Genomic DNA, 144179 nt, shown 5'->3' with positions numbered 1-144179 from the left:
GGGGGGAAGATCTTGATAATCAGGCATATTTGGACTAATGGAAAGAGAACTTGAAGAAATAGAGAACAGGTGAAGTTGGTTGGGATTCACCCAATGGTTACGGTTTTCCTTCTAGCACTATTTGAAAGGCAGACATTTTAATCTAGGATTTTTTGAATGTATGGTCCATGAGTTAGAAAGCATTCCAATGGTCTATGTTTGGTCCTCTATTTACTTGTCCAGCATGTTTAGATGATATTTCCTGAGTCCACATAGAGAGATATATATCTAGGGATTATTAACTCACAGTTAATTCAATAGGTTGTGATGACCATGTGAAAGACAAGGGTTGTACATGGATGGACCTTTGTCGAATATATAATCCTATTCCATAACTTCACAGATGAATAGTTCCTTTATCATGTGAAAACATTTAGCCAAATTTACTTTACTAGTATAGATAAAACATACAAGAAGAATAGCAGTGGTCTGAGTCATCAGTATGGCTCAGTCATTGATATGCACTCATTTTCATCTTGAGTTCAGACTCAAAACATGATGTCTTTTTGTATTCTTCCCTAAATGTACAGGTATCGCTGCCTTTAATTTTCAAAAAGGATGAGGGTTAGGATGTGGCTTATGAAGAAGATAGAAGCAACTGTTCTATCATAATCAAAACAACTCTTTATCTCTGCTGTACTATTTTATGTAAAGTTTTGTGTTTATTGTATATATTTGTACACCCAGAGAAATATAAATGAGTTAACATGTAATTTCAATCTACTCAGTGTCCAACAAAGAAAGCTCAGATTTATATCCTTTAAATACTTGAAATGTCATTTTCCTTATAAAATAACCCATTTTCTAAAGAATTCTGAACTGACTTCAAAAGACCAGATTTAAGTTCCACTTCTGTCATTTACTGGCTGTAGGATGCTGAGTAAATGACAAACTTTCTGAGCTGTATATTTCTCATTTGGAAAAAGAGTGGTAATTAGTATACTTGAAAACATTTTATAGCATATTATACTCTCTATAATTGTTTATACTATTTACATTTTATATATGACAATCAAAACTTAACATTAGAGGAAAACCATTGCTTTCATCTATTTTGATATCTAATATTCCTTCATAGTTTTTTGTTGGTTTGTTTGTTTGTTGTTTTTAACACAGGGGAAAAATCCTTCTCTGTCCTATTGAAGTCCCACTTGTTGCCTTATAATCTCAGGAGAAAACTTCTCCATCTTATTACTTAAATTTTATCAGGCATGCAAATAAGCAAATATGTCTGAAATTCACTAATTCTGTGATGGAGATCATTCCTTGTGGATAGCATCCGATTCAGCCAGACAAATAAATATTCAAAGCCTCATTTTGTTGAGTGAAAGCAAGCCACCCCATCACTTCAGTTATGAGGATATACTGTTGCAAATCAATAAAGCAGCAGGTTTTCCCCAACCCAACATCATTTCTGTCAATAAAAGTATACAATTATAGGATGGAAGAATATGACATTTAAGGAGGTTTCAGTTGAAAAAAGATATTCCAGCTGGATATATGCAGAGAATATTTGTGGGTAGTATGTTTTGACTTGCCCCTAAAAAGTGTTAATTTGTTATGACTGAAAGAGAACAGCTGGGGCCAAGGACTGAATGGGGATTGCAGTTGAGCAAGCAGCAGCCTTTCACCCCCTGTGTCTAGTGCTGTTTTCCTATCAGTGCTATTTCAGCCACTTGGGAATACCCCCAAATTTATCTCCTGAATTATATTCCCTATATTGTCAAGTATCTGAAATTTCATCTATTCTGAGAAGAAGAGCTCTTTAGAGTATTAATATTCTGGGAATATTTCTGCTCCCTTCAGTATTAACTTAGTATTTGCCTCAGTATTGGAGGAACTCCAGAACATTCCTTAGGAATATTACCTGGGAACTAGGAAGAGCATTCCAAATTTTATTTCTGTGATAGTGGGACAAGACAAAAAACAGTAATTTCGTTGAGTATTAAGGAATAGTTGGCAGTGGGTCCTCTACCTGTCTACCCCTTATAAGATATCATGCCTAAATATTTCTTGCTCATTTCTTCTTAGGATTATTTCTATGATTTTTTTTTTTTTTGCTACTAGTGTGAATGAAATGTGTTTTTATTATTCATTTTTAAATGGAAACTCTATTCCTTTTTATATTTTATTAACTTTACTGAGACAAAATTTACATAGCATAAAATTCACCATCTTAATCATTTCAAAAGTATACAGTTTAGTACTTTTTCAATTATATTGATAATGTGGTATAACCATCATCACTATCAAATTCCAGGACATTTTATCACCCTCAAAAGAAACCATGTACCCATGAAGCAGTCACTTTTTGACTGTCCCTCACTCCAGCCACTGGCAACTACCAATCTACTTTCTGTGTCTTTGGATTTACCTATTACGGACATTTCATATAAATGGAATCATAAAATATACGACTGCTTGTGGCTAGTTTCTCTCACTTAGCATAATGTTTCCAAGGTTCACCCATGTTTGTAGCATGTATCAGTACTTTATTTTTTTCATGATTGAATGATATTCCATTGTACGATTATACCACATTTCATTTATCCATTCCTCAGTTGATGAACATTTAGATTATTTCACTTTTTGGCTGTTGCGAGGAATGACGCTATGAACATTCATGTACAAGATTTTGTGAACATATATTTTCATTCTGTTGAGTACATACCTAAAAGTGGAATTTCTGAGTCATATGGCAACTCTATGTTTAACTTTTTGAGGAAAGGCCAAAATGTTTTCCATAGTGGATGCACCATTTTACATTCCTACCAGCAATGTAATGCCTCCACATCTTCACCAATACTTGCAAATTCCTGGATTTTTTCCCTCTACATGTTTTTTTAAATAGAGCCATCCCAATGGGTATAAAGTAATAGCTAATTGTGCTCTTGATTTTCATTTCGCTGATGACTAATGATGTTCACCACCTTTTCATGTATTTACTGGCCATTGGTATATTTTTTTGGTGAGATTGCTATTCAAGTCCTTAACCCATTAACTGTCCTTTTGTTATTGAATTGTAAAAGTTCTTCACATATTCTTGGTAGATATATAGATCCTTATGAGATACATGATTTGCAAATATTTTTCTCCCATTCTGTGGGCTTTCTTTTTACTTTTTTGATGGTGTCCCTTAAAGCAAAAAATTTACAAATTTTGACAAAGTCTAACATATCTACATTTTGTTTTGTTCTGTGTGCTGTTGGTGTCATATTTAAGAAACCATTACCTAACCCAAATTCACAAAGATCTTCATTTATTCTTCCTTCTAAGGGTTTTAAAGTTATAGTTCTTATATTTAGATTTTTGATTCATTTTGAGTTAAATTTTGTATATAATGTGAGGTGGGGGATCAAATTCATTTCTTAGTATGTGGACAACCCATAGTTTCAGCACCATATTTTGTAAACACTATTCTTTCCCCAGTACGTAGTACTGGCAACCTTGTTGAGAATCAATTAATCAAAATGTATGAGTTTATTTCCAGACTCTTAATTTTATTCCATCAATTTGTATATCTACACTTAAGCCTGTACCACATTGTTTTTTATTTTTTTATTTCAGCATATTATGGGGGTACAAATGTTTAGGTTACATATATTGCCTTTGATACACCCAAGTCAGAACTTCAAGCATGTCCATCCCCCAGACGGTGCGCATCGCACCCATTAAGTGTGTATATACCAATCCCCTCCCCCCTATCTGCCTGACACCCGATGAATGTTATTACTATATGTGCATTTAAGTGTTGATCAGTTAAAACCAATTTGATGATAAGTACATGTGGTGCTTGTTTTTCCATTCTTGTGTTACTTCACTTAGAAAAATGGATTCCAGCTCTATTCAGGATAATACAAGCGGTGCTAGATCACCATTGTTTTTTGTGGCTGAGTAGTACTCCATGGTATATATATACACCACATTTTATTAATCCACTCATGTATTTATGGGCACTTGGGTTGTTTCCACATCTTTGCAATTGTGAATTGTGCTGCTATAAACATTCTAGTGAAGATAGATGTCTTTTTTTATAGAATGTTTTTTGTTCTTTTGGGTAGATGCCCAGTAATGGGATTGCTGGATCAAATGGTAGTTCTACTTGTAGCTCTTTGAAGTGTCTCCATATTACTTTCCACAGAGATTGTACTAGTTTGAAGTTCCACCAGCAGTTTATGAGTGTTTCTATCTCTCTGCATCCATGCCAACATTTATTGTTTTGGGACTTTTTGATAAAGGTCATTCTTACTGGAGATAAATGATATCTACAGAATGGAGGAAAATATTTGCATGTTATACATCTAAAAAAGAGCTGATAACTAGAGTCTATATAGAACTCACGAAAGTAAGCAAGAAAAAATCAAACAGCCCTATCAAAAAGTGGGCAAAGGATATGAACAGAAACTTTTTGAAAGAAGATAGATGAATGGTCAGCAAACGTGTGAAAAAATGCTCAACATCTCTAATCATCAGGAAAATGCAAATCAAAACCACATTGTTTTGATTAAGGTAACCTTGTAGTAAGTTGTGAAGTAGGAAAGTGTGAGTCCTCCAAATATATACTTCCTTTTCAAGATTTTTTTTGGCTATTCAGGATCCCTTGCAATTCCATATGCATTTTAGAATCTGCTTGTCCATTTCTCAGCAAAAAAAAAAAAAGCAGTTGGAATTTTGATAGAGATAGCATTGAATCTGTAGATCAATTTAGGAAGTATTGCTATTTTAAAAATATTAAGTCTTCCAATTATGAACATGATATGTTTTTCATATTTATATCTTCCTCAATTTCTATCAAAATGTTTTGTAGTTTTCAGTGTACATATCTTATACTTTTTCGGTTAAATTTATTCCTAAATATTTTAGATATTACAATGCTATTGTAAAGGAAATTATTTTCTTAATTTTATTTGAGGATTATTCATTACATGTGTATAGAAATATAGTTGGTTTTGTGTAGTTTATATCCTGTGACTTTGCTGAACATGTATTTTAATACTAATAATTGTTTAAAGTACATTCCTCAGGCTTTTCTATATACAGATCTTGCCGTATGTAAATAGAGATAGTTTAACTTCTTTTATCAAATATGGATGCCTTTTTATTTATTTATTAATTTCCCTGGCTATAACTTCCTATACAATGTTGAATAGAAAAGGAGAGAATGGACATCCTTGTCTTCTTCCTGATCTTAAAGGGAAAGCTTTCAGTCTTTCGCTATTAAGTATAATGTTAACCGCGGGTTTTTCACATGCCCTTTGTTAAGCTGAGCAAGTTCCCTTCTATTCCTAGTTTGTTGTTTGTTTTTATCCAAAAGAGTGTTGCTTCTTGTCAAGTAATTTTTCCCCATCTACAGAGACAATGGTGGAGTTTTTATCTTCTTTATCTTAATATGGTGTATTATGTTGATTCATTTTTGTATGTTAAACTATACATGCATTTCTGGGAAAATTCTTACTTGATTGTGGTATTTAATCTTTTTAATATGCTACAGCATTTGGTTTGCTAGTGTTCCGCTGATGATTTTGCATATACACTCAGAAATATTGGTCTGCACACTTATTTCCTTATGATATCTTTGTTTGGCTTATTTGTCCCATTGATTATTTAACAATGTGTTATTTAATATATATATTTGTATATTGCATTATATATTTCCCAAATTTTCTACTGTTATTGATTTCTAATTTCATTCCATTATTGTCATACAAAAATATGTTTTGTATGATTTCAATATTTTAAAATTTATTAAGATTTATTTTGTGGCCTAATATATATATATATATATATATGGTCTCTTGTAGAGAATGTTTCTTACACACTTGAGAAAGATGTATGCTTTGATGTTGGGAGGAGTGTTTTATAGATATTTGTTAGGTCTTAGTGGTACAGTGTCTTTCAAATCTTGTATTTCTTTGTTAATTTTCTGTTAGTTGTTCTGCCCATTACTGACAGTGGGGTTTTTAAGTCTCTAACTAATATTGTTGAATTGGCTATTTTTCCCTTCAATTCTGTCTGCTTTTGCCTCATGTATTTTGGAGTTGTCACATTCATTTGTGTTTATAAGTTCTATAGCTTCTTGATAAATTGACCATTTTATCCTTATGTAATATCCTTCTTTGTCTCCCAAATTAATGTTTATGTTAAAGTCTAGTTTGCCCAATATTAGTAGAGTCACTTCTATTCCCTTTTCGGTACTCTTTGCATGAGATATTTTTTTCCATTTTTTCTTTTAATTATTTGTTTCTTTGAAATAGCAGTAAGTCTCTTATGGACAGGATATAATTATATCATGTTTTTTAATCCATTCTGGCACTCTGCCTTTTAATTGGTTGCTTTAATCCATTTACAGTTAATGTAATTACTGATAAGGAAGAACTTACTTCTGCCAGTTTACTATTTGTTTTCTATGCATCTTATAGTTTTTTAATTTCTCAATTTCTCCATTACTGCTTTCTTTTGTAAAACAGATATTTTCTAGTATACCATTTCAATTCACTTTAGTTTCTTTTAGTATACACTTTTGAGTTATTTCTTAAAGTTTCCCAAAAGATTACAGCTAACAATTTTAACTTATATCTATCTACTATAGGTTAATAACATCTTAGTTACAATAGTATACATAAATATTGCTACATAAAGGGGGGGGTGGGATTATATAGCCCCATTCTGAAGGATTTTAGCCTAAAGGATTCCCTTTAGCACTTCTTGTATGGAAGGTCTACTAGCAACAAACTCTCAATTTTGGTTTATTAGAAAGTATTAATTTCTCTTTCATTTTTGAAAGATGTTTTTGCTGCATATATAATTCTTAGTTGACTTTTTTTTCCCATCCAGCACTTGAATGTGCCATCCCACTGGCTCCTAGTCTTAATGGTTTCTGATGAGAAATCAGCTATCTTATTGACGATGACTTGCACATAACAGATGCTTCTTTCTTGCTTCTTTCTGCATTTTCTTTGTTCTTATCTTTCAACAGTTTGATTATAATGCGTCATGGTGCATATCTCTGAGTTTATTTTATTTGGAGTTAGTAGAACATCTTGGATGTGTAGAATAGTTTTTCATCCAATTTGAGAAATTTTTGGCCATTATGTCTTCAAATATCCTCTCTGCCTCTCTCCGCTCCCCTCTAATTTTTTTATATTTCTGTTCCTCATAATGAATAAACTCAATAGACTTATCTTTAAGTACACTTTCTACTTCTTTCTCTGCCTGCTCTAATCTACTGTTGAACAACTTTAATGAATTTTTCATGTGTTACTTTAGGTATCAACTCTAGAATTTCTATTTTGTTCCTTTGAGAATTTCTACTTCTTTACTGATATTCTCTATTTGGTGAAACGTGTTCATGCTTTTCTTTAGTTCTTTGTCCATGGTATTCTTTAACTCTTGATCAGACTTAACACTGTTGCTTGCAATTTTTATCCAGCATCCAATGTCTGGTTTTTCCTGGGGACAGTTTCTATTAATATTAATTGCTTTTGTTCCTTTATGGGACATAGTTTCTTATTTGTTTGCATGACTCATAATTCTTTGTTGAAAACTGGATATTTGGAATATTATAATGCGGCAACTCTGTAAATTGATTCTCCCCCATTCTCAGAATTTATTGCTGCTCATTATTATAGTTTTTGTTTGTTTAGTTACTTTTCTGAACTAATTTTACAAAGTCTGTGTTCTTTGTCATGTGTGGCCATTGAAGCCTGTTTCATTAACTTAGTGTTCAGGTTCTGATTTGATAGATTTTGTTAATCACCTGGAAGAAAAAATTATTATCTCTCAGTCTTTCAAGATGGATTCTGTGTACGTGTTGGGATATACTTTCAATACTCAGCCAGGCAGTTTACACCTTTGCATTAACTTTCACACTGCTTGTGCAGAGTCAGTCAGAGGGACAGCTTAGGACTTTTTCAGGTATTTTCTGAGCATGTGAACAATGAAAAGGATGCACAGGGCCTTCTAGATTCCTAGGAAACTAGAATTTTTCAAAGCTCTTGTTCCCCAAGACGTCTCTTGCCTTAGCCTTTCCTCCTAAGCTTTTTGGTTAGTTTATTATTTGTCCCAATTGCTATAAACTGCCCGAGGTAACTATAACAAACATGTTTGCCTTTACATATTTTTGGCAAACACCGGCTGGGTGACCACCTCAGCATGGAACCGTTCAAACTAGGTGAGCAAGTGCAGGATAAAAGATCTTTGAGCTGATCCTCTAGGGAGCTACAATGCAGTTTGAAACAAACAAACAAAAATCATCATTCTTTGCAAATGAGGTTTGTTTTGTTTCCTGTATTATCAGTACTTGGACTAGGAATGTGGACTGTCATCTTCAAGGTCACCACTGAGCTGGGAAATGGAGATTAGTCCAGGATAAGTTAAAACACTTCCAAACTCTGTTCTTTTTGAGATTCAGCTTTTTTTTCCTGATTGTGTTCTCCTAATTGCTGTAAGCTTTGCGTTAGCTTTAAAAATTTTGAAAAAGTTGATTCTGACAGATTTTGCCAATTTATTATTGCTTTTATGAAGGGACAGAATTTTGAGTTCACACTACTCCTTGGATGTGTTTGTTATGTGTGGGTGTGATATATACATATCTCACGATGTCCACTTTATTGAATTCTCTGATTTATTCTAAGTATATTGTGGTTGATTTGTGTGTGTGTCTGTGTGTGTGTTTTCTATGTGTCATTATGTAACCCACAAACAATTGTTCATCTGTCTTCTTTTTCCCACGTTATGCTTTTTAATTACTCTCTTACATTTCTACAATAATCAGTGATTCCATTGCAATTTTGGATGATATTAATTACTGTGACTGATATCATTCAAAATCTTTATATCATTTCTAATTTTAATGAAACTATTTATTATTGTACAATTACAGTTGATTTTCATTTGTTTAAAGAGATACTTTTAATAGAATGAAGATGTACCCTCATTTTTTCAGTAAAATAAAATGGCTATTGGCTTATGATAAATATTTTTAAATAATTTTGAGTAAGTTTTTTAGTCCTAATTTTCTAAAAAGCTTTATTCAAATGGGCATTACATGATTTCATAGGATATTTAGAATTTATTGAGATTATAATTTTTTATTTTGAATTTATCAATTTGTTAATATTAAAACAAATCTCATATTCTCAGGAATAAAATCTATATGCTCATAGTGGTAGACTTTTAAAAATAAACTTTTTCATTCAGTTTACCATTATTTTTGTACAAATATTATATCCATAATAAAAATATTCATCATTTTTGTTTTTATGCTATTATATCTTTTCTGACACTAAAAAGTCTGAAACATCCCATTGGTAACAAAAACTTGATGTTGAGGAGTTATATGAAGACAATTTTTATTCACATTTTAAGTTTTCATCAATAGTAATTAAAAGATCTATATAGGAATTTTATTTGTTTTCTAAGTTATTTTTGTTATATATAATACTCAAAAAATTATATATTTTACTGAGATTTTGAAATACAGTAATTTAGATTATAAATTTTACTCTAAAAATACTTAATTTTTTTGCATATATGATTAAATTAACTTTTTCATTTCTAATTTTATTTTGTTTTTCTAGAATAGATTTGATAAAGACTTCCCTTAGATATTGAAATTTTTTCAAAAATCAAGTTATTAAATGAGTTGTTATCTCTTTATCTGTTATTATGAATAATTCCGTAGTGGAAGCATATTAGATTATAATTTTTCTAGTTTTGACTTCCACTCTTTAATTTTTAGGGGTCATATCCTCATTGTCATGACTTTCTAAATTGTCTATGGATGTTGATTTGTTTCCTCTTTGAGTCAAGAATTACTTGTAAACATTTTTCATTTTCTAATTTTTCAATTGACTGTAGTTTAAGTCTTTTATTATTAAATCTAAATTTATTTCTTTGTATCAGAAAATACAGTCTATGTAGTTTTTGAATTTTGGAAATTCTTGCTGTGTTCTTTCAAATATAATATAAAAATATTTTAATAAACTTTTAGAAATGTATATTTTGTTTATAATAGGCTAAGTCCAAAGTATTTTAATTCAATGTCACTAAATATTTTATTCAAGTGATACCTTTACTTTTGTTCCAATGCATTATAAGATATTGACGAAAATACATAAAAAGTCTCCTTTCAATATTTATCTAATAGTTTTTGGTTTATAAATTTTATGTTCTCTTCTTCAATTTGGATAATTTGTGGTTGTTACAGCTTTATTGTGGTTTGGCACTTTTATTAACATAAAGTTACCCTCTTTGAGCCATTTAAAGCAATTGTTTTTGTCTTGAAATCTACTTTAAGTAAGCAACACATACTTTCTTTTAGCTTACATTTTTTTCTAAAGAATATTTCCTACACACTTTGAAAACCACTTTTTGCCACTTTATTTTAGGCATAGGTTTTGTAAACAGAAAACTGTTAGAGATTGCCATTTTTCCTAAAGAATCCTCATCTTTGAACTCAGCTATTTAAACTATTCACTCTTATCAAAACTGATAGGTCTGATCTTAATCTTCTTAAGTTTTATGGCTTATATTTAATGCCTTCCTTGATGTTTAATATTATTTTGCTTTTGTTATTGGAATGTATTTTATTTGACATATTTGCCACAGTGAACTGGAAAGTATAGGCTCATTTGATTTTACTGACAGTTATACTTAGAATTAAAAGAGATTTATTACTTATTTCTATGATTATCAAATGTAAAAATAAAAATATCAACACTTCTACATCAGCCTTATATTGAAAATGGCAGAAACCATACCCAAATGAAATGAAATAAAAATTAAAATGTATTGACTCCTATAACTGGGAAGTTCCAGTATGAGTCAGGCTTTAGTTATAGATACATCCAAGGATTAAAATGATGTCATTAAGAATCTGCTCCTTTTCATCCAAGTTCTGCTGTCTTTCTCTCTGAGCTAGCAAGTGTTGGAGCTTGAACTCAACGCATGTTTCTAGAATCACAGCCATAGTTAAGCAATACTGAAAGCAAGAGATACTATAATCTTTTAGTTGGGTCTCTGTTCTTTAATCTTCTTAACTGATTTTGTTGTTGTCGTTGCATGAACATGGCCAAGTTTATCTTTTTTAAGGTTTTTTCATTCATTATCTTCATGGCTGGTCTAGGCTTCCTATGAATTCTTCCTGGTTTGCTTCATCACTTCATTGAAGATCAACTAGATACCACTTTGAGGGACTTCTGTGACCAATCTAAAATATTCCCTCCTGCATCAGCCTCTATTCCATGACCTTATTTTATTTTTTTAAAAGTACTTATCAATCTCTCAACTTAATTACTGTTCACTATTTTGTTGACTTTATCCCCATTAAGATGTACATTCGATGTGAACAGATTCCTTATCTTTCTTGGCCATTACCACATCCCAGTGCTTAGTTCAGTACCTGGAATTTATTGTACACTCAAAAAATATTTCAGTGAATTAGAAAGGCTCTCAAGTTGCTATTCAACGTGCTTGATTTGATCTTCCAAATCATCAATTTTACTCTTTAATACTCACAACATTGATTTCAATTCTATTTGTCTTTATTTTAATTTTCTTGCAATTCTTCCACATTTTATTTTCATATTTTTTCATCTCATCATGTGCCTTTACACAGCTTCTTTATTAAAGGGAAGCCATTACGTGTATGTCCTTATTGGAGATTATCCATTTGTTTTCTAAAAATGTTTTCTAGTTTCTACTATAAATAATTTTCTTAAATGTATCATTCTGGATATTCATAATGATATTTATCCTTATTTATGCAGCATTTTAAGAGCATCCTCCTTTTTGGTTTTAATTTTTGATTTTTTTTGATTGACAAATAATAATTATACATATTTATGGGGTAGATAGTGATGTTTCAATGTATAAAATGTACAGTGATCTGATCAGGGTAATCAGCATATTCATCATCTCAAACATTTATCCTTTCTTTGTGCTGTGAGCATTCAATATCCTGCTTCTAGCTATTTGAAACTATATATTATGGTTAACTATAGTCATCCTACAGTAGTATAGAGCACGAGAAATTGGTCCTTCTATCTAGCTGTAATTTTGTATACTTTACACTAATCTCTCCCTATCTTCCCTTTCCCCTAACCCTCTGTTCTACTTTTTAACTTCTGAGATCAATGTTTTTTAGTTTCCACATATGATTGAGAACATGTGGTGTTTAACTCTCTGTTCCTGGCTTATTTCATTTAACGTAATGGCTTCCAGGCCTCCATGGTGCTGCAAATGACAGGATTTTATTTGTTTTTATGGCTCAGTAGTATTCCACTGGGTATATACACCACATTTTTTTAATCCACTCATCTGTTGTTGTTGAACACCTATGTTGATTCCATATCTTGGCTATTGTGAATAGTGCTGCAGTAAACATAGGGGTGTGATTGTTTTTTATTTTTTAATTATGGAATGAGAGAAAAGATATCCAGGCTAACTTTCAGTGTTGGGACAATGGATTTCTCCTCTTACTGTTCAATTTGGGCCAGTGCACATACTCTTTTTAATGTCATGTTAAACAATGGTAGTTAATGAGAATTACAGAGAATTTACATTCCAATTGTCAGTGGCCAGTAAGTATTCTTGTGAAATACCACTGAAATGAGGTAGGATTTTTTTCTTATTCTTGTGTCTGGTTCTATAACCCTCCAAACTGGTAAAATATTAATACCAGAACATATACAAATTCCCAGATTCTTGCATTTGTAATACCTAATATTGGGGACAAAACTCCCACTGATGTGATTCCTTAGCTACCAGTGTCCCCTCTTCCCAAATGCACATATTTATTTATATATACCCACTGTTCCTCTCTGTTTTTTGCACAACTTCAGTCCTGGAATGGATGTAGAAAGCTAGGAGGTGGGGGGCAGCATTCTTTGTCTGCCTCCAAGAGTGAAGGAATGTCTACCTGGTTTTGTTGTTTGTCAGGGAGCAGACAGTGAGTAGAAGTGAAATAACTTCCTATTCTATTTATTTTTTGTTTCATAAAACGTGCCTTGTGAAGCCACAAGTGTATTTTTCTTAATCTAGCACCTAGAGCTGAGTAGTAATTGGAATTTCCAGACTTAAGGAATAGGTTTTCTATCAGTCTTCATTTTGGGGAGGTGTGAATTTTCATCTTGTTCTATTTCTTCATAGGTATTTTAGTGATAAATTGGAGAGGCTGCAGCAGAAGTTCCCAGCCAGATGCACTTTAAGCTGATAGAAGAGAGTGTTCTTTGTGTTCACACGTGTCCTGCAGCCAAAGTGTGCTATCATATTCCTTTGAAGTTGGTTTTTTTCCACCCTGCAGCAGGACCAACCCAGACTCAAAACCTTTAAAGCTTGTGGACTATATAAAGTGATCAGATTCACTTGACACTATGCAAAGCACAAGGTTTTGGGGTTTCATTATTTGTGCTGGATTTAATGAGCCACATGAGAAAAAAAAATTAATACTTCATCATTGTGGGATGTTCAGCACAAAGGCAATTAGTACAGGAAGATGTTCAACCTTATCTGACGCCCTAGAACAATTTAATGGCAAGCTTTGATGTTTGGTATGCTTCCCAGGAGTTGTGGGCTGAGATTTCTGCACAGTTAGGTCCCAACTTTAGATGAAAACTTAGAGCATGAGCAATCAGAAGCATGAATGCCCTGGGTATGTTCTGTGCATGTTGACTAGATCAAATGCACTTTCCGCATAGATTCTGATTTGCTTTATAAACTTGAAAAACAACAGGGGTTGCAATTAAATGAATGAGTCACCAAGTGAATAATACTTCATCAGTTCAGCACATCTGTGGAACAAATGTGGGAAACAAACAAGAGAAGTCACAAGGACTGCTGACAGGGACCGTTCACTTTACTTCCCTCAGAAAGGACATTTAACTTTGCTGAAACAGAGTTAAAAGGATGAAGCTGTCCGTCTTATCTCACACACACGCACCTGCCCCCCAACACGTGCACATGTACGCAAGGGTCACATTTGGGTTATAGATTTCTGCTCCAAACTCATGTTACTGTAAGCAGAAGCTTGAAGTCTAATGGTTTAGTCTGATTAAAGTTCCACCTAAAGAACACATATAGGGCAAGTTAATTCTAAGAGTGAATATTTATAACAGTGACAAGAAACAGATCTATGGCAATGGTTCAATGAGAAGTAGGGAAACAGTTTAAATTGAGAAGAGTATAGCCCAGGGGTGGGGAGCCTGTGGTTTTTTAGGTCCTTAAATGTGGCCTTTTTACTGAATCTAAATTTTATAGAACAAATCTTAATTCATTTTTATTAATACATTTTTGTTCATCTTCTATGCTTTTATTTTATTTTTTAAAATGAATACATTTAAAATATCAAAGAATAAAATAAATTTCCATGAAATAATCTTCCCAGATTGACCAGCACAATTAGAACATTTATAAGCCATAAGGGCTAAATTAATGGTTGTTACACTCATGATTTAGTTCTAACTTCCCCCACCTGACTGGCGCCACTACTGCAGTAGGTTGATTGCTGAGAGTTTATGGGGGTTGAGTCTGCTATCAGCTATTAACAATGGTGCATTGTGTTTCTGTTTGAAGTAGAATTTGTGAATAGTTGCACAGCTCGACAGTATGTTTTAATTGTCTGCTTAATAGCCCATCATGTCAAAGAAGACCAAGAGGGTACTCAAGGAAGAAAACAGATTTTGTAATGAGGATTAGGAATTGCAGTATTATCTTGTTTCTGCTAAAGATAAGATGATTTGCTTGCTTTGTGATACTGCAATATCAGCATTAAAGAAATTCAATGCTCACAGTGTTATAATACTCATAAGGACCACAAATATTTTAAATTAGGGGGAGACGTGTGAAAGGTTGTACTGCAGATATTAAAAGATGAAGAGCAAAAGCAAAGACAATTCTTTCAAGTAGCAATAATACCTGGAAATAATGCCACTGAAGCAACTTATAAAGTAGCTTCTATACTCTGGAAAAAAGGGAAGTCATTCAATGATGTACAAATTATGAAAGAATGCATTGTCAAAGTTGTAGGATTCTTAGACCTTGATAATGTTTCAAAGTACAAACAACTGCCTCTTTCAAGGAGAACCGTAACTGGTCATATGAATTAGCTTTCGACTTAAGAGAACAACTTCATGCAATACTTTAAAAGGAAAATATATATTATTTGATCATGTTGGATGAATCAACTGATACTACTGACTCAGCACAAGTTTTATACTTCATTCCGAACATAATAGATTTTCTGTGCTATGAAGAGTCACTCGCTTTGGGTACTCTTGTGAACAGAACACAGGGAATAAATATCTTCAACAATTTTCAAGATAAATGTTGTGAGGTAGGACTGAATTTGGTAAATGTAGTTAGTGTATATACAGATGGTGCACCTTCCATGACAGGAAAACATGAAGGGTTTATTGCACGGATAAAAAAATTATTAACAGATCCAGATGCTCTCATTTCTTTTCATTGTACTTTGTATCAGCAAAATCTCTGTGCTAAAACTGCTATTTTAAGTGACACTTTGAAACAAATTATAAATATTGTTAACTATATTTGTGCAAATGCAACACAGCATCATCAGTTTTGTGACATGCTAAAGTTGAATGATGAAGCATTCAGTGTGGATTTGCTTTATCATTCTAAAGTGTGTTCACTATCTCAGGGACAGGTGTTAGCCAAAGTTTTATCTCTGCAAGAATAGATAGTTAAATTGTATGAAGAATGAGAATCAACAATGTGAATTATTGAAAGAAGATATCTATAGAAATGCAGCATTTCTGTGTGATATTATGTCAAATCAAAATGACTTGAATATTTCTTTGCAAGGAAAAACTAAATCTATATATGACATGTGGCCAAAAAAAAAAAAAAAAAAAAATCCAAGCATTTTGAAATAAGCTATATTTTTTTCCAAATACTTCTTCTTTAAAAGGAAATTTCAGCCAAACATTTGTCTTAGTTAGCAAAGGTCATTGATGAACAGGATTGATATACATGAATAATTTGAAGAAGATGCAGCTGTTATAGACCTAGTAATTGGCGAATACAATGAAAGGTTCACCGACTTAGAGAATGACATCAAATTAGCATTTCAGCCTCACCTAGTTGATATCACCAAGGCACCTAAAGAACTGCAGATGGAATTGATTGAGCTCTCAGTAGACGATATTTTAAAGTTATTGTTTAATGCTGAGAAAGATCAGATTATCCAACTGAAACATGGAAAACTGCAGTAGGATACCCATACCTTCGGCAACATACCACAAAAATGCTTTCTTGCTTTTTAAGCACTTATTGCTGTGAATCTACATTCTCCTACCTAACCCAAATCAAGACACCCTTAAGATCACAAATGACTGATACCCATCTAGAGGATCAACTGAAACTGTGGACCTCCATGCTGGCACCAAATATTCAAACGATTTCCAACAAAAATCAGACACAACAAAGTCCTTAAAAGGTTAGTTAACTTTAAAATTAACAAATAGTTTTCATTTTTTGAAATTATTAAGTACATAGAAGTTAGATTTTTACAAAATAATGTACATTTTTAAGTATATCTCATTGAAGTTTCTTTAATGCAGTCTTATGTGATTATAGCTAAATTAATGTGGCCTTCCAACATGAAAAGATTCCCCCCTCAACCCTCTAGTCTATTTAAGCCTATGATGCTTTACTATACAAATACATATGCTTGTACTTGGCTTTGATAGCCTTCAATTATGTGGGTCATCCTATCTGGCCTCTCCTTGCTTTTATGTAGATGAGAATTCCATTTCCTTCCCCCGTTTTCCCTCTGAAACAATTCTGTCCAGCTGAACTTTCTACAATTATTGGAATGCCCTCTATCTGAACTAACTAATAAAGTAGCGAATAGCCACACATGCTACTGAGTAGGTGAAATGTTTGAAAAATAGAGGAACTGAACTTTTAATTTTATTTAATTTAGATTAAAATTTAAATTGTCCCCAGTGGCTAGTAGCTACCATCTTGGACAACATAGTTCTAAATCTTTACTATTGAAAGTGTGGTACCTACACCAATAACAACACCTGAGAACTTTCAGGTGTTCAAATCTTGGACTCCATCCTAGACCTACTGAATCTGTATCTGTGGCTTAATAAGACCCCCAGACAATTTATGTGTTCTGTAAAGTTTGAGAAACACTGCTCTAGACAACTACTCATCTTTCAAAATTCAAGTGAATTTATCAGGAGTAGGTACAGTGCTTAGGAGCCCACAATACTTTCAGGAGCCCATGAAAATGTTTTAATTTCTTTTGAAATCAGAAAAAAAAAATGTGAACTTCTAAGTCAAAGAAAGTGTTTTAATATATAATAATATATTCATCTTTATACATTCATAAGTTATTACATATAATATATAATAGGCAATATTCATTATGTAGTATATAAATAACACATAATATGTAAATGGATGAAGGGCCAAACGAAAGTCATAATGTGGCCTTATTATTAATGGTAGCATCTTTGCATCACTAATATGACTCAGCATCATCTTTTTGCCCTCTCACAGCTGGCTGGTCATTCTCATCACACTGTGCTACAAATATGTGCTCATTTGCCCCTTAAAGATAAGAACGGTGACTTACCTATATTTATAGCACTGAGCCTGTGTCCTGTTACATATCTGGTGCTCAATAAATGTATGAAGGAAGGAAAGAAAAGCAGGAAGGTAAGAATATTCTCTGATAGATTCAGCAGTTTAGTAGGTGGAGTAAATTCTTGCACCCATGTCTCTTCAACTGATTTTGATAAGATGAGAAATGAAATCCAACCCTCAAAGTCATTACAAGCCAGACTTTCATTAGGAGGTACACAGAAGTAAATCCTTTTCCTTCCAGGAAACCATGAATAATGTGCTATGGTGAAAAGAAAGAGCACTGCTCTTAGGGTTAGGACGTTTGAGTTTTATTCATTGTCATGTCACTAATTGCTTCTACATTGGGCAAGCCATTTCACTTTAATATCTCAATTTTCCAGCAGTATAATAAGATAATGAAGAGCCTTTATTGAATTATTTCCATGTCTGTGAGTCTTCCAGCAACCTGTAGTGAATTAATTCATTTAATCTTCATAAAAAATCTATTATTATAATACCATTTTACAGATGAGGAAGCCAAAAGAAAGACCAGCTTAACTATCTTGCCTCAAATCACATAGTTCTCAAATGCAGGCTGTCTGAACCCAGGTCTGAGTTGGACCATTATTCTATATAGTCTGAGATAAATGGCTGCTTCTTACACAGTGTTGTGGGCTGAGTTGTGTGTCCCTAATATTTGTACATTGAAGTCCTAATCCCTAATACCTCAGAATGTGACAGTATTTGGAGATAAGATCTTTAAAATGGTAGTTAAGTTAAAATGTGGTTATTAATGTGTGCCCTAATCCAATATAACTGGTGAATTTATAAGAAGAGGAAACTAGGACACAGATATACACAGAGGGAAGACCATGCGAAAACACAGGGAAAGGACAGCCCCCCTGCAAGCCAAGAGAGGGAAGAGGACTCAGAAGAAACCAACCCTGCTGACACCTTGATATTGGACTTCCAGCCTCTACAACTGTAAGAAAATTGATTTCTGTTGTTTAAGCCACCCAGTCTGTGGTACTTTGTTATGGCAACCCTAGCAAGCTATTAATATCTTCAAAAGTAATGACGTTTTATTCTCAGTGAGTGGTGGCCCTGTTCAGAATTCCTGCAAAGGACCTGAAATCCGCAAAGGGCATGCCTTCCTGAAGAGGCAAACTACAGTTCTTAAGACATTCTCCTAACCCAAAGACTCAAAATCGCAGATGTCGCTGTGTTCATTTATTACCCCCGCCCCCCCCACCATTGTGAAAACCATTCACTTCCTCTCTTCTCCACAGCTTCTGTTACTGTACCCGCCATTCTGTGGTTTGGTAGCACAACCATTCAACCTTTCAGACCTGTCCTGGAGTAGACACAACTGGGATTGATTTAGAAGTTAAAATATAAAAATGGAAGTGATTCATAGTGACACAAGGTTTTGAGCTATACAATAAGTAATTGAATTAGGTAGCAAGGGCAGATTTCAGAAGGAAGTTTTTCCTAGGAGACTGCCTGAGTTTGACAGAAAACACCGAGACTTAGGCTGTACTAAAAAGGCCAGTAGTTCACTCCAAGCTAAAAACTGCTCTCTGCTGTTAATTACAGTTATCAGTGGAATAAGAGAATGGGCACCAGCATAGTTATTTATGTGGGAGCAAATGTATCTGTATATAAGGAAATCCAAAGTATCTACAGTTGATATAAAAGAAAATAACCAACACCGATCCCTCAAAAAAAAATTATTCCACACTGTGTGTCTCACTCCACACTAAAAGGAAACAGAATCTCTTAAGGGAGGTTTTGTATTTCCTTGTCTGCTCTCTGCTGTTAATTACCGTGTGAGTGAAATAAAAGAATGGGCACATTTATTTATGTGGGAGCAAATGTATCTATATGTAAGGACATCTACAGTATATGCAATTGGTATAAAAGAAAATAACCAACACTGATTTCTCAAAAAAAATTATTCCACACTGTATGCCTCAGGTAAGTTTCTGAATTCAATATAAATGCTTCAATATCTATGGCTATATTTTAAATAGCTTATATTTAAGTGACAGAATAATTGAGAACGCCAATTAAGAATTATTTTATCTTTTCCATTTGCCATATTTTTTTAAAAGAACCGTTCATTTTTATTTAAAATTCAGGACAAATTTCACAGTTATACTTTGAGCCATCTATTAGTGCAATATGGAAAGGTCTGAAATTTTAACTTTAAAAAATGTTTTGACATTTGTATTCATTTTACTGTTTGATTTATTACTTTAATACCATCAGAAAGTAGGGGAAATCTCAGGATTTTAAATGACTGAAAAGGGAAGACACACAAATGATCTATTTCCAGGAGTTGCAAAAATGCTCCTCCTTAAAGGTACATTGTTAACTATGCGTGTTGGTGGTGGCAGGGGCAGAAGTGGGTAGGTGAGGGGTGGTGATGGTGGGGGTGTATGAAAGTAGAATGGAGAAGGGTGTTTCTAATGTTAATCTGTAGCTTTGTTATCTTGAACAGTGTTCAAGATAACACTGTTATCTTGAACAGTGACTTGTCTTCCTTTCGTTCCTTTCTTTACTTCCCTCTCTGCTATATTACTCCATCGAGGAGGAGATCCTCTTTCAGGCATGAAGGTCTATTCCCTTGAGCAGTTGGGAGTGCTATCCTAGCACTCTGGGAGGCCGAGGCGGGTGGATCGCTCGAGGTCAGGAGTTTGAGACCAGCCTGAGCAAGAGCGAGACCCTGTCTCTACTAAAAATAGAAAGACATTATATGGACAACTAAAAATCTATATAGAAAAAATTAGCCAGGCATAGTGGCGCATGCTTGTAGTCCCGGCTACTCGGGAGGCTGAGGCAGTAGGATTGCTTAAGCCCAGGAGTCTGAGGTTGCTGTGAGCTAAGCTGACGCCATGGCACTCACTCTATCCTGGGCAACAAAGTGAGACTCTGTCTCAACAAAAAAAAAAAAAAAAAGAAGTTGCCCTGTTTGGGTAATGTCTTGGTTGCAAACCACTGCTTCTTCTGAGATCAGTGGAGAGCCTGCAAACAAATACTGATGAACACACGGGTATAACATCCTCCTAACTCCAGATCTGAAGAGTTACTCCAGCTTTCTGGTGGGCTGATGACTCAGCTGGGAACTGCATTAGTGCTCAACTTTGCCCTCTGTCTAATCATGCTTGCTCTCCTTTCCTTCCACAGATGTGAGTCCCAGGAGGACTTCCTACTAAATGTCCTGCATGCTAATCTCCATCCCAGAATTGCTTCCTGGTGAACTCAATTTGCAATACCCCTGAAATGTTTGACTAAATGGATCACTAAATAATTTTAATGAATATTCTGCAAATTTTTTCAACTGGCCTTATAAAGACTGAGGAGCTATCTTAGGAGTTCTTGTACTCAAACACTTTACAATCTACTGAGAAAGAAATGATTCGAAACATAAAGGGACTAAGACATATGAAAAGAGTAAAAGTCATAATTTTGCATAGAGCTATGTCACTTTTAATACATTTTAGCACTCAAATTTCTTTATAATCCAATGAGAGAGATGAAGTTAATAAAGATGCAAAAGAAAAACTAAAATATGTCAGAAGCAGTAGTTATAATAACTTTTACCAAGAATCATGCAGTTTATAATGAACTTTCACAGGTATTATCTCATTTGATCTTTAAACCATTGCTAGAGGTGAGGTTATTAGCACAAATTTCTGAGTGAAAAAGTAAACTCAATGAGTTTAAGAAGTATGGCATACAGCCAGCGAACAGCAGAGCTTAGTAAATTTGGCATGGGCAAGAAATGAGAACAGCATAGTCCCAACTGATTTTGTCATTTGTGCATCCTGTTGGGAACTGAACTGATGTGACCATGAATGTGACGTACTCCTGACTCCATAATCAGCCTTTGTCCCATCTTTCTCTTGATAATAGTTTATAAGAAGAGAAAAAGGTTCTTAGCCAGTCTTGTCCATCCTTAAGGTCTAATAATATTTTTGTTACTTTTTTTAAGACTCTTGTCTAGGCTTTGTTTTGTTTTCATTTTTACTCCTGCTTATTCCAATCTCTCCTCTTTTACTTGTAGTTCTAAGCTGGCACCGTCCAATAGAACTTTCTACACTGATGGAAATGTTTTAGATCTCTACAGATCCATACAGCAGCCACTAGCCACTGTGGCTATTAAGCATTTGAAGTGTCATGAGTACAACTGAGGAACTGGCCTTTTAATTTCACTCAAGTTTCATTGATTTAAATTTGAATAGCCAGCCACAGTTGGTGGCCATGGAATTAGACAGCATAGTCTAAGCTTTCTCTGGTGACAGAGCCCAGTTGCCTCTTAAGGTTCCCAATTTCCTTCTCCCATCGTGATGTCTCCCCTATGAAGAGGCTGCAATTCCATCCTTTCTCTCTTTATCCCACCCTTTCTTGTCTAGCCCCAGCGCCAGGATATCAGTTCCTGTTGGGCATCTCTGAAGGTGGGGGCTGCTCTGAAGATGAATACATCCCAGTGTTGCCAGGCACTGTGTTGCTAGGACAGGGACGATGGCCAAAGAGACAACCTGGTCTCCAGATGACACTTTATTTTCAAATATTGTAGAAATACTCTGAAATTCACCTGGATTTGTTCCTTATAGTGCAAACAAAACCAACCAACAAACAAAAAGAAACTTTAAGCCTTCCCTGATTTGTATAAAATTTATACATGACTGGTTAGTTCACCAATCTTTAATCCAATATTGTAATTACTTGGATTAAAGTCCAAGTAAATGGTTTGACATATCTGAATCATAATTTGCCTTTTCTGCTCTGTAATGCCCCTTCTCATTTGTCCCTGTCTAAGCTCAAAATGTCCCTTTTGCCTAGGATTTCTCAGTCAGAATTAATGACTCACTTCTGTGTGTCTTCATAGCTCTCTACTGCCTCACTCATTATAGCCTAAAATAGATTTTAAGGATTTCTGTATCGCTGCCTACTCTAATAAATTGTAGATTCTGGAAGGACAGGATCACGCATCATGCATCTCTGTGTCCCCTGCTGCTGAACAAAGTGCTGGCACGTACTAGAACCTCACTACCTCTGCATGGAATTGACACATCCCTTTGGGCTCTGAGAGTCCCATCCTTTCTTCACTAGTCTGTCTACTTCCTTCTCCCCAGGCTCAGTTTTAGAAAATCGTGTTTTGAGGTAAGAATTCCTTTCGTACACTGCCATCGTTGCCCTCCAACCAGTGCCAACATAGATTGCAGTTAAATAAACATGGTCCTAGAAGATGGATATCAATGTATTTCTCATGTGTATGTGTCATTGTTGTATTTTATTTATTTCTGCTGTGTTTGTTACAAACTTCTTTTTAGTTGTCATAAATAACACAACTGAAGCAATATTATCTATTAAACATCTCCATCACTCCAAAGACATTTTTGTATAGCTCAACGTAGTCTTTACAATCTTTGTGTACTTGATTTTGCCTCCACCTCCGCTATTTTTTATCGCTATTCTTAATTACGCCAATGAATCCCATGATGGGACTGCCCCAATTGTAAATTCTCAGTACTTATAATCTCCTGCATATGCCAGATGCACCTGAATTCACAACAGCTCAATATGCATTTGACAAGTATTTAAATACTAAACCAAAATGTGCTTCAACACCTACACATGTGAACCGCTGCAGTAAATAAGTATCTGATGATGAAAGGCATTTATCCTATCCAATAATTTCAATTAAACCATTTCAGATGTTAAATTTAAAACATCCATTTCTTGATTCCAGTTGCCTTTCCTCGGTAGTTTGAACATGACTCTCAAATCCCTTCGGCTCATGACATGATGCTATATTGAATATTTTTTTAACTGCAAATTTGATTTTCAGTCACATTCAGGCTTATCTCACTGTGTGTTATTATTATACTTGTCAACAGAGAATCTCTGCAATTGCTCCTTCAGAATGTGGATAAATTTGGTGATCTGCAGGAGTTATATTTTAAAGTATTTTAACAACTAATGTGGCACCAGCCAATTAGAATGGAAACCTGGGGCTAGGTTCTGGAAGCTCTCCTGCTGGGCCAGGCTTTCACCCTTTAGCTGCAGAAGAGTTCTTGTAAGTATCCAAGGTGAGGTCCCAAGGTAGCCAAGGCTTGGCGCAAGGTGACGCTCAGGGAAGGACAGCAGCTATTTGCCAACTAGTGTGTAGTAGTTCAAAACCAGTGCATACCTGTTGAATTATCAGCCTGGGATATAGGCTTATTCAGGAGACATCAGAAAAGAAAATAGTTGTTCAGGCCAGGCATGGTGGCTCATGCCTGTAATCCTAGCACTCTGGGAGGCCGAGGTGGGAGGATCACTTGAGGTCAGGAGTTTAAGACCAGCCTGAGCAAGAGCCAGACCCCTTTTCTACTAAAAATGGAAAGAAATTAGCCAGACAACTAAAAATATATAGAAAAAATTAGCTGGGCATGGTAGCCCATGCCTGTAGTCCCAACTACTTGGGAGGCTGAGGCAGGAGGATTGCTGGAGCCCAGGAGTCTGAGGTTGCTGTGAGCTAGGCTGACGCCATGGCACTCTAGCCCAGGCAACAGAGCAAGACTCTGTCTCAACAACAGCAAAAAAATAGTTGTCCAGTCATTTAGAATGCATTTCAAAAGGGCTAGTTTCAGGCTAATGTTTGTCTGCCTCTAAATTCTTCTTTGGTTTGCACAATTGCATTTCCCATTAAACAATTACAAAGAGGACATGTTCTTCTTGGGGCAGAATTCACCCTCTTGTTCTGAGAGACAGTTGATACATCATGTGGAAGGTGAGAGACTAGAACACAGGCTCACCATTCAGAACTCAGGTCAGGAGTTGGAAGGCTGTTCCTAACTGACCCTTCTTCCTGAATCTGAGTGGTAAAGAGGAATGGGCTCAGCACAACAGATGGGGGAGTGGAGGGAAGAACATTCCAGAAAGAGAGAGCATTATGTGCAAAGACATAGAATTGAGAAGCATCATGACAAGTTCAGACAACCCTCACACAGGTTATTAATAGACTTGTCAGAGACGTGGGGAGAGGAATGGTCACACGGTCACAGGTAGGGTGGGTGAGAGATGAGGCTTGAAAGGTGCACAGGGTCTGGGTATAAAAAGGTTATTTATAAGGAAAAAAATGTTCCTTTATTCCAGGACAATAGTGATGAAAGAATTTGGAACTAAGATGAAGAAACTTTACTCAATACAGAGGACAATGGTAGATCATTGTGGGCCTTGAAGTGAGGCTCCAGGTAGAGAAGCCTTCCAGGTAGAAACGGAGGAGGACTGGCTCTTTCCATGTGTAAAAACAGACCTTTTCACAACTTTTATTACAATTCCCCTACAGAAGCTTTTATAACCACTGAGAGGCCTTGGGGAAGTACTGGAGTGAAACTCCATGGTAGAGTCAAATCCTATTTATTGACTTATGTATTTTGAGTGTTCAGGTGAGAGGCCAAGGTGCTGGAGGCAATGACACAGTACCACAAAGATCTATTTGATCACTTCCATCTGCGGCATAACCCAGGCCACTAATGACATGAAAATTCTCTCCCAGAATAATTTTGTCCTTCTAGCAAGACTCAGTTAGAAGCAGCCAGTCCATCGCCCACTGATCAGAATCCATTTGCAACTTAGCTTTGTGTGGCACTGAAGATATATGATACAGAGGCCTGCCTCATGATCAGATTAACAAGGGATCTGTTTTCTCTACTCTAGCTTCCAGCATCAGCATCTCTAAGGATAACCTGGAGATGTTGAGTCTTACAAAAGCAATATCCCCTGAGAAGGTTAAGTGTGAACCAGTTAGCTTTCCAGTGGAAACTTACCAGAAATACTACTTTTTTCCCTAAATACTAGTAGGTTTGAAATGCTGTTTAAAAAATAACAACCAAACAAATAAGAAATTAGATTAATGTCTCACTTATAACTTTGCAAACTCCCTAACTGTAATACTTACTTGCTTCGATAGAATGAACAAAGTAGGAGTTAATTAAATTCTTTATATTTGCAGTGCCTAACTAAATTTAGATGACCTTTTGGTAAAAATTTTATTGGTCACAAAATGAGTCAAGTACCAGTCCACAGGCTCAGGTATATGACATATTTTATTTTATTTAACAAACCCTTACATATCACTTATCTTCTTCCAGACACCTTTCTAAAAGCTAATCTAATCTTTGCCTAATCTTCCTCACTTTCCAATTTAACAGATAAGAAAAGCAAAATGAAAGAAAGAGCAGCTTTTGCCAGGAGAATCAGCCAATTCTGGTGGATTTGGGTCTACACCCTGAGTACCGAGTTTTTACCAAGCATAAAGGCAGGCGGTCCAGTCCACAGAGGTGTTCCTGAGGTATCTGTCTTGTCTGGTCTTCAGTGGTCTTTCTGTACAATTCATGTCTGAGCAACACCTTGACCTTATCTATCTAGCCCCTGCAGGTTCATATCTCTGGCAACTTCCTTGGCCACATCTAGGAGGATCAAGACACATAACATCTTTTTCATGCCAGACTGTCTAAAGCTTTACCTGCCCAATCAACCATTAAGGTCTTTCTTTCCCTAGTATATTATTACCTTCAAACTGAGAATTCATTCATTCATTCCACAAATCTTTTTTAGGCAACTTCTATGTACGGACACTATCCTAGGGACTAGGAAAAAAGCTATTAGATATGTTTACAGGAAACTTTCATTCTAGTTGGAGCACACAGGCAATAAACAATTACCAAGGTAGTGATAAGGCTATTGGGGCCTGTCACTATATAAACTTTCATCGCTTAGTTTGGGTTTTCTCCAAAAGCAGAGTCTGAGCCAAGAACTTGTGTGCTGGAGATATTCCTGGAAGCTGGAGTGAGGGGGTGGGAAGAGCAGGACAGGAAGGAGGAAAAGCCAGCAAGCACCTGTAATCAAGTTGATCACCACAGTGAACACCTGGAGCTCAATTTTGCATGTGTCTTCTGAGAAGGTTATATGGTATCTTTCAGATTATCCACCTAAGGTTTGAAAGAGAAAAGCAAGTATACATCAACTCCTCCCTGCCATCCTATTTGAGGCATTCCTGTAAGTTAGCTCCTCTTCCAGGCTGCACATCTCTGTCTACTCACCAAGACACAGCAAGATGCTGCCATTGCATTGTGAGCTGAGAGTCCTATGGAGCACTGATGAAGGCATGGCTGGCAGCACAGCTGAGGTCAAGGTGAACAGGCTGGGTAAAGAGGTCCCCGCCTTGACACTGCTCAAAGCCATTTATGTCTACATGAAATCATATCCATCTGTGAGTTGTCAAAGTGGTTGCCTGCTCCAATCTCTACAGATACTCAACATGCAAGGATTAGTGAAACAAGTCCCAGTTTCCACAGCTGTAAATGGCCCCAAGGCCATTCACGGTCCCAAGGGAGATGCTCAGCTATCTCCCTCCTCATCTACCCATTCTAGATTCCCTCACTTCCCTTGGTCTCAGTTGTTTGCCTGGTGGGGTGATACAGACCCCCATTCCTCAAGAGTTTGTGTCTTTACATTCCTTGTCATTGTTTGTCTGTGTCTGCTACCATCATTTGCTCATTGCTACCACCAGGGAAGGGGGAAAAAAAGAGAAATGCCTCAGTGAAGAGTTGCAGATATGCTTCTCTCAGGACCCAGTTTGCAGCAGCATCCCTAGATCCTCACGATACTGCTTCCAAGAGTAACTCTCTTGTCATTGTTGTTGCTATTTTGGTTTTGGTAGTGGCTCTACCAGCAGAAGTTGGTTGAAATGACATGGGTGTGACCATTTCAGGTTCAATGGAAACCTTACTGCATCTTCTGATGGAAGAATTCCTTCCTTGGGATTTATAGTGACAAATTGAGAAGATCCTAAGGTGTGGGAACAGGAAGTACTATTAATAATTCTTCAGTGGATCACTGAGAGCAATGGTGAGATAGGCAACATCCATGTTTAATTCCTGGGTTGATGTAGCCTAGCTTTAAAGCCAGGGTGCTGGATATTAGCCATTGGCCCAGTGCTATGGAGGCATCTGGAAGACAGAGCCACTATGGGCTATTCCCTCAAGCTGACACCTTAGTCATTGTTTTATTACAGGTTTGCTCCTTCTTATGATGTAGTATACAGCAGAACTAGTGGATCCAGTGATCATGTGTCCAATATCTAACCTTCTTTGCATAAAATAGGTCCCTTCCTCTAAGGTGATATTGTGTATCACGACTGTAGACGGTGAGCTATTCTGCCTACTTGATTGTTTAGTGGCTCTACTGCAATGGGTGATCTATGGTGAGCACTCACATAAGACACAATAATCCACACATTCTATGGCCTCACTAACACAACCACATAGAACCATTTGCTCTGCTATGGCTAGAATCAGAGGTGAGACCAAAAGGGATGTAAGCAGGCTTCAAGAGGCATCTGGCATCACACTGTATTGAATTACATGCTCATTTTGCTGCATTAATCCCTAGATGATATGCCCTTTCAGGGAGAGCCTACATCACATTAATCTTTGTGTAGCCAGCACTTAGCACAGCATTTGAAATTTAGTGAATGCTTATGTCATTTTATTTTTTAATGTAAAACATACATGCAAACGTACTTAGAGATCTTTTTGGCCTGCCTCTCTCATGAATGAGGAAAGAAATGAAGACTAATAAGAGAAGGGACTTGTCTAGCTCCTTCATCCACTTGGTGGCAAAGGGCAGGCCTAGCTCGACAGTCTGACCCCAAGGCCACAAATCATGCCATGATGCTTCCTAGAGTAAAATCTTCTTGGTGGAGACTGGGCACAATTTTTAACAACCCAAGATGTCAAAGAGATATTAGCCTCTGAGCATAAAGTCAAGTTATAAAATTATAAAGGATTATCAAATTAATCTGTTCTGATCCATAAATAAGATATTATATAGTTTTTCATTATAAGATATAAGCCCGAAGTCCAGGCTACTGCAGAACATTTTCCTGTTGATCAAGTGAGTCTGGAAAATTATCACTTCTCCATGTGTTCCTGCTAACTTTACCCTCTTTTGTTATCCCTTGAAAGAATTTATATTTAAACCAAGTAGGGGTTGGAATCGCTAAAGTTGTACATGGAAAGAGAATAAGAGTCGAGTCAAGGGAATGTTTCGGAGGCATGAATACACTGATGATTAAAGACAAAAATCTCATTTTGCAAAGCGATCGTGCAGTTTTTAGTCAACTTAAATATTCTTATAAGCCATGACCCGTAACTCTTACTCTTAAATACATAGCTCAGATAGTTTCATATAGATCCATAAGTGGAATGTGTGAAGATGTTATCCCAGCATCCATCATTAGTGTGGTGGCTGGAGTTAGAGGAAACTCAATGTCTTTCACCAGAGGAAGGAATGTATATATTGGTTTGAATGCCAGTACAACTGCTCTAAGAAAGTCCAAAAGAAGAGTGGCTTAAGCAAGACAGAAATGTATATATCTGTACGTAATAGACATCTGAGTTTCCATAGTCCAAGGCTGATACGGCAGCCCCATGGCGTCTGTGGCTAACATTCCTTCTATTTTGATTCCGTGCCCTCTCAACACTTCTGCCTTGTGACCTAAAATTATTGTAATGGCTGAAGCTAGTGGAAAGAGAGCGAAGAAAAAGTGGAGGGTATACAACTTATATTTAAGAGCACAACTGAGAAGTCGGATACATTTCTAACACTCCTATCTCATTATTCAGAATGCAAGTCACATAGTAATGCTGAGCTTCAAGAGATCCTGGGAAGTGTAGTTTCTAGCTAAACAGCCATGTTCTCAACTGTCCATTCTACCAAAGGAAGAAAGAAGGGATGTCTACTGGAAAAAAAAATTAACCTTCTCTGACATTGTGAATAAGATTATAATAAATATATATTTTGAGTAAAATGTGGCAACAGTGAGGATCAATATATTCTAGCAACATATATAGTTCTTATAAACATGGTACTGACTGAAAAAAAGTAAAAATAAAGGAGAGAATGAGAATGGGCTAGGAGATAATACGTTAATAAATAAGCAAAAATATGTAAATGATTCCTACAAACAAGTATAGGGCCTTGAGAAAACAAACAATAATATTGTATTAAAAAAATGAAGGTTTTGTCAGCTGGATCCACACACTAAGTCTAGCTCTAGCCATGTAGTCTATTGAAAGTTATATAAATGTTTTAAAGCTTGTTTTTTCTAATCTGAAAATATAATTACACTCCTCTTACAATGGTAACATGAACATGTATACTTAAAGCATTTATTACAGTCTTTGATACATAGTAAATTCTCAGTAGAGATTATCTGTTACTATTACACCTTTATTATTGTTATCATCAGAGAAATTGCATGAATATGTGAGATTGGGACTTTATGTAAAATTGGCTCTTGGTAAATATGGTTGGATGTGTGATTATAGAACAGAGTGTATTGAACACAATTGTTACAGAGGAATGAGCTGGGAAATATATATGTTATATTTAGTTACATACCACATATTTATAAGTACTGCTTATGTGTCAGGACTCTTATATATACAGCAAAGTCTCAGGCTACAAAATTAATATACACAAATCAGAGGCATTTATATATGCCAATAACAGTCAATTGGAAAACCAAATTAAAGACTCAATACCCTTCAAAATAGCAACAAAGAAAATAAAATATCTAGGTATATACCTAACTAAAGAGGTAAAGGACCTCTATAAGGAAAACTATGAAACACTGAGAAAAGAAATAGCAGAACTTGCAAATAGATGGAAAAATATACCATGCTCGTGGATCGGAAGAATCAACATTATTAAAATGTCTATACTACCCAAAGTGATCTACGGATTCAATGCAATCCCTATTAAATTACCAACATCATTCTTTACAGATGTAGAGAAAATAATTATACACTTTGTATGGAATCAAAGAAGACCCCGTATAGCAAAAGCAATTTTAAGCAACAAAAACAAAATGGGAGGTATTAATTTGCCAGACCTCAAACAATACTACAAGGCCGTGGTTCTTAAAACAGCCTGGTATTGGCACAAGTGCAGGGACACAGACCAGTGGAACACAACAGAAAATCCAAATATAGAACCATCCTCATATAGTCACCTAATTTTTGACAAAGCGGGAAAGAATATACTCTGGGGACAAGAATCCCTATTCAACAAATGGTGCTGGGAGAATTGGTTAGCCACTTGTAGAAGACTGAAACAGGACCCACAGCTTTCACCTCTCACAAAAATCAAATCACGGTGGATAACAGACTTAAACCTTAGGCGTGATACAATCAGAATTCTAGAAGAAAATGTAGGAAAGACTCTTACAGACATTGGCCTAGGCAAAGAATTTATGAAGAAGACCCCCAAGGCAATCACAGCAGCAACAAAAATAAATGAATGGGACATGATTAAATTAAAAGGCTTCTGCACAGCCAAAGAAACAGTCACGAGAATAAACAGACCACCTACAGAATGGGAAAAAATTTTCGCATACTACACATCAGATAAAGGACTGATAACAAGAATCTATTTAGAACTCAGGAAAATCAGCAAGAAAAAATCAAGCAACCCTATCAAAAAGTGGGCAAAGGACATGAATAGAAATTTTTCAAAAGAAGATATAAAAATGGCTAACAAACATATGAAAAAGTGTTCAACATCTCTAATCATCAGGGAAATGCAAATCAAAACCACAATGAGATATCACTTAACCCCAGTGAGAATGGCCTTTATCAAAAAAACCCAAAACAACACATGTTGGCGTGGGTGTGGAGAGACAGGAACACTAATACACTGCTGGTGGGACTGCAAACTAGTGCAACCTCTGTGGAAAGCATTATGGAGGTATCTTAAACAGATTCAAGTAGACCTGCCATTTGACCCAGCAATCCCATTACTGGGCATATACCCAAAGGAAAAAAGGTCATTCTGTAACAAAGGCACATGTACCCAAATGTTTATAGCAGCACAATTCACAATAGCAAAGATGTGGAAACAACCCAAATGCCCATCAATACATGATTGGATTAGTAAACTGTGGTATATGTATACCATGGAATATTACTCAGCTATAAGGAATGATGAAGATACGACATCTCTATGGTTCTCCTGGAGAGAGTTGGAACCCATTATATTAAGTGAAGTATCCCAAGAATGGAAAAACAAGCATCACATGTACTCACCAGAAAATTGGTTTCCCTGATCATCACCTAAATACAAATCTGGGAACGACACCAATTGGACATCAGACTGAGGTGGGGGGTGGGGGAGGGGATGGTGGTATGCCTACACAATGAGTGCATTGTGCACCGTTTGGGGAGTGGTAACACTTGAAGGTGCTGACTCGGGAAAGGGGGGGTGGGGAAAAAATATGAAACTATTGTTTTTAACTTGCACTGTTCACTTAATAATTTATCATGAATATTTCCCATATTATTTCATATCATTGTACAAGAAATAATGTATACATTATGAGGACATACTGTATCTAACAAGATATACTGTTAGACTCTTTGATTCTGTAAAATTAAATTAAAAAAAAAATAAAAAAATAAAAAAATAAAGGTACATAAAAACTATTTAACAGCATGGACCCTACCCAGTGCAGGAGAAAAGCAACTAAGGAAAAGTCAGACAAAAACGGGTAAAAATTCCAATTGCTATAAATACGGTGAGTGAGAGAGTTACCCTTCTCTGTGTATCTATCATACATACAGAGAGATTTGATCTGCATGGCAAAGAAAAAGCCTCTTCAAGGAAGTGATGCTTGAATTGACAAATGGGGAGAAAGTGACAGAAAACATCTGAGGAAAGAGAATTCCAGGCAGAAGTAACAGCACAGGGAAAGGCTCTGTGGCAGCCAAGGCATGGAAAATATAGTAAATTAAAAGAAAATTAGTGGGGATAGAGCAGAAAGAACAAGAGAGCAAATAATGAGTTGACATGAGAGAACAGATAGAGGGGAGACCACATAGGGGACATAGGCTATTGAAAGGGATTTCATCTTTATCTTATAGGAAGGGACTCTGTTAGTTTCCTATTACACTACTGTAAAAAATCACCATAAACTTATTGACTTAGTTTTAAACAGCACAAATTTATTTTCTTGTATATAGTTCTGGTGTTCGGAAGTCTAGTGTCAGTTTCACTGGGCTAAAATCAAAGTGTCAGTAAGGCTGGTTCTTCTCCAGGCTCTGAGGGAGGAATCTATTTCCTTGCCTTTTTCAGCTTCTGGTGGCCGCCTGTATTTATAGCTTGTGCTCTTTCCCCCATCTTCAAAGTTCATCAGTCAAATCTCTGCTTCTTTCATCATGTTACCTTCTGCTCTGACCCCAAACTCCCCTGGCTCTCTTTTATAAGGACCACTGGGAGTATATCAGGCTCATCCAGGTAATCCAGGGTAATTTACTCATCTCGAGATTTTTAATTAATCCTATTTGCAAAGTCCCGTTTGCCATATAAGGTAACATTCACAGCTTCTGATGATTAGGACATGGACACAATTGCGGGGTGTGGGGGGGGGTGCATTATTCAACCTACCACAGAAGCCATTGAATTTCTTCAAACAAGGAAAATGGAATGTTCAGATTTGTATATATGTTTTTTAATTTTGACAGATTCAAGCGGTACACATACAGTTTTGTTACATGGGTAACATGGGTATATTGTATAGTGGTGATGGGCTTTTAGTATACCCATCACTTGAATAGTGCATATTGTAACTTTTCATCCCTTACCATCGTCCCACCTTTGGAGTTTCCAATGTCTATTATTCCAATCTATGTGACTATGTGTACCCCTAGCTTAGCTCACATTTATAAGTGAGAAAATACGGTATTTCGTTTTCCATTCCTGAGTTACTTCACTTAGAATACTGGTCTCCCATTCCATTCCAGTTGCTGCAAAAGGCATTACTTCATTCTTCTTTATAGTTGAGTAGTACTCCATGGTGTATATATACCACATTTTCTTCATCCACTCATTGGTTGATGGACACTTAGGTTGATTCTTTATCTTTGCTACTGTGAATTGTAGTGCAATAAACATACAAGTGCACATATCTTCTTGATAAAATGACTTCTTTTACTTTAGGTAGATAGCCAGTAGTGGGAACAAATGGTATATATACTTTTAGTTCTTTGAGAAATCTCCATACTATTTTTCCATAGGGGTTGTGCTAATTTACACATCCACCAACACTGTATAAGTGTTCCCTTTTCACCACATCCAGGCCAACATCTATAGTTTCTTTATTTGGCCATTTTTACTAATGGCCATTCTGACTAGAGTAAGATGGTATCTCATTGCGGTTTTCACTTGCATTCCTCTGATAATTAGTGATGTCAAGCATTTCTTCATATGTTTGTTGGCCATTTGTATAGCTTCTTTTGAAAAATGTCTGTACATGTCATTAGTCCACTTTTTAATGGGGTTATTACTATTATATATTTTTTTACTTGCTGAGTTGTTTGAGTTCCTTGTAGCTTCTGAGCATTAACCCTTTGTTGGCTTCATATATCCTCTTATTCTGTAAGTTGTCTATTTGCTCTTGTGGTTATTTCTTTTGCTGTACAGAAACCTTTTAATTTAATTAAGTCCAATTTGATTATTTTTGTTTTTTTGAATTTGCTTTTGGAGTCTTTGTTACAAATTCTTTGCCTAGGCCAATGTCCAGAAGAGCTTTTCCTAGGTTTTCTTCTAGAATTTTATGGTGTCTAGGTTTAATTCAAGTCTTTCTTTAATTCATCTTGAACTAATATTAGTATATGGTGATGTACTAGATGTAAGGATCCAGTTTGATTCTTATGCATATGGGTATCCAATTTTCCCAGAACCATTCATTGAATAGGGTGTCCTTTTCCCAGTGTATTTTTTCTGCTTTGTTGAAGATCAGTTGGTTATAGCTATATGGCTTTGTTTTGGGGTTCTCTATTCTGTTCCACTGATCTATGTGTCTATTTTTATACCAATACCAAACTATTTTGGTTCAATAGCCTTGTAATATAATTTTAAGTCAGGTAATGTCATGCTTCCACATTTATTCTTTTTGCATAGCATTGCTTTGGTTATTTGGGCTCTTTTTTGGTTCCATATGTATTTTAGGATTTTTTTCTACATCTGTGAAAAATGACATTGATATTTTGATAGGAATTGTATTGAATATGTAGATTTCTTTGGACAGTATGATCATTTTAACAGTGTTGATTCTTCCGATTCATGAGCATAGGATGTTTTCCATTTGTTTGTGTTATTTGTGATTTCTTTCATCGGTGTTTTGTAGTTTTCTTTGTGGAGATCTTTCACCTCCTTTCTTAAACATATTCCTAGGTATTTTATTTTCTCTTGCAGCTATTTCAAATGGGATTAAGTTCTTGATTTTGTTCTCAGCTTGGTTGTTATTGGTGTATAGATATGCCATGGATTGGAATATCTTAATTTCATAACCTGAGAGTTTACTGAATTCATTTATCTAATCTTGGAGTTTTTTTGGAGGAGTCATTAGTGTTTTCTAGGTACAAGATAATAATATTATCAACAAACAGAGATATTTGACTTCTTCTTTTTCATTTTGGATGCCCTTTATTATTTCTCTTGCCTGATTGCTCTGGCTAAATCTTTCAGAACTATGTGGAAATGGTGACAGTAGATATGCTTGTTATGTTCCAGTTCTTAGGGGGAATGCTTTCAACTTTTCCCTATTAAATATGAAGTTGGCTGTGGGTTTGTCATATGTGGCTTTTATTATTTGAAAGAAACTATAAAAAATACTCAGGATATGAATGAACAATTTTCTAAAGAAATATATAATTTAATAAGAACCAAACAAAATTTTTGGAAATGAAAGATTTATTTAAGGAATTACAAAATACACTGGAAAGTTTTAACAATAGACTAGATCAAGCAGAAGAAAACATTTCAGAGCTTGAAAACAATTCTTTCAAATTAACCTAGCCAGACAAAAATAAAGAAAAAAGAATTTAAAAAATGAACAAAGCCTTCAAGAAAGTAGAATTATGCAAAGCATCCAAACCTGTGAATCATATGTATTCCTGGAGAAGAAGAAAAAGCAAAAAATTTGGAAAATCTATTTGAGGGAATAATTGAGGAAACCTTCCCTAGTCTTGCCAGAGATTTAAACATCCAGATACAAGAAACTTAATGAATTCCTGGGAGACTGATTTCAAGGTGGACCTCACCACAGCATATAGTCATCACACTATCTAAAGTTAAAGTGAAGGCAAGAATCCTACAGTCAGCAAGACAAAACAACTAGGTAGGAATCAACTTTATGTCAGGAACAGAACCTCACATATCAATATTAACTTTGAACATAAATAGACTAAATGCACCACTTAAATAGATTGGCAGAACGGGTAAAAAACCAGAATTCAAATATCTGCTGCCTTCAAGAGACTCACTTAATTGCTAATGATTGTTATAGATTCAAGATAAAAGAGGTAGAAAAAATATTCTACACAAATGGAAACCAAAATCGAACAAGAGTAGCTGTAGTTATATAAGATAAAATGGACTTTAAATCAACAACAGTAAAAAAAAGGCAAAGAAGGTCATTATAGAATTATAAAGGTATCAATTCAACAAGAAGATATAACAATTCTAAATATATATGCCCCTTACACCAAAGCACCAAGATTCATACAAAAAACACTACTAGACCTAAGAAAAGAAATAAACAATGATACAATAATAGTGGGGAACATCAACATCCCAAAGATAGCACTAGACAGATTGTGAAGGCAGAAAATCAACAAGGGAACATTGAACTTAAACTGGATTATAGAAAAATGAACCTAACAGACATTACAGAACATTATACTCAACAAAAACAGAATACACATTCTTCTCATCAGTACATGGAAAATTTTCTAAGATGAACCATATGTTAAGCCACAAAACAAGCCTTAATAAATTTTAAATATCAAAATCCTATCAAGTGTCTTTTCAGACCACAATGGAATAAAACTAGAAATCAATTCTAAGAGGAAATCTCAAACTATGTAAATACATGGAAATTAAACAATCTGCTCCTGAACAATCCTTGGGTCAATAATGAAATCAAGATGGAAATTAAAATAATTAAAAATGAATAAAAATAGTGACAGAACATATCAAAACCTCTGAGATATATAAAAAGGAGTGAGAAGAGGAAAATTTACAGCACTAAATACCTACATCAAAAAGATAGAAAGAACACAAACTAACAACCTAACATCCTACCTCAAGGAACTAGAAAAACAAGAATAAACCAAACCCAAAGCTAGCAGAAGAAAAGAAATAACAAAGATCAGAGCAGAACTAAATGAAATTGAGATAAAAAAAATAAAGCATCAACAAAACAAAAAGTTGGTCCTTTGAGAAGATAAACAAAATTGATGGAGCACTAGACAGATTAACCAAGAAAAGAAGAGATGGATTCAAATTAGCTCAATCAGAATTGAAAAAGGAGACATTGCAACTGATACTACAGACAGACAAAAGATCATCTGAAACTATTGTGAATGTTTATGCCTATAAACTAGAAAATCAAGAGGAAATGGATAAATTCCTAGAAATAAAACAACCTCCCAAGCTTGAATTAGGAAGAAATAGAAATGCTGAAGAGGTAAATAGTAAGCAGTGAGATTAACTGATTAATTAAAAGAACCTCACAGCCAGAAAAAAAAAAAAAAAAAAAAAGAGTCTGGGACCAGAAAGATTCACAGTCAAATTCTATCAGACATACCTAGAGGAACTGCTATCAATCTTATTGAAACTTTTCCAAAAGGTAGAGAAGGGAAACCTGTCTAATTCATTCTATGAAGGCAGTTTCACCCTAAGACCAAAGTTAGGACAGGGCACAACAAAAAAAGAAACTACAGACCAATATCTCTGATTAACATACATGTAAAAATCCTCAACAAAATACTAGCAAAGTGAATCCACCAGCACATCAAAAAGATAATATACCACAACCAGATTTATATTTTTTAAAAGATTATTCCTGGTTGCCTTGGGAAGGACAAATAGCCAGAGAGCCAGGTGTACATTTGTAAGCCAGCTTGGAGACCAGTGCAGGGTCCTGGCAAGGAAAGAAGAAAAATAACTTCATCTGGGAGAAACAAAAATGACATTTTGGCTAAAAGAGTTTAAGACCATTAGAGTGAGAAAGAACATTAAAGAACACTATTAGTTTTGTACTGGGTCTGGCCTGTACTAAATTGTAAGAGCTAATGTGTGCATCTATCCCAATTCCACATTCTGTAACATGTTGATAGCTTGATATTGACCATAGTGGGCGTATTTATATCATGGAAATTGGCCAACACTGTAAGTCATAACATTTTCCCCCAGAAATCCAGTGCTGGAAAGTACCCTACTGACATTATGAAACCTACCAATTGGGCTAAGTGGTCTCCTTGTCTTCTAGGCTCTTCCAGTAACATTGTGCTGCACTTACTCCTCATTTGGCTGTTGCACAGTCCTGATGCTTAGATGTTTCATTGCAGAGACAGACCACATGGTGATTGTTGCTGATTTTTCAGGTTAGGATCTCTTCCTTCCACTTCAGAATTTTCTGTAAGTTTTACAATAAACATGCAATAACTATTAAAAAAAAGTCAGCTTTACTCTTTTAAATATTAATTTCAAAAAATTACCAAGCACCATGTGAATGAGGACACAACAGAAAACTTGTTTTATGATGTTGATGACTAGCTTGTGATCTAAACACTTAAAAAATGTTTTTCTAGTCTGAGTTTTCCATGGAATTTGTTACAAGCCTTGGTCTCTTGATTTGTTCAACATAGGAAGGAAGATGATTGGAGTGATGAAAATGAAAACAATGAAGAATATTTATGAGTAACAAATATTTAAATATCTGAAATTATAGAATATAAAACACGTCGTGAGAGTTGCAAAGAAGTTTCATCTTCACATTATATAGTCTTGAGGCAACAGCAAGTGAGCAAGGGTATGATCTCTGCAGCAAGACTTCCTGAGTTCAAATCCCAGTACTACCACTGGCTATTTGTGCTCTCTGGAAATGGACTAAAACTCTCTCTGCCTCAATTTTCTTTGTTTATGAAATGAGGATAATGATGGTTACCCACAGCATTGGACATCTCTGATATTTAAATATTACTCTATATGAACCCCTTGGAAGAGTGCTTGGTATATATTAAGTACTCAAAAAAGTTTCATCTATTCATTTGTTGATATTAAACTGCACATATTCCCATTTATTCCAACACAGATTTGCCTATAATAAAAGCAATTTAAAGATTTACTCTAATTATAGCATCCTGCCACCTTCTTTCCTCAGTTGATCTATCCAACTGAGAAAATGAGAGTGATTTAACCAAGTACAAAGGATGTAAAAAAATTTCCCAAATATGTTAGATATTTGTGTTTTTCACATTTGTGCATTGAACAATTTCATATGCTTCCTTTGTGATTTATAAACATTATTGTTTATCTGCTTATTAAATCTCCAAAGAATGTTACTACAGCAACTTGATTCAGGTATTTCTTCCTCTACACTTTCCCCCTCCCCAGTTGAATACACACACCCATTGCTTTTCATTCATCCTGGCAAGTTTTTTAAGGTGTGTACCAAGTTCCTGAAGAGCTGAATATCATCTTGCCTTGAGGAAAACAGGAGCCAGCTGGCACCATTTATCTCCTCAAATTGCAAGAAAATGTGAGAAACAACGGGGTGTCTATCTGTGGCTGGGCAGAGCCCTAAAGGGCAGCTATGTGTGAAAGAGTATACATCATGGCAATGAGCTTGAGAACTACATATAATCCTGGAAGGTTCGGACTTGACGAAATTTATTTCAATGTGGTTTCATGATCAGATTTTTAGATTTTTTTCCCCTACCATATCTAGCTGCATCTTCAAAAGTTAGATATGTTCATGAGAATGATAATGGTGAGAGAAAATTCATTTTGTTACTTTTGTGCTGGCATCAATGCACACAGTTTTCTGAAGCCTCCCTGACATTCCAGTAGATATTAAACATTTACATTTTCTAATTATTGATTATTTTTGTTGAATTCTATCACATTGTCTTTGATGTAGGGTAAGTTTTATATTACATCACCTTGAAAAGAAACAAACACGCCCTCCTAAGCATTTTAAGTCCCATATAAGTTTAATGTCTCAGTAAAAACTCATAAAGGATTTTTATTCTAGTAAAAATGTTATAACATAATCTATTTGAAACCTCATACAGAAAGATTAGCCAAGATGAATATATGCATGATATTTTTAGAAAGTAGAAATAAGTAGAAATTTCTTAGCACTTCTTTTTGTGTATGCCTTAGTGAAAGAAGAAATTATATAAGAAAAATCATAAATGTTAAATCTGGATTATTAGGAAGAAGGCATAGAAGCTCATCCTAGAATAGATTTTTTTCTCACATATTCTTGTTACTACATTTAAGAAAATATAAGAACACAAGGACAGGATAATTCATTTTAAAATGTACATAATTATAGAATGCAAGGGAACTGGTTGAAATGGGTATAACCTTGAGAAAGATTTATACATTTAGACTAAATAAAAGAAAACTTAAGAAATTGTAGTTTTTTCTCTGTTGCATGAAAAAAAAAAACCAGATATTACACTTTTCAGAGACCAGTTCAAAAATTAGTATAATAAAAAAGAAAGAACTATTAGGTATTATTACTGAATTCTCTGAGAGCCTGAAAAGAGAAAATGGGTATGCATCCTTATTTTTTATAAAGGACAAATCTTATACTTGTAGAGAAGTCAATTTAACTTTGATACCTGGGCAGATACTGGAACTAATCGTCAGGCAGTTTGTAATCTCCTATAAAAGCACAGCATTCTAGGTCACAATCAACATAGCTTTGCAGAAAGTAGATTTTTGGCAACATTATTCAAGTATGATAGAAATAAAAATTTCAGGATACATTGCAAGATGAAAAATATACAAAGAAAATATATATGCAATCTTTAGAATTTGGATTCTGTTTTATGCCATTTTTAGCACACTAGAATTCACTCTAGTATACTACTGGAGTAGCAGTTCTCAAACTTTTGTTCTTGGGACCCTTTTATATTCTTAAAAAAGTTTTAAGTTCCCAAAGAATTTTCCTCTTTGTGAGGTATATCTATTAATAATTACTGTATTGAAAATGGAAACTGAGAAAATTTTGAAACAGAAGCATACACGAGCACACATCCCCTTAGCTGATGGATTGACAATATCATCACACATTCAGTAGCCTTTAGAAAACTCCACCGTACAGTCATGAGAAAATAAGTGTGAAAAGACAAATAGGTTTCTAGTATCACTAAGAAAATAGTTTGGCCTCACAGACCTCCAGGTATCAGGGGCCTGAGTGGTCCCCAGAAGGCACTTTGAGAACTGCAGGGTTGGTAACTGGAGGATTATCAGACATTTCTGTGAGAAGAACGTAAGTGACTCAAGGGAAATTTTATCAAATAGCACCCCTCAGGGTGTTAATTCTGTCTGACTAAAAGTTAATATTTTTATTAGAGATCCCTGGATAATATCTTCAAGCATATGATTTTTACTCAAGGAATCAAGATGGGGCAGAAGGATTTGGCCATTATTTGACAAACATTTGCTAGTTACCCACATTGAAAGGGAGGCACTGGAGAGACGAAAAAGATCTTACAGATGCGATGCTGTTCCTTGACATGGTCACCGTCAAAGGAGAGAGATCACAGATACGTGCTCCAGTAGAGTTATGAATGGAATTCTCGGACAACCCAGTGGAGGGAAAGGTTATGTGTGCCAAGCCATTTCAGGAAGTATCCACAGAAGAGGTGTCACGCACATTATGGGCAGGGTCGCACAGGGTGGCGAGTTTATAGAGGAGCGCAGCAGGCAGAGGGTGGCTCCAGGCAGAAAGGTGTGGAAGGGCATGACTTCAAGGAAGGGGTCTTTGAGTAACTGCAGCATTGGGTGTTATTGGGGTAGATGAGGTGGTGTGGATGGGAGAGGTTGGATCCGATTATAGAAGGTCTTACATGCTCACTGAGGAGATTGGGCATTGCTCTGTAGACAAGCTTTGCAGAAAGTAGAAATGGTTGAAGGTGTTTTGGTTTGGTGTTTTTTTTTTTTTTTTTTTTTTTTTTTAGCAGAGGGATCGTTTGTTCAGAATAATTTCTCAGAAAGTCAGCTCAGTGCCTTCGTGGAGGATAAAGGGATAAGATGAAATTAAGGTCTGGAAGCGCACTTTAGAGCATCTTAGAATAGTCTAAGCAAGAAGAAAGCTGTGTTGCGTAAGCTTTGAAATCACCCTGCCTAGGTTCAAATGTTGATTTCTCTCTCGGTTTGGGGACCTTAAACAATTAACTAACTTACATGTGACTTAATCTCCTCACCTATAGAGTAGAAGAGAGCCAGTAGCTACTACATAATTATTGCAGTGATAGAATTACTTGATGCAATGAAATAAAGTAAAATAAAATAAAATAAAACAACATTAGTGCATTACAGCTTTGCAATTGACATTAGTTATCTTTGCGGGTACAGAAAATTACAGGGAAGAGGGTAGACTTGGAACAGATTCCAGAGATATTTAGGAGCTAGGATTCACAGGATTTTTGTGAAAGTGTTAGATGATGGTGAGAGACAGGGAAATTATTTCAAATATTTAGATTCAAGAGAATCTAGGGAATGTTCGATGACAGGTAATGGAGGCTGGGGGGACAAAGGGCACCATGGGAATGCAAAGAAACTACTAGTAAGATCTATTTTCACACAACCGACTTTTAGCAAAATGGCAGGGAATGCTTGCTGCAGTTACCTCGCATAATACGGAGGTGCAGCGTGTGTGACTGATGACGACAGGTATCCAAGAAGTTTTAAGGAACAAGATGGGAAAATTCATTTGTAATAAATCTCATACATCAAAGGAAGAACAGGGTAGCTAAGCCTCTAATGAAAATATTAGAGGTAATTTTTCATGGAAATCAAGTGCTCTCCTTGAGAATTGGAAGCTGTTGCACAGTCTTTAGGGAAAGAATAGGTGCAAATTAAGAAAGAAGCTGGGAATTAAAGCTGGCAATACTTTTTTTCTTCCACATAAAAAAATTAGAAAATTATCAATATATTACAAGGGGCATGAATGCTCAAGTTAAGACAGCCAAAAGGACCAGTCTGGATAAATTTCTGTTACAATAGGTCAGATTTGGAGTAATAAAAATTTTTAGGAAAAGGGAAAATTTTATTGACCTAGATGGTCAAAAGGTGCTAATTTAAAAGAAACACAGATTCTCATAGATCTATCAGCAGTTTAAAAGGGCGAGTAAAAACTAGAATGAAATAGCATTTTCTCAAACATTCATAATCAATGTGAAGTAAAAACCCAAGAGATCAGAGGTCCATTTAAGAAAGGCATCTCTGCATAATGTGCTTATGTTCACTATTTGAAAAGATTTGGGAGAAAGCCACAAGAAAATAATTACTTGGAGGAAGAAAGTTCCTAATCTCAGACTAAGGCAGAGAAAAAGATAAAAGGATTAAATGGTGGGATTTTTGTTACAGTGATAGTGTTCTGAACTACTCATTTCTTCAGAAGAAAGAGGTAAAGCGGAGTGTGGAACAGTCCTCTCGAAAATTAGAATAGCTCATAAAATAACTAACTACAAGATAAGGATCATTAAAATCTATGCCAGTTCACCGACTCTTCATATTCAGGCACTGTCGTATTTTATTACAGTCACATGTGAATTGCCAAAATGTGAAGCCACGTATTTACAATTCAGTGGAATAATTTCTCTACCACCATTGTTTGAATATATTGTTTAGCTTCAGAGAGAATTGTTCATGTTCTTGAACTGGACATGGATCTAAATAATGGTAGTATCAAATTAGAGGTTGTTCTTAAGGCTTAAAGTTGATCACTAGGTATGTCTAGAAAGCAATTTATTCTGTTCCCCTTCTGTTCCCTTACTGAAATACCATTGATCAATGCTTAAAATGGAAATTTGGATTTTTAATCTCCTTGGTGAGTGAAAAAGAATGCCATGTGAGAATGCTAGTTCCCTACCTCAGTATGAGAATTCATAGTCTCTTGGGATAGATGTAGCACCTTCTACTTGTTCCTCCCTCTGCGTCTCAAAACACATACACACACACACACACACACACACACACCCTCCTTGCTGATAAGCCCTCCTTAGGGTTATAAAATGGGTGAGATCTTTCTGAGATCTAAATATAAAGGAACGCAATTTTAACATATTGTGTCATTAAGAAGTTTAGGAGCTTTTAGACACAATCTGGAGGTAGTGGAAAATTAGATGCAGTGTTGCATTAGACATGTTTTTAGTATTTTCTTCTTTTTGTAAAAGCTGTAATTTTCAGAGTTTAGAATCAATTTAATGTCCCTGGAGTTACAGCTTTTTTGTATCCATTGTCCATTAGGTGAATTACTAAGCCAAGAATGGAATCCATTTATAATGTATAAAATACTGTGAAATGTCTTAAAAACAGTCTTTGCAGGGGAAAAAAAGCATTGAGAGTCCATTAAATTTGAAGACAGTGAGTTCTGAGGTTCTTCTTATAATCATATAATGGTTTTTTGTGCTTTGATAATATGATGCATTAGATATTGGAAGATTTATTTAAAAGATTGAATTCAATGAAAATTTATATAGAACTCATGCAAATACATTATTTTTGACATTACAGACAGCTTTTAAAACTGAGTACATTGTCAAAAATACACTTCAATAATATTTATTATATTTAAATAAAAATTAAGAGGTAAGCACTAAAATGCTACTAAATAAATGTCTTATCGACAACAATGTCACTATTGCTGACATTTAATAGGCTTAGAAGATTTGGGTTTTAAATTCTTATTTTGAAGAAATTCTGAATTTTACTGAAAATTAAAGTAATTTGGTCTAAGGAAGATCTTTATAAGATGTACATGATATAGATGTATGTATGTGTGAGTGTGTGTGTGTGGTATATTTAGACAAACAAACCCATCTCCAGTGACCAGTTTTAAATTAATAAGATTGAGGAATGTTTCATGTATGTGTTTGTGTGCATTATATTGGATGCTATGAGATCCCAAACTATAATTAAAGTTTTGCGAAAATTTTCTTTCGTATAAAAGAGGAAAATTTCATGAAAACAAGCTGACTTCAAAATTTAGTTCACTAATAAATAGTAAAACTGTTACTCCTAGAGTATGTCCTGGGATCCATGCAGCTGCTGCCAAATCTCAGAAACTTCTCACACCTATAGTGACAGCACTGTATATTATGTTGAGCCTTATGAAATTGTCATTTATGGTGGTCAAAATCAGGTGACTAGCAGCCATTTAATAAGATTTAACCTAATATTAATCCCTGGTGTTTCAGAAAGAACAGTCTATGGCACTAAATTATGATTGAAGTGTCATTTTTTCAAAAAGTCAAATTATGCTTTCTATACTCACTAAAGCACAGAAACATGACATATTTAATGAAGTTTCTAACAAAATATTGTTAGAAAAAGTGGTTTTCCTAACTCTTATGTATAGGATTTTACAACTGAAAGTCTGATTACCCAAGCCTTGATAATTTCTTGTGGGTGATGGCTGCCTACATACATACTGATGTTTACTACTGTGTCAGTTAGAAAATTTTTTTTAGCTGCAAGTTGCAGAAAACCCAGCTAGTCATGGCTTAAGTGAATGCAAGTTGGGTTCCCCCCACCCCCCACATAACAAAAGTCTGGAGGCAGAAAGCCCAGGGCTGGTGTGATGGCACCATGGTGTGATTATGGACCTAGCTTCTTCCTATCCTTCTGATCAGTATGCTCACCCTTTTAGTGAGCTGACAGCTACAGCATCACACCCAGGACAAGAAAAAGAGAGAAGGGACAACATGGTGCCTGCCTCATCTACCCCTTTCGTTAGGAGAGGAAATATTTTCCTACAAGTTCCAGCTTATATTGTATATGTCAGAAAAATGTCATGTGACTATACCTGAAAATGGCTAGAAAGATAAATTTCCTTTTCCAAACTCTGTAGGAAGTGTTGTAGAAAGGGAGGGATAAATACCAGGGATGTGTTGGGTTACCAATCAACAAATCAACAGTGTCTGGTGAATTTCACTTATTTCTTTTTCTTTTCTATTCTTTCTCACGTTGGCAAACCTATACATTGTAACTATTTGACAAAACCATACAGAATTTCTAATATTTGTACATTGCTGTTTTATAAGAATGGCAATTTCATATGGCTTAATTTAATACTTACATTAAAAGCTATTGATAATGGTACCTGTCTTGTTACCAAGTACCCAGAAAATAAACTATGAAGATTTAATATCAAATATTAAACAGTCCATTTAAATTTCTCAATATCTTTGGGGAAGAAAATCCACATTTGAGTCTATGTGGTAAAAAGTAAATGAATAATGAAGTTCTGAATGCCACACAAATTACTTTATGCGACAAATTTGTAAAATGCTTGCTCCAGATGAAATTGAAGGAAATAAGTTGATTAATATGAAGAACTCCTTCTATGTAAAAGGCATTTTACTAGATATTGGAGAAGACATAAAAATAAATCAGAATTAAGAAGAATAAGCTCTCAAGGGACCTAAACATGGTACTGGTATCCAATGATCACAAAATTCTGACACTGGGTAGTTATTTGATCCACATTACATACCGATTTCTACAGCAACATTAATCCCTTACATTTGTATTTTAATTAATAATTTTTAGAGATATTTCTCATTCATCCAGTTCTCATAGTATTCCTTTGAGGTTGCTTGATTTACCTATTTGTTTAATAACACCATAAATAATATAAAATTTGGAAGTTAAGTGGATTGCCTAAGGTTGTATGATGATTTGCTTCTGAATTGGAGCCTAAGCTTGTGAGGTCCTTTGGGACCTCAGGGGTTTCCAAATAGAAGATGAAAAAACTAGAAGAATCAGATTGTCAAAGCAGACTCTCATAAGTCATAGATCTTACCCACTATCAAACTTTCCTGGTAATTCAAAAGTACAAGCAATTTCAATGCATGGGCAAAGCACTCTTCTCTGAGAGCCTGCTTCTCTAACATCATTACTTCAGCTCCCTAAAGTCCTTCTTTTACATGAGGGACAATCTGGGTCAACTTTAGCTTGTGAGTAGTTTACACAATTCATGCAGGATGTTTCTGACATAGTGAGAGCCATTTCAGTTGTAAAGCATCTCCATTTCTTACTCCACTGATTATCTAACCAATTATGCTCTCATAAATCCATAAATTCCAGGTTTATTTACAGCAAGCAACCCAGGCAAACCAGGTGTAAGAAGCACCTGCTGAAAGCATTTCATAGATAAGAACTCTCCATTATCTTTCTTCTAGTAAAAATAGTGTATAGACCAGAGTCCAGGTTACTAGCAGCTTTGTAAGGATAGGTGTCCAAGGCATCATATTTTGCCAATTGTCCTCTGTAAATAGAAATGAGATGTTACGTTCTTGCTGTCAACTCTTTCTTCCCAGAGTCAGTGCTTCAGTCATATGAAGTCATGTTTCATATGTTGTACTGGACATGTAGCACGAGTTGATAAAAATGTAATCAATGTGCTAAACAGAGTTTACACATGGATTTTGATCAAAATGCAGTTTTAAGTTTATGCTTTACCATCTCTTTAAACTTTATTCATTGAGAATGATCTTCCCTCATCCATAAATGAAAACCCATTGAGGCCAATGGTTTTTCAATATCAGATGCTCCTACAGTTGCATTAAGTTGTAAATGCAGTCTCAATTCAGAAATGTAAAATGTTTAGACTCACGGACATTTTGAAATTCTCTCTCTTTTTTTATTTTTTTGCAGTTCAGTCCTGCTTCAGACTGAAAATCTGCTTGAGGGAGAAAGGCTCTATCAGTTACCTTTCGCTGCATAACAAATTGACCCAAAACCTAATGATCTGAAACAATAATCATTATTTGTTCACAATTCCATCAGCAATTTGGGCTGAGTTCCACAGTGTGGTTCTTTTACTGGTCTCAGTTGAGCTCACTCATGAGTCAGCAGTTAGCTGGCAGCCAATGGCTTCATTTACATATCTGGTTATTGACTGGCTATTGGCTGGGACACTGTGATACATATTTTCCATCATCCAATGGGCTGGCCCAGGCTCATTCACAGTATTGGCCACAGGGTTTCACAGAAAGGAAAGGCAAGCCCCAAAGAGGCAAGTGTTTTAAGCATCTTCTAGACTTGTCCAAAGCAAGTCAACCAATCAACCTAGATTCAAGATATAGAGAAATAAACTGTATCTTTTGAAGAGAAGATTTCTAATATTGAGTCTTAAGAGCACATCTGTAGGCAGGAGACTGATATATGACTTATGTTTAAATCCATCACAAAGAATTTAAACTTTTATTCAATATTTATTGCCCTCTTATATCCTCACCATTTCTCTAGCTACTATTTACTTACTGCCAGTGTCAAAAAAATAAAAAAAAAAAAAAGGATGGAAGAGAGGTAAGAGGATCAGTTTTTTCTCAACAAGGTGACTTCTAGATCCCTAGATCTAGAATGATTAAACTCCTTGTGGGATGCAGTCAAGGCTTCACTCAATGGTTCTCTTCACTAGATCTATTCAAGGATCTCTCTCGTCCTCGACTTTGGCCAGATAAATTTGTACTCTGGGTGGTTACTTACTTTTCCTTCTTTGGCCCTTAGGCATCCAGTTTTACACCTCCAACTTCTTAAACAGGACCCAAGACAGCCCGACACTTGCTTTCTCTCTGTAGCATTGCCCACATCAGGTCCATAGGATATACTACCATACTGTTGTCCTTACAAATTACAGGACTGCGGGACAAACTCAACACAGCGTTAAGTCTCCTGGATCTACCACCAAAGCAGCTCAGTAGCCTTTCTCTTGGCTTTTAGATTTCCTGGATGGGAATCAGACCTCAGTCCTCAAATTACACTAGATTTGTTAGTCATGGGGTCAAGTCTCTTTCTCCCATATGAACAAATTTCAAAGCTTCCGGTGTGTTTCTCTAGGCTTTATGTTAGAAAGTAGCACTCCCATCCACTCCTCTTCCACAGGAAGGAGTAAGGACTTTCAGTCCAAAGAGACTCTCTCCAAAGAAATTTTATTTTGTGCTCTTTAATTATTTTTTTCTGATTCCTATTATGTCTTTGATCTGGATGAGGGGATACAGAAGTCATGGAACAGATTCTATTTGTAAATTCTGTACATGGTGTGTGCATTGGCAGGGAATCTTTATACCCTTTGTAAATTCTGCATATGGTATGTGTGGTGGAGGGTCATATTGGTCTCTCAATGAAAACGACTAGAGCAGGGAGGAATCTACCCATATGCGGAAGGAAAGTAGGAAGGAAGGGAGGGAGGCAGGAGGGAGAGAAGGGAAGGAAATCGACTTTTGAACTATCTTACTCTAGAGGTTACTCACCTTTATTTTGTGGATGTTGGCTTCAGTTCACCGAGTAAACAAGGTGATTACACACATATACTTTATAGACTGCCACCTCCAGTGCTGAAATCTTTATTTTATTTTCGAAGATGTGACATATTCTGGCCTCTTTTTATATGATACTAAAATCCCCAGAACCACCGAAACAGACTGGAAAATTCTTTAGTTTGAACAGCTCATGGGTCTTGACTAGCAGGATTCTGAAAGGAAGGGCTATTTAGGGATGCCTGACCACACAAACAGACCTAAGAAACAATTGCATGGAAACTCATGTGAAGTTAAATTGGCAATCAGCTTTAGCATTTCTTATGGCAGAGCTGCCTATTGGGTAAATAATATGCATTTTATAAAAACATTGATAAATGTAAATTCACACAAGAGACTGAAATGGCTCCTTAGGGTTAAATGAAATACATATTAACAACACTTATGAATAGTAAATAGCATGCACTTTTAAAATGTGCTCAATGTGTATTTACGTAATAGCCTATAAGAGTTCTAGTGTCAAGTAAATAATACTGTAGTTGCCCTTAAAAGTCTTTAATTACCTACAGTATCTGCAAAGTATGCTGTAATGGATTTCTGGTTTGTGTTAGCACTCCACTCTCTTCTCAAATTTGTTCCTTTTCTTTCCTGGTTTCAAAAACATATATATTTATGAAAATAATTTTAAATTGGCATTGAAAGAAACCACCCATCTAGGTAGAATGGTTTCACTTACGTGAAAAAGAAACTTCTAAAATGAGATGGCAATATTGTGCTGACATGATACTCATAAAGAGCATCTTATAAATGAAAACTAGTAAACAAAAAAGAGAGCCCCTGCAGGGTGGAGTGATGACGGGGCCATGGATTGTGGGCAGACTATGCTTGGTGAACTGGAGCCAATGCTTCAGACTTCTGTGCTGTTGTGGGACCTCACATGTCTCAGATCCATTTCCTGTTTTCCCGCTGCATGATGGGGATCTGACCACTGCAAACTATGACTCCTGGTGTCTGTTACCAACTACTTTCTGGCTCCTTTAGGGCAACAGGAAGTACCGACTGAAGGCAGGAAGAAGGTACAAATCAGAAGATTTTTTTCCTGTTTCTGTCCACTTCAGTCATATAGCCACCAATGGCTGTGGTACTCCACACCTCTGTGCCACCTTCCAGCTCACCCCACAGGTCTCCCATGGTTCCAGAGTCTGCCTGAGGCTCGGGCTCATAGACTCTGGTCACACTGCCCGCTCCCTCCAGTTCTCAAGGTAGCAGCTTCCTGCAGTTGCTAATCTCTGTGTTACCTGTATTTTCTTTGTTAATTTTCAGTTCTTCTAGTGCCAAGTAGCCTATTACTCATTTTAAATTACCACTAATGAATTCCCCAGTGTGGTGAGCTTTGTTTCTGACCAATAAAACTGGCAAATGAAAGTTCTCTTTTCTGAAGTTGTCCATTAGATAAACTAGGTGCAAAGAGATTAATTGCCCTCTTTCCTATCCCCTGCCAAATGTCTCCTGTGCCTCTGTATTAAATCTGTTAAAACCCACCTGCTCTTAGCACCTTTTTAAGAGGAAGGAGGTGAATTTAGACATTACATTTAGAGAGAATGGAGGTAAGTCTAGACATTCAGAGCCAACTACTTAAAAGGCCAGCACTACTCCAGAAATATCATTCATGCAAATAGTGGCTGCTGTATTTGACCAAATTCTATCTTCCTTACTGCTTTGACACCCCCGGCTTTCAGATGTTCCTGACTATAAGAGCTGCTCCTTGCTTCTTTGCCATAGGACATTTCCTAGGCCGTGTAGTTGAGATCTGAAATGACATGAGGGCGCAGTAAGTGATGGAAATCAGTAAAAAGCTGGTGCAGGACATTTTGATAAAATGAACAGTGTATGCCTTGACTAGAGACATTTCATTTTTGCTTTTAAACTAATTATTCCATATGAGCCACACAAAACCCAACTTTTGTTTCTTCCAAATTTCTGTCCTTTCTTTACCATATTTCCCACCACCACGATCTGTCACTTTCTTGCCTTGGATTTCATACCTTCATGGGTCCTGCCTCACACCCCAGTTAGCTGACACCCTACTAATCCTTATGCTCTGTGCACACCCTCAACCCCACTTACTCCCCCCAGTTACTCTTCCTCAATCCCTGTCCTTCCCACTCTGTCATGAAAAATGTATAGCATTTGAAAATCAACTGTTAGAAATTTGTTCTTTCCAAAGTCTCTGTAGTTAAGTTTTCCAATCTTATTTTGTTAATAATATGAAATATACTCAATTACTCCAAATTTTATTTAATGTTTTTGATTAAATTTCACAATTGCTACGTAGGGAGAAAGAGGCAGTATACAGAGTGCTTAATAGGAGCTGGGCACTGTGTTAGGTGTTTTAATTCATTTTATCTCATGCTATCCCATAATTTTCCTTTGTATGTGATTGACTCTGAGAACAGTGACCACGGGAGGAAGAGGTTATGTCTAGGATTGGCAGGGGGTAAGGACAGATCGGAAAACACATTAAAAACAATTTCCCCAGCTCATGGTACTGCCTGGAGCTGAGTGTTATCCCAGCTAAAGATGGATTGACCTCCAGACTTTTAGAGCTGGGATGGTCCAGGGAAATCACTGAGTCCATTCTCCTTCATTCATCTGTATTTATTAAGGATCTGCTCTTCACTAGTTACTTTGCTAGGCACTGCCCTAAATATTGGGAATAAACTGGTGAAAAAGATATACAAGCCTTTTGCTTATGGAAACCTTGATACAATGGGGGTGGGGAAGGGTTGTGGATGGACATGAAACAAGTAAACAATTACATGAAAAATAATTTTAGAAAGTGATAAATACTATGAAATTAATAAAATGGGAAGCTATAAGAGAAAAAATGAATGGAGTATGCGACTATATTGGACTGGGTGATGAGGTAGAGCCTCTGAGTAGGGAATATTTGAATGATGGCAAGAAGCCAGGTAGAACAGGTAAATTGTTTGGATTTTATTCCAGGTGCATTGGACAAGGAAACTGAGGCTCAAAGAGGTAAAGTACTTACTGGATTTTACAGTTTTGTAGTTGTAGAACTGAAAACCTAGACTGGGATTCTTCATTCAGTGTTCACCACCTTTATTACTCCTGCAATACTCATATTGATGTATTTACATCTTTAAAATAACAATCATCCCAGCAAGCATCTCTTGACTCACTTTCTTTTTAAGTTTCTTGCCTGCAAAAGTCCTTTAGTATCAGTTGATCTGATCTTGTACTATCTGACAGAGCAAAGTCTTGGCCATCCTTCGGCACAGAAGCTCTCTAGGAAAAATGCATGTCCTGTTGGGAGCACAGAGGTCCTGCAAATCAGTAAGTGGTATTAAGGTATCATTCATCAACCAGAGTCTGTTCCAACTGCTAAGTGGCACAGCCCTCTGAAGATACCAGCCTCCACTGGAGCTGTAAATCTAAGGCTGTGCTCTCTTGTGATTATTAGAGATTCCTTGGCAATTTTTGTAAGAGATGAACTGTTAATTCCAATACCCTGGCCCAAATCCAACCCAGGAAATTACTTTTTGCCTACCTAAATTACACTTAGACTTCCAATTGGAAATTAAGTCTTGAGTTCTTTCCTGAAAAACATTACTGTTGTAGTGCTGCTGCAGTAACAGGTCCCATTGTGTATAAGAATTTCTTCCTTCTTTTAGCCATCTCCTCAGCCTCTTTCTCTAGCGCTTTCCCCAAAATGCATGCATTTTGCCAGCTTGGAGTGATTGGAACACATCCACCAATCTCTCTGTGCAACAAAGTGAGGAAAATACCAATAATTTTGTGTGTTTCTGGAAATAAGTTAAACCTCTTTCTGTCTCCCAAACTCTCAGCCTCAACACCATTACCTGCCTTGAGACCACTAGGGCTAACTCTTATGTTTTTTATTCATGTTTACACCAGTCACCATAAGAAGCCAGGATTTCAAGTAATACCTTTTCTCCTGGATACTAGTCTCCTAAATCTCTCCCTCTCTCTCTCTGTCTTTGTCGCTCTCTTACACACACACACACACACACCCCCCACACACACTCTTACACAGAACCCAGAACTTTTTATTCTTGTTTTCTGCTTTGTCAGTTTTTTCTTCTCCAAAGCAGTTTTTTCTTCTTGCTATCTAATAAATTATATTTTAATCATTTATTTATCCCCCCACTGTAGAATATAAGTACTATGAAAAAAAGAATTTTCTTTTCACTTCTTTTGCTTATTACCCATATCCCAATACTAAAAATACAGAATATCCCCAAAGTTGCCATACATAGGGAAAATGGGAAATTATAGCTAAATGTACCTTTATTTACAAAATATTTCTTACAAATTTTACAAAGTTTTCCCTTTGTATAGAGACTTTTGGGACATGCAGTAGTGCCTGGCATTTCATCAGTGCTCGATAAAAATTTGTTGAATACATGAACTATGAAAGAACTACCCCAAGCCCAGTGCTGTGGGTAACAGCTGAGACATGCAATTGGCTGGACAGTCAAGGTACTATTTGGCTGTCCCTTCATTACTCATTCATTCATTCGACAAACATTTATTAGTGTCTGTTGTATTAGGAAAAGTGCAACATTAAGAAGATGTACAGACATATCCTGGTTCTCAGAGCTCTTAAGCTAGATAAGCAAAAAACATGGGGTAAAGACTTAGATGGACTAGAAGATGGCTAACTAGAGATATTGGTTGGCAGATCAGAGAAAGAAGCAAAAGTTTTAAATGAAAAAATCATAACCCAGTTATAATTCTGAGGGAGAAGTGCCAGAACCTACCAGAGTTTCCATGGGAAGAAGTTGTGGAACAGGACAAGAAGGAACAAGATTTGGGCAGAGGTCAACCCCCGAGGAATTTGGAGCCCCACGTAAAGGGTAGGTGGGAGTGTTTGTTCCTCCTCCTCTCACACCTCTGTTAGTCAGCAGGTTCCCAAGCTGCTGGAGAGCTTCTCTACCCTCACAGGCCCAAAAGCTGCTGCTGCCAGTGAACCGGGCTTCTTGACAACAAAGCACCAGGCTGCCAGCCCCCTTGGGGTCGCTTCCTGTTACCACAGACCTGAGGAGAGGTGGCAGGTGCCATTTTACTTCTTCATTGCGAAATAGGTTACCCCACTTACCAGCACTAAAAATATTGAATATAAGAAAATCTAAGGTGTTATGCCCACATTCCAGGTCCCAGATCACTAACTAATAACTGAAATTTGGAGATTCACAACAATATTTTGCATATGCACTTCTCCAGAGGTATGATGAACTTATATGCCATCTTCTCCCTAGAGACAGCTCTTAGTGTTTACTTTAAACACTTTTATGCACATGCAAATGCTATCAGTTATTGAGAAAGAGGGAGTATAACATAATTTACTTCACAGGACATCCCATGAATGGCTTTGTGACTCAACTCCTGCAAACAGCCTTAGTGTATCTAGCTCACTAGTGTGAACTTTTTTGTATCAGCAATATTTCACCTTCTTAGTTTTAGTTTTTTCTTTTTAAAGTTTACACTAAATTTATCTTGCTATACTTTGTGTGTTCTGGGAAGCCACCTTAAATATACTGTAAAACAAGAATGGAAATAAATAAATGAATACATAAATAAAGTTTTATAAAATAATAGTATCTAAAACCATGCCTACACATTGAAATACAGAGAACAGAACTTCCAAGGTAGCATCCTACACTTACTGAATCTGGAACTTCAGTGGTCAGGTTTGGAAATGTATATTTTTAAATAAAAGATACATATGCTATATGGAGATGTATGAGCTTTCTTGGTGATTGGCATTCCAGGGTGAATCATCGCTGAGGTCCGTGGATGGTAGAAACTTCCCTTTGTTTGACAATAAATCCATCCACATTCTACTTTAATTCACATGTGTATCATCTGACCTATACCCAATCCACAGGTACAATAGTTAAAATTGTGCATATTTACACAAGTCCAAGTTGTTCCAGCTTATATAACATCATAACCCTTGTCTGAGTGAATTGACTAATACTTTAACACAATGTTCAACAATAATTCTTGACATCAGGAAAATGCCCATAGCATTTCTCCATTGAGAACTAGCATTTCCCCATTTAGACCTCAGTTTTATTTCTCTATTTATCTATCCCTCTACCTAGATATGAATGTAATTATAGGTATAGATATGTTAATCATGTTAATGTAGTATTCATAAATTCCTATCTTTATTGAGCATTTTTAATCAGGAATTTTTATTGAATTTTATTGCATTTTTATCAGCATCTAGAGAGATAATCATATTTCTTTTTTATCCATAAATATGGTAAATATAGGAGTTTCTATATCTGCACTATTCCTATACTTATGGAAAAATCTACTTGTTCACAGTGCATTATTTACCAGTGTGTTTTTGGATTCCACTTGATAATATTTCATTTTAATGTCTGCATTTATATACATCTAAGATTCATCTGCAGACTTGTATGCTTGTTTGCATGTGTTTGTGTATGTATGCCAACTTTTTCAATTCTACACCCAGCATCTAATTTAATGGGAAAACACTAGAAACACTTTCCTAAAGTCATGAAAAAGGCAAGGATGCTGACTACCTTTACTGTTGTATAAAATATTAGAGGTGTGGGTATTGGAAAAGAGATAAAACCATATTTGTACACAATATGACAGTATACTTGGAAAATCCTTAAGAATAAATGATATAACTAACACAAACAATAAATAAATCAGCTAGTAGTATACTGTAAAATTAACAAGAACATCAGTAGCCTTAGTATGCACAAACTATAACCATTATTTAGAAGATATAATAGAAGAAAAATCCTACAGCATAATAGTGACCAAATTCTTAGAAATAGTCATCATGAAATAGAAAAAAATCTATAAAAGATAAACTTAAAATATCTTTGAAAGACACAAAACTATCCTTGAATAAATAGAAAGACTTATCTTGTTTTTTGTGGACATCTCCCCAAGTTAATATATAAATTTAATTCAATCCCAATGTAACACAAACAAGTATTTGTTTTATTTTGTTTTGGGGCTAGACAAGTCGATTATAAAGTTTACATGGAAAATAAACTTAAAAAGTCTGTTTAAAAAACCTTGAAAAAGAATGAGGGGACAATGAGGGTAACTAACCCTACTAGATATTAAAAGATAGTCTAGGCCAGGCACGGTGGCTCACACCTATAATCCCAGCACTTTGAGAGGCAGGAGGATGGCTTGAGCCCTGGAGTTCAAGGCTGCAGTGAGCTATAATCAGGCCACTGTACTCCAGCATGGGAGACAGGGTGAGACTTTGTCTCAAAAGAAAAAAAATACTCTAAAGACTATAATTAAAACAGCATGGTATTAGTGTGTGAATAGACAAACATCATAATGAACATAAAAGAAGATATAAAAATGTACTCATTCTATTTAGTGTTAATGAAAATGCCATCTCAAATTATTGGGAAGCAAAGAAAAATAGACCTATACCTCACACATATAGCATAATGAACTACTAATTGATCAGAGATCTAAATGTAGAAGATGAAACCATAAAAACACTATAACCTGAACTTTTATACCCCCATAATAAGCTGAAATAAAATAAATAAATAAAAAAACACTACAAATTATGAATGGATTCCTTTATAATCTAGAACAAGCTAGATGTAGAGAAAACCTTTCTAACTATACCAAAGAAAACCCCCCAAAACCCAAAAGATCAGAGACAATAAGAGAAAAAGTTGCTAAATTCAATTAAATATAAAGTTTAAATAAGTGACATGGGAAAGAACACTATAAACACAATCAAAAGATAGAGGTAATACAGGGACAGTTCCCCTGCTCTGGTGCCTGTTGGCCTCGGGGACCCTGGATGGGGAAAATCACCTTTGGCAGTGACAGGTGACATACCACAACAGTTGGTGTGCATTTTGAGTTTCACACTTGAGGGTAGAGGTTACTTTTGGGATATGTAGAAACAAAGATGCAATGGAGAGAAAATGCCCAAGTAGGCCTCTAAAGAACTAGAAATATTTTATTCCCAAATCTGTACAATGCCTACCCAGGTGCTTAGTTAATTGTATTTCTATAAACTGTACAGATACCTTTCACATTGTATTCTGTAGCTATGCTATAGTACATGATAATAAACAACTTTAAGAAACAATTACATTGTCTATTTCTTATTAACAAATTAAAGTTCTTCTTATTGTTTGCTAACTCATATATTCAACAACGTTTCAAATGATTAATCAAGAAATGCTCTGACTTGGGTGGGGCAAAGGCAATATATGTAACCTAAACATTTGTACCCCAGTAATATGCTGAAATAAAAAAAAATAAATTAAAAAACGTTATTATGCAATATTAACTTTAAAATACAGGACATAAAACCATATATACATAATAAGCCCAATTCTTAAAAATATTCTTGTCCAGAAAAAAGTGAAAGCCAATATTCTGTAATATTTTCCACATTTTCTATAATGAATATATATGTCGTTTGTAATTGAGAAAAATGATATCAATATAAATACTAATAAAAGTAACTATAGTTTAAGAAATGTAGAGCAAATCAGGTCTAAGAAATTAGAATTTGTTTTCTAAAAAGGCAAGAAGGAATTTTCCCATCTCACCTTTACTCAGCACTCCCATAGTTCAAAGGGAGATATCACCCTGGAAGAAAATAAGAAAAATAAACATTTCAAAGTAACTTTCACTTTAGAGGGTTTTTCTCATACATATTGTTGTATTTCATCATCAGAAGAGTTCTCTTAGCTTGGCAGAGCAGAAAATGTACTGATGGGTGATTTGATAAAGCTCATACTTATTCAGACCCCTGTTGGGTTCCAGACACATTCCCAGGCCTTTATATTATCTCATTATTCCTCTCAGCAATCCTTGGAAGTAGGTGGCATTTTCCCATTTTATGCATGAAGAAATTGAGGATTAAAGAGGTTAAGAATTGTGCCTTGGGTCACACAGCTGCTAAATAGCAAAGCCAGAATTTGAATCTCAATCTAACTCCAAATGCCGCTCTCCTTTTTCAAAGCTCCTCCATGAGCTCTGACCAGAAAGTAAGCCTCGGGATTGCCAATCCTGTATTTTCTCCGCATCATGCTGACTCCCTGCAGTGCTAAGATAATGCTCTTAGAAACATCTTTAATGGTTGTTTTGACACCTTGTTAAACAGAATTTTCTTCAGACTAAACATCCTCGCCAAGGCAGTGGTTCACCCAAGTGCTTTGTTAATTCTAAGTGCAATGTAAACGGAAGCCCATGTTGAGGGGAGGTAGTGCGGCGCAGTGGAAAGAACACTGGGCGCAGAGGCAGAAGTGCCCCAGGTCTGTTAACTCACCTTGGAAAGGCAGGAGGTGAATTTAACAGCTGAGCTTCTCTGGGCCGCCCACCCACCTGGCTACCTTCTTAGCTCTGTCCCTTCTCCCCTCTTTTACAGGGTTGTGAGTGCGATTGGCATGATAAACAGCCCCAGTCACATGCAAGTATATGGGGAAGATATTTATTTTTTTCTTTCATCACTGCCTTTCTGCTTGCTCTTTTGAATTTACTTGTCATATCCCTTGATAACATCTGGCACATGTTCCATAAAGAACCTATAACTCTTGGTGTAAGAACGGTCACCTGTTGGTATTTTTATTAACAACACTGTGTGAAAAAGCTTCAGTGTAGTCTTACTACTTCCGTTTTTTTGTCCAATGCAAGGATTCTCTCTTCCATGCCATTTGGCTGCTAGACTTCTTCCCTTCTTTTAAATTTTTTAAAATTTTGTTGAGACAAAAAAGTCTTGCTCTGTTGCTTGGGCTAGAGTGTCGTGGCTTTACCATAGCTCCCTGCAATGTCCAATACCTAGGCCCAAGCTATCTTCCTGCCTCAGCCTCCCAAATAGCTGGGATTATAGGTGTGCACTACCATGCCTGGCTAATTTTTCTATTTTTTGTGGAGATGGGGTCTCACTCTTGCTAAGGCTGGTCTCAAACTCCTGACCTCAAGCTATCCTCCCGCCTCAGCCTCCCAAAGTGCTAGGATTACAAGTGTGAGCCATCAGGCCGGCCCCACTTCCCTTTCTTGCTGCCTACCCCTCCAAAGTCAGGGGTTAGAGAGGGAGGCTTCAAGCAAAATGTCAAAGTCCTTTCACTCACTTGGCACCATCTTTGAAGTGGTGTCCCAGTGCTGGCTTCTCCTGACCCCAGTGGCCTGGGGTCTTCAGAACAGTTGCTCCCTTCACAGGTTCCTCTCCTGAATATGTTTTACAGCTGATCTTCTCAGATACCCTCTTCGGCTCCATGGCCCTGAGAAACTCCCTGCACGCAACTGTTCCTACTGGAGTCCTCCTGAGTGGGGGTCAGCAAGATGGCTCAAGATGGGCTGCTTTCTAGGGGCCCTGGGAACGCCCATGTTTTGTCTTGTCAGAAGATAAGGGTGGAGTTTCCTCTTCGTCATCTTCCTCACTTCACCCTTCAGTTGATCTCCAGTTTCTTTTTTCTCTCATTGCCTCACGTCAGACAGAGGAAAACACGGCAAGTCAACCGCTTAAGCAGATGCCTGTTGGAAAATGAGATGCCAGCTTCACCGTCCTGCCAACACCAATTTCCATGAGCAGTTCTCTTGCAGACCTCCCCCTGGCTCGGGGGAGGGGCGGACCCGCCTCCACCTGGGAGTGCTCGGGCCATAGTTCTCTCCCTCCATTCCCCAAATTCTCTGTATGTGTCTCTTATGGAGGCTTGAAGGGATAAGTGACAGTGGTCACAGTGCCAGACTTGCAGCTTTTAGTAAATACTTCAAGGATATATTTAGGATTTTTAGTTGTTCTCTTTAGAATGAGGAGGTACTTGGCATGTATTATTCTTAATTTGAAGATTTCGCCTCAGTTCTAAGGTAATGAAAGAGTCCCATTTAATACTTTGGTACATTAGGATCAACAGGGTTTTTTTTTTTTTTTTTTTTTTAACAAAATAGAGTAAAAACGCAGGCGACTGCCATCAGAAAGCATTTCTGTTGCATATCATCCAGAAGTGATCTCTTCAATGAACATTTATGCAACAGGCATTGAAAATACAATGATGAATATGACCTTAGTTTTGCTCTCAAGGATCCTGGATGAACTATTTCAGAAAACCAGTAAAAACACTACAATTAAATTTATCGAATGACTCTAGAAATATACCTGGTTTATATAACAGCAGAGAGGAAGTACATATTTAATGGTATCACCAAGGAATACTATTCTGAGAAATAGTGCTATGAATAGTATTGCTACTTCAAACAATAATGACAATGGCAGTTGTAACAGTAACATATAGTTATCAGTTACTGAATACTGACCATGTACAAAGAGGAACTGTGCACTTTGCATGGGTGGTATCTCACATAGTCATGACAGTTATCTTGTGAGGTAGAGACTCTTATTATCCTCACTTTACAAACTAGAAAAATAAGGCTTAGTAAAGAGTGAGTGTTTTCTCATCATGACAGATGTGTTTTTCTACTATCCCTGCACCCTTAACCATTAGGCAACACAACCTCCCTGGAATCATGGCTTGCAGGCACATTGTGAGGTAGAATGCATGCTTTTTGGTAGCAACAATATTAAAATAAATAGTACTTAAAAGCAGAGGTTTAACAGAAGACCTTCTTTTGCAAAGAAGAAGAATGATTAGAACTGGGTACCCTCCATTTCTACCTATTCATCTGAAAGATGAGATTTGGAAGCTAGTCTTCCTTTGAGTCTGCTCTCTACAGGAAAGAAGTGTTCAGGTTCCAGACATTTCCCTTCCATTGTCTGCTTCCTGTTCATTCAAACCTGCTAACAGAATGGCGCATTTGGAAGCTGAATTTCTGCTCTTCTTGAACTTTACAACATGTGAGGTTGCCAGTTACTATAAGTTGAAAATAGCACCAGTATTTAGCCAAGAGTTTTCAGAATTGGGATAAGACTCTTGGAGTTTTTTAAGAGCAAATGAAAAAGGTAGAATTTTTAATAATTCCTGATGGTAAATAGAACTAAAAAAATAAGACAAGTATTTTAAAACACACACACGCACACACACACACGATGTTGAATTATATGAATAATCCCTGTTTTCTTAGCTCATTGAAAATTATTTCCCAGAACCTTTAACAGGGAACATAGGTACTAAATCTGGCTTCCGTGAAATCCTTTTCACTTGAAATTTTATGAAGGTGCTTTATGCAATACTGAATAAGATGAGTCCTCTAAAAGGGTAGGTTCTGTTGCAGAGGGAATGTTGTCAGAGTTTCAAATGGTGGATGTTCAAGAGTTATCACTGTCAAAAATTTAACGATTTAAAGCACAGACCCAAAGGCCAAACATCAAATGAAATCAGGCTGTGAATCCTATTTCCTGGAAGAAATGCTTTCACAGATTTGTAGAATGCTAAAGCTGCAAAGAAATTCAGGATTCTACTACCTTAATCTTTTGCTTTATAGATGAGGAAACTGAGTTACAAAGAAGCGACCTGAATTGCCCAACTACTAATAAGTATATCGTCAACCCAGAAGATAGCTCTTTATTCATTTTAACAAGTGTTGACATGCATGAACATAATGCCATACCACTGCTATGACATAAACATATTTTGTTCTAGTAAACTGTTCAGCAATGTAAAGGATTTTTAAAAATTCTTTATAAGACTACCTACACTACAAAGGTAAAATAATACATCTTTCTCTTTTTAAAAAAATTTTTTTGTTCCTGTATTTGGCAAGTTTACTAGTAAATACTGGCCTAGTGAGCTTTGTTAGTGTTTAGCTGATTTAAAAAAAAAAATTTAACCACACTCAGTGAGGAAAAGTCTATTGATCTTGAAATGATTTCATGATGTTTGAAATGAGACTATCAGTCAAGAATTATATTCTGCTGCATATAACTATAGTGAATTTATCATACAAGGGGTTACACAGTATAGTTATGACACCACCGCCATGATGTCATCAACACTCTTTCCATTTTCTTATCTGTCATTTGAAAGGTGTGGCTTTCACTCTCATGGCCATCTGAGTGTCATATGATCGCGATCTCACTTCCAGGCTCATATTTGCATTTCAGTCCAGCAGAAGAAGAAAACAATAAAGAACGAGAGATGAGGCATTATTTTAGAAAAGTGAAGCTTACTCTGAAATCTCCCTCATATTTCTGCTTTTAGCTCATTGGCCGGACTGTGTCTCTGGAACAGCCCCTATGAACAAGGGAATCTTGGAAATGTAGGTTTTAGGCTGAGCATATTACTGCCTTTCCCCCCAATATTATGATTTAGTTCTTAAACAGAAGGAGAAAATGGACATGTGATAGGCAATTAGCAGTATTTACCACAAAAGAGAAGCAAACATGGAACAGGCACTAATCCAGGGTTGAAGAAACTTGGGGAATAATAGTCCCAGACTCTTCCTGTCATTGGATTCATTGCTGAACATCTCTCAATATTTTTTCTTTCGAAGTGTGATAATTAAGAATAATATTTAAGGTAACTTTAAGAGTTAAAGATGCAAATTTCTATTACACAGAGCTATGCAGTCCATTATAATAGCCACTATCACATGTAGCTATAAAAAGGTAAACAGGCTGAATAGAAATATTTTGTAAATTTAAAATACACACCCAATATTGAAGAAGTAGTTGACAAAAAGAATATAAACTACCTGATTAATAATTTTCATGTCAATTACATGTTGAAATATTTTTGATATATTGAGTTAAATAAAATATATTACTAACATTAATGTCAACTGTTTTTTAAAAAAATATTTTTATTGTGTCTACTAGAGAATTAAAATTACATATGTAGCTTATACTTGTAGCTTATGTTATATTTCTTTTGGACAATGTTGACACAGAGAAAAATGTATCTGCCTTTTTGTAAGACCTTTTCAACTATTACATTCTATTAATATACCTATTTGCAAATTACCTTGGTACTACTGAGTAATTAATGCAAACACAAATCTACTATTAAGAACTTTTAGGTAAAATAGTTCCATATATACTGGCTTGCAAATCCTTTTCCAAGAAATTGACTAAAATAACCAAAGAAAAACGATTTTAAAAGAAAAAAAGTGATGATCCACCATGGAACAGTGTGCCTACATAGTAGAAAGAAAGAATTTCAGCCGGTTATAGTGAGAACAGGACCAGACTGAAGGTAAAGACCAATCCAGGACAACCATTTTCAAGGAAGTGTGGCAATATTGCAAAAAGGAAGTAAGTAACATCATGGTAAACAATACTAAAATTTAAAATTTCAAGAGTAAGATAAAAAGAGAGTAAGGAGAAATAATAACCTCCATGGGGCCACAGCGGGAGAAGAAACTTCTGAATGCTCACATCTTCTATGAATATTAGTGCTTGCAGAAGACATCATTTCTGACTGCCCATATCTGCACCTTCATGCCTGGAGGTTTTCTTCTAACCGTGGAACGTCACTCTGCCCTTGCATGGTGGGCCTGAAATACCAGGAAGGAAAACCTCCAGGAGCAGCCTTCAGCATTGGCTGACAAAAGTTGATGTCTAAACATCCCGGTTTCTTTGCCCTTCAGCTGGCTGTCTTTGAGCATGCACTGTGAACTAGATCCCAGACTTTCCCTGGAGGAAATCTAGTTACTCTAGTTACTCCTGGTGGAACTTTCTTGATAACACACCCTATGTTGACTCCCTTCATTTCCCTTCTCACTTTCCCATCTCCCTGCTAATGCACAGAAAGGACACTGGGCCTGCGAGAAGGAGCCAGGAGGAGGAGTGATTGCTAAGGGGTAGTGGGTTCCTTTGGGAGATGATAAATATATTTTAAAGTTAGAGAGTAATGATGGCTGCACAATTCTGTGAATATGCTAAAAGCCATTGCACTGTACACCTGAAATGGGTAAATTGTATCGTATGTGAATTGTACCTCAGTTAAGCTGTTGAGGGGACAGAGAATGCTGACCTGGTTGTGCATGACAAGAGAAAGAATCATTGCTGCAAAAGTATTTGTTATGGATATTACAGTTACACGAAAGGAAGTAAATATTATTAACCCTGACAACCAAAAAATATTGAATGATGAAATAATGAAGAGGGAAGAGTAAAGTAAGAGGTAGGGTATATGTGCTAAATTCCTAATTTTTCACAGCAAGAACTAATTTTACCTTGTCTAAATACATAAAGTTAAAAAATTCACGATATGACTCCATATGATTGTTTTTTATAATCATTTTTCTTAACCTTACAGAGATGTTTTAAGAACTCATATCTGTAGTGATAAAGAAATATATTTGAGAATTTAAGCAATTACTCTAGTTTTAATTGGATTATTTTCTTCCATTATATTGCAGCAAAATTCAATTTGATAGAAATTATTTTTCAAAATACTGTGTATAGATAGAATAGCCTCATTTTTGCAAATCTGTGTCTGCCTCTCTCTCCTCTTACTCATCTTTTTCTAGAATCACACAGGGACATATTCAGAATGATGCTCCCTTGATATTAAACATAGTAATTTCCAGGAGGTTGGACTATTGGTAAATTTCTTACTCTATGCTTTGTAATTTTCTGTTTTGCTTAAATATATTATGAGTATGCAATTATCACAAAACTAATCAAGTTAAATTAAAAATGTGTGTGCATAAATAAATGTAGTAGGCTGTGAAACGTGACTGACAATAGTTTTTTGTAATAGTGGATAAAGTGTTAAAGATGATGTTGAAGGACAAATGATAGCTCAAAAGGGTTCCTGAAAGGAGTAAAGTTTGGGTGTGGTTGTCCCTCCAGAAGATAGGAGGGCAGAGGGTATGACAAGAGTTTAGCTGGAAGGCACATGATGCATGTGGAAAATGTTAATAGTGCCTACCAGAAGTCCCTAAGCGCGGGTGGTTAAGATGATCTCTATACAACCACAAACACACGTAGGGACAAAAGAGAATATTTATTGATCGTTAGTGACAGGAGCCACTCAAAAGAAAAGAGAGAACCACAAAGGCTAAACTGTTCTCTTGTCCTTCCTCCTCCAATCCCACCACCTCTCCTCGCTGTCCCTCTCTTCTCATCCTTTGGATTTCACCCCATTCCTCTTCCCTCCACACTTCCCCTAAGAGCTCTTCCTCTCTCTCTCTCTCTCTCTCTCTCTCTCTTTCTCTGGGTCTCCTGGGACAATGCTTTCCTTGAATTTAGGCTTTACCAAGTGTGGAAAAGGGTTTGTCCTCAAACACTTTCTGATTTAGACCTTTCAGCTGCCCCTGAATCAAAGGTATAACCAAGCTCTTGTCATGGAAAAAGGAAAACTACATACAGTGCTCAATCTTCCTGATTTTTTTTAACAGTAGTGAATATAAGCCACAAAATAAAATTCAGTAAATTACCTGCCACAGTGGTTAAGATTTTCTCTTCCCTTTGGGAGTTTGATACTTTCTATTGCTGTTTAATTGAGAATAGAGATAACCCAATAGATTCAGCAGTTACTACTTTTTCCTTTTACGTTTTGTTGAAATCTTCATATTCTCTCTCTCTCTCTCTTTGTCTCTAGTATGTATGTGTGTTTGTGCATGCAAGCTATGTGATAGTTTTGTTTAGTTTTACTTTTGGCTTTTCTGTAGAGAGTAAAGCCCAGGAATGTGTAAGAGGTGAAATATTATTCAGACAATGACAGAAAATTAATCCTTCTGAACGCAGAGTAAAAATTATCTTGTCTACAGCTATGGCTATGTTCTCCTTTGTGAATTCCCTGAGTTCTCCTTTGAATTCTTCTTTCCTGAAAGATAAAAAAAATAAAAAACTTCTTAGGTCAATAGAGTATGAACAACACACCAAAGTCTTTATTTGATTGACTACATGCTTTACCTGCCACTCTGACAAAAAGGAACATGGCAATAACAGGTACATGATATAGGACAAATATGTGGTGCAAAAGCACCTGGGACAGTGAAACAAGCAAGTCACCAATGGCGTGTGTACTGTGCTGTCAATTGAGTCAAACCGGCAGGCTAATGAAGACTAGAAGACAACACACACAATGAAGACAGCAATTGTGATGAGATGTTGGAGTTATAATAGATGATTCCTCCTACTTCTCAAGTTTTTTGTTAGTTTATAATAAAAAAAATAAAGAAGGCAACACAATAGAGGGGAAAGGTTAAGGACTTTAGAGCCAGCTTAAACTCGGCTCAGATTTAAGTCTTGTCCCATGTTATAATGTGGCCTTCTGTGTCTCAGCTAGTTTAGCACCTCTGAGCTTCATTTCCTTTTCTGTAAACCTAGAATAACAGCAAACGTATTGCATGGTTCTTATGAAGATGAGAAACTGAGATAATGTATTATCTGTGCCTATGAGGTATTGTCAAATAAATAAAAAATGTATAAGTATTGGCATAATAATTATTTCATTCTACTATGTACACATCAAAAAAATACATAAAGTGTTTGACGCATGTATCTCATGTGAAACCTGTGCAAAGGAAAAAGTTTTCTACCAGAACTCCATTAGAGAACAGGAGAAAGCTTGTCATATCAGTTAAGAGTTCAGATGGAATCCGAGAAGGGTTCCTTTCTCTATCAAATCTGCAAAAATGTCCTGAGCACAGCTACATTACAAGCATGTACTCGATGGCAAACGGCATGCTAAGACAGATAAAGCACAGCCCCTGGCTTCCAACAGTTCCCTGTCTAGTGAGACATGCACATTTGTTCACAAATAACCGCAGGACAAAGAAGAAAATGATTACGGAGGAGAACTAACATTTTTTAACATCTTATTTTGTGCCAAGCATTATGTTAAGCAATTTACATAGAAGTATATATTATGATCACTGGTTTGCCAAGGCCGAGAAAGGCTATGCAAATTCTCTAAAGTCACACAGGTAGAGAACGGTGGTGCTGGGTGCTAAAGCCAAAGAAACTGAGGTCAAAGACAAACTTCTTCAATATAGGAAAGTAGAGAACAGGGAAATAAATTCTATCTTGGAGGAGACTGAATAGGGAAGAGAAGACTGAGGGGAGAAAAAGCCTTATAGTTGGGTCATTGAAGAATGGATTGGATTTTTATTAAATTATTGCAAGTGGAAGAGACAGCGTGAAGAGAGGCGGGGAGGGCTGAGGATGTAGAGCTCCACTAATATTAATAACCAGCATCTGGTGTGGTTCGTTTCCGGCATCCATAGAGGAGAGTGTAGGGGTAAAACTGGCCCCATATATTCCAAGCTGTCATGTGAGTCAGTTCATACATTTTATTTCTGAAGGAACAATCAGAATTAATGGCACTCCTCTTGGAAACATTCTAGATCTTTCACAACTGAAATGAAATTTAGAAATTCAATCTGTGGAATGACAACATGAGAAAAAATAAAGGAAATATCTTCTTAGCTGAAAAAAAAGGAAAAACATATTTTAAAAAAAATCTTAAGTACAAGAGAATTTATTCTGAATTCTTCAAAATAGAAATCCATATACCAGAAAGATATATTTATTTCTTGGTGTGTGCAGGAGGTTGAATATTGTCTCTCCAAAATCCTTGCTCACTCAGAATCTAGGAATGCAACCTTATTTGGAAATAGGGTCTTTGCAGATGTAGTTAAGATGAAGTCTTTAGGGTGAGCCTTAACTCCAATGCCTAGTGCCTTTACAAAAAGGCCATGTGAAGACGCAGAGATGCGTGCTGAGGGACGATGGCTATGTGATGGTGGAGGCAGAAATTGGAATGATGCATTTGCAAATCAAGAAGCCCAAAAGATTTCTAGCAACCACTAGAAGCTAGGAAGAGGCAAGGAAGAGTTCTTCCCTAGAACCTTCAGAGGGAGCAGGGCCCTCCTGAAACTTTGATTTCAGACTTATACTCTCCAGAAATGTGAAAGAATATATTTCTGTTGTTTTAAGCCACTCAATTGTGGTACTCTTTTATGGCAGCCCTAGCAAAGTAACACAATGGGCAATTGAAAATCTCAAGTAATCCGTTACAAAATAAATTTGGTCATAATATGGCAATTTTAGTCTAGATTAGTAGAAAGTTAGAAACCTTGAGAAGGTCATGGACTTTATGAAAACAGGTGCTACAAAGCTCCAAGCAGCTGTCCATTGGAAGCAGCACAAAAATGTGGATTCAGTAAATAAAGTTTTCTCCTTATTTTTGTATGCTAGAACTTCCCAATTTTTTTTTCTAATAGTAGACTCTAAGATCGGACAAAAGCAAGAAAAAAATATAGTTACCGCTCTCTTTCTCTTTTTCTGTCCCCCATCTAACCATCCATCCATCCATCCATCCATTCATCCATCTACATAATATGGAATTAAATCAGAGTATGCAGGTGACACCAAATCTACAGGCATCCATGAAATAAGGACCAACAAATTCAATGCCCAGGAAAAAAGAAAATCATCTTAAAGAAAGACTTCGACCAACCGGAAATTAGACACATTTTCTCAAATATGATCCCATACTGAGAAAGTTTACATGTTGCTGTAACTGATGAAATTATAAGCATGTCCATGTGGAAAAGGGCCTGAGGGAGGGAAAAACAATAAGCCAGGCATTTTATAACGAGAACTATGCCAAACAGAAGAGCTTCAAAGTCTTGTGAAACTCTGGAACTCTCTTGGGCTAGAATCCTGTGTCTCACCAACTTTCTTTCACTTCATCTGCCAGTCCCTCTTCTTTCCCAGCCACAAATTCACAGTCAGGCAGTGTCAGTGTGTGCGGTGTGTTGCAGTGAAAATGCAAACACATTTTCTATAATGAACATATGGGAGACTCCAGTTGAAAAGAGTTCCGATTCTATCCGAAGCATGTTATTGGCTATGACTGCAGAGAAGCAGGCAGCAGACGGAATCAGGAAGCATGGAGGCAGGAAAGGAAGGAGGTGTGCTTCACTGCTGTTTCAAGATCCTGGTCCTGCCATGCCATCCTGCAGGCTCTTTCAATAAAACAGACTGCTATGGCGGGCTGCTTCCCTGGTATTTAATACATATCCTTCATTCTAAACCCCATGGCCTTATATACGAGGGGAAAAAAATCCAAATGCAAATTGTATATGCCTTGAAATTTGAATATAAGCATCAGTATTTTTAAACTTTTATTTATAAAAAATTAGGCATTCAAAAATTGAAATAAATATACAAATAACTGCTAAATATCCATACTTAGGCTTAACAATTGTTAATATTTTCTATTTTTTCTTCACACATATGCATTATTTATGCACACAAATGTAAGCATGTGTATATATATGCACACACACACATGCACACATATTTATATGTATATATGCATAAAACCATCCTAATGCAGTACACTTTGCCCTTACAGGTAAGGACATTCTCATACATAATTTCTATGCAAGCCATAGATATTTTTGAAAAGTTTTATCTTGCCTTGCTATCGGTTTCACTAGGGTGATGCAGATTCAAAATGACAATAAATTAAAATTATTTCTCTCCCCCAAATCAAATTACTTGTTTAAATGTCAACTCAAGAGTGTTTCCTTCAAGATTCATCATTTCATTCTGATGTGGAAGAAGACATATATCCCTACAGATCTGTCAGTGGTGAGCACAGCCATGGGAAATGCTGGGCGTCAAAGAAATAGCATTACTGTTGACTGCACAGAGATAGCTAAAGGTCACAGAAGCAGCTGTCAGGTCGGTACGTCAGAAACCTACAACCATCTACTTAGTCAGGGATATCACACCCAAACATAATTGCACCTGCCGAGATGTAATAATTTCTCCTCCAGCAATGAGATTGCCTGCAGTGCAACAGGATGCTTTGGAATACATGTACAAGAGCTTGTAACCATTAGTGTCTTTTAGGTTTATAGAGGCTTTCTTCATTTCTGTTGAATAATATCAATGTTTATTGTAATACACAATGAAGGATTATGAGAATATGGAAACACTGGATTAGAGTTTGTGCAGAACAAAGTGTAAGATAACACCAAAGTTTGCAGTATGTGTCTCCATAGTGTACGGGACTTGAAAACTATTTTGTTGCCCCTCTAAAGTGACATGGTCCTCTTTAAACTTGTTTCCTGCTGAATGCTTCAAAGGACATTGCTGAGTGTCTTCTTGTCCTGTCTTGTTGACTATTTCCTTGTAGGAACCTTGCTCAAACACCTACTTCACTGTTCTATAATACGTGGAGTGTCATTTCCAAGAGAAACACTGGAAAATCTCCTTTAGGAATACTTTTATTTCCTTTAGACGTGAGATTTCAAAACTCATTCCTTCTGACATAGGAAACTGGTAACGCTGTGGTCCTAGGCAGTAAGCTGAATTCTGAAGGCTTTCTCCTTTGATGACCTTTACATCCTCCTTGCTAGGCTTATTTTAGCCCCATGTGAAAATCTGAGTAGTTGAGGTAACAGGAAAAAGTGGTCTCCTCAGGCTTGTGAATGGAAACCCTTAAGTAGTGCCATAAAAAATAGTGCAGTCTAACCCATCTTGTCTTTCTCTATTTCTATTTAGTCTCTGGACTCTTAAACCATATTTTAGATATTTTCCTCACAACTATATGGGAAAAGGGGTCTATTTTATGAATAGGAGTTTCTCAGAAGGGCCAAGTTCTATTTATATGATAGCTATCTCTGCATACATAATGATTTTTGCCTTAAATGATAAAATTTACTTTCAAACGTCTTTTCTATCTACAAAATGGTCTGAACTAGCATCATTACAGGGCTTATCATGAAACATCTTACCTACTTATGCAATTTCAGAGTATGGAAAGCTACGGTGAATACAGTAGACCTTCAATATTCACAGTTTTAGCATTTACAATGTTGATTATCCGTGTAGAATATGCTTAAGGTGCATGGCGCAGAGTGACTGGTAATTTTGCTGTGGCAAGATATTAAATTGGCAAAGCGCGAGATGCTACTTTGTATGAAAGTCATTTTACTAGTTAAAGCAGCTAACTAATTGCACAGAGTCTGCAGCTCAACAAGATTTAATGTTCTTCACTCAATGTCATATATGCGGTAATACAGACGTATTTTGTGAGAAAAAAACAAGTCGGGTTAAAAAAATAAATCTTTAATGAAAGTTGAAAATATGGTTACTTTGTCATGTAAAGATACGTGGTCAAAACCAGGAGCCAAAGGTCTTCTCTAATTGGTTGGGCAGGTAACCAGATCCTACCAACGGTGCGTGCATACTGAGTCCTCAGTGGTTGGTGCTGTGACAGCAACCCCCACTCCCCTGCCCTGTGCCTTCCTGAGTCTGATTATCACAGAACAGCGTTTTTATACTAAGTTACCCATTTGGGGGGCAAAAGTCTGTATTATCAACTGCAGCTGCCCAGAACTGCTATTCTGCCACACCCCTGCCCTTTCCAAGCTGCGGCAGAATGTGGGGTGGGGTGGCGACAGGATTAGGTCCTCTCTTAAGTTTTATTCTAAAGGAAGGAGAGCAATGGGGTAGGAAATCTAAGGGAAAAGTCAAGAAACACACACACACACACACACACATTATTAGAGGGCAAGTAGAATGCTGAGAATTGCCCCTCTGAAATAGATAAGCATATTTTTTGAATGGGGAGAAGCGCCAAGGGCCAAATTTCTTTAGAAATAAAAAGGTTTAAAAGAAAGACATACCGCACACAGGCGAAAGATAAAGATTCTACTCCAGCTGAAGATTTAGCCCAGAAAACAAAAGAAAATTGTGGACGACAAATACATTTCTCACGGAAATATGCTTTCTAAATGAAAACATGGACTATGCAAGGTGGAAGACCAAAATGGAAAAAGAAGAGATCAAACATAAACTCCTCTGACAGCAGAATGAAAAGAAAATATGACACAACAGTGGAAGAAAAGCTTCCATTTGTAAGAGCAGCAACAAAATACCTAGAAATAAATCCATTGCTAAATATGCAAAACCATTTTGAAGAAAAGATAGCACTCTGCTGAGGCACATTTGGGAATAATTGGCTAAATGTATAAATACACATTATTCATGACTAAGAAGATAATAAAATTAAGATGCTTATATTTCCTATAAATCCTCCAAATTCAACTAAAACTGAAAGAAAATGAAAATACTATTATATTAGAATGACAAGAATATTTCCAAATTAACCTAGAGGCATAAATGTGCAATAGCCAAAAACTTCCCGACAGGAAACATAAGGAATTAAGGCTAGTTCTATAGTATATTAAAATATATTACAGAGCTACGATATTTAAAACAGCGTGATTATAGACCCAAATGTACATGAATGCATATTGGATTTTAGAATAAGAAAAGATTAGCACTTTTGACTGATTTAAAAAGCCAGGAAAAGATGAAATATCTCCAGGGTGTCTGTAGTCCTCTTTACGTAATAAGAGATTATCTTTTCAGTATAAATTTATGCTTGTCCATCTCTCTATCATCAAATATCCAAAAATACTGTGCTAAATCACTCTGTAGTCAATATTCTGTATATCTCAAATCTGTATTTGTTTCCCATTACTGCTGTAACAAGTTACCAGACACAATAAATAGTAGCTTCAAACAATACAAATTTATTCCTTAGCATTCTGGAGGTCAAAGTTGTAAATGAGTCTTACAGAACTAAAATCAAGGCGTCGGCAGGGCTAATTCTTCTGGAGGTTCTGAAGAGAATCTGTTCTTTGTCTCCTGTGGTTTCTAGAGGCTCTCCTCATTCTTTGACCTGAGACCCCATGTCATATAGCCTTTTTGCCCCTTGCTCTCATCACCCGGTGCCTTCTCACTCTGCCTCTGAGACTCCTGCCTGCCTCTTCTAAGGACCTTTGTGACTGCCTAGGACCACCCAGATGATCTCTAGGACAACACCCTCACCTCCAGATTCCTAACTTAATCACATCTGTAAAATCCCTTTTCCTGTGTAAAATAACATATTCACAGGTTCCAAGGATTGGGCACAGACATTTTTGTAGGGGAGAGAAGCCTTCTTTGACCTACCACATTCTCTTTTGTTATTGTCCTCTTTACCTAGTTATAAAAAGTCCAAAAAACTGCATATGTGTACGTGCATTTGTGACAACAGAGCAGTGAATAGAATCTTCCTGGATGCTGCTGAATCTTACTTGTATCATTAGCTTCTTCAGTTCAACTCTGTTTTTTAAGAAATTAATAGACAATGCAAAACTACCCTGCTCGTTAACAAATGAGAAAAGGTATGAAATATGGTTCTTTTGTTTTGCATTAATTCAATAATTTCATTTTATATGTTGAATATCTAATAATTATAATTATAATGAGAGCTATTATTATTAGAATAGTAGTTATAATAATAGTAGCTGCCATTTATTACATGCTTTATATGGGTCATTGTGCTAAACTGCATGAATTATATATTCTTAATCACTCTATAATCAGAATATTCTTATTTTTCACAATATACAGATGAAGACACTAAGACTTTATGAGAGTTGCAAGTGAGCAGGTGTTAGGAACAGTATTTGAACCCAGTGACTCCAAGGACCCTACCTTTAGCCTGTACCTTTGTTCCCAGTACTGTACAAGGCACTAGGCAACAGGGACCAGTGGAGTGACCTCTTCCATGGGAGAACCAGACTAATAGGCAGGAATGAAAGGGTGAACCGTGCTGTGAGAGAAGAAGATGAGAATGCAGCACGAGCCCACCAGCAGGCATCTAACCCAGATAAAAATGCGGAATAATCTTTCCCAGAGGTAGTTGAGGACTGAAGAACTGGTACAAGGGCAGGTTGCAGAGCAGTGGGGTGAGGATTGCAGGCTGATTCAACAGAATGCCCGGAGGTAAGAGAACTTGGAGAGTTAAAGGGACTAAAAGAAACCCCTTGTGGCTGGATGACAAATGTCGAGGAGAGGGTGACAAATGGCTGGGGAGGCATGCATGGGCCAAATTAGGCGGGACCTTATAAATCATGGTAAGGAGCTTGAACTTCATCAGAACTTCATCCAATGGCAATGGTTGGGTCATCCCTTTAAATGTTTTAAGCGAAGAAAAGACTTGATTGAATCTGCATATGAAAATGTTAGGAAGCATGGTTTAGATGATTGCAATACTGGAAACAGGCCAGCCAGTCAGCTGTGGTAGGACCCTAGTCTTTATGGAGGTGTTACAAAGCTAATAGTTTTATATTAAAACATCCATGGAAATATTGTGAAGAAAAAGGCAAAATTCACGTGGATCTTTAATATAAAGCACCTGGCTTTAAAGAAATCTCATGCTTGCAAAACAATTCTGAAGTCCCTTCCTCCACCCCACTCACGGCACCTCCCCTTCCCCCTGAGTGTATTCTGCACTGCCATAGAGAGGGCCTCAGGGGACAATGCCACAGAAGCACAAAGATTTTGTATGGCGCAGTCACCTGGTATTCCCATAAAGCAGAACCTGAGACGAAAGCTTGTGTGAAGGTAGTTTATTTAGCAATGGTCTCAAGGAGCCAGTATGAGGGATAGGAGAGTGAAGTAGGGAAGCAAAGCAAATACAAGAATTCATTTTCAATTTGGTGGGACCTTCTGAGGTGCCCAACGAAATGCACCTTGGAACTTTTCTCTATGGAGACAAACCAGGAAGCATATTTATTTTCCTTTCACCAGGATTCCACTGCTCATTGCTCGAGGGTGGCAGTTCCATGAATGATGCCTAGCGGATTCCCACAGGTGTCCAGGCTAGGAAGGCACAGAGGGTCCACAGTGCAGACCCAGGGTGGGGCCCCAGCAAGCTCTACTTGTACGAAGCTGGTTGAAGCTTGCATAGACGCGGTTGCCACAGCCACAGCCAGATTCAGGTGTGGAGCTGTGATTTATATAACACTGATCACTCTCTGAAGTTCTGTTTTTGTTTGTATTTGTCATGTGTGGACTGCCTCTCTGACCCATTAGACTGCAAAATGAAATTGTCTTTTTTTTTCCTACTGCCGTCACTTCAGTTCTAGAACTCTATCTGCCTCACACTAGGTGCTGAAACATTTTTTCATTGAGTAGTGACGTTGCTTCTTTAGTTTTTTGGTTTGTCTGTTTTGCTTTCCCACTTTGATTGCTGTAGTTCGCACAGTGTGCTGCTTGGGGAATGCTCTCCCTGTAGCAGACTGGACAGAAGACCATCTCCAGGGCTGGAAGGCAACTGTACACATAGATCAAGAGAAATGTTGATTTCTTTGCCACCGTTAAGTATTCTATAGGGTAGAGTTACTCCACCACATTGGATGACTTCAAAATAACCAGTTAAATCCCATTCTTTGTAAAGTATGCATCCAGTGGGAGCAAAAGGAAAGGGGCTTCACTCAGCTCCATGTTTTTTTCTCCTGACTGATGCAGGGCCACTCGCCTCGTCATTTATGAAGCATTCTGCTTGTCTCAGAGACGGGAACCCTGAAACCAGGGAAATGTGTGCTGATGGTAAGAAAAACGGCTCTGTGGCAAAACCCCCGCCTGTCCTGAGTAACTCGACCAACAGATCTGGCGCAGACTGATTCTTGCCAAGAACGAGAGTTTGTGTTCTGTGCTCGGAGACTGTTAGGGTTCACATTCTAATACTGTGTTGCCTATCAGTTTCCGGCCGAATTTACATTTTAGAATTGGAAGCAGATTTAGAAGTAATCTTTGTTTACTGTCTTCCTCCTATCTACGCCCAGCCCCCTCAGCCTGCCCCATATGTGGCCAGGAGGAAATTAAGGCTTAGAAAAGTGAAGTCACCGCTCTAAGTTACCCAGCTTATTTTGTGACAGACACAAAATGAGAATCATTCTGTGTGGTGTAGTTCTGATTTCACAGCAATTCAATAGAGTGGGGGTTACTGATAATGTTAAAGTGGCAGGCTGTATTTTCGTGTGCAGGCCCTGGTTTCTTCCTGCCTTCCACTAACCTCCCTCAGACACACAAACTAGCCTGCAAATGCCTTCAGGGTTAGAAATGTGTCTTTTGTCCAGCATGTGGCACATCGTAGGATCTCAAAAAATATTTGTTGTAAAATGAATTTCTATGGCTGTGGTATTAGTCATCCCGAAGGAGGATAATAATCTTTTCTCCCAAATACATTTTTCTCTGCTACCCTGGTTGCTTTCTCCTGTCTTTGTTTATAGTCAATCAATACTGCTATTAAGGTGCCTTCAGCTCGACTGTATTTGGGTTTGGAGCCTTGTCTGTTGGACAGCCTGACTTACCACAGAGATACCAAACACCCTTTCAAAATCTATTACTGGGCCAAGCCTCAACTCTACTACTTTAAAAATCATTTCTTCAAGGTTTACTTTGACATTTTCTTTCTCTACATGTCAGCATGATAGCTGTGACTTTCTTATTTTGAGCAGGCCCTCCTCTGAGTAATGGTGACCTGGTAAGAGGGATTTTCACGTATGGTAAAACCATTCTGTCAGAGGTTTAACCTTTTTCCCATTAATTTGGCTTGGCAAATGACTCGTTTTTTGCTCAGTTTCTGTAATTTTCGTTACTACCTTGACTAATGCCATTTTAAAGCCCAGGTCCAGCAATATAAGTTAGACTAAACTAAACAGAATTTCATTGCAAGATAATTGTATTCTTTGTAAATGTGGTTCTTGCTAAGGATAACCTGTATTGTTATGTGCTGAAGAAGATATGTCACCAAGGAATATATTTAATAGCATAATTTTAAATGAATACCATTGGTTTACATAACTCTGGATTTAGAAATTTTACACTATCTTGCACATTGATTTGTTTCCCTTATTTATCTATGAAATCAAGCAAGTATATCCTCTTTGAGAGATAGAAAATAGAAAGCATCTACCTAGTTTATCAGTTCCCTGGGTCTCAGCTCTGGCCAATAGAAGGTGGGGAAGTGTCCTCTGGAGGAAGTAGAACTGGGGAAACAGGATTGGAGAATGTTGGAAGGATACAGAGTGGTGAAGCCATGGAAAATGCAGCAAAATTAAACTATCTTTCAAAATCCTTTTCAGGAAGAACTAAGGCTATTCTTGGGGGAAAAAGCAAGCAACATCAAATGCAAGCAATGAGACAAGAACAGGAAGAGAACAGAGTTGACACTAAGGAAGTCAGAAGGTGAATGAAATATGACATGAATAACCAAAAGAGAGCCAAGGCGCGGGTGTAAAAGAGGTTATTATGACTCAGCCAACATATTGCACTTGTGTCAAAAGGCAATCTTAGTTGCCAACAGCATTGTCATACCTATCTATGCATTTGATGAACAGATAGCTCTCTTGTAAACATTTTTCTATTTGTGTCAGTGAAGAAAATTGATAAACAATTAGCAGTGAATGACAAATGTCACTATTCAAGTTGTTTAACAAGTCTTTATTAAGGACTACTCTGAGGAACCACTGGGTTAGGTATTGTGCTTGTTCAAAGATGAGTTGGAAATGGCAATTGCCCTTGAAAACACACAACCGTAAAAGGAGAAATTTAGAAAACAAGAATCTAACATTGATATTTTTGATGATTTTATTAATAAGCACCTGTTATATGCTAAACACTCTTTTAAGTTCTTTATACCTATTATGTGGACAAATGTTAGAAGAAATTAAGGGAGATACAAACATCTAGGTGATTAGGGAAGAAGGTATAGGCTTGTAAGTGTAGGTAGAGTTTCCATAAATGGAATGGTTCCACTAGAGTGTTCCACTCAAGTAGACTGAACCAGGAAAAGCAAGAAGAAAAAAGACTATCAGGCACCTGGAGGAAAAAGTTGGTTGTCAGCTATGGTGGCATAGAGGTGTATTTTAGGAAGCAGAGGTTTGAGTATCAGCTTCAAGATAAAGCCAAGTGTTGGGTTTTTATTTTTCAGGCACTGGGGAAGTCTGTACAGGTTGTTGAGTGCAGACTCACTTGATAGGAACTGATTAAGCTGGAAGACTGAGAATAGCTGGGAGAATACCAGTTAGGTAGCCATGACAATAGCTCAGGCCCAAAACACCCAGGAAAGTGGAAGAAAAATTAAGGGAGGGATTACAGAAGACTGTCCTATGTAAATTAAGTCATAGATAATTCAGTTGCTTATCTCTGCAAAAGGTCCTACCATCGTGCTCTTTTTTTTTTTTTTCCCCAATAACTGTCATATCCATGAAGATGTTCCAAGAATCATTTGGGAAGTACCTTGGCCATTATGAACCATAAAATGTGTTTCTAGAAACAAGTTTCTAACCAGAATGATTATAGAACTCTAGGAGTCATTCTTCCAGTTCAGGAGAGTGTCATTTGTTCTGGAACAAAAATAGGAGGAATAAGATTGAAGTAGTATTTTGAGATTTTTATATAGCTTGATAAAATCTTAATGTCTAGTAGATATAAGGCCAGAGAAAGTAAGTACACTTCTAAATTTTTGTCTATAGATTGAGGAATAGTATGTAACTTTTGGTTTCTATAGTGTAATTTTCTCTTTATCTTTCTTGTGTTTCCTCTATTCTGTCAAAACTCAATGCCAAAGGAATGGGGAGGAAAAGCAATGCATTAGGTGGGTTGCTACACGTGCACCTCACTCAAGACAACTCACACTGGCAATCAGTGAGCTCTGCCCATTTCTCAAGACCTGATTCCTTCCAGCCAGTGATGTCAATGTATAGAATAGACCACAGTGAAACACAACCACGTGGTTCAAACAACAGGCATGTGCCAAACCTAGCACTTGGCAGGTGTGCAGCCTCTGATTAACCATTATACAAATGACTTCAATTCTTTTGCCCATGACTTTCTTTATGTGAAATAAATGCTTCCCAAATTCATCCCCAGACCTTTCTCCAAAAAAAGTTTTCCTTACTAATTTCTGTTTATTTAATTTACCTGTTTTTCTCATTATGCTAATAGCATGTAGAGATGGCCTTGTTGCCATGGGTAAAAAGAATGATTTATGTGTGGTGTGACCTTTACTAAAACCTTAACCCCTTTTGGCAAGTACCACTGAGTTCATGGTTCACTTCACTCCTGTCATCAATGAAACAAAATATTACAGTATTCTGTAAGTTCTCACTCTTTGTTTATCTCCATTTTGTGATGTCTAGATTTCTAATACGTATTTGGTAATTGGTTTATTTATTCACCTTATTTATACTGACCAAAATTAATACTTTTCCAGGGCTTATATAATAATCCTCTTCTGAATTTTTCCCATAATCAGTATTTCTCACTCCAGAGTTCCTATATAATAGAAAATTAATATAGGCTCAAATTCTTGCATTGTAATAATTAGCCTTGTTATTATGAGCTAATTTTAAACTGATGACAATTGATTTTCATCTTCCAAATTGCCCTCCAACACTGTTATAGTAATTTACACACTTTTTTCAAATTGGCAGAGTCACAGTTCAAACTCAGGACTGCCAGATTCAATGATCATGACCTGATGGAAAAGGAAATAGGAAATGCCTTATTGCTACACTTAGTAATACATGCACATCAAAAATAGTAAATGAAAAATGAACATCTGATAAAAAATCATAAATCTGTTAGGAAAGTCAACAGCATGAAGGTGAAATACAAGCAGGAGAACTAAAATTTTAGAGAAATAGAATTAATAGGGTAATCCAAAGGAGAGTTTAGAGTAAGTATAATTAGTATCCTTAGAGAAATGTGAGAGGACTCTTTTCATGAGACAGGAGCTGATTATGGAAAACTAACTTCTAGAGATTAAGAAAGTGAATGAAATTAAGACCTTGATAAAATAGTAAACCAGGAGTGAGACATCAAGTAAAGTGATTCTATTAGTATTAGTGTAAGTGAAAGCAGGAATTGAAAGAATATAATAAAATACAAAACCCATGGAGTAAGGATGCAGACATTCTAATATCTAATTATAATGCTAAAAGGGCTATGGAAAAAATAGCACAGAGTGAGGGAAATTTTAACTGTGGGTGGAAGTGGAGAGGCAGTATGTGCAACTTTAAATAGGGTGGTCAGGGCAAACCTCACTGAGAAGGAGAAAAGTGAGCAAGCAGACATATTGATAATATTTCTTTTTTTTTTTTTTTTTTTTTTTTGAGACAGAGTCTCACTCTGTTGCCCGGGCTAGAGTGAGTGCCGTGGCATCAGCCTAGCTCACAGCAACCTCAAACTCCTGGGCTTAAGTGATCCTACTGCCTCAGCCTCCCGAGTAGCTGGGACTACAAGCATGCGCCACTATGCCTGGCTAATTTTTTCTATATAGATTTTTAGTTGTTCATATAATGTCTTTCTATTTTTAGTAGAGACGGGGTCTCACTCTTGCTCAGGCTGGTCTTGAACTCCTGACCTCGAGCGATCCACCCGCCTCGGCCTCCCAGAGTGCTAGGATTACAGGCGTGAGCCACCGCGCCCGGCCGATAATATTTCTTGATGGTATTCACAATCAGTGTGACTTGGTTAAATTCTCTTATTAAAAGATGAAGGGATTATGATTAAGTAAGTGAATAAACAAAGAGGGAAAGAATTCAGTAACATAAAGTTTACAAGAAATACAACTAAAATAAAATGAGACATGAAAGTGAAAGAAAGAGATATGTCTGCTGACTGCCTTCAAAAGACATTCATGGATTCCAGACTCTATACACACACCTCTAACACAGCAGATACTACACTGTGTTGTGATACCTGTAAACAGAGACAGAGGCTTTTATTTCCGTTTTTTTTTTTTTTTTTTTTCAGTGCCTAGAGTAGCACTGGCACGGAGTAATTTTTTATAGCAAATAAGTGGAAGAGAAAACGAAATTGTCATTATTCATCTATACTTAAATGATCAACATAGGCTAGTATTTCAATTAAATGATTAAAAGAAAAACAGAATTCTGAACTCGGAATACTTAATTATTGGAGCAGCTTATATGAACAAGCATAATAACAAGCAATGATTGTTTTTTCCCATTGACAATAGCATCTGTTATCTTGAGTTATCAGGAAAGAGAAATACTTGAGAAAAATTCATTCCTCTTCTTTTTTGGGAGATTCATATATAACTTTACCTTGACCCTCTACTTAACAAATATTTGTTTACTGAGCACCAAAGTACACAAGTTACTATGTGAGATGCCATGGAATCTATTTTGAAAAAAAGAAGCAGCGCTTATCCTCAAGTTGACAATCTAGTAGAGGAGAGAAAAAATAAATTTATCATCTTTGAATTAATTAATTTGTTAAAACATACTTATTGTGTACCTATGATATGCCAGGACAGATCTGCAGTGTAAAATGACAATGTAAATAGTTGGTAATGGAAAAAAAGGCCAAACTGTAAAATAACTTAAAGATGTTTATTCTGAGCCAAATGTGTGTGACCTGCCTGGAGCACATGGCTTCAATGTGCCGTTTGGTAGCTGGGTTACAGTTTGGTTTTATATATTTATAGAGACAGGAATTACTCATTAGATCATAAATCAGTGCATGAAGGGCATACATTGGTTCGGCCCAAAAAGAGGGGACATCTCAAAGGGTAGGTGGGGAGATAGGGGTTGCTTAAAGGTTATAGGTGGGTTTAAAGATTCTTTGATTTCTAACTGGCTAAAGAAATGAAGCTTTGTCTAAAGGCTTGGAATGTTTTAACTTAAGATAAGGATGTCTGTTAATCAGAGACAAGCCACTGGACATTTAGGGAAACTAAAGTGATCTGTTAAGTAAATTGTTGGCCTGCAGGTGTGGTTTAAGTATTGCCTTTCCTGGCCTTAGCCTGTTAATGATTTAGTAGCTTATTGTTATAAAGAATATCTACAAAAGGGAGGGAGCACGACCGAAGCATGTCTGACCTCCCTTCTCATGCCTGGCAACTCAGCTTTAAGGTTTTTCTGGGATCCCCTTGGCTCAGAGGGGGTCCATTCAGTCAGCTGAGGGGCTTAAGATTTTGTTTTAGTTCACATAGTGCTCCAAGCATCGTGATGTTTCGTGCTGTTCTGGTGCTGGGTACAGGGAGGAAGCAAAGGAGACAAGGTAGCTGCCCTCAGAGAGCTTGCATTCAAGCAGTGGGAGACAGAAAAGAAACCCAGGAATTAAAAAAGTATAGATGTGAAATCATTAGGCACTGGATGAGATATATTGTACATTATTGAATCAAAAGTACAAAGATGTCAATGTTTTGTAAACTACATGTTTGCCACGACAGCCTCTTGGTCACAAGCAATTATTAAAAATGCATTCCTTTGATATTAGCAGAACTTGGGAAGTTTTCAGCAGCTTGTTCTAATCTGGTAGTACTCACTCCTATCTTGATTCTCTGCCTATCTGTGACTCTGTGCCTATCTTGCTATTTCTTTCTGGTTCTCTTCGATGAAATGGCACCGAAAGAACAAATTGCTTCTTTTGTCTGCAGCTTGCTTGTTCACAGTGGGGCTCTTGATTTGAACAAACCTGAAGATGTCAGGCTGTATAAACACTCAGAGAAAGACATGTTCACAGAGGTTCCTGCTCTGGAAAATTATACACTACTTTCAAAATGCTTTGCCACATTTAAAAGTGTAATTATACCCTTCTTCTTAATGACTGACATGACATATGTTTACGCGTGTTTTAGCTGACTTATGACAGTACACAGTAGTGTGTTGTACATTTGGTGGCAACATCTAAAGTTTCATAGGAAAAATATCTAAAGCTGTCTGTTGATCTTGCCAAAATGTTTTACAATAAATAACACAACCGGCAAATTTCACAATACTTCTAAATCTTTGCATAATACATTTAATTGTCACTTTCCCTAGTGGGCTGTAAGAACTATTTGTTTGACCATGCTGACTTTGTTTCAGATTTCTTCATTTTTCTTTGGTTGTTTCTTTATTTAGTTGGATTTTCTAGAGCAACACTGCCTAACAGAACATATTGTGATGATATAATGTTCTATATCTGCATTGTTCAATATGATAGCCACTGGCCACATGTGGCCATTGAGCACTTAAAATTTGGCTGGTGTAAATGAAGAATTGAAACTTTCATCCTATGTAATGTTAATTCATTTAAATTTAAATAGCTATTAAGACTAGCGGCTACTGTATCTCATAGCATTGAAAGAGTAGCACTGTCCATTAGAACTATATTGTGAGCCACAGATGTAATTTTTATTTTCCAATAGCCACATTTAAAAAAGTAAAAAGAAAGGTAAAATTTAAATTTATAAGATATATTTATTTAAGCCCCCAAACCCTAAAATTATTTTAACCTAGAGTAGTCAAAATAATAGAGACAGAAAGCAAAATGATAGTTGCCAGGGGAGGAGGGGGGAATGGAGAGTTACTGTTTAATAGGTACAGAGTTTCAGTTTTGCAAGATGAAGAGAGTTCTGTGGACAGATGGGAGTGATGATAGTACAACGTGAATGTAATGCCACTGAACTGTACACTTAAAAATAGTTAACATGGCAAATTTTTGTTATGTGTATTTTGCCACAATTTAAAAATACAAAAAACAAAAATAAATGATCATTTTAACAGTTATCCAATACAAAATATTAAGACAATATTTTACATCCTTACTTTCTTACTAAGTATTCAAAATCTTGTGTGTGTTTTATGCTTATGGATTATCGGACTGGCCAGTTTTCACATTCTTAATAGCTACTTGGGGCTAGTGGCTACTGTACTGGATGGAGCTGGTATAGAGAAAGAAAATAATCAAAATATTATGAATTACTTTTCTCTCCTCTTCTGACCTTCTGATTGGGGCCCAGTAATTTTTAATCTATAGAATCATTTATCCTCCATAAAAGGAGGGGCAAAGTATGCAAAGTTAAGTTAATTAAATCAGATGTTTGCCTCCAGAAAGGTGACTGAGAAATACCCTTCTCTCCCACAAGACCATTTTTTCTTTTTTTTTTCATTTCGAAATATTATGGGGGTACAAATGTTTAGATTACATATATTGCCTTTGCCCCACCTGAGTCAGAGCTACAAGCGTGTCCATCCCCTAGACAATGCACACTGCACCCATTATGTGTGAATATACCCATTCCGTCCTCCCCGCTCATCTGCCCGACACCTGATGAATGTTACTACTGTATGTGCACTTAAGTGTTAATCAATTAGTACCAATTTGATGGTAAGTCCATGTGGTGCTTGTTTTTCCATTCTTGTGATACTTCACTCAGTTGAATGGGCTACAGCTCCATCCAGGACAGTCATCTTTGTACTTTCTCTGTACATTTAATACAATGAAGTTCTTCATATTACCTCATGGTCCTAAAAACATTTTAACACAACTGTGCAGCTTAAAATTGATAGCAATTTAGAACGGAGGAAATATGATGTTATTAATTACACTAGTTATCAGGCACACAGGTGTTGTATATAATTTTCTAAACAATCCTATTGGTAGGCCTTACTATTTTCATTTTATAGCTAGGAAATTGAGAAGGAGAGCAGTAAGTAAATTTCTTAAGTTATTGAGCTAATAAGAAATAATTCAGGTATCCAAATTCAAGCATATCTTAACCTAAAACCTGGGAAAAGCACAATTAATGTTGGCTATTTTTAATTCCTTATTTAAGTGATGTGTCACTAGTAAGGGCAGGTCTACACACTGGATGATGATATCTGAATGACCGCTACTTCTTTCATGTGGTGTAGAAAACGAGGTAGTCAGTCTCCACAAACACAATATGAACCCATCATTTTCTTTCTTACACTGTGGATTCTGCAGTAGTGTACACATATTGTTTAGAGAATACCGTAAGTGGAAAGTTCAAATCAAATAACGATCTAGATTCTGAGGTATTTGAATCACTGGAAAAGTTACCACCAGCTAATATGCTGATCTCTGAAGTGAATCAGAAGTTTTAGAACTATTACAGAGATGACATCTAAAATTTACTCAGTTTTGTGGACAAGGAAGGAAACATGAGAAAATGAAATAGTTTTATTTATCATCATTGAAGCAAGTGTGTGAATTTCATTATGTTTAAATTTCATGTTCTATTATGTTGTCATATTGGTGAGTACATCAGTGTGTACAAGAAATACAGAAACTAAATCCAGATATTTCCAGTAGAGAGAAATTTCCTAGTAATACAGAGAATCAACTACAAATTTGTTAGAAGTCCTGAAAAACAAAAGAGAAAAGTGGGTCTGAAGAGTAAAAGAGAAGGGGGTGCTATTGTGAACAGGTTAGGGGTCAGCTCTCTCCCCTGAGAACCCACACAGGAACCCACCCACCCACTGCTCCTGCACCCCCGATAAGGTGCTGAACCCCTTGACTGCTGGGGCCCACAGTCCCCTACAGCTGCCCACCTCTGCTGCTGCCTGTCCTACAGGAACTTACAAGAGAAAGAAAACGGTGGCCTTGCCCTTCCCAATTCCAATATCTCAGTTTGCAAGCTTCCAGCTCTGGAGGTAGAAAAGGATAAATGTAGAGCTGATATCCAATCGAAACTCTCCAGCACAACTGTTGGAATAATAAAGATAAATAAGAGGAATATGCAGGAACCTTAATGAAATATTGAAAGAAATGTTCATTGCAACATAGCAAGAAGCCATGGATTTGGCGAAACTAACCAGCCAATGGAGTAACCTCTTTCAGGATGGCAAACAGAATCGCAGTTGTCAGAGAAGAGCACAACCAATACTGTACACATAAGGAGAGATTGCTCATGTTCTGGTTGTTCTGATTAAAAATATTTTGTTTAGAGTAATAACCTATACATTGCATTTAGATGCTGATATTCAAAGAGCATCACCATAGGTATGTTCAGCAACCAATGATGAACTATCTTTGAGAGGTTACATTAAGAATAGGTGAAGTATGCATGCTTCAGGGATACAACACCTAGATTGTCATTCAAATTCTTCCATTTACTAGCTATATGCCTTTGGGCGAATTGGCGTTACCCTACTGAGTTTGTTCTTGTTAAGTTCACTGTCAATGTCCACATTGCCAAATCCACGGCCACACCTCTTGTAAATTTTACTTGACTGACCTTCCATTATCATCTGCTACCTTTGATGATGCCTTTCTTGAAGTGCTTCTTCTCTTGGTTTCCCTGATGCTCTGTCTCCCTGTTTGTCTTTCCTTCTCTGTCTTTGTTGCTGTCTCTTGTCTCTGCGTGACTTCTATATACAGAAGTACTGCAGATATACATATATATTTTTCACCCTGGGTACCCCTTCTTTTCTTTATACTCTTTCCCTGTGTAGTCTCATTCCGGCCTTAGCTTTGAACACCGTCTCTGACTCCCGAGCTATACCTCCACAAGGCACCTCCCCTTAGGCCTCATGGTGTTATCAAGTCAAAAGGGAACTCTTAAATGCAGGTTCATCGATTGTAACAAAGGTACCATTGCAGTGCAAGATGTTGATAGTAGGGTACGCTGTGCATGGTTAAGGGTTGGGGACCTATGGGAACTCTCTGCACTTTCTGCTCAACTTTGCTGTAAACCTAAAATTGATCTGAAAAATAAAGCCTATTAAAGAAAGAAAATAAAAATAAAGGAAGAAAATTCCAAAACATGATACAACTTGGATGGAACTTGAAGACATTACGCTAAGCAAAATAAACCAGTCACACACACACACACACACACACGTGCACACAGGCGTGCAGGTGCAAATACTGTATGATGAATGCATAAATACGTGAGGTACCTAGAATGGTTAAACTCAGACAGCAAGTGGAATGGTAGCTGCCAAGGGATGAAGGCAGGAAGAAATTTCAGTTTGGGAAGACGAAAGAGTTTTAAAGCTGGATGGTGGTGACAGCTGCACAACAACGTGAAGGTACTAATTGCCACTGAACTGTATGCTTAAAATGGCTAAAATGGCAAATTTTATGTTACATTAAATAACATAATAAAAAATAACACAAAACAATAAAAATATTTAAAAGAAAAAAGGTAACTTGCGCTCTTTCCCCAAATCTGCCCACCCCCTCTCCATCTTTCCCAAGTAGTCCGTAGATAATCTCTTTCTTTATTTTCAACAAATCAACAAACAAAATACCCTTGATTCCTCTCATTTCCTTACCCCCATCTACAATCCAACAAAACAATATATCAATTCTAACTCCAAAATGTATTTTCATTCTGTGCACATCTCTCCATCCTTCTGGTCACCCCGACATCATGGCTCAAGGCTTCTTTCAGCAAGGTCTTTTCCAACCACTTGCTAAAGGAGCCATTCAGTTTCAATGCTTTGCAGAGGACTGACTACTTTCTGTCATGTATACATTTTTTATGTTTGTTTTCTTTCTTTCAACTATAATATAAATCCCATAGGTGCAAGTACATTTTTATTTTGGCTAATCATATTTATCCCCCATCTAGCTCAATGCCTGGTGCATATTTGGCACTCAATACAAATTTTTTAAATGAATAAATGAACTTGCCTAAATTTTAGTGTCCTGTCAGTAATGGTGGGTAATTATAATATCAACCTCACAGGTTGGTTTTGAGTGTTATATAAAATAATGCCTGGAAAAGTGCTTAGCACAGTGCCTGCAACACAGGCAGCACCCAGCAAAAGTTAACCATTGTTGTCAAAATTATTCATACTATCACTAGGCAAATCATAGGGTGATTCTCATACCTTGGGGCATTCCTTTAACCAGTTGTCCCAGTACTTGGAAAGCAGAAAAGGAATAGCTAAAGAAGAACCTATTTGACCCATAGAAGGTAAGAGAATAGAAGGAACTTCTTCGTTGAATATTCAAGCCAGGGGCATGAAAACTTTATTAGCCAAGAAGTGGTTGAACGTGCAGGGGGTATATTTTTGTTACATACAATTTCATAAGCAAAGTTGTTCTATCTAGATATCAACTATGGAACAATAGAGTGCTTGAAAGCTTACAATACATTTTTACATATTAAATCCTCTGATTTTCCCCTCCCCCACAGTAGTGCTATGAGGAAGCCAAGTTAGATATTAAAATCATCTTCTAAAGAAGCACCTTGAAAGATTAAGGACATATAGCAACTAAATTTCAAAGCCAAAACATAAATCCAGATTTTGCATCTCTAATCTTATCATTAGTGGCAAAATAATATGCAGTTTCACAATAGGAGCCATAGAATACTTGTATATAGTTTGGATATAATTGTTTGTATTCTCTCAGGACAGATTAATTTGCAAAATGAGATATAAAAATTCAATTTTGTCTAGTTTTAAAAAGAAATCATACAGAATCCCTAATATTCAAGCATGTCTATATCAATTTGAAGGATTTCTGATTGGTACTGGGGCTGTAAAACATACTTTTCCTTAGATTGAGCCAAAAATCTTCATGCAAAAATATCAGTTACCCAAGCTGTACTTGTTATACAAAAGGTTTTTTTCCCCTCTTCCTTGAGGTTTCTTATAAAGTTTCTCATCTTCTCTTGAAAAGAACAAAATCCTGAATTCTATCCTTCACCTTGGCAAAAAGAAAAATGGGAAGTTTCTTAATGTTAACAGAAATGAAATCTTTCACCCCATTTATATATTTCACTAAAGACAGAGCACTTTCAAAGTTTGAGATGTCACCATTTTTTTTAAAACATAGAAATAGGAATGATGTAATTCTTCCTTTAGTTTAACTGTTAAAAGCATTTAGTTTAAAAATTGGTTGATAATTTCATGCATAATATACTATAATGATAGTAGCTGAAAAGACAAGTGGGTGGAAGGGAAGGGATAAAAATGGGAATGGAAGGTGACAAGGATGACCCAGAGTGCCTGGTTAGCTGGCTGGTGGGGGGCTGGGGGATTGTCTCAGATAATTTGTGGAGCAGAAGAACCAGCAACCTAAATAAATGAAAAGCCAGGTAGACATGGTTGGTAGGCTTAGCCAAGAAGGATGGGAATGTGAACATAACAGATACAATAAAACTTTAAAGGTAGAAGGTGACATATCACTTATGTAACTGAGAGAATAAAGAATAGATCAAACCAGTGGCCTGGGCAAGCAAGAGTGACGCAGCGTTTCAGGGCCCTATGTGTGTAAAGGGGTCACGTAATGGGCCATGTACTTTTAGCATTGGTGGAAGCACCATCAAGGCACTAGGCTCACCTGCATCCCTTTGGGTATAAGGAAAAAAAATATTTGTAGAGAGACTGTACTCCCATCACCATAATTTAAGATGCGATCAACAATATGACATTCTAAGCTACTTAGTAACAAGGGTTATTATGTCCATATATGTCAATAACTTCTTATTTTTTAATTATAGAAATGTTATCTCTTTGCTGTATGTAGCTTAGAAAATTTTTAAAAATTAAAAAGAAATTAAAGATTATATACAATCCCAGAACTAAGAACAAAGCATTCTTAACAAATGCAGAGATATATGTATACTTATTCCTTAACACTATGTGATCATAATATGTTGTTTGATACTTTTAATAAAAATTTAACAGTGTAAAATGTGACTTTACATATAATTAATTATTCTTCAAAAGTATGATTTTTGTAACTGCATAGTCTAGTAAAATATTTTGGACTTTTATATTTTTCCATTTTTGACATGAAACCTAGCAACGAACAATTTCATAAATAAATATCTCTCTGTATCTCTTAAAAGTGAATTTATTGGGTTAAGCTTTTTGAAGACCTTTGACATATTGTTAAATTCACTTCCAGAAAGTGACGTAAATATCGAATACTTATAATCTGAAACTTGGGAACAGAATGGATTCAGACAATGGGTATCCCTTGCTCTCTGAACCCTCACTGTCAGAATTTAAAAATTAGATAGCAAAGAATTCTTGTATATTTTTGGAACTTGGAATTATACTGTGAGTGCACGTTTATATCTTGATTTCTTTTACAGTTATATATTAAAAAGACAATTTTAGTGACAGTAGATTTTTATTAGCAACAATAGATGCCAGAAAACAATGAAGTAATATCTTCAAAGTATTAAGGAAAAATAAACTGTCAAGTTAGAATTAAATATGCAGTTAAAGTGTCATTCAAGAATAAGGGCAAAATAATGACCATTTTCTTTGCATACCCAAAAGAATAGATTTCCTACAAACCCAAAGGATTCTAAAACAATGAATATGCTTTGCAAAAAAGAATAATAGGGAATAAATGGGATTTACAAAGCAATAATAAGCATGGAGACATCTGAGAAATATTTATAAATCTAAATATTGACTTAAACAATAATTCTTTTATGTATTTAAGTGTTAATGCTAGATAATATTTTTAAAGCATAATCATAAAACAGCTATATATTACAGGTAAATACAATGAACATCTTTTTAAAAAATAGTGGAACTCACAAGTAGGAATATATCCAGGGGCCAGAAACAAAAGAAACTGAAATGAGGCTGAGGATAGGCATGATGTTTTAGATGCAATGAAGAAAGGTGGGTGTGGTTTCTGAAGATTAACATGCAGAAGGAGGCAGATAAGGGCTTGGTCAGAAGAAATGGAGACTTTAAATGGAAAATTCACAGATCTGAAATCTTTGAATGGAGGCATTCTCAGAAGAAAAGAAGGGCTATGAGAATACCTGTTGCTGGCTCGGAGAAACAGTGAACAAGTTTGTCTGCCATTACAGGGTTATACATCAGGCGGGGTAAGGAGCATCGCTCATGAGATTTTTTTTTTTTTTTTTTTTTTAGACAGGGCCTTGCTCTGTGCCCTGGTCAGAGTGCAGTGGCATGATCACAGCTCATTGCAACCTCAAATCTTCCGGGCTGAAGAGATCCTGCTATCTAAGCCTCCTGAATAGCTAGGACTACAGGTGTACACCACCATGCCTGGCTAATTTTTGTGTGTGCTTGCTGTGCTTCCCAGGCTGGTCTCAAACTCCTGGGCTCAAGCAATCCTCCTGCCTCATCCTCCCAAAGTGCTGGGATTATAGGTATGAGCCACCATGCTCAGCCTCCCATAAGATTTTATAACCAAGGGTCCATCACCACTTGATTTTTAGATTAAAATCTTAATGTGGAATCTATAACCTAAAAAATTAACCCAACTAAAGTGTCCCAAGTTTGTAATACCCTTGGACCATCTGGAAAAATTAAATCTGACACTGCTCTAGAAGGCTATACTCTAACAAACCTCATAAGCTCTTACTTGATGTAACACTGCTAAAGATGACCTCTCTGTCTACATCACAGAACATTAAAAAAGTCATCTTAAACAAAAGAAAGTAATCATAACAAATAGCAGAATTAGAACCATAAAAATGTTACATAATAGAGACTAGGAAGCAAATATATGTAAAAAGATGATTTTTATGAAAGTGGATTAAAAACAGAAAAACACAAGACTCTATGTACAAAGCACAGACATTATTTTCATAAGTGGAAAAGCATTATTTATGGAATAAAACTTCAATGAACAGTTTAAACAGCAGGTTAAGCACAACTGAACAAAGAATTTGTGAACAGGAATATAGCTCTTAGGAAATGAAACAGAAGGCAGAGCAGAAAGAAAAAACAAGATAAAATAAATAAGCAAAAGAGAGATTAACATATATGAAGGATGCTTAGAGAAAATTCAACATATGTTAATGGAATTTCTTAGCAGACAAAACAGAGACTAGGGGAGTAGTAATATAATTATTTTTCAAGGTTGAAAAAAATCATGAATAAGCACATGTAAACAGCACAATTATCCCTGAGTATAATGAAAGTAATTGTGCTCCTAGATTCAATCAGCTTTGTAATGTCGACTGAGAGAAAATCTTAAAGGTAACACCATAAAAAGAGATTCTCTCAAAGAGCAACAGTTAGTCAAAAAACAGACATCTAAACTTCAACTAAACTAGCAAGAAGATAATATAATTACACCAACAGACCTTTAGGGAGAATAGCCTATAATCCAAATTCTATTATATATCCAAGTAAATTTTCAAGAGAAAACAAGGTCAAATCATTTTCAGACAAACACACACTAAAGAGAAACAATTAACAACAGACTTTGGGAAGGAATTACAAAAATACATATTTTCAAGAAGAAAGTGTCTGGACCTACAAAGAACAATTGAGTTTCAAAAAAAAATAGTTATTAAAGAAACTGTTAAACATTGATGTCTAATAAGCTTTGCATCAGATAATAATATCAACTAATTTTAAGGTTATGAGTCAAGATAGAACTAAAATATTGGACAAAATATCATTTAAGACCAGACTGAATGAAGAAAAAAACTTAAGATACTGATATTGTTTAGAATTTAATTATATTGAATTTTGGTATATGTTAAGTTAAATATGTATGTTAGAATGTCTAAAGTTACTTTTAGGGAAATACATATATTTTGCATAATTTCCTAACTGCAGCTGACATTAGATTAAAAAGTAAAGGAAAATACAGGAAATAATAATTACTGAAAGAAAGGTTAGAAATTAGGGAAGGCATAGAAAGTACACGGTGTATACGAAACACTAAATAAAAAAGATAGAAATCAATCTAAAAATATCACTTTAACTATCAATGTGTTTAACTCACCAGTTAAAATTCAGATATTCTCAAATGGATGAGCGTATACACATAAATACATAAAATTTTTGCCATGTGCTGTTCATGAGAGATACACATAAAGCATAAAAATGCAGAAAGGGTGAAAGTCAAAGGACATAGAATATATTCCAGGCAAATAATTAGCAAAAGACAAATCCTGATAGTTTAATTAACATCAAACAAAATAGAGGAAAAGCATAAAATATTATTATAATAAAAGGGATGCTATCTAATTGTTACATATCATCTACGACAGATGAAGATAAAAAAGACAATATTTGGAAACTTACAATCATATTTTAAATATAGTCAAAAATAAATTCTAATAGAAACTAGAACATATTTAATACTGGATGCCAGTTAACAATTATACATCAAAACTTGGGGAATTCAATTAAAGTGGACCTTGAAGATAAAATCATATCCATAAAGGATTTTATTTGAAAAGAAGAATGACTAAAAATATATGATATAGTTATTTGATTCAAAAAGAGAAAACAATTAGCACAAAACATAAGAAAATGTAAAGAAGTAATATCAGGGATAAAAATGGGATATAATTGTAGAGTCCAGAGAACAAGAAAATCATCAAGGGATATTGTGAATAACTTTATACTAACTGCCATAACTGGATCAAAGAGAAATAGAAAATGTGGTCAGGCTTAGAACCATTAAGCAAATCAAATCAATATTTTAAAGTGGGCCTTCACCCCCAAAACATTCAGCCTCATCTTCTCTACTAACTATTTGAGGAAGTGATAATCCCAACAGGATGCAAACTATTATAACAAACAAACAAACAACCATACAAAGAGAAAAAGAGGCAATCATTTCTAATTTGACTTACGGGGATACCAAAACCTAGATAGCAGACAAGAAAACATGAGAAAGAGAAATTATAAGGCAATCTCACCTATGAATGTAGATGTAAACATACTAGAAAACTGAATCAACCATGTATTTTTAAATGTACCATTGCCAAACTATTTTAACATTAGAAATATTAATATAATTCACCACATTAGCAGAATAAAGGAGACAAACCCTTGACCATTTCAATAGACACAGAAAAAGCAGCTGATAAAATTCAACATTCATTTCTTGTATTTCAAAAAGAACTCTGAGGAAATTAGAAATAAAATGGAACTCTTTGTCTTAGTCTGTTTGTGCTGCTATAACAAAATGCCTGACACTGGGTATTTTTCACAATTCTGGAAACCGGTGGGAAGTCCAAGATCCAGACGCTGGCAGGCTTGGTGTCTACTAAGGGTTGATCTGCTTCTTAGATGGTGTCTTGCAGTTGTATCCTTTGGAAGGGAGGAGCGCCCTGTCCTCACATGGATGAAGGCATAGAGGGGCAAGAGAACCTAAGGAAGCCTCTTTTTAAAATCCCATTCACAAGGTGACGTAATCTCCTCTTAAAGTTCCCACCTTTAATACCATCACATTGGCCATTAAGTTTCAACACCTAAATTTTGGAGAGGACACATTCAAACCATAGCATTTTTTTTTAATCTGAAGAAAAATAATTATAAAAAAATTATAGTAAATATATTTAATGATGAAAATTGAAGAACATTCACTTTAAATACAGAAACAAGCAAGCTGCCTGATTCTGGCCAAGATTCTAGTGGAGTTCCTTGGTAGTACATAAAGACAAGACAAAGAAATACATGGTATAAGGATTAGAAAGAAAGAAGCAAACATAAATATTTGTATAAAATTTGTTTTTCCTCAGAGTGAATGCAAAAGATTATACAGAAGTAAGAAGATTAATAAGAAAATCAGATATGAGATTGCTATACCAATGTCAATTTTGTTTCTATACACTATTAGAAAATAGAAAATTAAATTTTAAAACATAAACCATTTCAAAGAGCATAAAATATTAAAAGTACCTCAGAATAAATCTAACAAAAGATACAATACCTCTATGGAGAAAATAATAACAATAATATGACTTTAAAGTGTCAAACACTATACCATGTTTATAAATTAAAAGCTCTAATATTTGAAACACATCAATTATCCATAAATTTACTTAAGGTTTTACTCTTACCCCAATCACTCCCCCAACAAGTTATTTTATGGGACTTAACAAACTGATTACAAAATTTGAATGCTAGTCCAAAGGGCCTACAGTAATCAATAAACAAGAACAACATGATGGAGAGAATTGTCCAGCTATAAGGATTATTAGAAAATGATTTAATTAAGGCAATAAGGTATGGGTTTAGGGATTGATAAATATTTTAATGGCCTAGAACTGAATAGAAGCAGACCCACATGTATAGAAGCTCTTGATGTGTGATAGTGGTATATTTAACATCAGTAATCATGAAGATGTACAGTTTCATAATTGTCACTTGCTGATAAGATTTGTTACCAAAGTAAAAAAAACTAAAAGAAAAATTAAATCAATATAAAGGTTTAACCATTAACATAACGGTTAATTTATGTGGATCAATGACCCATTGTGAAAAAGAAGACAATTATAAAAGAAAAAAAAATATATCTATGACATTGCAGTAGAAAAGTTTTTTAATAAGACACTAATAGCTTGAAGGAAATAACACATATTTACTTACATTAAAATTGGAAAATTCTCTACAAAAGAAACCTAAACAAAAAAAAAAAAGAGGAACTGTTGATGAAAGGAAGGAAGGGAGGAAGGGAGGGAAAGAGGGAGGAAAGAAAAGAAGCAAGGTAATCCAGATATTCAACAAAGGATTAGTATTTTCAAAACATAAAGAGTTCCTATAAATCAAGGAACAATTTAATAAAAAATAGTATGAACAGGAGATATACTTAAGTAAAAAACCAAATGGCAATTAAATATATGAAAAGATAATCAATCTCATTAGTCATAGGAAAATGTAAACTATAACCACAAGATACTATTTTACACTTTTCCTATTGGAAAATTGTATCCTGTGTTTGCAAGGGCCTAGAGAAACAGGAACTCTCCTACACTGCTGGTGTGGATGTACTTTGGAGAACTGTTGGGCCTTAGTTAAAAAATATGAATATGTGCATAACCTTTTACACATAATTCCTCTTCTAGATTTATAACCTCCAAGTAGTATGATTAAAGAATGAATTTACTGAAACATATTGAATCACTCACAGACTCTCTGCAAAAGCAAAGGAGTCAAGTTTTGAGGCTATGCCTTTGTGAACAAAGGACCAAATTCCATCACCAGTCTGCTCCACCTAAGCCACCACAGCTCCTATCACCAGACCTCACAGTTCACACTAATTATCCTAAGAAGTCTTTCAGAAGCTTTTCTAGTCAACTTTGCAGCACCCTTTAGTAAAAGATGGATTCCTTGAGAGATCACTCTCTCCCACTGATTTCTTCTGAATTGAAGAATCTCAGTGGCAGATCTGATTAGTGAAGTCTAAGGAATATACTGGCACCAGTAGAGCAAGGGAGGCCTGGAGCTGATGCTTCAATATCAACTTAAAAGAAAAGAGACTCATAATATGGATAATCTTCCAAATGGACAGAATGTTTTCAAAGATTCATGTCTACTACAAAATGTTAAATTGAATAGTAGAACTACCATATCTGTCTTTTGAATGAGCTGGGATAGAAAAAGAGAATGAAGACAAATTTATTATTCCCACAAAAAGCAATAAAAAACCCAAATAAATGGCATGAAAAACCCAGAATGCAATTGTAGACATGAGTCTCAAAATGTCAATATAACAATATCTGTAAAGAGATTATACTCATATAAGACAGAATATCAGACTGAATTAAAGAAATATTATATACCAATATGTAATTTACAAAAAATACTTCTAAAAGGTAACATAAGATTGAGGAGAAATTTGTAAAGCACTTAGGGTGATTCTTGATACAAAGCAAACAAAAAACTATATTTTAAAACATGCATACATACATGAATAAAGAAAAAAACACTGAAAGTAAAGCAAAGATAAAGTATATCAGGCAAATATTAACTAAAAGAAGGTGAGTAGAGCCATAATATTTTCCAAAAACATTATCAAGGATGAAGAGGGGGAGGGAGCCAAGATGGTAGACTAGAAGCAGCCAGTGGTGCATGTCACTCTCAAGGAGAGGATCCAAAGGGGTGAGTAGATAGTCACCTTCAGATGGACTGTCTAAGAGAGGGCATTGCAAATCAACAGAGAAGCAATGGGAGGTGCCGAAAGCAAATGAGAGGGAAGTAGGGCATCCCACTCAGCTGGATCAGAGGTACCCAGGGGAGGCACCAACATGTGGGGAATGGGGAGCCGAGAGAACCTCGGGGCTCCAAACTCCTCCCACCCACGGCATTGCAATTGAGCTGCGGGAGGGTCCCTCCATCCCCATGGGTTCCCAGGCTGGTGCAAGGAGCTGCCTAGAGACTGCATGGTGACATTGCTCCAGAGAGAAGAAGACACAGCAGGGTCCTGTTGGCTTCTGACCCCTGGGTGCCACAGCCAGTGCCATTCTGAGGGCCCAGCCCCATAGCTCTACATTTATCTGGGGGCCAGTTCCTTTGTTACCACCTCATCGCTGCTGCCAGGCCAGGGAGAGAGCAGGGAGACCTGGCACACTTGCACATTCCGGAACAAGTGCCTTGCACTGCCATTGCTGCCATCGCTGGGGCACCCAGGCAGAGCAAACATCCATAGCTGCACACATCCACTGCTACCAACTAGGTAGCATCACTCAGCCACCACCACTGTCTCTGCCACTACTGCCTTTGTCGTCACCAGGGACCCAGGCAGAGCAAATTCCCAAAATTGCCTGCTTCTGCTGCCACTGCCCAGGTGACCCCACCCAGTGACTGCCACTGCTATTGCTTTTGGGGGACCTGGGAGGGACCAAACACCACAGCTTCACAACAGCTGCCACAGCCTAGGTAACCCCACCCAGCCACCACTGCTGCAGCTGCCACCAGGGGACCTGGGCAGGAACAAACCCCCATGGCCCTCTGCCTCCACTACCACTATGGAGAGAGACTTGCCCTGCCCCTGCCTGGCCTTTCAGCAGCAGCCTAGGGATAAGCCCACCCCTTCACGTGAATATCCCCTATCACCTACTTGGACTGTGACAACCACAAAGGAATGGAGAGATGCAGGAGAGCAGCAGTGTCATAGCCTCACAGTGCATCTGTCCCTCTCCTGCCTGATTAATCTTTCAAAGCAGGACTCAAGCATGCCATCCAGGGGCCTGGGAACTGGGGATAACATAACCTAGTTTACCACCACTGGCACCTGAACAACCTCCAAGGCGTCTGAGTGCCAATTGACCCAAATTGTCAGCAACACAACAGTGGGTACCTACTGGCATGAGCCAAAGGGAAGCGTACCTGTCCCTCACTTGACTGAACAATCGAGTTCCCAGAAGAAGAGAATATGTGTACTGCAAAGCTATCTGTTTTGCACTGAGGTAAGAGGTTCTAGATGAGAAGGAACCAGCATCAGAGCTCTGGCAACAAGAAACAACAGGCTTCTTTGACATCCCCAAAGGATCGCACTAGCTCTTCAGCAATGGACTCCAACAAAAATAAAATTGTTGAGATATCAGATACAGAATTCAAAATATAGAATGCAAGTAAGATCAATGGGATCAATTAGGAAGTTGAAAACCAACACAAAGAAACCAGAAAAATAATTCAGGACAGAAATTAAAAATTCACTAAAGAGACAGATAACCTAATAAAAAAATATAACAGAACTTCTGGAAATGAAAGAGACATTCAGGGAATTTCAAAATACAGCAAAAAGCTTTAACAACAGGCTAGACCAAGCTGAAGAAAGAATTCCACAGATTGAAGATAAGGCTTTTGAATTAACTCACTCAGTCAAAAATGATGAAAAGAGAATCAAGAAGAATAAAAAATCTCTCTGAGAACTATAGGGTTATGAAACATGAACAAATATAAGAATCATAGGTATCCCTGAGGGAGAAGAAGAAAAAGCAAAAAGCATGGAAAACCTATTTGAGGGAATAATGGAAGAAAACATCCCTGGTATTGCAGGAGATTTAGACATCTGAATACAAGAAGGTCATTGACCATCTGGAAAATTCATGACAAATAGGACATCAGCAAGGCACATAGTCATCTTTCTGGCCAAAGTCAAAGTGAATGGGAAAATCCTAGAAGCTGTGAGACGAAAGCATCAAGTAACTTACAACAAAAACCCATCAGACTGATGGCAGACTTGTCAGCAGAAAATTTACAAGCCAGAAGGGACTGAGGTGACATTACTAGTTTTCTTAAACAGATTGTAGTTTAAGTTTTATAAATGAAGGAAAAATAGTCTTTCCCAGACAAGAATGTCTTAAGGGGATTTGTTACCACTAGACCTGTCCTACAAAAAAATGCTTAAAAGTGCTTTCTACAGGGAACAGAATAATCAATACCTATCAGTCCAAAAACACCCAAAAGATAAAACTCACAGTTCTTATAAAATAGTAACACAAGAGAGAAAATAAAGAAACTAGGTAACAATCAACAGGATGACCAGAACAGTATCTCACATGTCAATATTAGCACTGAATGCAAATGGTCTAAATGCCCCACATAAAAGATGCAGATTGAAAGAATAGATAAAAAGCACAACCCAAATATATGCTATCTTTGAGAAACCCATTTAACTCACAAAGATTCCCATAGACAAAAGGTAAAGGGGTGGAAAAAAAAATTTTCCACCCAAATGCAAACCAAAAGCAAGTAGATGTAACTATTCTTACATCACATAAAATAAACTTTAAATCAACAACAGTAAAAAAAGAACAAATATGTTCATTATATAACGATAAAGAGATCAATTAAAAAAGAAGATATAACAATCCTAAATATATTGCAGCTAATACAGGAGCTCCTAGATTCATAAAACAACTTCTACTAGATCTAAGGAAAGAAAGAAACTGCAACATCATAATAGCTGGGGACCTTCAACACTCCACTGACAGAATTAGACAGATTATTGAGGCAAAAAATCAACAAAGAAACACTGAACTGAAATGAGACTCTAGGAAAAATGGACCTCATAGAAATTTACAGAACATTCTACTCAAAAATGCAGAATATACATTCTTCTCATCAGCATGTGGGGCATTTTCTAAGATAGATCATATTTTAGACCACAGAACAATTCTTGGCAAATTTTAAAAAATCGAAATCATACTATGTACCTTCTCAGACCACAGTGGAATAAAACTAGAATTTCAAGAGGAATTCTAAAACTACACAAATACATGAAAATTAAACAATCTACAGCTGAATAATCTGTGGGTCAATGATGAAATCAAGATGAAAATGAAAAATGATTCCTTTTCTAAGTAGAGCAGCAATCTTATAGGTGTGGTTCACAGACTCCTGGGGTCCCCAGAAATCCTTTAAGGGTGTCTGCAAGTCAAAAATAATTTTGTAATAGTATGAAGACCATATTTGTCTTTTTCCCTGTATTGACAATTTGCACTGATGGGTTTAAAGCAATGGAAGCTAAAACTGTGGGTGCCTTCAAGGTAGAAGCACCAAAGTGTATTATAGTTCATATTCCTCATCACTAAGCACTTGCAGTTAAAAAATAAAGTTAGTTTTACTTACAATTGTCCTTAGTAAATAAATGCAAAGTATTAAATTTCTTAAATCTTGATTCTTGACCGCACATCTTTTTAATATTCTATGTGACAAAATTGCAATTAAGCATTAAGTATTTCTGTTGTATAGTAAAGAGTAAAGAACGCTTGTGTGATTGAGTTACGAACTGAATTAGCTGCTTTTATTTATGGGACACCATTTTTACTTTGAAAGAATGACTGAAAGACAAAATACACTTATTCAGGAGGGTATTGAGCAGACATGAAAATGAACAAAGTTGAGTTTGTCATTTCAAGGAAAATGATTGATTATATTTGTGCCAATGATAAAATTCAAGCTTCTAAGCACAAAATAGAATTTTAGGAAGCTTTTAATAGCTACTGTGAGCTTAATAGCTTCCTAATATTTAAATCCTTTTCTGATAAAATTTGTGTGGTATTAACAAATGTGAGTTTTTTAATATTGTATAAATGAAATGTGTCCTCATTTGAAAGATGTGCAGACTCAGGAAACCAATATTTTCCAAATGACCAATGCATAATATTAGAAAATCATGGCACAGGGGAAAGATCAATTCAACACACAAGATAGACCAGTAGATTTTAATAAAACAGAGTATGGAAAGTTCATCGATATGATTTCAGATTCCATAGTTCAAAGAATCTTTAAAAATTACCACTTATTGAGATTTGGTAGAATCAAAGAAGAATACCTAATATAATTTAAAAAGGCCATTGAAATATACCTCTCTTTTCCAACAAGACATCTATGTGGGACAGGATTTCTTTCAACCAAAACTACATATTGCTACAGGGTGAGTGCAGATATTATAAATATTATAAATATTATAATCCAGCCATGTTCTGTTAAACTAGACACTAGTGAAAGAGATATATGTAAAAATGTAAGACATCACAGTTTTTATTTTTTGGAAAATACAGTTATTTTAATAAAATAAGCTACTTTCAGATACAATAGGTTTGTTATTTTTTAAATAGATTAGTAATTTTTTTTTTTTTTTTTGAGACAGAGTCTTACTCTGTTGCCCCAACTAGAGTGCAATGGCATCATCATAGCTCACTGCAACCTCAAACTTCTGGGCTCAAGCTACCCTCCTGCCTCAGCCTCCTGAGTAGCTGAGACTACAGGCATGCACCACCATGCCTGACTAATTTTTTCTATTTTTAGTGGAGATGTGAAACACGGTCTGGCTTTTGCTCAGGCTGGTCTCAAACTCCTGAGCTCAAGCAATCCTACCACCTTAGCCTCTCCGAGTGCTAGGATTACAGGTGTGAGCCACCGTGACTGGCCTTAATAAATATTTTTTAAATTTATGTTTTAACTTCTAATACAGTAAATATTGATTAATATAATCCACATAGACAAATGTTCTTTGGCATTTTCAATAATTTTTAAGAGTGTAAAGGGGTCCTAGACCAAAAAGTTTGCAAACTGTTATCTTAGAGAAATACTAACATATAAAAACAAAGGCATATGCACATGTTTATTGTGACATTGTTATATTTAAAATTTAGAAATAATTCGATTGGTCCACAGTAGGACCACTACTTTTAAACAATGGAATACTACAGCTAAAATTAATGTTAGATGTATATGTTTCAATATAATATTAAAGAAAAAATAATTAATGACAATTAAAGATGGCAAGGCAGGGGCTATATGATAGATACAGAGACCACTGCAATGGATCTTGCAGTGGGGGAGAGAGATTCAACTCAACTTCAACTCTAGCAAGGACAAGTGGCAATTTATAGCCAAGCTGCAGAGTGGGGGTCACTGGATAGAAAATTACTAAGAAGAACCAACAGGGGTAAGGAGAGTCTTGCTAGAACGACTCAACAGAATTCTTGCTAAAGGTAGGCCAGGGTGATAAGATATTGAAGATCCAAGGTGGTCAAATACTAAGGGCAGAGGATTTCCACCAAACTGAATTGGCAGCATTCTTGCTCAAACTGAGTTCTATTATACAAGGACAGAGAGGGAATCGAGCAGAGGACTCAGAGGAGGTTAAAGTTTTGGTCAAAGGGAAGAGTCTTTGTCAATAGTTAGATCTCAAAAACAGATTGTTGACTATAACAAAGCAAGTTTATTACATGTAAATTAGTTAAAATAATTAAAATTGTACATATTATTTATAAATTATTATATTATGAATTATATGCATATTCAATTATAAAACTCAAAATTTCTGATATTAACCACCACTGGGGAGGGAGGAGAAAAGGTAGTTTGGAGGATTTAAAATTTAAAATTTTTTATATACATAAAAAATGAAAACGAATTTTATAGTGAGCTTTTATTCCCCTTTTCTGTAGGGTATGTTTAAATATGCTCCATTGTTTTTTAGTTTTCTTGGTTGTTTTTGCTATTATTAAAAACATAAATGCTTTAATGTCTACCTTTATGCTAATTCTACTATTTCCTTAGAACAAATTCCTACTTCATTAAGTATTGTGGCTTTGATGCTTCACTATTCTTGATAAATTAATATTTTATCCAACAAAAAGCTTATCTAATATACATTTGAATAAGCAATATATTAAGAGTGCCTGATTCTAGGCACACTTACCAATTCTGTGAAATATGTATATTTTAAAATTTATCACCATTTTTATAAAGGAAAGTGGCACATGATTGTTTTAATTATTATTTTGGTGATCCATAGTGAAGTCTAGGGATGGGAAAAAATATTACAAAAGTATAATTATGCTTTAGAAATAAGAGAACTCATTCAGCATACAAGGGCTGTCTCTGGAGTTCCTTTCACACGTGGGCAGGAAAGAAATGCAAGCCATGTCGTGTTTAGTTACAGAGCGTGGGGAAAGGTTGCTTTCATGGTTTCCCTATCCGTGATTTCTCACAGGTGGTGTTAGGGCGAAGTGGTTCTACAACTTCTTGATTATTTACACTGCTCAGTGTCTGCAAGAGGTAACAAAGGTAAGGAACCAAGAAATTCCCCAATAGTTTGGATTCCCACATCTATAAACACCCCAAATTCTCCACTTCCTTTGTTTCCATTCCTTCATTTCTCCAGATTTGTGCTTAGTTTGTCTCTTGGAGACACCTAACGTTGTGGGACTATATTAGCCCCCATTGAAGGTTCCTTCAGCATCTACCATTGTAATGTGGGGACTATTGAGTCACCTAGGCTTGCTTTGGCACTTCTGAAGGTGTTCATGGTAATGAGTCTCATTCTAGTTGGTATTCTTCTAGGCTGAATGATACTCTCTGACGTCAAAACCAGCAATTCTCTTCAGGTCTTGCTGCCTGATGAAACTTGTGTATTTGTTTCCCTTGATCCTGGTTGTTCCAGTAGAAATATGTTTTATTTCTTTATATTTATTCCTTTCAATAAATCAAGGACGCAACACTAAATAATTTTATTTTTGTCCACCACATTCAATTTGTATTTCTATTTTCATACTTTGACCAATTCTACTGTACCTGACATTATTTTCCTGATTTTTAAGCATCTTTATATTTACATGAATCTTGAACCAAATTAATTTGTCAAATTTGTGGCACATATTTTATTATATGTTGTAAATTTCCTCTCTTTATAATCTTCATTTTACATTCAAAAGTTTAAACTTTGTATATAGATGCAACATATTACCTTTTTAAATGTGTGGCTTCTTCCACTGCTTTTTAAAAAAATTTCCTGTGAAGACTTATTCAATGTTTATCTGTATCATCAACATTTCTTTGTTTTCATTTTTGTCCTTGACTTTTCAAGTCATGTGGAATTAATTTGGTGTAGGTTGTGAGGAGTGAACCTTTCTTCATTTGTTTTGTTTTATTTTGTTTTTCCAATTCTGACTACTTTTGCCAGAACAGAGAACTAAGGGGGGAAATATTTATTTTGTCACTTAATTGTGGTATCACTTCTATCATGCATTTAATTTTTACATGGAAAAACATTTGGATGTTGCACTTCCCAGTCAGCTTTGCTGGTTTCCCCTGTGGATTCCTGAATAACTAATACACCATTGATAATTGTACTTCTGGTTTGATCACTTGTACAGTATATCCCCACTTTTCTCATTTTTCCTCCAGAAAAATTTTTTAGCTAGTCTTGCCTATTTATTTTTCCAAGTATACCTAAGAATATCTTTTATGAAATTCACTGCTATTTTAATTGGAATTACCATAACAACAAATTAATTTGAACCTGTGTAGTAACATTGCTATTTGTATTCAGGACCCTGACCTCTTTAATTATTTCCTCATTTCTTACATCATAGAGTTACTTCATATCATTTTTGTTGATACAACTCATACATCGTTATCACTGCTGAAGTGATAGAACATTTTGACTCATAGTATTTTCTAATTGGTGTATATAAAAGCTATTAATTTTAGTACATCTGTTTTGTATTAAACCCATGTTAAAATATTTTCTTCTAAAAGTTTCCCCCCCCCCTTGCTTCTTCTGGTTTTTCTAGATAGATAATTTTATCATTTACAGACAATGATACAATAAAAGCTACATCTATTTCCTTTTTTTAATACCAATGCCAAGAATTTTGAGAATTAATATGCCTACAGTGGTGGGTACTGTACCTAGTTTTCAGGGGTTTTACGTTTTTTGGTTTTTTGGTTGTTTTTTGGGGGGGTGTTTGCCTGGAGCAATACCAAGTTCTAATGTCGAGGTCACCCTCCCATGACCATAGCAGACATCACCAAATAATCATTGCATTTTATATTTCAAGCTTTCTCAATAACTAAAAAATATGCACAATTGGTGTTTTTATTTGGACTGAGAGCCTCTACTTTAAATATGTAATTCAAATTATGATATTCCCAATCTATCACATCATCCGATTTTTATTTTATTCCAGCATTTATTACAGTCTAAAACTATCTTATTTACCTATCTGCTTAGTTTTCTGTCCGTCTCAATCCCTTTAGGACCGTGACCTCATTTTCTCTATTCATCTTTGTATCCTTAGTACCTAAGACACTCCCTGGCACATTATAGGTATTCAACACATATTGGGTGATTTGTTGATAAATAATTCCAATCAGTCAAAGCCTATGCCCTCAACTAGTTCTAGTTCTGTCTCCATCTCTAGTCCTGATTGTAGGACTGTAGGATTGTAGTCCTGTTGCCCTTTTCTTTAGGCAGTTGAGCCTCTCAAGGAAAAATACCCTTCTGCTTTCTTTTTTAATGTAGCTATTTACACCTATAAATTTCTCTCTGAGCACTGATTTCACTACATCTTATAAGTTTCTGTATGCTTTGTTTTAGTTTTTGTTCATTTAAAAATATTTTCTATTTTCTCTTGTAATTTTTTCTTTGATTCATTGGTTACTTGGGAATATGATTAATTTTGACATATTTACAAATTTTTCAAATTTATTTCTGCTATTGATTTATCATTTAAATCCATATGGTCACAGAACATATTTGCATTATTTCAGTCTTTTTTAATGTGTTGAGACTTCTGGATTGTCTTAACATATAGTCTACCCTGAGAACGTTTTATGTGTATTTGAGAAGGATTTTTATTTGCTATTGATGAATGGAGTATTTTTAATCACTTGTTGGATCTACTTGGTTCAAGTCTGTTATTGCCCTATTGGTCTTCTGTCACGTTGTTCTATCTGTTATTGAAAGTGGAATGCTGGAGATTCCACCTAGTATTGTGGAACTGTCTATTTCTCCTTTCAATTCTGAAGGTTTTTCTCCATGTATTTTGGGTCTCTTTTTAGATGTGTGTATGTTTATCATTTTTATATACTAAGTTGACCCTTTTATAATTATATAATGTTATTTGTCTTGCAAGAGTTTTTGACTTAACTTCTGTTTTGTCATGTTAATATAGCCACTCCAACTCACTTTTGGTTATTGTTTGCAGGGAATATCTTTTTCCATCTTTTCACATAAAGTCTCTTTGTGCTTTTGAATATATTATAAGACTCTAATACAGAGTATACACTTGGATCATATATTTTAAGCCACTTTGTCAGTCTCTGCCTTTTGACTGGAGAGTTTAGTCCATTTGCATTAAAATATTAATAATTATTAATAATAAAGGATGTACTTCTGCCATTTTGCCACTTATTTTCTATATATTTCCTATCTTTTTTGTTCCTAAATTTCTCCAATGCTTCTGTTTCTTCTTTTGTGTTAAATGGATAATTTCTCATGTGTCTTTTTAGTTTCCTTGTTGGTTTTTTGCTACATTTATTTTGTTATTTTCTTAACGATTGTCCTGGAGGTTACAATTACACCTTAATTTATAACATCTAGATTCATAGTTCAGATTAACACTAAATCAATTTCAATAGTATAAATACAGTGTGTAACTCTCCCCCCCTTTGGTCTATTATTGTCACAAATTATATCATTATACATAGTGTCCCCATCAATATATAGGTTTAAAATTATCTTATGCAATTTTCTTTTAAATAAGACAGAAAAAAAGGGCAGTTAAAAACAAAAAATACATTATTACTGCCTTTTATTTTACCTAAATGTTTACTTTTCCTGGTGTTCTTTATTTATTTATGTAGATTAGAGTTATTGTCTTGTGTCCTTTTATTTCAGCCAAAAGGACTCAAGTATTTCTTGTAGGGCAGGCCTGAAAATGATAAACTTTTATTTTTTTGTGTATTTGGTAATGTATTAATTTCTCCTTCATTTTTGAAGTATGTCTTTTCTGAATATAGAATTCATTGACAGTATTTTTCTCTCTGCACTTTAAATACATTATTCCATTGTCTCCTATGCTGCATGGTTTCTGATGAGAAATTAGCTGTTACTCTTACTGAGGATCCTTTATTCATGAGTCACTTCTCTTATTGCTTTCAAGATTCTCTTTTTGTCCTTGTCTTTCAACAGTTTATGTTATACATAAGGTGTGTCTCTTTGAGTTTATACTTCTTAGATTTTGTTGAGCTTCTTCGATGTGTAGATTAATATTTTTAATCAAATTTTGGAAGTTTTCAGCCTTTATTTTTTTCAAACATTATTTCTACCTTTTTCTCTTTCTCTCTCTCTTCTCCTTCTGGACTTCCATTATGCATATCTTGGTACATTTCATGGAGTCCCACAGGTCTCTTAGCCTCTGTTCACTTCCCCTTATTCTTTTTTCTTTCTTTTCCTCATACTGGATAGTCTCAACTGACCTATTTTCAACCCCACTAATTCTTTTTTCTGCCTACTCAAGTCCTCTCTGGTATATTTTTCATTTTAGTTATTGTAATTTTCAATTGTAGGATGTCTATTTGGTTCCTTTTTATGATTTCTATCTCTTGTGAAACATCATTCTCATGCTTTTCTCTAGTTATTTAGACAAAGTTACTTTTAGCTCTTTGAACATGTTTAATATAGTTGACTCACCATCTTTGTCTAGTAAGTACAATGTGTGAGCTTTCTCTGAAATAGCTTCATCAATTGCTTTTTTTTTTTTCTGTGTATGGGCTGTGTTTTCTTGTTTCTTATCATGTCTCAAATTTTTGTTTAAAGCTAGACATTTTTAATATTTTAATGTGATAACTCTGGAAATCAGATTACCCCCAACCTAGGGTTTGTTATTGCTGCATGTCATAGTTATTTAGTGACTTTCTAAAATACTTTTGTAAACTCTGTTCTTTGTAGATACTTAAGTATATATTCTAGCTTAGTGGTCAACTGATGTTTGGGCAGAGATTTTCTTAAATGTCTAGAACCAGAACAAACAAAAAGAATCTCCCAGTCTTTGCAGAGGGGGCCTATGTGTTTTAGGGCTTGTCTTTGACAATTTGGTCTGGTAGTTTACAACTCTTTATAGTCTTCAATTTTGCTCGTGCAGAGACTCAAAGTCAGTCAGAGGTGAGAACTTAGGGCCTTTTCAGGCATTTCTTGGGCATGCGAACAGCCCTACATATGCACATGGCTTCTAGATTCCTGGGAATATGTCAGAGTTTTTTCAAAGCCTTCATTCCCCAAAGTGTCTCATTCTCCAGCCATTCCTCTTAAGTTTCTTGGTTAGTCTATTGTTTGCCCCAACAGCTATATTTTGCCTCAAGTAGAATTCACTACAATATTTAACTGTAAATGTTTTGGACAAATGCCAGAAGGGTAGTGATTTTAGCTGGATGAGTTCTGAGTTAGCCAAGATAAAGACAAGCCATTTGAACAGATCTCCCAGGGAGTCCACAGACAGATGTACTATGGACATTTCTTTGTAAATGATGTCTTCTTCTCCCTCAGAAGAGGTATTAGGAATGTGCACTATAATTTTCAAGACTATCATTGAGCTGGTGAGTAGGGGATGGGACTAAGGTAAGTTAAAATGAGACAAATCTTGATCTTTGTAATTATACTTAGCCATTTTTTTTTAAGTTCTGCCTGAATTGTTGTGAGTTATTGATTAGTTTCCAGAGTTCTGAAGAAGTTGATTCTTAAAAATTGTTATCATTTTTTTGTCATTGTTGCTTTGATGAAGGCCTAGACTTTTGAAATTCTTTTACCTCACTATTTTCTCTAATGTTACCCTCTTTGTGTAATTTTTTTATTTTTTAGGAGGTGGTGGGGAGGAGGTGGGGAGGAGAGATTCTTTGTATAATTTTTAAAAATAAAAGTATGCACCTATTTTTGATAGTCTCCCCTTATTCATTTGCATGTGTTTTCCTGGGGCAGGGAGAGATTTTAAATGAAAAACATTGTAAGCAATTTCAATATTTGTTGAAAGTTCCCTAGGTTAAGGGATTATTTTTCTTAAAATTGTAGTAATAATAATAATAATGTCTATCTTCCATGAAGCATTTATTATGTGTTAGGTATTGCTCTATGTGCTTTATATACATTATCTCAATTAATCCATACAACAACCCTATGTTGTAGTGACTTTTATCATCTTCATTTTATACCTGACAAAAATGAAGTTTAAAGAGATTAAATTCAAGATCACATTGGTGGTAAGAGGCAGAGATGTGCTTCATAACAATGTGAGCCTGATTCCAGTGTTGCTTTTAATCATGATGCCAGGGGAGGAAGTAATTCAGAATTCCATTACATCTGACTTTGATGTTTAGGTCTTTTACTGTTAGCATTACCATTAAAATTAAAGTATCATGTATTAATACATTGGGTGAAAACCAGGATATTGACCTAAACATGCCAATCAACAAGTATTTACTGAATACTTCTCAGATGTCAGTATTGTACTAGAAATTTCTTAGCATAAAGTATGATTTCTATCTTCTAGGATCCAATTATCTGCCAAGAAAGTGAGAACGACTATGTGAGAACTAATTAAGCTCTAAACTATAAGATACTAAGAATAAATTCAATGGAATTTCAGAGAAAGAGGTCATTGGTCATAGACTGTAGTGCAAAGGGAGGTTTCATGAAACCATTGAAGTAAACTTGAAGAATGAAAAGGATTGGACATGACTTAGAAATGTATGCTTCATAGCTTAATTTAACAATTCAATTAAAATAACATTTTTCTAATATAGACTATCCTCAAGGCATGGAACCTATAAAAGATGAAGCTCTAGACCCTCAACCTTAATGCATTCATTTTTGTTGACAATATAATATATTGTGTTGGGTTTGTGTGGAATGTCACAGGCAAACATAAGAAGAAATTAAGTCTGTCTGGAGAAATCGAGGACAAATTTGGAAACACCAAAGAGGAAATGGCATTCAAGTTGGCCCTCAAGGATGAGGTAATAATAGCAGTTGACTCTATTACACTTACCCTACTGGAAGGAACCAACCTTCTTCGGCATTGGTGAGAGTATGCCAGCAAGATCTCTTGTTTCTCCTACCAGAAGATCAAGCTTTTTATTTCCTAGTCTATAATGTCTTTTCTGCAGAAGAGCAATCCACAATGTGGATGGACAGCTATAGGCAGTTTTATTACCTATACTACCTTGACAAGAGCCAGAGGGAGGATAAAAAGGTCTTGAGCACTCAAGAAACTCTTGGATATACATACTAAAATTTAAAAACAAATGAGCAAACATGTATTTATTATGTTGTTTGCTCTCTTTGTTCCATCTAGGTTCCTGAGTATCACAAATACTATTAGGGTCACTCTCTTTCAAGTTCTTCATTATTTTTATGGCATTATAGGATAAGAAGGGATTTGGTGTCCCAGACAACCTTATTTGGCACCTGCATAGTCCTTCCTTGATAGTAGCACTTAATTATCTTAAAGCTGGTTGGTTTCTTTCCAAGTTCATTGCAAACCATATTGTTAATCTTGTAAATGCCAGTTGGGGTTAAGCTGACTTGACTTTTTTTTTTTTTTTTTTTTTAACTGTCCTTGTACTTTAGGTTCAGCTTATTTGGCAAGGCTAGTTTTACTTTGCTTATGTCAATTTCTATTTTTTTTAAATTTTATGTCCCATCAGCAAATCTCTAGGAGGAGCATAGTTTTGCAGAATAGCAGTCCAGGTAGAAAGATAAGCAAAGGCTCCAGGTTTGGAAATTCCTGTTCACAGAACATAAGGTTTCCAAGAACTAGAGATCAAAGTGGGAAAGTAGGGAATAGTCAGGTCATATACAAAGTCAAGGAATCTGGACTTTGTTCTGTAGAATCAATGGGATAGTGACTGATCTGAAAATCATAAGATCATTGTGAATCATAAGACCATTCCATTTGCATAATAGAGGATGATTAGAAGTAAGCAAATGGCAATGGTGTTAGGGACACTAGTATTAAACAAGTTATTAAAATAGTCACCAGGGATTAATTTGTCTCTATTTATAATCTAATGGGTAGGGATTTTTTTAAAGTTGAAATAGGACAGAAAAGAAGGATGTACAGAAAGAAAATAATGATCAAATTTTAAATAATTATCATTTATTTTTTATAATCATTAATATGACTAACTGTAAATGCTATGAAGTTCAAAAGTAAAGCTTGCATCCTCAATATATTTTACTAAAATTAAAATATCAGCATGAAAATACATTTTTGTTGATATACCATTTCACTTGTATGTATTAGGTTAAGTATGAAATGTCCGATTTCCTTAAGTATTAATACTAAGGTTGACAACTGATAGATCTCTGACTTTTCACTTTGACACTTCTTATTTTATTTTTATTGTTGAAGTTACATCCTCAGTCTTTCCAATGAACATTTGGGCTTGTGATTATCTTTCAAATTTTTTTAGCAATTTTTGTGAAACTATGATTAAGTGAAAAAATCATGTTATTTTCGAATATGACTTCCATCATGGAACCAATGCAGTGCAGATAGCTTGAAATATCAATAAAGTGTATGGGGAGGATGTGGCTAATGAACACACAGTACATTGATGGTTTGAGAAATTCCATTCAGGTGATTTCAATCTTGAAAATGAGCCATGTGGGTGATCTGACACTAAGGTGGATAATGATGAGCTGAAAGCTGTAGTGGAAGCGAATCCATCTCAACCTACGTGTGAATTAGCAGCAAGGTTTGATATTACTATTCCAACAATATTGGAGCATTGGAAACAAATTGGCAAGGTAAAGAAGCTGGATAGATGAGTTCTGTGTGAATTAAACAAGTGTCAGAAGAGAAATCTTCTCTAAGTTTGCCTTTCTTTGCTGTCACAATATAAAGGTGAACCATTTCTACACTGTATTGCTACGGGTGATGAAAAATGGATTCTTTCTGACAATCGCCAGCATGGGCACAATGGTTGGATAAAGATGAACTGCCAAAACACAGTCTAAAATCAAAGACTCATCAAAAAAAGCTAATGGTGTCTGTTTGGTGGTCCAGTGCTGGTATTATCCACTATAGCTTCATGAAACCTGGTCAGTCAATTATAGCGGATGTCTACTGCAACCAACTGGACGAAATTATGAGGATGCTTGGGATTAAGCAGCCAAGATTGGTCAATAGAGACAGGCCAATCCTCTTGCAAGACAACACTGTTGCACAAACAACGTTGCTCAAACTACAGAAGCTGGACTTGGAAACTCTCTGCCATCCACCGTATTCCCAGACCTTGTACCAACTGGACCACTTCTTGTGAGGAAACATATTCAGTTCTCAACAAGTCGTGGAAAACGCCTTTCACGATTTCATCACCACTTTCTCTCCAGGCTTCTTTGCTGCTGGGATAAACAAGCTACTGTTAAGATGGCAAAACTGTGTCGATAGTTTAGGCGCATACTTTGATTAATTGTACTGCTTCTTGTTTGAGATAAACTAAACTTTTCATTTGAAATTGGACATTTCATATTTAATGACCAAATATTTCTAATTTACAGATTGTAGGCTACAAAACTTTTGCTCTTATTTATTTCCTCCATAAATATCGCTGCCTTCTCCTCCCCACAGAATGGAAAAGTCAGAAAATCAATGATCAAACTTTTACTAAATTTTTAGGAATTGAATTGTATTCTATTATTTTTTCCCCTTCTCTTTGCATCATCTTGTTTTCTGACTGCAGCACTTTTAACTTCTCTCACAACTTTCATATGAGAAACCTAAAACACTTTGAAGAATAATAAATAGTACCCTACTCTCCCTACCATACTGGCAATCTCATATTCAGATTAATTGAAGTGGTTATATTTATGTACGTTTTATCACAGATTTTACTGTGGTCATTTTATGGATTACATTTTTATATTATAACACCTTCTATATATAGAATATGTGATTAATTTATGTATATATAACTACTCATGAGAACTCTGAGAGGATTGTGAATGAATTACATCTCAAAAAAATTAAAATTAAAAATAAACCTGAGAGACAGGTGATGCTTATCACTAGTGTTTACAAATACAAATTGAGATTTGTACAATTAATGCTTACTCAGGAAAATCCAAAAAAATATATTTTTTAAAAAACCTAGATGAGTGATCATTATGTTTCTCATTTAATAAGGTTCTCAGCTTAACACATGAAGCTGTGTTATGTTTCAGAATTTCTTCCTACTAATATTTTTATTAGGTTGGTGGCTATCAAAAGTGCAGCCTTTTTGCTCGAGAAAAAACCCAAGGGTGTGATAGTATCTAATATACATAGAAGATGGTGTCATAAATCAATAGGAAAAGATGATTATTCAATAAGTCAATTATTGAAAAATTGCTTATGTATTTAGGAAAAAAGCTTTATCTAAATACACACCTCAGAGATTACATGAAAATTTACAGATTTATTGGAGAGTAAAAGAAAAAAAAAGACCTCAATGTATTAAAACAAAACTAAAATGAACAGATAGTGAATTCTTATTACAGTTCTAAAAAGGCAGAAAACTTTTCAAGTTTAGAATGAATGCAGAACATTCCAAAGGAAAGTATTGATAGATTTGACTGCATATAATTAATAGCTTCTGTTTGCTATCAAAAAATCAAAATAAAAGAATAAATCTCACACCTAGACACAGTATTATTTTTATTAGAAAAAATATAAATAAGCCTAAACAGTTGATAGATAATAGAGTGTAGATTAAAGAAAATATAATCCACCCAGTTAACTCACCCAGTTAACCCACCCAGTTAATGGAATATTATAGACATGGCAATTAATGTTTACAAAGAATTCATAATGACACTTTATAGAAGCCATATGTTGCAATATGAAAAACAAAGCTGAAAAAAACTGTATATGTCAAATGAACACAAATCTGATAAATTACTTCTAACATTTTTATTATTTTGTTTTCCAATTTCAATAGATTTAGGGGGTACAAGTGGTTTCTTGTGACATGGATGAATTCTATAGTGGTGAACTCAGGGCTTTTAGTGTACCTGTCACCCAAACAGTGTACATTGTCCCCAATAGGTAATCTAATATTTTTAATTTTAAAAAGTTTTAAATATATCTGCTATATAACAGCAACCGTTTTGGCATTTTAGTATTTATCTATCTATTCCAAGCCCTATTTGGGGAACAATCTCTCATTAAAATCTTTTTGTTGTTTTAGGTTACTTTGTCTATTTTTGTTTGTTTTAATGAACTCATTCAAGGTTTTAAACTCAAAATTTGAAATTCTTCAAATTTTCTAAGTCAATATTTAAAGAGTAAATGACTAGCATGGTTTAAAATTCAGGAAACACAAATTCTTGTCTCCTAGACTCTTGTTTACAACCCTGGGGGAGAACCACTTTAATTTATTTGCGGTACTGTATTATGTATTTCTTTTAACTCAGCACATTGTTCTGCATTTTATCCAAGTGCCCATCAACTCCATCCGTCTTCTGTAACAGTGTGATCCTAACCAGGACACAGACTAATCGAAGCTACCACCTCCGTGGACACCTTAGAACCCACGTGGCAAAAGCACTAACCCTGTGGGTATCGTAGACACAGAAACCTCTATAGTTCTGTGGCATGTGCTTTTCACCACATATGGAAGACTCTTCATATTAGGCCCACCAATTAAAGCAAATATACATGAAACAGGAAAAAACATTCCGGACAAGGATAAAAACATAGCATGAAAAATTGTACAAAAATAATATAATTTTGTTTTTACCTTTGTACTTATTTCTAATTTTTAAAAAGAAATGTGCATCTTTATCTAGTTGGGCCTTGTTATATCCTTCATCATTTGTAATTAAGTGTAGCTTTTCCTCAGGTTCCTGCCCAAACTATAAATCAATCTCTCTCTTTCTTTCTGTCTCTCTCTCTCTCCCGACTCTTTATAATCCTAAATTCAGAATGCAGTACTGAATCCATTGACTTTCTCCCCTCCTGTTTTAAATGTGTACGTGCACACACACACACACACACACACATATAAATTTATCCTATTTCTCATCCTTCATAGCATAACCAGTAGTCTCTTAGTCACTTCATGTTCCACAACTAAGACTGATGATTTTTCAACAATGCCCACAAAGGGCAAAATTGGTTTTAAGATTCATCTAAAACACTCCACTTTTTGCCTCCTTTTTTTCCTCATTAAGTCCCAACTTTCTTGCTTTTTACATCGTGTCAGGCATTGTACTATTTCTTGGTCCTTTTTAATTCTTTAGTATTTAACACAAACCACAAGGTAAGAAAACTCTTTTTTCTTTTTTCAAACAGCACAGCATGTTAATGTACTGAATCTTTCTACCTTAATTTTTTAGTATTTACCTTTATTTGAGGATCATAATGGTAAAATCCAAATACTTTGATTTATCTCAAATTTGAAGTTAGGGAACTCTTTTTAAAGCTATTGTCTTGGAATTTTACCTCTCCTACCTACCTGCGCACACACATATGCTTTTTACAATTTCTTCCTGTTCTTCTTTTCTGAAGCTTTTCTGAGCTTCTTCTTGTCACATCTGGCCTTTCTCTTTGCTATGATAGTTCTGATCCCTTTGCACATCTTGTTCATAGCAGCACTAGTCACAATCGCCAAGAGGTAGAAGGAAGCAATCCAAATGTTCATGGATGGATGCATGGGTAAACAAAATGTAGTATCTACATACAGTGGAATGTTACTTAGCCTCAAACAGGAAAGAAATTCCATCATGCGCTACAACATGGGTAAACCTTAAGAATGTTGTGCTGAGTGAAATAAGCCAGTCAGTCATAAAAAGACAAATACCGTATTATTTCACCTATATGAAGTATCTAAAATAGTCAAATTCATAGAAACAGAAGAGAGAATGGTGGTTGCCAGGGGCTGAGAGGAATAGGAGGGGTAAGGAAGTTGTTGTTTAATGAATGTAGAGTTTCAAATCTGCATGATAAAAAAGTTCTTGAGATCTGTTTTACAACAACGTGAATATACTTAACACTACTGAACTGAACACTTAAAAATGGTTACGATGGAAAATTTTATGTTACGTTGGTTTTTTAGCACAATAAAACATGTTGAAAAAGGGGAGAAGGGTATTTGGGGCCCTTGACATGGAAGTGCTGACTTATATGTCAATTCCCACTTGAGCCCAATAATTGGGGAGTCTAGTTATGATAGCTGGCAAATCATCACATGATTAACATATAGCTTTTGCTTCAAATAAGAGCCTTCCCATCTTTGTCACCCACAATGCTTTGAATATATCTTTATTACAGCACTTAGCCTGTTGTATTTATAACTCTTTGTCACCCCCACTTGATTGTGGATGCCTGACAGACTGTGATTGTGCTTTATTTAATTTTATAGCCCAGAAGGCTAGACACGTGGCAAGTGCTCATACTTGAATGATATTTAAGTAATTAAAATTGTTAATTGCAGTAAATTGAAAGAGCACTGGCCCAAACATTATGGGATCTGGGTTCTAGTTCTATTTCTACCACTCTCTGGCCTCCTTGATCATCCGTTTATTGATCTATAAAGAGAAAAGTTTGGACGAATCGTTCTCCATCTTAGCTCTCAAATTCCATCCCTGTACATCAGTGGCTCCTACAGAATGACATGAGAAGGCAAAATGATGATATAGCCACAAATTTGAAAACTTCTATTTGGAATCTAAGCCTAGAAAACTAGAGCATCTTCAGACCAATAACAAAATCCTTAGATGGGCAATAAAACAAAATCCAAAGAGAGACACTAATGTAGTATTTTCTAATGACCACATTGCATGAATTTGGCAGGAGTGAGGGAATTACTATTTCCTCCTTCTCCAGGTACTTAAGAAAACAAGGACATTGCCTTCTGTAAAACTATTTAATAGATTCTTGAAAAACTTAATTTCTCCATTTCCTACTGTTTTCGATACCATGTTACTTTTGGGGTAAACTGGAAAGAAAAGACTACTGTACTACAAAAACATCATATCTTTACTTCTCGTTTTTCCTTAAGAAAGACCTATTGGGATAACATAATGTTGAATTTGCAAAGCTAGTGGACCTCATGACATGAGACAATTATATTAATTACTTTTCTTAAAAGTATATCTAGAACTTTCTACTATATTCTGAAAATAGAGTTAAGTACTTTCTCCTTATCTAAAAGCCAAGTTGCTTGCATAGCTGTACACAGAGATTTCCAGTCCTTTGAATCTCCGGGTATTTAAAAATGTCTGCAATCTCTTAAAAGAGCATATTAACATGTATCCAAAAAGTTAGACTGTAATACTATTTAACTGCTCTATTTTTCCATTATGGGTCTGTCAGCAGGAATATGTTGCCCTATAGTACATGACAAGTGAAAACGCTGGTAACATTGTTTTTCATAGACAGAAAAAATACCAAAGAAGCAATTTCTTAGCTAAAATGTCACCTGTTAGATGTATAGGGCTCACTGTATTTTGTTGCCCTGGTAACAGATGGTGTAAAATGACTCCTTTGCACCGCTCCATCGGAGTGATTGCATCCTGTTTTTTCCATCATTTTACAAGAGGCTGTTTTCATTCTCCCTTCCTGACCATATTAAGTGTAAAGAGATTGAATTACTGTGCTGTACCCTCTCCATCCGATGTGGATTTAAGAGTTGATATTGATGTACTGAGAACTGCGTGCTTCTTCAAGAAAAAAAAAAAAGCTACAAATTATAATGAATTTGACTTTTATGTATCGACCATTCTAGAGTTGAAGTAGGGTTTCTGCACCCAAGGGATAGACATGGCCTGATCAGCATTTTTCACTCGAACGAATCCAATTGATAAAGCAATATACTCAGTGTCACTTTGCTTGATCTCCAGGTTTAACAATAGTCATGCTAAAAGTAGATACATTACTCTATAAATTTTACCCATAAAAAAAAAAATGTGCTGGCCATAGCTTTCTACGGCTGCCCTGCTTCCATCTTTTAACTGAGCAGGGCAAAAAGAAGGCCTACTCCAAAATTGTGCTGAGACCGTGCAAGTGTGGGCAATGTGTATTCAGGTATGTGTCCCGACGACTGGGAGCCAGACACCACTTTACTCCCCTGCCCACACACCCCCGAGTCGGAAAGCACTTCCTGTGAAAACCGGCTTCTTGCTTTCTTAAATGGAAAATTACTCTCCAAAGTGACACGCTGCTTTATAATTATCAGACTGTTTCACTGTGTCACTACGAGCAACTTAATGCCTCAAAAACCATTTAGCTGAAAATTTCATTTGTCCCACATTTGAAATAGGAGAGTGCTTTTCTTAAAGTCAGGGTTTTCATTAATGTACTTTGGGTAATTTAATTTTTCACCATTGCTACATAATACTTGCCATTCCACAATTTTTTTTTTAAACTTAGAATTACATAAAGAAAACAAATGAGAGAATGTGGGGGGAAAAAGGAAGATAGGAGAGGACATTTCAAAAGAATAGAAAATGCTCCCTTACCTTGCCCTGGGAGGTGGGGCAGGAATAGTTAATTAACATTTACGTCATAGGAAAAATACCTCTAGTTAATTGCAGTCCCTAAACAGTAATCCCCTTTCAGAATTTTGTATAAAAAAAAAAACTGTTTTGAAGTCGTACTGCTTGGTTACAATTGGGAGAGGTGAGAGATTCTGCCTGCATTGCCAGTTTGGACAACTGTGTACTTAGACTTTTTTAAATGACTTCAACCATGATGACAAAAGATCATTCCCCTTCATAAGGGAAGCACTGCAAACATTTAAATAGCTAACTAATGACCTTTTTATTGTTTGATTATTCTTAATATGTGTACAACAGGAAACGGTAGTATCGATTTGCTCTTCTATTCTTCTCCGGTAAGTTGGCTATGAAAAGTTCTTTGTTTTAAATCGTTGTCTATCTCTGTCTCTTCTCCTTTTGGACCTTCTACTGCCCCTGTCCTAATTTCTTCAATGACCTATATCCCAGAAATTCACTAAGGTAAGGTATCCTGGTCTTAAAAGGTCATTGAAGAAAACCCAGCTCAGCTTCTAAACATCCATTTTCATTGGCTTCTTGCTGTCATAGCACTTTTATGTCCTCTGTCCCTGTGGGTTGCTGTCATGTAATTAACATCCTAAAGTGGTGGTTCTCAAAGTGCGGGCCCTGGACCAGTAGCACCAGCATCAATTGGGAACTAGTTAGAAATGCAAATTCTCGGGCCCACGCAGCCCTGTGGATCAGAAACTGCAGGGATGAGGCCCAGAGACCCGTGTGTTATGAAGTCCTTCAGGTGATTCCAATGCTTGCTAACATTTGAGAACCTCAATTTGTTCACAATTAGCCCGTTCTGGTAATCAAACCCATATCACTTCCACAGTCGTGGTTGAAAACAACTGATTTCAAGTGACACTGCTATGACAAGGGGCTTTGGTGGTCTGTGTGCCCCCTTCCAAGAGTGTATTGGTTCTTATCTTATGAACCTTACAGAGTTTGAAGAGAACACCTTAAAGTACCTTTAAGTGTGATCAATCATGCCATAAGTGTAAGCGGAGCTTAGGGGAAAATACTATCAGAATCGTAGTTCCAAAACTGGCGTTCTATTCCTTGCTTGCCACTAACTATGTATGTTCTTCAGTAACTCACACAGCCTCTCTTTCTTCAATTCCAAATGGGAACAAAACCATCTAAGTCACAGAGTCATCATCAGAGATCAGATAATAGCTGAGAATATGGTTTCTAAATTATAAAGAGCTACACAAATATAAAAAGATATTATACTATTAATAATATCACTTTGTATCTTTAAAGACAGCCTTAATTACAAAAGATTTAGATAGTGAACGACTGCTGATACTATTAGTAAATGTCTTTTCCCACTCTGTATGCTTCTGGAAAAATCAGGGATTTTTAGTAAAAAGGTTTTTCCTCTTTGCCTGTTTGGGCTCTGGACTAGCTGCATAAATAGCCTGGCGCACAATACCACCTGCTTGGAAGATGGCATGAAAGAGCAGCTCTCATTTTGTGCTCAATCACAGAAACAGTCCCTCACCCATATTTTAAGAAAGATAAGAGAGCTGCCAGGCGTAAGTGCCTTTTAAATATATTTCCTTTGCAGGATTACAGGACATGGAGAAACTGACAACCGCCGATGTTCCTTTCTGGGTCGTGCCATATCTTCCTGGGCGGGGGTAATCGAGTGAGAAGCTTTGGGGTGATTAGGACAAGATGCTAAGATGAAAGAATTGTACATATGGGGACGGGAACACACAGCTCTCCCTCCAACCCTCTCCCACCTCTCTCCACACATCAGAGTCTGAAATACTGGGAGAAGCACTTTCCAACAGAAAATAGTGAAAGCCACACATGTCATTTCTTTTTCTTTTTCTTTTTTCTTTTATTTCAGAATATTACAAGGGTATGAATGTTTTGGTTACATAAATTGCTTTTGTACCATTTGAGTCAAAGTTGCAAATGTGCCTATCACCCAGACAGTGTGCATTGTGCCTGTTAGGTGTGAATTTACTCATCCTCTCCTACCCACTCCCACCTGCTTCATTTCCGATGAATGTTATTTCCATATGTGCTCATAAGTGTTGATGGATTAGTACCAATGTAATAAATATATGTGGCATTTATTTTTCCATTCTTGTGATACTTCACATAGAAGAGTGGTTTCTAGTTCTATCCAGGTTAATACAAGAGGAATTAGTTCACCAGTTTTTACGGCTGAGTAGTTCTTCATGGTATACGTGTATCACATTTTATTAATCCACTCATGTATTGATGGGCACTTGGGTTGTTTCCACATCTTTGCAATTGTGAATTGTGCTGCTATAAACATTTGAGTGCCAGTGTCTTTTCTACAGAATGTCTTTTTTTTTCCCCCTTTGGATAAATACCCAGTAATGGGATTGCTAGATCAAATGGTAGGTCTACATTTAGTTCTTTGAGGTATCTCCATACTACTTTCTGTAGAAGTTGTACTAGTTTGCAGTTCTACCAACAGTATATAAGTGTTCCTATGTCTCCTCATCCATGCCAGCATCTGTTGCTTGGGGACTTTTTGATAAAAGCCATTCTCACTGGAGTTAGGCGATATCTCATTGTGGTTTGATTTTCATTTCCCTGATGATTAGAGATATTGAGCATTTTTTCATATGTTTCTGGCCATTAGTCTACCTTCTTTTGAAAAGTTTCTGTTCATGTCCTTTGCCCACTTTTTAATGGGGTTGCTTAATTTTTTTCTTGCTGATTTGCGTGAGTTCTTTAGAGATTCTAGTTATCAGCCGTTTATCAGATGCATAGCTTGCAAATATTTTCTCCCATTCTATAGGTTGCCATTTCAATTTTTCTCATAGCTTCATTAAAATATATTTAAAAACAGTTAGGATTGATTTTTAAAATTTGTTCTATTTAATACAAGATATCCAAAATAATATCATTTCAACATGTAATCCATGTAAAACATTACTAATGAAACATTTTACATTCTCTTTTCCATACTAAGTCTTTGAAATCTGGTGTGTATTTTATGCTGACAGCTCACCTCCATTTGGACCAGCCACGTTTGAGCACTCAAATAGCCACATGTGGTTAGTGTGGCTACTGTACTGGACAACGGAGGTTTAGAGAACCTTCACTGTAAAATCAAGATTGATAAAACATAAAAAGTCTTACGGAAAAGTTGAACCCCCTGCAGAACATGTTTGAGCAGTCACTGGTTCTGTTTTTGTGCCCTTCTCTTCTCTTCCACACTCTCTTTTTCTCCTGCCCCAGCACACGCACACACACACACACACACTCACACACAGGCTCACACTCACACTCACTGTGCATCCCTGGGGCACAAAATGCTGGGCAAACTTCTCCCTTCCCCTTTCAGATGCTGTTGCTTCTGTCTGTCTTGACAGAGTGAAGCCCCCACTGTGTCTTCTGAACAGTGAATGGAAGGAGATGGTGGTTCGGCTTGGATTCATAGATATGCAGTATTCATACCAATTGTGCCCCTGTTCTCTTCAAAAACAAAAGACCGGCTTGGAGTTGCTTCTATTTACCATTTCTGTATCTTGTTAAGGCAGAAAAGGAAGAGAAAGAAGAATGAGAACAAGGGCTCTGAGGAATCATTAGACCACCTGCACACATCATCTCTGACCTTTGAAGGAATAGAAGACTCTGCTTAGACGGTAACCCTAGTCCTTCAGGCTTCATAAACATAAAGAATGTTTGTGTTTTGAAAAAAAATGAATTCTCTAGGTAAGAATGATAGAATTAAAAGGTGATTAAAACCAAGTACTTAGAACCCATCAAAACATTATGAACCTTTAAACATTAGTAAGTGTCAATTTACTAGAATATGTTTAAAAATACCTATTCAACTAGATGATGCTTTTTTCTTTTTCTTTTCTTTTCTTTCTTTTTCTTTTTAGAAATGTCTTGCTTTTGATTAGTGATTTGAGGACAGATGATAACCATCTTGGGTAAACTGTCTATATCACCATCACATCCCAATACCTCTTCACCCGACCTTGTGTCCAGGGAACATCTCCCTAAATCTCCCTGACTGTCGACCCCATCTGCTCCTAATTCCTGCCACCCTCGCGTGCGTGAGCACATGTGGCTCTCCTCATCAGGACAGTGCTGGCTAATTTAGCCCTGCTGATTTGATATAACTGGATAAAATTTCATGGCATGCTATGACTGTAAATATGCCTCCTCTCATTCACAGTCTGGGAAGGCCGGAGGGCCATTACATCTTAATTGGGTAATTTCGTTTTTAGATCTCCAAAGGCAGGGTTGCTGCATCAAAGACACCTCAGAGCAGGGCCTCTGGTGCCAGCTGGTGTTAAAGTGTTGGCAATTCTGAGAGGACCCAGGACCTTATTCATGGGCTGAATCTTTTACGATTTTCAAACAATTTTACTTAATTTGCTTTAAAACAAGAGATTTGGGTCCATTATATCAACTTGTTTGCAGAGGAACATGTTTGGTTTAAAAAATGTCTTTTGTTTCCATTTTTTCTCTTATTTATTTTCCCGTTGCATACACAGTACACTTTTAGAAATTTCAACAAATTTCAAAGCCATGTGCTTACATACCATATGAATTTGTGCTAATTTGTTTGCAGCTTGCAAAATGTGTTTGGATGTAGATGTAAACACATACACACACACACACACACACACACACAACTTAAAACTCAAAGGAAAGGGGTCAGTTCTTTGAGTCCATAAATTGTACCAATTAATGTGCAATATTGTGCTGCTGCCATTTTACAGACGACCGATAAAACAAACTGAAACAAAGAGACTTGTTGCAGAATATAAGTGATATGTAAAAATGTAAAGGAAATAATCTTTTCTCAAAGCATTATGAACCAAACCAAAACAGAAGAAAGGGGATAAAGGAACTGTTGCAAGGAAGAGAAGGAGGTAGACAGAGATAGGAAATAGCAGTGGATGCCGTTTCCACCACTCCAGAATCTGCGCAGCAAATTGCTGTGCTTTAAGGAGAAGTAGCAATCAGCGCCGATTGAAATATCCCTGAATGCAGTTATAATGACTTTCCTATTCTCTCTGTGTGTCTGGCACGATAGGCCATCGCCAGAAATGTGCACTATCATGCAGGGTACACTTTCTAAAGACAAGAAGACCCCTGCATAGGATCCCAAGACCAAGAACCATCTGTGCTTGTGAGGGATAATACACAGGGCTGGCTTCATGGGCTGTCACACAGGGTCCCATGCTTAGACGAGTGCCATGCTTGGTTAAATGCTCTGGTGTCATCCTCTTGAAATTGCAATTCTTAATGATTTTGAACAAAGGGCTGTGCATTTTTATCTTGCACTGGGCCCGACAAATTATGTCGCTGGTCCTAGAGGTACAAAATAAAGCTAGAGTATGTATAATTGGAAGATATTTCAATCACAGCTTCCCTGACTAGATAGTCAGTAGCAGGGAAAATAAAAGCAAGAAATAGAACACTCACATTTTATGAAGCTATCCCTACCCCTGTCATTACCTGGTTACCAAAAGAACTATAGCAATTGTCAAAAAGCAGTCTGCAACCCTGGACCCCAGCTTTGCATCAGAGACCCACCAGGGCTGTTCTTGATTCTTCTATTGATTGGATTGAGTTACGTAGGACTCATGTCATGTCACCTTAAACATGACTTGATATGACAAGACACAACATGCCCTGTTAACAGGGAAACAGAAGGAGATTTGCAGGAAAGCATCTTTTTGTTCAAAATGCCAAGGTGGATGTGAGATAAGAGCAGAGGTGTCATAATAAAATAATGCTGCTAAGTTTTAAATGATAGTTTGTGCTTCTCTGGCCCTTTTCACCCATGGCTATCCAGGCACCACAGTCTCCAGTAAGCCATCTTAGAATTTCTTTGCAGGTTCTTGATGCAACATGCTTTGGTGTGAATGTGTCCTGAGTAAGTCTTCCTCAGTCAATGGGGAGATGGGTCCACCTCTGATAGATAGGTGTTTAAAAGAAATAGCACACAAAAGCTTCAAAAGGATGTTAAGAAGTTTGTTGTCAAAGGCCAACATATGTAGAAGGCCATCAGAAGTTTCTCTTTTGATGTGTGAGAGGAAAAAATTAAAGTGAGTTCTTTTTTTGAAAACTATTGCTGCTAGTGGCTTGGAGTGAGGAACAGATGACCTGGGGAAAGGAAGGTAATATGCAAGCAGCAGGTAACCTCAGATTTAAAGTACATCACCCGCCTCCTGGCTTTGTCTGGGTTCTAGTGTGATATATATATATGTATATATATATGTACTAATATATATTTATATATTATATATAATATATTTTTATATATTACATATGTATATATATAAATGAGGAAAATGGCATTTTCCAAGAGAGATTCAGTTGTCAGCACCCCCAAGCTGTGAATGAGAAAGGTCTCTATTACCAGCATCTACAGGCTCAGAATTCAGCTTCCTCTCCCTCAGGATTCATTCAGTCATTGATCCTTAATCCCATCAAACTCTACTGAAAAGAGAAGATGCAGGAAGTCTATGGATTTCAGGGATGGTTCCATCATCCTGGATTGCCAGTAGGGTCAGAATGGCTCTGCCTGGTTGGCCAGGCAAATGATCATGTGTGAAGATGCTGAGAGAAGCATTCACAGAACCCAGGGCCTGGAGGTGTGGATCCAGTGCTCTGGATTGGGAAACCCTGACTAGTACCGCACAGTGAGGGCGACTGGACTTGGCTCAACATCTGCATTTCACCAGACCTCGATCCCTCCAGCAGATACTCTGTGCTCCATGGATGCTTGCAGCATGGAAAAGTATTATTATAGAAGTGAAAGTTTTAGAACTCAAATACCTAGGTTCAAATCCCAGCTAGACCTTTCCTGAATCTGAACTACAGTAACATTGGATGAGTGATTTAACTCTTCTGTGTGACTTAGTTTTCTTTTATACACACACACACACACACACACATACACACAGATATACTAGGGTTGCTGGCATAACTATTCTTAATGATGTTGTTAGGATTCAACAGAAACAAATATGTGTCCAGCACTTAGAAGAGAAAAATGCCTGGCACACAGTAAGCAATTAATAAAAATGTTTAACAGAGTTTAGTTATTCCCTTTCCATACCACAGTTTTAGATATTAAACATTGATATTTTCAATCACAAAATCAAATAAGTTATCCCAAGACCAACATTCTTATTTTCATAAGGTAAGGTGCAGAGGATATCCTTTCCCTGTCAATTCCTCCTCTCTGTAGGTTATATTGCTCAGGGTGCCTGACTTCTCTAGAAACTGGGCACCTTACCAAGTCTTGGAGATTAGCAAGTCTAATATTACACAGGTGAATCCAGGTGACCAAATGCAAAATGGTTCCATGGACAGTGAATTGGTTCAAAAATTTTGAATAGGTAACTGAGTTAATAATCTGCTCTTGTTATATTCAGGTTCGTTCTGCCTATGGTTAAAATGTGAATGATAATTTCTTTCAAGTTCACACAGATAATGTAAATGTTTAAAAGCTCTTCCTTCCCTTTCATTTTTACCACAAAAAAGATCTCCAAATCCATGAATTCAATGTAACTAACTCAGTTCTTTCCACAGTGAAAAAAAAAAAAAAAATGTACAGTAGAAAGAAGTGGAGTTTTAAACCCATGTAAACCTTTGGAATGTTGCCTTCCTTCTATTACCAATGACACCTCCAGAGCTTACAAGAAAAAAGAAGTGAGTGGAAAGTAAATATCTTTGACAATGTAGCTGAGAGAATATTAAATGTTCTATTTTTAGCCTGTCATGATTGTGAAAAACCCACCTTAATCTAGTGGAAGGTGGCCTTAGCTTCCAACATGCAATTTCACATTTTGAAATTTATTGGCTCCATGGTTTTCCCATGAAATTTAAGAGAAGTGAGACTGCTTTAAGATTTTTTTTTTTTTTGAATGAATTTAAAATTAAACTTTTCTGGCTTCTTTGTCACATGAAATTAAATATAGAGGCAACTTGGGAAGAGTAGAAAGGCCACTTGTCATTGGAGTAAGACAGACTGTCTTACTTGCCCACCAAGGGCCTTTGGGAAAGTAATTTAACTGCCCCGAGCCTCCTTTTCTTCATCTAAAGATTAGGAAAACTCTCAGGGTTGTTTGAGGATTAGAAATAACACACATCATGCATAATCCAAAAGGCACCTGTCCCAATGCCTGACAAACTGTGTTAGGCATGCGAGGAACACTAAATTGTTATTGCTGCCACTACCACTGCTAGTTATTATTATTTTATCATCATTTTCTTTATTGTTGCCATCAGAGTTGCATGCCCATGCTTGTCACTCCCACAAAATCCTAGCTAATGTAGCACTATTGCCAAGGGCTAGGAGTCTAGAATAGAATCAATACAGTAAGTATATGCAATATATTAGTGTTATCGTTCTTTATCTGAAGTGTTTCCATTAGGAAAGAGGGGAGGAGGAAGCCATGAGCCTACCCAGCATACGGGTTTCACTTAAGCTAAGTGCTAATGCACTGACATTGGCAGCAGGAGGGGAGGACCTGCCAACCTTGCGGGCTTTCTAAAAGGAAGACTTGGCATAAGGGGAATTCAGATAGAGAGAAGGATGCAAATAACCTAACAGCAAGCGTTGTGGCTACTCCTGGGCACTTGGTTTATTTATAGTTCAAAGCTGGTCTGAAAGGCACTAAGAAAATGACTTAATGGCACCACCTCAGCCTGAAGCAGCACTCACTTTTTCACCTGGAGAGAGCTCTGGACAAAATCCCAGTTGGCCTAATAGCTAAGCTGTGCCAAGGAGGTGTCCTGAGGGATCAGGTCCTCACCAGGAAGCTGTTGCCCTGTGGCAGCCTGTGTGCCTTTGTTGGCTTTCCCTGTGCTTTTCTTTCTCTCACTTGAGCAGTCAGGCTGCCTGTGAGCCCTGGGGGAAGCCCTTGTTTTGTGAGCCGACTTGTGCCCAAGCTGTTTGGAGAGGATCCAGGGAAGCATCAACTGCAGTGACCAAAGGGTAGAACTAGAATCGGTGAGGAAAGGTTGGAAAACAGGATCAATTAGACAGTCAGGAAGGGCGGCAGGTAGTTGAATAAAGGTCTTCAAGTGTACCCAGTGGGATCACACAGAGATTAAAAAGCAATTATGTGCTGTCTCTAAGGAAATCAGAACAAGAAGGACTAAAACTCTAGGCAAAGAAGTCCAAGAGCATCCTTTGGTGTCACTGCCCCACTGCAAGTTTTCCACCCAATGCTTTCTGCTAAGTTGTCTATTCACATAGGCATGAAAAAGAGAAGCAAAAAATCTCTCCTCACTGGGCCTCTGAGAAGGGGTAAGATGAGGTTCAGTGAAGGGCTGGCAGGCCCTTCTTTAAACTCCAAAAGAGTTTTCCAAAACTCTCTTCAAGATTTCATTTTTATAATTTTCACAGCAACCATTGCCTTTATCATATCCAAAGTAGAAGCATGCTAAAATCTCCAAAGAGTAATGAGGTAATATAAAATGAGATCACCCACTCATTAAATAAAGCTAAGCTGCTTTAATACCAATTTTGACATGCACCTGTTTTACTAGTTCCCATCTGTGTTTGGAGAAGCCAAAGTTGCCCAGTAGTTAGAACTCTCAGAGTCAACTGTGCCATGTTATTTCTGTGTCCTGAGCTGAACTTAACAGCCTCAACAGCAGGGCAGGCATCTGCAGTAAGAATGAGTTATCTCGATGGCAGCAGAACTGGACTAGCTCAAGCCCTTGCAGCTATAGCAGATCTCAGCCTGGCCTCTCCTAAATGGGTATACAGAAAGAATAAGGCCAGTTTCCACGTCTATTCAAACTCATTTACCTAGGTTTTTCTTTTATTCATTAAATGCCACATTCTATAGATCAAAATGGTGACTCCTGGGTCCTTGTATGAACCTAGAGTGAAATTGTGGAGCCAGTGAAATTTATTTTATACCTTCCCACTCATCCCAGGCCATCTCCTCTCTCCTCCACCATCTGTTGGTTCTCCCAAATTAATATGAATCAAATGATCACACAGCTTTATGGGAGCAAGAAAGCCAATATAACAGATACCACTCTACCTGAGTATACCTTAAAAAAATGAATAAATGGTAGATCTACTTATATCTCTTTGAGGTATCTCCATATTGCTTTCCACAGAGGTTGTACTGGTTTGCAGTCCCACCAGCAGTGTATGAATGTTCCTATCTCTCTGCATCCATGCCAACATTTATTGTGTAACTGATCAACACCTAAGTGCACATACAGCAATAACATTCATCGGGTGTTGGGCAGATGTGAGGGGGGAGGAGAGGATGGGTATATACACACATAATAAGTGCGATGCACACCGTCTGGGGAATGGACATACTTGAAGCTCTGACTTGGGTGGGGCAAGGGCAATATACATAACCTAAACATTTGTAACTCCATAATATGCTGAAATGAAAAAGAAAAAAAACAGATGAATAAATGGATTCATCTAGTTGGACCTAATAACTTTTTCTAGCTTTGGTTGTTTATCCATCCCCTGGGTGAATGCAGGGCCTATCATGCCCTTGGTGTTGGAGGATTGTGAAAACATGGAGATCAACAGAATATCTTCTGTTTTTTTAGAAACTTGAAAAAACTGTATAGTATTACCCTATTTTTGTGAGTAAGAAGAAAATTGGCCCAACACAAGTCCATGGTGCTGGGAAGAAATGGTGGAAGAGACCACAGGATTGGATATTGAAGATGTTATCTTCCATGCTGCAAAGTTTGCACCTGGGTATATATATACCCATTGGGGGAATAACAGAAACCTTAAGGCATGGTCATGATTAGTTTTGATTTCTTGTTTTTTTTTTTGTTTTTTTTTATTTGGTGTGTTTGGGTTTGTGAATTTTATTTTTTTATGGTTTTGATTTGTTTTTTTCTCTGTTTTGGCTTTTTGTTGTTTTGGTTTTATGTTTGTTTGTTTGTTTTTGTCTGAAGTGTGGAGCATGGACTGGATTGAGAAGAATTTTATGGCAGGAAGATCAATTATCAGCTATAAAAAATAAAGATGAGAGATGGCAAAGGCCTAAACTGAGGCATTAAAATTAGAAAGATGATGGAGAATACATTGAAAGACATGTAAGAGATAGGACTGACATAACTTATAACCCTTTGGTATTTGTGCATTGGAGACAAGAAGCAACTGAGGATAACCAAATTTTCCACCTTGTTATAAAAATGTGTAGAGTACAGAGAAAAACTCTGAAGGCTGGCAAATACAAATAAGTTGCCAAAATTTAATAAAGAGAAAAAGAATTATCCTTGGCAATTCCCAGTTCTGTATCATATGGCAAGACCGAGAAAAGCATTTGAAGAAGTAATCAAATTATCAATTTGCAATCTTCTACGAGAAAACAAACTCCTGGGTTGCAACCACAACAGTTTTGTGAGGATCAGATCGTTCAGACCAATCTCATTTCCGTCTGTGCTGGAGTGACAGGCCAGGGTGATAAGGGAAAGCATATTCGTAATCTACCTGGACTTCAGCTACGATTTTGATTCTCATTCCATTTTACATGACGTTCTTATTAACAAGTCAAGGAGATATAAACTGACTCCAAGATTGCATTCAAAAGGGGGATACCAGGGACCAAACTGAAGGAAAAATACAGGAGGGATCCTGCCATGGTCAATCTAGGTAACATCTTTTCTAGTGGCCATCGAATAAGTAAAACAAAGGGTAAGTTACTTTTGTTTCCTCACCAGGAAGGAATTGCTAATACAATTTTAAGTTCATGATAATAAGTGAGGGAGATGCCCTTCCTCCTTAAACATATTTGAAATAGAAAGTCTTCAATGTGGGATGAAGATTCTAGATGGAGGAGACAGATGCGGCCATGTGAGCGAGCAGGTGGCAGAGGTTGTTACTCACCCAAGCGTGGAATCAACTGATTCCGAGGTAAAATCCTAAACTGATCCCCCTACCACCTTCATCAGGCTTCATATCAAAGTTTAAAATAGGTTTAAAATAGTTGAGATAATTCAATTTGAGTTACTTCATAGTACTGGAGAAGGGGAAGGGGGTTGGTTGTTTCAGAACACATTTTTCTTGTTTGCCCCGTGCATAGTGAGTAGAATAAAGGCAGGATTCTGGACAGGGAATAAGGGTTGGATATGGGATTTAGGATCCACTCCATGTGTAAATATGTCAAGTAACTTTCTTGGAATGATTCTAAAGGGACTAAGCAAGCCAGCAAGCCTGCCATCCCAGAAAGCACCACCCCTAGCTGCTTAACAATGTCTGAATTTCCACCACTAGAAAAGTGAACCAAAATTGACTGAGTCATTTCCATGAGCCAAACACTATGCATGGCCTGCACAAATACCTTCTTAAAAGAACCCTGAACAGAGGCACTATCATCTTCATTCCCCAAGAAAGAAACTGGGGCTCATAGAGGTTAAGTCACATACCCAGAGATACACAGTTAATCAATAGTGGAGCTAGTATTTGAAGTTAGGTTGGTCAGCTTCAGAATCTATGTTCTTTCCTTTATACCACATTAAAAGGCCAGTCCTTTAGGTTAACATTTTCTTATACCCTTGGGAAAGTTAATACTTCTTATGTTGGCTAATCATTTACACTTTAGTGTCAATAACTTTCAGACTCTCCTCAGAGAGCCTGAGGGAAAGGGGTATTATAAAGAAGGTGAGAGCTGAACAATTGGGAAGAGTAGGGGCCTGTATCTCCAATGTAAGATAAGGTGCAATTCAGGAAATTGAGAAGAGCAAAAACAAATTCTTTAAAAATACTTCTTGGTTAAGCACCTATAGCCCATCATAGAGGACAGAATAATAGAAATTGGCTTAAATTCCAGTAATAGGTAAAAACTCAAGAGGCCCTCCCTCCCCAACACATGTACACACACACACACACACACACACACAAACACATCTATCACACACAGGCGCACACAGTCACACATGAATGGATTAGATGATTAGCCTTAAAACTGGCTAAACCTTTAGAAATCCTCTACTGTCACTTGTTCACTTTAAGTATAAAAAGACTCTAGCTTAGAGTGATGAATTTTTATATGCTGAGTTTTTCAGCTACTTCTGGCTAATAGTTCTCTCAGTCCTAATTCTTCTTAGTCTCCATCCCTGCTGGTGAAAGGGTTTTTTTGTTTTGTTTTTTTGTTTTTTTTTTCCTAATAGTTTAGGTTTATAGCTGTCTGAATAATGATGATGTGGTCAAAGTATTTTCTTTTCGGACTTTCTAGTTCTTTTAGCCCATGAATTCTTTGCTAGCTTAAAATATAAGATAAAACTGGAAACTAGGAAACTACTATAGAGGACATGTTTTAGTTTTGATTCCACAAAATCTATTCATTCACCTCTGCCCTTTGGAAACAACATGCTGATTTCATTTGGGCATTGCCTCCTCCCCATTCATGAAAAGAGAAAGGAGTTTGACTACAAAAAAATTCCCTTGACCCTAGTTGATATTTTCACTTGTGAGGATGTGACTCAATTTGGACAAATGAGATATAAAAAAGCATTTGCTAGGGGTTTCTGGAAGAGAAGTTTCCACACACTTTAGAAAGAGCTGCCACTCTTCCTCTAGGTAGCATGGAATGGAGTAGTGAGTTCTAGAATTAGCATGACCATTTCTCTTACTATAACTGGATTCAGCCTGAAGACAAATTGAATGCAAAAAGAAGGTAAAACACATAAAAGTGACGCATGGGGAAACAGAGGCCTGATGGCACCAGGAATCCCAGCATCAAACTGTACTAGAAAACTCACATGAACTTGAACCATCAAGCCCCATTTTAAATTTCAGTCAGTTTGAATTAAGTTTTCTGCTACTTGCAACATAAACATTCCAACAAGATCTAATTACACTTTGTATCAGTGAAAACTGACCCATACTACAGTTGACTGGTTGAACCTAACTCTGGGTTCACAAGACAGCACACTCAATAATACATCCCAACACCTTCCATGCACAAGGCAGAGAATGTTAGTGTTAGTACAGGGACTTATTCATCATAGAGAATACACTCTAGTTAGGGTAAAGGGAATAAACTACAGGAAGGGAAGATGAGCAAGGGAATACTACAAATTCCCAAGGGTGTGGTACAGAACTGAAGAGTTCTGGAAGACTTAAGAGATGGGAAAGGTCCCTTTGCATGAGGTCATAAGGAAAGCTTTGAGGAGGAGGTGAGAGTTGAGCTGGTTTTTGAAATAGATAGTGTGTGTGACAATAATGGCACTGATATCCATCTGGACTCTATCTGCTATGTTTGAAAACCAGGTGGGAAATCTCTGAGATGCAAAGGTTTGACAATTTCAAGGGAAAACAGGTTCCTCATTCTAAGTGTTTCTATGTAGAGGACTTTCAGGTAGTGCAGTGCTCTCAAACTGGAGTTTCTGGACCCATACTATCATTTGGGACTTGAGAAAAAATCGAAATTTTCAGGTCCCAGTGCAGACCTAATGATTCAGAAACTCTGGGGATAAGGCCCAGAAATTTGTTTTAATTAGCCCCCTAGGTAATTCTGATACATGCTCAAATTTGAGAACCACTGATCTCAAGGGGTTCTTAAGGTGTCCTTAAACTGGATGCCATGATGAATATTTGTGCCTCCCCAAATTTCGTATGTTGAAATCTATATAGAGGTAGGCCTTTGGGAGATAATCAGGTCATAAAAGTAGAGTCCTTATGAATAGGATTTGTGCCCTTATAAAAGACATCCCAGGGAGATCCTTCATTCCTTCCAGGGCATGAACACGGAGTGAGAAGATGACAATGGATGAATCAGGAAACGGGCCCTCACCAGACACTGAGTTTGTCTGCTCCTTGATCGTGGAGCTCCCAGCCTCCAAGACGGTGAGAAATAAATTTTTGTTGTTTATAAGCTACCCAATCTATCATATTTTGTTATAGCAGCCCAAACTGACTAAGACATTGGGTGGTCATGGGCTTGAATGAGCAAAAAATTCCCTTTTTATTTTCGCTGTTAACCAAAATTCAGCATTTCCCTCCATTATGAAGGTGGGCAATAAACCAGAGTGGTATTTAGCAGTATATGTCACTAATAGAAATCAGAGATATTTTCATACCAACTTCTAGAGCTCGCAGAAGTCTCAAAATATCACTAACACTCATTGCTACTTTGAAATTGTGATAATTATTAGGACTGCTGGCAGATATTGTTATTAATACATTAAGGAAACACCGATATTACTATCTCTCAACTTGTAAAAAATATTTTGTTAACTTCATTTAATATAATTGATTTCCTTTGCAAATCTATGTATTTTATTTTGTATATTTAAGTACTAATCCTAGGAAGAGGACCAGAGGCTTCCCTGGACCTCTGAAGAGGGACATGGCACATAAAAGTCTAAATCCCTGATCTAGAAGTAACACTAATGTCTCTTTCCCCACCCTTACTCTGCTCCCAGCAGGAGGAGGGGTGAGGATCTGAGTGGCGAGACTTCCAGAAGCAGCAGGAAAAGGCTCAATCCAGCCATTCCCCTTCTGTCTTGCTGGATCTGCTACGTGCAGAGCTTGCATGCTGGTCTGCTGTCTGCCATCAGTCAGGGCTCGATGGTGGGTGGTCCAGCTCTGCCCCTGGCTGGTGAGTATGTCTGTCTCATTCTGAGCTGAAGTATCAGAAAGCCCACATGGGCACAGATCTAATGCCACATCTCCAATTCAGCTTTGACCATTCACAGAGCTAATATTTTGATCTCCATCTGTCTGTTATCTGTATCTTAAATGGTTCCAATGCAGGCTGTGCAGAAAAGTACCATTTATTGTTCCTTTAATACTCCACCAGGCTGTAAGTCTATCTCCATCTCTTATTTTTCCTCTGGGAATATATTAGAGTGAAGGAGGCAGTTCAGGAAAATGGGCAGCCTGATCTCCACTGAGGAGGTTTTGTAATTGATCCTCAAATAACATTGGTACCAGATGCCAGACAAAAGCTGGAAGCAATGCACTTCCTTCTCAGTCATCCTAGAATCAGGGCTATAAATTAGTTGGGTCATTGCCCTTTAAAAGAGGAGGAAAATATGAGGTGATAATAGTCAAGGTCATCGTTGTGCATCCAATGAATTCTGTAAACCAGCTGTAAAGATTCTTCCTTAGCCACCGGGCATGGAGCCTAACACAGCTCTACAGACACTGGCCAATTTTCTAAATCTTTGTTTTATAAATCTTTTCCCTAAGAATCCCATTCCTCTTTGCCACTATTAACCTGTTAGACACAATATGGTTAACCTTATTCTGAACTAAAAGAGAGCAATTGTGATTACAACATTTAGCTATGCCATATGCAAGGACAGAAAGGCAATCAAAATGTTGGCTTCAGAATTTCAAGAAGGGTTCCCTAAACAGCCTCATTCCATACTAACACCTACTATGTGTTGACACATTTATCATGAATAAGGCCCTGTGGTGATGACTTTCCTTGCATTTTTCACAGTAATGCTATGAGCTGGAATTGCCATTATCACTCTTTTACAGATGAGAGCACCAAGGTGCAAAGAAGTTAAAGTAAATTTCCCAAGGTCATCAGAAGTGTTGGGGCTGGGATTTAATCCAGGCTTGGGCAGCAGAAAGCCCAAGCTCTTAGCTACTGTCAAAGATGAGTCTACCCTCTGTTCACCTCTGTGTTAGCATCCCTCTCCCAGCAGATTTGCTGTACCTTCTATTGAGAATCCATGAAAATGTAGGGTGCCTAGCTAGCTCCATGTGTTTTCACAAGGCATCTAGTTTAAACCTCATAACAGCCATGTTACAAGAGTCATATTATCACCCCAATTATATAGATGTGCAAACTGAGATTTAGGAAGTGGTAGTAATTTCCTTGAGATCAAACCACACAGCTAATAAAATACCAGAGCTGACATTTGAACCCCAGTCTTAACCTAGGTCAAAAATTTATAAATTCTGGTAAAAGGCTTTTGTGACAAGGATTCTTTATCCAGAGCATTTCAGCCCAGCAAATCTGGATGGAGGTAGCAGACAGGGCATAAAGAAGGCAGCTCACGTAACCTCAATGCACCAGCCTGCCAACTCTTCTTGGACTTTTGGTATACCTACATTTCCGATGGGAATATTCATTTGTTTTCTCCAAGTCCTAGTAAATTTTTCTGATTCCTATATCAAACAAATTTTCTGTAACACAATGATAGCATTTTTGCACAGGGCACATAGCCCTTTTGGAATTTGGAATGGGATGCCTGATATAATTATCAAATCTCCCCATCCTAATGAAAAGAGAAGGTTGGGAGGACAGACTTGGAACAGAGCAGCCTTGACATTTGTCAGCTCATTAGCAAGAATCTTCAGGACATATCTCCACCCTCGGTGGTCAGTCACACTCAGTGTTAACACAAAGTGACTGGCCCTCTAGGCATAGAAGAAATTTTATTCCCCCATTAAAAAATAATTGCATAAAGAGATTGGGGAATAAAGCCAAAATTGGACTTGCTAGGCATAAAACAGACCACGCTTAGTTTGGCTACTTAAGGGGTAACAACTGCCGTTTTGAACAACAGTTGTTTGGAGCCATCCTTTGCATGGAGGCAGTCCTCATAATCTTTAATTGTGCTAAGTGGTGTAAAGGGGAAAACTGCTTCAAGGCTAATAGGATAATGAGTATTATCCAAGAGACTAGAAGCAAGGAGGGGAGGAATAGAATCTTTCATGCTTTTCTGTTGTTGTTCGGCTAAAAATAAAAGCCTCGTTAAAGAGAGTTTTAAATGAATTATATTTCCTCATTTCTCTCACAATTAATTTTTGTGCAGCCCAATTGTAATTTGCAATTCTGATGCATTTAGCCTGAGCAGAGCGGCGTGAATTGATTGGGGAACGGCAGAGGGCAGTGCTGAGCTGAAGCTGGCGCCTCATCCTTGCTTCTGGTTATAAAATTGTGCTTGTTATTAAATGAAATCTTAAAGCTAACTTAGCCACAGAGGAAATTAAACTGCTAATTATATGTGTATAAACCACTAAAAATGAGTCCAGTTGTTGCTCAAGATTTCAGAAACACCCACCTCTTCTCTTTGGATTTAAAATATATAATTACTCCTGGAAATAGTACCTACTGACAATTCTATACGATTTTTAAAAAAAATCTTTTAGAGTTTCTTGTTTGCATAGCCTGTCCCTTTCTAAGATAAACAAAAGATTGGTGGATTTAGTTTCGGTTTTTTGTTTTTCTTTTAATCATCCATTTCAATGTCTTTACCTGAGTGCTCCAAGTTTGGGTCACATAAAGGGAAGTTCTAACGGATTGAGACAGGATAACCACATTATTTTTATATCTCTAAAACCAGATTTCTATAGAGGCAAAAATTTCAAATATTTAGAAGATTTGAAGAAGAACTGACTCCGATTTGGGGGACAGAAAAGGAACAATGATGGCATACATACATATCTGCATTTAGAAAAGTGATGCCATTGTAAGTTTATCTTCATGACATGGAAAACAAAACACAAAAAGCAAAACCACAACACAGACATCTCAGAGCAAATGAGAAGTCAATGACCAGCCAAGACCATTTTAGGTTCCTTGTGCTGTGCCATATGGTCTGGTAGTTGTCCATGGATGATCAGATAAGCAAAAGGGAAAGAAATTTGATATCAGGTTTTAACAAAAACATGACTAGAAACTGACAGGGAATGTCTATGTTATGGTGAATAATTTGAATAATTTCCATGGCTCAGGCTTTTAATTCGCAAATAGTTTTTCGTTTATGTCTCTTTTAGGGCTTTACTACTCAGACTACGTTCCTGAGACCAACCGCAGCACTTGGGAACTGGTAGAAATGCAGAATCTCCATCTACTAAGTCAGAATCTGCACTTTAACAAGTCTGCAGATGATTTGATTGCACTATTTTAGGGTCTTATCTCCAATAATTTGCTTTCCCTGAAGGGGCATCCCTCCTGCTTTTTGTATACAATTCATAAAGCCTAGAACAGCAAACTCTCGTTTAGAATCAATTAAAAGAAATCTTTGTGGTTGTAGTTGTTTTCCTCTTTGCAACAAATGAAGCCTTTTAAAATCTGTAAAGGATGCTTTTCTCCCGGCTGGATTTCACTGGACCTAAAACATCACATCAGCCCATTATAACTTGGAAAGAATCCTGGGAGAATTCATGCACACATGGTATCTGCACAATTCTTTTCAGAGTTCCTGTCCTGCTGAAGATGGTGAGATCATAGGTTCATCACCCTTTCCACTGGCTTGGCTCTCCATTTCATTCTATGCTGTTTATGGGTTTCATGAAAGGATGATAAGGAAAATAAAATCCTATTTTATTCATCCATCGGGAGCTATGAACCAGAAGCTTTTTCCCCCTTCGTGGAGCAAGAAGGGCAGCGTGGCTAGGTCAGCCAATCAGAGTAATGAGCCTCTCCTGCTTGGCAAAGTGAGATTAATCTAAATCAAATACTTTCCACCTTGGCAATTTTCACTAATTCCCTCAGGAAGGTACAAGCGATACTGAAGCCCCTACAGTCTGTGCAAACCTCCTGGTAAAGCAAGGCAGGTAATACCTTTTAAGCTTGTTAATGTCTTATCCTGCTGGGTTCTACAACTGACTCAAAGAATAGCTGCAACTCCTCAACCCAGCGTTACAAAGACATGCAGCTTTCAGGGAGGAAGACCAAAAGTCCCCGGCTACACAGCCCTTGGCTTTATTCTGTGGTGATAGCTCCTATTGCTTTGATTAGATTGCTTCCTACATTGTCTTTCTGCCTCTGTCCCGGTAGTCATCAGAGGATCTAAACTGCTGGGATTTGAGGGTTGCTCTCTGAAATATTCAAGCTGCAGATTAGAGAAGCTTCCTTCTTCCGCCAAAATGCTTATGTTTTTCCAGTGTGCAATCTGCAGGGACCTCACCGAGAAGCAATCTTGGTAGAGGGCAGCTCAGGTGTGCCAGAGATCCTGGGTGCTTGGGGAGTCTCCCTCCTCCAGGGTAATAACGTGAACACCTGGGGCCCACTCCACAGGAAAGACTCCCCAGATAACACAGCAGGGCTTCCTGGATGACCTCTTCCTCCTACCTTCGGCACAAGGAAAGGTCTTGCTTAACGCAGGCACCGCTCGCTTGGTTTATCAAACAGAAGCTGCAGTGGAAACAGACTATTAGGTTTTATTTGACTTAGTGGGCACTAACCTAAGACTCTCCCCTAAAATTCTCCTCAAACTTTTCTAGTGGGAATCAATTGTCGACAGTGATAAAGAAAAAAGTGTCTTTACATCCAGAACAAGGTTTTAATCCATGAGTCTTTCAAGATTTTGCTTGATGGATTTTTCTTCTATTTTGTTTTTTAAGTCAGGTTTACTGAGGTATAATTTATAAAATCCATCCTTTTTACTGTACAGTTCCATGAGTTTTGACAAATGAATGTCACCAAAATCAAAGTATAGAACATTTTCATTACCCCCAAAATCTCTCATACCCTTTTGTAATTAACCTTCAATCCCCCAACCCCAACCCCTGGCAACCACTGATCTGACCTCTGTCCCTACAGTGTTGTCTTTGGTCCTTAAAGATTTTTTTAAAATAACTCTTCTTCACAGTAGCTAACATAGAGGTCAATTAGTGTAATAAGATCCAGTCAAGGGGGCAGCTCTAGAGTCAGATAAACTCAGGTTCCAATCTTGGCTCTGCACCCTTGCTCACGCTGGTCTGAGATAAATTCACTTAGTTAACCCTCAGTTTTCTCTTCTGTTAAATGGCATAATAGTAACCAGCAACAATATTTGCTAGACTTGTTTAAATCACTGTGAGATGCTACTTTACTGAGGTAATAACAGATTTTTATCTTTCATGTTACTTTCCATTTTCCACTTAATCTTACTGCTCATATTAGAGGATAGGGATTCTAAATCGCACCTGTTGGATGCTCCACAAGACCTATCAGAGTACATAACAGCTATGTGGAACACATACATCGAATAAGGGAATATTAAACATTATACTGAAAAAAAAAACCACATTCACATTTGTTGCTACATGTATAGGTATCCATAAGTTATTTATATTATAGGCACACATGTTTTTAAAATTTATATGAGTGGTATACTTTTTGCATCCTTTTGCAACATATTTTTCCCATTTAGTAGTATGGTTTTTTTTAGATTTATGGAGTATTTGACTACTAAATAGTACTCCATTTCATGAATAAATCAGTCTATATATCCATTCTGTTATCCAGAATATCCATTTTACACATGTACAAGCATTTTCTTGTACATGTCTCCCCTACTGCCTGCTTTCTTGGTGAATAATGCTCACCAAGTTCAGGAGTTGTCTCCTTTGGAAAGAGAAGGAGAATGGAGAAAACAAGGCAGGTAGGAGACTTTAGCTATAGCCATGATATATTGTTTCTTAAAAAAAAGAAAGAAAGGAACTAGAGCTCTGGAGCAATGGGAGATAAATCCATGAGTGTTCATTATTTTGGTATTCTCTATATTTTAAATTATTTTGTAATTTAAAACAAAGTTAAATATAAAAAAATAAGACATACAAAAAAAATTAATGAACATTCTAGCCTGGAATGTATAGTCTTTATCAGTGGCACTGAATTTGTCTTCTTGAATTTGCCATAAATCATGAATTTTTTTCTGTGAGTGAGGTAAGATATTTGTGACATATCTTAGTTCATTTGTCAATAAGAAGTCAAGAGCCAAACTTTCACCGACTAACTGCCCTTCCTTCATCAGTGGTAACTAGGCTCTGCCAGATTTTTCTGTAAGAATCCAATTGCATTTTTTCCTACCGTGCTTGTTTTTGTTGTGGTTAGAAGTAGTGAATTTTGTGTGCTAAGAAACATCCACAGGCCCCCTTTCAACATAACTAGATGAGGTTTGTATATTAAAGAGAAAAGAATTATGAAGCATCTAGCAATTCATCTCATCAACCTCTCCGCTATTAGGCTGTTAGCAGGATTTGGCTAATACAGAGCACCTAGGGAACAGGAATGCTCTTGCCTTCACTTTACTCATCTTTTACAAAATAAAGGGAATTTGGCTTTGCACAGGAAATAGCTAAGCTTTGGAAATAGTTGTGAGGCTTATCCCATTCTTTCATTTTAATGACTTTCCCTGGCATTTAATCTCATCTTCCCCTTGTTCTGTGACAACACTTATTATTATGCTTTCCAGATAGCTAAGAAAACAAACAAGGCAATGGAAATATCGCTGGCACCAAGTGTCCCTGGTGGAGGTGGCAAGTGAGCGTGTCTTCCTGCCCCCTTGTGGATTGATTACAAAACTCCTGCTGTAGCTCCTTCCCCTGCCTCTGGCACACTGGAAATGAGAGGTCGAGATGAGGCTCTGCTGCTTGCTGCGGAGTAGATGGCCATTTGATTAGCGACTGAGCTTTACCTTAACTGAGAGCTTTTGCTTCTTCAGGGACTGTGGGCTTCAAAACACTCCTGATCAAGACGACCTGAGAAGGCATGGACTTCGGGTTGAGAAGGTCTAAGATTGTATTTTTCATTCGGAAAGGCCAAGTGTGCGAAATAGGTCATGAGCTGGACCAGTTGGCACCTGAGAAAAGCCATAACTTTAGAAGGTAACTCTTCCATTGGAGTTTGTAACAGGATATCCAAGACAAATCCTGCTTGTCAGAACCAACCAGTGATTGTTTTGTGACAATTGAAGTTACATATTGTCAGATAATATTTGTTTGATGAGATTTTGAGCTGAGTAATGTGTGTGATACCATACAGAGTGAAATATAACTTGCTATTAAGAAGGAAGGGGCAAATTTTAATGTTAAGCGAAGTCCAGAGAAGATATCATGGAATACCTTTAAAACAGGGAGCAAGTCAGAGCAGTAAATAGTTCTCAAACTATGACAGTACTAAAAATCAATCAAGTGTGATCATCATTTAATTTTCTTTCTGGAAGTGTGCTGCCAAAATTTCTATTTGCCAAGAGTGGGTTGCAAATGCCATCATTGCCCTAGAATGAAAAAAAAAAAATCATATATGTTGGGTCATTTCCATTTTATAGACAGAAAAGCTAAGTTACCAATGAATTAAAATGATTTTTTTATAGATCTCATAGTAAATCAGTAGCAGAGCAGGACAAAGAATTGAGAGTGTCTTGTGCCTTAGATAAGAATTCTTGTCTCCAGAGCTGAATTTCTCTCTGTAGCAGTAATGAACTGCTTCACTGTTTCCTAATGCACCATATGCCTTAGTCAACTTGTCCTTCTAGGCTGCTGGAGGCACCGGGTCACAATGTCACAATGCAGTGTCAAAATGTCACAATAATATCAGCTGGGTGATGGCAACAGGGATGCAAGCCAAGGGGTACAGAAACATATCAACACTTTTGTCATGTACCGTATATCCAGAATTATTTTCTGTTTCAGTATTCAAAAAAGGTGCTTGGAAATAACATAGAAACTGAAAAATAAAAATGAATATCTGTTCCCCTGGTAAATGGTTTATCGTCTATTTGCAAGCCTTGGCTTTCCATCAAACATTCAGATTTGATTTACAGTTTGAAAACTGTAAAACAAGGTTAAGACTACACTTTTGGTAATATTGTTATTGTCCAACTAATGTTGCACAATAATCATGGCTCTTGACTTCTACTTTATAGAAGTATAAGTAGTCAGTGTATACCATGTGCAAGATCAGTATCAATTTCTTTATTTTTGAAATAAAGCTAAACAGACCTAGGAAAGCAATGTGTGTGTACACCCAAAATATAATATGTGTATTACGAGTACAGTCCAGAGAAAAATAAAATACTAAGATGTAGAACAATAATAACTATTTTAGGATATATCCTTTTCCAGTCTCCAAAGTGAAATAGAGTTTCCTGATGAAGTTGATGATGTAATATTCAAAGAGTTCGGTAGATATGGATCTATAGATTATACCTATGTCTGCACTTTTTGGTTTTCCCCTTTCCCTCCTGCCTCACCATCTTGCTGCTTCCCTCCTAGTGGTGGCGTCACTCTGCACCCCGCCCACTCCCATTCTGCTGCTCTGCTCCATTGGGTCTAGATGACTACTGGCTCCGTGTGGATTAGGGATAATCAATCATGGTTCTGACTTTATGTTTTTGAAAATATACTTCTGTGGCTGACCTGACTATATAGAATCATCTAGTATACTTACTAAAAATTCACATTAGGGAGATGAGGAGGAGGAAGATGGTTAAATAGAAACACCTGGCGATCATCCCCCTACACAAACACCAAATTCAACAACTATCCACCCAAGAAAGCACCTTCAGAAGAACCAAAAATCATGCTACCTGTTTTTAACATTATATCAAGGAAAGAGGCACTGAAGAGGGCAGAAAAGACAGTCTTGCATTGCCTACACCACCCCTCCTCCACTCCCTGGCACTGCTGCACCAGCATGACGGGTGAAGAGAGAAACTGTATGTCCAGAGGAGGAAGAGTGAAGAGATTGTGGCTCTTTGCATCAAAACTCAAGACCACCCTGGCACAGGGGAATGCAGCACAGGGCAGAATTCTGCTGCTACCCATAGAATGAGCATATGGACCAGCCCAGCCAGAGGGAAATTCTCCACCCCGAAACCCAAGTTACGGCTAGCCCTACCACCGGCTGACAAAAAGCAGCCTGGGGCCTGGACTAAATGTGTAAGGCACTCAAGCCACAAAGCCTACACAGTCCTATGCTGGCTCAGAGCCAGCGAACTTGGGGTGGACATGACCCAGTGAGACCCCAGTGGTGGTGGCCAAGCCAGTGATTGTGCCTACTGATTAAAGTACCCTTGGACTTTGAATAAACATCAGAGGTAGCCAGGCAACAGTCACCACAGTATTTGGGTGAGACTGGGCTGGCTTTGGGTGTGACCTGACACTGGTGGCTACCAGGGAGTACCCATGTCACTCCTCCCCCAAATTCAGCAGTTCAGCACAGAAAGCGAGGGAAAAGAGTGAGAGACTTTGCCTAGCAATCCACAGAATTCTCCTGTATCTTACCTAAGTCCACCAAGGCAACATCAACAGGAGTCTGCAAGAATTACAGCATTACTGGGTTTGGGACAACTCCAGTGTCAATACATCTGCAGTGACCAAAGACTTAGATCAAAATACTCAATTCCCTTTGACTATCTAGAAAGTCTTCTCAAGAAGAATGGGTTCATCTATTAAAAAGTGGGCAAAAGACAAGAACAAAAACTTTTCAAAAGAGGATAGACTAATGGCCAAAAAACTATGAAAAAGAAAATGCTCAACACCTCTGGTTATCAGGGAAATGTAAATCAAACCCACAATGAGATATCACCTAACTCCAGTGAGAATGGTTTTTATCAAAAAGTCCCAAAGCAACAGATGCTGGCATGGGTGCAAAGAGAAAGGAACATTTATGCACTGTTGGTGGAACTGCAAACTAGTACAACCTCTATGGAAAGCAGTATGGAAATACCTCAGAGAACTAAATGTAGACCTACCATTTGATCCAGCAATCCTACTACTGAGTATTTACCCAAAGGAAAAAAAAGAACCGACATTCTATAAAGAAGATACCTGCACACGAATGTTTATAGCAGCATGATTCACAATTGCAAAGATGTGGAAACGCCCAGTACCCATCAACACATGAGTGGATTAATAAAATGTGGTGTATATATACCATGGAATATTACTTAACCATAAAAAAATGGCAAACTAATACCTTTGTAACAACCTGGATGGAACTAAAGACCATCCTTCTGAGTGAAGTATCACAAGAATAGAAAAACACCACATGGACTCACTATTAAATTGAGACTAATTGATCAACACTCATGTGCATAAAATTCAATGGAAATCAAGAAGGTAGGGAAGGAGGAGATGGGTAAATTCATTCCTAACGGGTACAATGTACACTATCTGGGTGATGGGCACACTTATAACTTTGACGCAAACTGTACAAAAACAATTCATCTAACCAAAACATTTGTACTCCTGTAATACTCTGAAATCAAAAAAAGAAGAAGAATGAATTCAAACAAGACCAGATTGCGAATATTAAAATAAATACCTAACTCTTCAATGCTCAGACATCAACAAACATCCATACCATCAAGAATAGTCAGGAAAACATAACCTCACAAAACAAACTAAGTAAGGTACCCATGACTAATCCTGGTGT

Source organism: Eulemur rufifrons, chromosome 7, assembly GCF_041146395.1.
Source record: "Eulemur rufifrons isolate Redbay chromosome 7, OSU_ERuf_1, whole genome shotgun sequence".
Classification (NCBI taxonomy): Eukaryota; Metazoa; Chordata; class Mammalia; order Primates; family Lemuridae; genus Eulemur; species Eulemur rufifrons.
The sequence above is the reverse complement of the archived record's forward strand: the minus strand, read 5'-3'. Positions refer to the sequence as shown.